This window comes from Amblyomma americanum, chromosome 4 (genome assembly GCF_052857255.1).
Source record: "Amblyomma americanum isolate KBUSLIRL-KWMA chromosome 4, ASM5285725v1, whole genome shotgun sequence".
In the NCBI taxonomy this organism is placed as follows: Eukaryota; Metazoa; Arthropoda; class Arachnida; order Ixodida; family Ixodidae; genus Amblyomma; species Amblyomma americanum.
The window spans coordinates 210,245,720-210,389,898 of record NC_135500.1 but is presented as its reverse complement, the minus strand read 5'-3'; the positions used below and the strand labels follow the sequence as shown (position 1 = coordinate 210,389,898).

The 144,179-nt window shown below is 49.4% G+C and overlaps 2 protein-coding genes across 4 annotated transcripts; one reads left to right on the top strand and one right to left on the bottom strand.

Moving 5' to 3' along the window:
• Positions 1-12,208: 12,208 nt before the first annotated feature.
• LOC144129243 (DNA-binding protein D-ETS-4-like) lies at positions 12,209-29,986 on the bottom strand. Its single transcript, XM_077663252.1, has 5 exons — positions 29,857-29,986; positions 28,019-28,661; positions 25,509-25,706; positions 23,084-23,287; positions 12,209-15,910 (listed from the first exon to the last, which is right to left on the bottom strand). The coding sequence occupies exons 1-5, from the start codon at positions 29,899-29,901 to the stop codon at positions 15,528-15,530; spliced, it is 1,473 nt and encodes a 490-aa protein (XP_077519378.1). The 5' UTR covers positions 29,902-29,986; the 3' UTR covers positions 12,209-15,527.
• A 34,939-nt stretch (positions 29,987-64,925) lies between these two features.
• On the top strand, positions 64,926-116,398 carry LOC144129242 (uncharacterized). 3 transcript variants are annotated; one of them, XM_077663249.1, is made up of 5 exons: positions 64,926-65,109; positions 76,264-76,344; positions 101,149-101,440; positions 104,068-104,251; positions 111,408-116,398. In XM_077663249.1, exons 1-5 carry the CDS (start codon positions 65,021-65,023, stop codon positions 111,902-111,904), a joined length of 1,143 nt encoding a protein of 380 aa, XP_077519375.1. In that variant the 5' UTR covers positions 64,926-65,020; the 3' UTR covers positions 111,905-116,398. The 3 variants fall into 3 exon arrangements, with proteins under 3 accessions (XP_077519375.1, XP_077519376.1, XP_077519377.1); XM_077663250.1 differs by lacking the exons at positions 64,926-65,109; positions 76,264-76,344 and adding an exon at positions 90,660-90,973; XM_077663251.1 differs by lacking the exons at positions 64,926-65,109; positions 76,264-76,344 and adding an exon at positions 96,448-96,646.
• The last annotated feature ends 27,781 nt before the right edge of the window (positions 116,399-144,179 follow it).

The window sequence follows — 144,179 nt, the reverse complement described above, 5'->3', positions numbered from 1 at the left end:
CCAGTGTCCAGTGCCGTCAGCTGTGCTACCATTACCAAGTCGATTAAAGCAGCCTGCTTATAGCAAAATGGCCGCCCACAACACACTCTATAGTACCTCTCGAATGACATCACGAGCCGCGTTAAGGCGCAGAAAATGCGAGAGGCCACGTTGGCAGAGTTTTTCTCGTCAATGAAATTCGTACAGCTGGTACGGAAACCACTGAGCTTCACTAAAGGTTCTGAATTTTGTATTCTTGAAGAAAAATTTCTTATCACCTCACGACATAGGTGTCACGTCAATTGAACACATGTCTTAACTTTTTCGTTAGTGCCGAGTACTGAGCAGGGACACGAAAACCACTATTATTCTGTCTGAAGGAGCTGAATTAAGCTGGAATTACTTTCCTGAAGACAGCCCGGAGCGGTATATTCCTAAAGCAACTGAATGACTCCAACGTGAAATACGTTCCTTAGTTCACCTCGCATACGATCTCGCCAGCAGTTCAGGATGCCTTTTCTGTCGGATAAAGAGCACTGAAGGCTACGTGTGATTTATGGACAAATTAAGGCACCTAGTGAAAGCGTCATGCAGGCCAAGCCATTACAAAAGAACACAGGAGGCGTTCCAGCATCCTTGCAGATGTCTGCACCAGAAAACCCACTCTACGCCAAAAATATGGGATCCAAGAATGTATAACGGGGCTATCAATTCCTATTTCTTACGGCCATCGTGTGAGCGTTTATTCATCCCAAAATAGAAAGAAAAGGCCTCCCCGTGTGTAGACCCAATTCAGAATGGCGTGGTGTCTGGCTAGTTGGTGTTGCACTTGTCTGTCAGGGATCCCTTCTTGGCAAAAAAGTAAGCAGATGTTACTGAGTTTTTGCAAACCACGTTTACCGAGGTTTTTTAGACAAGCTCAGCGTGTTCCGCGGACATTCAAGATTTGTTTTATTCAATCCCACAAGTTGAGTTGTTGGCATCTGTTAGAGATTGTATCGAAGGCTCGGAGGTGATAGCCTTCCAGAACTTGGCTGACATTTCGACAGATAATTGTTTAAAGCTTATTAATCACCACCTGCACGTCGCTTTTATCTTACATGACAACCAGTTCTTGGTTTTTGTTTTTTGCAGCGCGAAGGAACTTGCATTGCTTCCTTTGTAGCTCCTATTTTATGTGATATCTTATATTTTATTGACCGATCATTGGAGCAGACCTTTCGAGAGTGCCTGCTTTGAAAAGATTTTAGATATGTTGATGATCTTTTAATCCTTCTAAGGTCTTCGACCTTTACATCCCTTCACCAAGTTTCTTACAGGTTTTAACTGTTTTAGTCAACAATCACGAGGGTAAGTTTTTAGCCATGAACTCCCTGGCAATCAAGAGTTACCGTTCTTAGATCTGAAGCTGATGTTCTGCAGCAACCATGTTTGCTATATGTACTCCCCCCGTGCCAACAAAGAGTTGTTGAGCTACGACTCGGCACGCTCCAAGGTAGTGAACAGAGCTATTGCATTGCTTTGTTTGGAATCTCCTCTCCAAAAAAATGCCCGCATAGAATGCAGGATAGCCTAAACAATCAGGTTTCCCATATCTTGAACACAGGCCTCTCTGGAGTGGTTATATCAGCAGTCGCTGACACTGTCCTGTAAGAGCAAAAAGGCGTACTAAAAAGAAGGCCTGATCTATTTCTTCCAAGCCGGTGGTGATCCCATATGTGCACCAGGTGTAGCACAATCCGAAGAAAGTGGTCGGCAAACACTGTGTACCTTTGGTGCTTTCAGCCCCCAACTAGCTTTCTAAGCTTTGTTGCCGCATTTCTAGCGGTTACGAACGGGGCTGCTAGAAGAGACGTGGCATCGCCTGTGTCAACTGCGCCACAGGAGTAGTATATTGTATTCCCCTATCACGCGGGAGTCCATATGTAGGCCTAACTGGCCGCTGCATTATGACCGGCTACGGGAGCCTGCAAAAATATAATAACGACAAAAACTTGAACCTTGTGCTGCATTTTTCTTCCTGCGTCAGCACGTGTATACGGCACGATTTGAAAACGCCAAGATTCTGGGCAGGGGCGTCAGTTAAAAGGTTCGGCTTCTTCTAGAGGCTTTCCATGTCAAAAAGCTATCTGATCGCAGCGTGAGTGGCACTTCTATGCAAATTTATGATTTTAAAAGCGTTTTTCTCAATTATTTTTTGCCAGATCAAACCGCGGCTGCATGTGTGTGCCTGTCCTTTCCGCTGTCTTTGCGCATGCTCAAATTTTCCTTTATATTCTCTGTTTTTCACTTCAATAAAACAGTTGGTAGTTGCGCTTGTTAATTGTCATACGTGTCCCCTTCCTTGTTCTTTGTTTCTATTTCTGTACTAATTTTTTTTACAATACAGTCGCCCTAGTCCGGGGCCCAAATGGTGGCGGACACCCTGATCGCCCGCTCAGCCGACCACTGCTGGTCTGTGACGTGACATTTTTTCCATACGTTCCGCAGTGGCTCAGTGGTTAGGGCGCCCGGCTATTGAGCCGGAGTACCCGGGTTCGAACCCGACCACGCCGGCCGAGTTTCGATGGAGGCAAAACGCAAAGGCACCCATGTGCTATGCGATGTCAGTGCACGTTAAAGATCCCCAGGTGGTCGAAACTATTCCGGAGCCCTCCACTACGGCACCTCTTTCTTCCTTTCTGCTTTCAGTCCCTCCTTTATACCTCCCCTTGAGGCGCGGTTCAGGTGTCCACCGAGATATGCGAGACAATTACTGCGCCATTTCCTTCCCTCAAAAACTAGTTTATATTTAAATTTGTTTCGTCCATCCTGAGGCATTACAACCGGCTCGAGTAGCCACTTTTCTTCATTCAAACTCCTCCACTTCGGCACCGTATCCAAGATAAGGCAAAGCTCGCACGCTGGGCGTCGGCGTCAAAGGCCTGGAGTGCCTAGCGAGGCCTCCGAGGCAGCGTGTTGGGGGCAGGAAGCATGATATTCGCAGACCATGGCCAGATTCACCCAGAGCGCGCTCTCACTGGGACACACATCGGCGGAGGGGGAGGGCGAGAGAACGATCGCTTCCCCGGGAGTCACGACGCGCTGCCGGGCTTGAGCATCCTGCTGCCGCGCACGCCGCCAGTGGCCCCGGCCGACCTGGCCCCCCGCCTGGGCGCCCCGCGGAGGGAGGCTCACCTGCACGGCCGGGTCGCCCTCCTCTTTCCGCACACACGCCGAATCCCCGCTCTTCACAATGGGCGCGTAATGCCCGCGGGAGGCGAGCGAGCGACGTGAGCGCTCTCGCCGAGATCTCCAAATCTCTCGAGAATCACTACTACGCCGCCGAGCATTGGAGGCGAGGAATGTACGACCGCGAGTGGCACTTGAACGCGGCGGCAGGCGCCGCCGACACGTGAGGGCTCTCGGACGACAAGGTGCTTGATCATTCAGAAGCAGCTCTTAGCCCTTGAGTCGCTGAGGATCTGCAAAATAGTGATACGACTAGCGCTTACATTTCAACGACAACGTTAATGCTATCGCCTCAAAATACACCCTCGACAGGTTTGTAAAATGTATTCACAAAGAGTTTAGGAAGAGTATTTCCACGTCTGTAAAAATTCGTGCACTCGAGACAGAGTTTAGGAAACCGTAATAACAATAACAGCCCCCTGCAACTTGATCAAAAAATAACAGCGACCTCAGGCATACAATAACCGCGTATTTAACTCCTCGTTGCTTCAACGTTAAACCCACTGCTCGCATCATACTGTGTAATCATGTGCTTCACCGCATATTTTAAAAGGATGAGTGAATAAATATGTGTATAAAACGTTATCGGTGCTCAGTTGGTGTCCTCTGAGCACGTATGTATTCTGAAACACCCGCATGACCCCATTTTCTCTTTTTTTTAAACTTAGAATTGATTAGCTTTTCATGCGCATATTTTGGCTTGCGGCTTCCACGGACATCTGCTGCGTAGGCGTCCGTGAAAATTTTCCGTTCCATTCACATTTTTTTTTCTATCGCAGCTTTTGAATTCGTATTTTGTTCAACAGCCACGTGGACGAAAATGTTGCTTCTCGTTTGTCTGTTGAAGATTAAACAAAGAGGAACATGTACTGCATGAAGAGCCTAATTATAAATAAGACGAAAACAGCGCCGCAGCCTGAGCTGCTTTGAGCAAATGAATTGCTTCGTATGCCTACCACGCACTTGCGTCTGCAGCTTTTACCGAGTAAATGCACGTTTTCACATCGCCGCACTATACTTTTTCATTTTTTCCTCTCCGTGATGACGGTGAGTTTCGGAATACCAGGTTCGTTTTCGTGTTTTTGCAGCGTATACCTTGAGCAACCACAGTGAGACTGCATGCTCACCACCGAGTACTCATTGCGTCTACTCCGAGGATAATTACCTTCCCAACCCCACGTTACAGCACTGCATGGGTATGATTTATCTCGAAGTAAAAACGACCGCGTCTGCAATGAACGAAAAAAAAATGAAAAAAAGAAAAGAAAAGACTAATCGTGCACGAAACACGCAAGAAAGGGAATGTTTTTATTAGTCGGAAACTCTTGCGACACTAAATATGCATATTCTCTTGTGCCCAAGGCCAGAGGGCGTATCACATAGCATTATATATCGTACGCAGAGCAGCAGTGCTGCAAGACGTTATCAGTACACTTACATGGCGTCCGGTATAATCATTTGCAGCGTGTCTAGGGTCAGTGCTGCTTATTTTTTGCTTTATGCAAAAGTACGCTGCCATCGGCACCAGTTGGTATTTAGAAGGAAAACACTCCCAAGAGTTTCTCCCAAGAGAAAGCCGAAAATACCTTATTTCTCCGCTGCTCGGCGCAGACGCTTGTAAGGTGTAACGTGGGTAGTGTTCCCTCTCGCAGCGTAGGCGGAGTCCCTAGATTTTGTGAAGCTCCGGTAGGGGTGTAGATTCTGTTGGTATTACTTGTTTATTATAAAATTCTTGCAGTGTATAGAGGTAACGTTAACTTAAAAGTCCCAAACTTGTAGACAACGAACGCTGCAGAACCCATGTTCTCCTTCCTGGATCGCACTCATTGGCAGGAGGATAATCCCCTGATGTGGCAATCATGTCCAACATTATCGGACAGAAATTTGAATATTAAAAAGCTTTAAGATACTGCTATGGAAACATTGAAGATAATGGTCCATTCTTCTGATGTGTAACAAAATATTTCTTTCAACGTATGTCCCCCTACCGCATCGAGCTGTTAAGACTGCCATATATGCAAAAACCAGTGGGCAACTCTTTTGACGATAGCAAAAACGCTAATAGCAAAACAAATTCAAGACTGCCGTCGGGTGGTTGGTGGTTATAAATCTTACCTTATATTAAAAGATTGCATTCATAAACTGTTCCCCGCTCAAAATTGCTTTTGTCCAGAATTGTTTGGCATGAGCGACGTCATTCGGTTGAGACAAGCTTCTACAAAGAAAATACCGTAAAGCCCGGTAAATATCTTTCATGCGGCTGTCGCTATTTGAACAAAGTAACTTTATATTTCAAGCTGTACCTAATATGGCGGCCCTCCAACCGGAACCATTGGGGGTTTACAAACCTGCTGCTTGATAACAAAACAGGAAACTCATTTTACTTGCGTCAGAACTCGGCTCAGAAACTGAGGCGCATAAGCGTGGTAAATTTAGAAAACTGAAAACACACGGCCTAGCTATTTATAATCGCGCGTAGAGGACTGCTCGTTCTGAACTGCGAGTGCCTGAGTTTTCAGCAACCTGGATGGAAAATACGCAGCTGCGGCGCATGAATATATATATATATATATATATATATATATATATATATATATATATATATATATATATATATATATATATATATATATATATATATATATATATATATATATATATATATATATATATTAGCAGACAAGGCAAATGAAATGAGGGGCTCGTTTGACAAACACATTAAGGAAGCCAACAGTCACCGAAACCAAGGTGCGTAGGGGAAAGTTTGTAATTTTTTTTTAATTTGTAGTGCCAATTAATTGGTTTAAAGAAAATTACTTATAAAGCAGCAGGAAAAACAACCATGCCGCCGGTGGGATCCGAACCCACGACCTCCGAATATCGCGTCCGGTGCTCTACCAACTGAGCTACGGCGACGGCTGTCCGGTCTGCTGCTTTCGTGGGTATTTATGTTTTGCTTGTAAGCGAACCTTGATAGTGTTCACCAGCGGTCGAAGGTCGTGGGTCCGTATATATATATATATATATATATAAAGAGAGCAATACTAAAGCCTTGCCGCGCCAACAGTATAACGTGGTTAAACCATATTGCTGAAATTCTTGTTGAAGGCTGCTTAACACATTTCACGCAAGTATATGCCTTTGACAAGGCTGTCAGCTGAAGGTCCGGGCGCTGCAGTTCCTTAATTATTTTACATAAGCTCCCAACCCCTCCATAAAAAGAATGTTTGGAAGGTTTGCTGTTGCTTAGCGTATACAGCCGGATAGCTCCTACAGCAGTGATGTTCCATTCGGAAAATTTCACCTTCTTCAGGAAATTTGGTGGGCAGAATTTTGAGGGAAGAAAATTTTGATTTTCAGGGAACTTTAAGAACCGCAATTATCTCACTTCTTTGGGATTGACCGAGATTTCAAGCTGTGGCAGGGGAAAAGGTGCTAGAATCCCGAATTTAGGTCTCATTTAGGGAATTTTCTTCTATGACATGAAACATCACTATCGTGAAGCTGTGTCTGCGATGCCAAGGGAGGAGAACGCCGTTGAGGCCGGCATGGTTATGTCGACAGGTTGGGGTCTACGGAAACTTGTTGGGATACGGTGGTCGGGGTTTGTCCAGGCCGGATGCAAGGTGCCGAATGTTACATAGTTCCGCGTAGTGCTACTTAGTTCTAAGCACAGTGCGTAGTTATACAAGTTCCACCGAGTTATAGATGGTGCTACACAAGCGGCACAAAGTTCTTCCCGAAAACAGCGCCGTTAACAGGCTGCACCTTTTCAAGACGTTGACTACAACCTGGCGAGAAAACAACCCGATTCTTATCCTCTACACGACGGGGGTATTAGTCGACATACATCAGAGGGAACAAACAACAGCAACAGTGGTGAGTCCTAATCGTGCTCAATCGAGAAAAAAAAAGGACTTAAGGAAGAAAAGAAATGAGATAAAGATCGTAGGTGAAAGAAGTTGAGAAAAATCTCACGCTTCATTACCTACTTGTGTAATTGCCCCTCCGAGAAAGCCCTGGAATAAATGTGCTAAACGGCGCGAATTTGCAGTTTAATTGCTAAACAACATCTGAAACTTTGACACGCATAAAAAAATGTTACTCGTAGAGGGAAACTGCTGAAAGCAATATCATTTCATTTCCGTGTGTGTAAACGTGATGGAAAGAGGAGTCAGCTTTTCTTGTTAGGCGTGTGCGATACAGCCAGCTTTGTTTGCAGTTCATCCATTATTGTTCTTGTCGCAATGGTGGACCGGCAGTACACGGCTCGAAGTGCGCGTCGCCACCCACATAGCCCCTGCCCCACCACACCGCCGAGCAGGTTCCTCACAGCGTTTGCGTGTGTCCAGGCATCGACATCACTTTCCTCACATACGACTACTTGTAACTCTAGACATTTCATGAGAAATCTTTTCTGCTTCCCCTTTCCTCTTTTCTGAGCAGATGTTCTCGGAGGCATGCACTGAGTCATCTCGATGCGCCATTCGACGACGCTCACAGCCGGGCTGACCCGTCACACAGGAGCCGGACCAGGCTGAGACCCCCCCTTTGCTCGAGGACCAGGCGAGGAGAAGCGAATGGAAACAAGAAGAGGGGCGAGGCTTGGCCTAGCCAGCGGCGCTCAGAGGAGCGTCAGCAGCCTCGGACACGTCGTCCTAGCTGCGCCGTGTAGCAGCAGCCAGGAGAAGCCGAGTCGGGGTCGGACAGGTCCCACAGGGTTCATTAGCATGCGCGCGCGCACAGAAGCGGCTGCGGCGGCGGAGCAGGACCGCCCGGGGGTCGACGCCCTCATCGCGCATGCCAAGCCCGCGGCATTGGCTGCTGCCCCGATACACTTCGCCACTTGCACCGGACGATCGAGGCTCCGGAAGTGCCCGACTGCAGATACGTTGGAGGCTCTTCTGCAAACCCCCCCTCCTTATATCAACGCTCCCTCCCCTCCCACAATTCCGCCCCGCATGTAGCCAAGCAGCTCATTTCGCGATACGTTGAGACATGGTACTAAAACGGCCTGATATACGGACGGCCAGCGCCAGCCAGTCCGACGGGAATCTTTTGCGAGAACCTGCTACATCTGTGAGAACGCGTCCGTTAGAGCAGCATACGTGAGGCTGTCGCTTCGTCGCTTCGGCAGCAACAGGTGCGATACTCTTGGCGCCGCAAGCGTGGTTTAAAGGGAACCTGATGAAAGAGAAGATGACGAGACGGGGTTTTGAAGGGAAAAGGCCTCACTCTCTGTGGGAGCCTCAACCTAGCCAGGAAATTTATTTATTTTTCTGTTTATTGATTTGCTTCAAATGCCGTCAATCTCATTGGGATTTTTACATTAAGTGCATATTAAATGTACGCACAAATTGCATTGGGAATTAGACTCATAGACTCTCATTCATTCATTCATTTGATAGAAAGGGTATAATTATGCATGATAAATATGTAGTTACTTATAGAGGTGCTGTATTACACGGCAACGTGACTGGTTTGTTACATCCGGCTAAACATAATCTAATCATTGATTTGATTGACGGAAACCGCACTCTGCGGAATAGATAATTTTTTTTTAGAGTTAACAATTGTTTATCCTCGAAAGCTCTAAATTCATATAAGGAGATGTGCAACGAAGTATCAGTGTTTACTTTACTGAGTTCTAACTGGAGCATTTATTTCTAAGAACACCTTAACTGGGATGAACTGGAAGGATACAGGCCTTTGAAATAGTGGGATGGCGAATCATTTGTCCTGCAATTGTTTAAAATTAATCTAATTGCCTTTCGCTGGGCTGCTTCTCATATCCAACACTCTTGAACAAAAATTTTGAATTCTGAACAGCTGTACGATACTGTAATAGAAATATTGAATGTAATGGTCTATTCTTCTGATGTGTAAAAAAATCTTTCTTTTTACGTGTTTGCAACAATCGCATCGAGCAATTAAGACTGCCCTAAAAAAACCAACGGCGAACACTTTTGACGATAGCAAAAACGTAAATAGCAAAAAAAAAATCAAGACTGCTGTCGGGTGCTCGGCGGATATAATGATTGTTATACTGAAATATTACATTATATGAAAAAATTGTGTTCATAAACTGTTTCCCGTCTCACAAATGCTTTTGTCATGGATTGCTGAGTATGAGTTTGTAAATGAGCTGTTGTGCAAATGAGAGCCAAACTGTGTCACTAAATTCCAGAGCTGAGCGTATAAATGCGTTACGTGTTAACAGTTTGGTATCCGTAGGCGTTTCTCGAAGTCTTCTGTGCAACAGCCGCCTCAAAGCAGCTGATAAAACGCTGTTAATATGTGATTCCTATATGCGATTCCTAGCCTCAGCATAGTATTGGGCAATCGTAGTTTCACAGGAAAGGAGCTGTCTGCCACGTTTTTTGAAAGCATAAGACGCCCTCGAGCGGCTTGCCCTACAGGGGCAAGTGCTCAAGTATATATAGACGGGCGCAATATTACGTGGGGCCTGCCCGTAGCATTGTAGTCGCTGCACCTCTGCCCGCATAAATCAAACCTGGCCAACACTGCCTACGCAGTAAGCCCAGGTAAAGATAAAAACAAAGCGGTAAGACGTGAGGACTGCCGCGCCTTTGAGAACCGGTCTTTTAAGCTTGTACCCATCGAGGTACCATCGTCAACGTCTGCCGACTTGCCTTAAAAGCTTCTTCTATCGCTGTGCACGGCTTAAATTCAACGTAGACGAGATGTCGAACATAATGATGAGCACTCTATTTCCAATAGCAGGCTGTAAAAGGCTTATAATTGCGCTCGCTTAGTAAAAACTACTCCGGCTTTAGTAGAACCTGCTAGCGCGCTGTTTGGTTCATGTTCTGCAAAATAAAAACTGCGCGATTAGATTAGCTACAAAAAATCACACGAAAATGACACCACGTGTGCAGACTTCTAACTCATGTGAAGGTGTGAAGGAACAGTTGGGATAAATATATAAAAATTGGTAGGGGTTTAACTTAGTTAAACCGAGCAGACGTGCGGACGCAGGTGGCGATTCTTCAATTGCAGGAGGCACCTAAGCTCCGCCTTAAGGGCATGACGCGATGTATTTTGTGGTTTAATGCCCATACATGCAGAATTGCTCCTCCCCTACTTAACATTCATAAATGGCGGCGAGTCCTCATACCACTTACTACCAACGCAGTGGAGATGCGGTTAAGTGATGCGCCACTGCACCGGCAGGTGGCTGCTCCTATCACATCCACTCGTAGGGATTGTGCGACCCAAGTTGTTCAAGGGTGGTACACTGACGGTACCCTCTTGAAAACCTGGCGTGGTGAAGCTTTCGCTTGAAAACAGGTTGTGGAAATTTATTTTTTCAAACTTTTCATGAATAAATAGTTGTAAGACTGCGCCCGGAGTGTCGCTGTCAAGTCTTCCTTTGTTCTCTTTTTTGTGCTGTTTTTTACTTTCCGGGCCCGGATTTTCATAGCGACAACCTTCGCATCGCTACCCTTTTTCGCCAAAGCTTTGTTTATCCACCTCAAGTCTCTGGTCTTCAAAGACTCGCACATTGTCACAAGCAGCCCGAGATATTTGCATGCTCAACTTCGGCAAATTACGCAAGACTTCTCTTCGTGTGAGAACCTGTCCATTAGACCGTTATCCTCACCAGCCGCGCCCTTTTTCCTTGGGTGCCGCTACCGAAGTAAATTCAGCGCCGCGGGAAACGTGTCAAGGACGGCGTGATGCCGGTGAGAGGTACTGCAGACAAAACGAATACGAATGACACTGCCCGCACCTTGACATTCACCACGTTGTTCCATCGAGGTTTCTTTCATTTCGACTTCTTTTGTGACTTTTCCCCGCCCCGAACCCCTTTTAGTAGTGTTTTCATCACCAATAGCGCGAACAGACCTAAGCTAAGCATCACTTGCTAAAATGTTACAGGTCAATTGTGCATTGAAAATTGCTAGTGAAAGGCTTTCTCCTTTTTTTTTTCTTAGGAATTCATCTGCTAGCTAGTTCGCGTCCATGCAACGAAGAAGTCGGCTTTTGACAAAATCTTCAAAACTTCGTCGAGTGTACTGAACAGAGATATGCCAGGCGCTTGCACCGACCAAAAAATAAACTAGAAATAATCTTTTCAGTTTCTTTTGCAGTTTTCAAAAGACATAAATAACAAAACATTCATCATATGAGCCGGACAATACATGTTATAAAAATTCGCAAAAGACGAGGACATAGGCAACGATCGAGGAACACACAAAACACCCCTGCGCCCCATGTTTTGTGTGCTTCTTTCTAGAGCTATGAACCAACTAGACCGCAAGAACGTCCTACCGATACATGATACTACGTTTTAGAAGAGCCTTGCTCTTGAGGCATCTCCTTAGCCCGTATTGCCCGATTCGGGCCTTTTCTTTCACAAAATTCCTAATAACGCAGCACTGAAACCACCTGCGCTCACAATGTTTTTTTTTTTTCCTCTCTCGCAAGGTTTTCTCCCTGGCGCGCTGAATTTCCTGAATAAAAGTCGTGTGTTCGGCTAGTTTAGCCTCCTCCGAGCTACACAGGACATCTGCTGCGGCCGCGCATAGGCTTTCGCCACCTGCAAGCCTGGCTGCGACACGTGTATCCCTCGGCGTTCATACTGTTGTAAAGTCGGAATTGAGTCATGCAACCCAAGGCCTTCTTCCTGTACTTTTTTTTCTGTCACTCTTGTTTTGCACATCCGCTGACAGGAACCACGTTACTGCAGAATCTGTGACGTAATGATTTCTCGTTTCTCTAAACCTCACCTTACATATTGTATAATAAGAAAGTGTGTTGTACTATATGTTGATTTGCGCTGTATACTGCTGCATTTTTGGTTATTTTGGGCATCACTACCATGTCTAAATAACATTTAATAAGGAAATAATTAATATATTTTGAGGCACGTGCTATCTAGCAACAATTAGCTGCCTAGAGCGATGCCTCCCCACAGCCCTTTCAGGCTGAAGAAGGAGGTCATCCGCTCATGAATGAGTCAGCAAAAGCCACGTGTTTATAAGCGGCAAGTTTATTTGAACTCGAAACAAAAACCTCCAGTACAAGCGGTGATGCTTCCATATCAATGTTTAAACCGTTTCTCAAGTGGAAAAAAAAGATGAAAATCGCAGACGCACTGTACAACTGTGCCAAAATGCAACAACTGTTTTCATTTCGCAAAAGACAGAGACAAGGTGATAACAAGATAATGTGGCAACGCTCGCTTCGTATATCGCTATACGAGCGGGCGCAACAACAACACGCGAGTGCCACAAAGCGCTGTCTTCAGGTCCACATTGACAGGTATGTCAAGGCGGCCAGAGACGCGGACATAGAAAGCATACACAAGACGACGGTACACGCGTGAAGGCACCGCAAAGCGAAAGGCACAACTTCAGACAATGTAGTAACAAACTTTGTACAATCCGAAAAACACCTTACAGGCAAGAGTAGGACGTCGTGAATCTTCAAGACACGACCTCAACGCAACTCGGAGAAAGGCTCTGGCATTCTGGTGATTGTTCTACCAAGCTTGAAACTTTTAGTGTACAGCCCTTTAAATCCAGCTTCAGTGAAATTAGCTTCATTTGAAACTGCATGCGCTAATTCCTCTACTACTATGTTAATATGGGTTCATAGATTAATGTATTATGTAATGCATTGCTAATGAGAATTTCACACAAGCACAAAGTATGGCGTGCTCTGCGTACTTCATCACGCCTGAGCGTACGTTAAAAACGCTCAGAACACGATTTTTTTCTTTACGTAATTTTATTTTTCAAGAATATTTTCACACAAATGCCAGCGCTATTCTCACGAACCGTTCAGGCGGCGCATTACAGTGCGAACTGAAGCAGAAACCATGAAAATCAAACAGTACAGTACAAAACAGCTCAGCGTAAGAGAAATCTTCAAAGCAGAGCAGACACCTTCGCGAACCCATTCCTCTTTTCACCGGACGTGAATCGACGACATTAGAATATATTTAAAATATATATTAAAAAAGGGGGGTGGGGGTTGTTCTCAGAACATACTGCCCGTTATATCACGGATATACGGGATCCACTTTCGCGTCAGCGCGGGGGGGCTTCGAGAGTCCTCGAGCGCCGTGTAGCTGGCGATCCGCATCCCCACATAGGGCGGGACCTGAGCCTCCCCCTGTCGGAGGACCGAGGGAACTCGGGGACGACCTCGTGATTCACCGCAGGTGACTCCTGCCACGGGTCGCTCGGCCCGCGTCACCGCCCCCTCGGGTCCAGCCGCCGCCTCGGCGAAAGACTTTGTGTATACATGAAATATGGGATAATGGGGAGGAGCTACACACATAACGAAATACACTGCGTTCATGGTGAGGTCTGCGTGCGTCGGCTGTGAGACAGGCGTGAGACGGATTCCGCAAAGGGCGCGTGGCCCTCGTTTGACACACCGCTAATCTTTTCCTCTCTCCCTATATTTTACTTTCCTCTCCCTTTTCTCACAAGAATAATAAAAAAAAACTAGTGAATGAGATGGTGGTGGTAGCGATGATTGCGCGGCGGCTAACCGTCAATCCCATGGTTTGACTGATGGGTGGGAAATAAATAAATGCTCGAGAACAACGAATGCAGCGAGCGGGATAACTTTTTCCCCTTTTCTTCCGTCGCTCGCTTCTGTCCTTAACGAGCGTGGAACGGACGTATTGACGTCTACAGACAAAAGAAAACCGGAACCAGGCGACTCGAGAAACCAAGAAAAAAAAGGAGTAAAAAAATTGCGTTTCCAAGTCTAACTTGCTCCTTTGCTTTTCTTTCTTTCGTTTAAAAAGATCGCGATCCTCAGGCATCACCACAGTGTGTGTCTGTGCGACGAGAGCAGGAGATCTACATACAAAGTGTCCGCGCCGTCACCAACAGTTCGAGGCACGGACAAATAAATAGTAAAGACAAAAAATGAAATAAAACGGGATAAAAAAAAACGGAGGATACACGACGACATCAGTTAAATAGCAGCGTATGGACAGGGGGAGAAAACAAGCGTCGCGGGCGCGCCATCAGTGCAGCTCGCCGGCGCAGGAAGACCTCAGCATGCACGCTCTGAGAGAAAGACCCCCGCGCGAGCCCGGACCAGCCGGGCGGTTGCGCGGGAGTTGGCTTGGGGAGGGAAAGTGAGAAAACAGCAGCAAAAGCGCAAGAGAACGCGAAAAAAGTGCGTGGAGGACATGACCACATGGGGCGCAAAAAAAAAAAGATAATAAGCTGAATAAATAGCGGAGCTTTTAAAGTGAGAAGGAAGTGAAAGCCTCAGCATCTCTGTCTCTCCGAGTAGCCAGCAAGTTGTGCCCTCGGCGGCGCGGGCTGAGCAATATTTTTTTTTTGTTTTTGTCCACACTGCTTTATGTCTCTCCGAGTGCAGGTTGAAGGCTCCAATCAAATACGACTGTCAAATCATCAGTCGAATGCGACTGTGCTCTCGTGATTTTTTTTTCGTATGCAGATAATCATTTGAAAGCTTCCGCAGTTGTGTAGTTTGCTTTCTGCTGCTGCCGGGAATAATGTAACAGGGAGCGTGGTCCCTGTCAAGCCAACAACTTTCTCGGCTTTTTGATCGCGCTCCCAGTAGCCATCACATTGATTGGTGCAAATAAAATTTGATTGACTGATTGATCGATTGATTGATTGATTGATAGATTGATTGATTGAAGGCTCTGGATTAGGATTCCACCTGAGCCTTTACGTGAAAGTCAACAGATGAAATTTCGTTTTTTAAGGACTCAATCTTTCCTTTAACCTACAAGATTGCTGCTTTTTCTGTGCTGTATTTTGTCCGCGCTGGATTTTTGGCTTTTTTTTTTTGGCGGGTAATTCGTAGTCGCTAGTTCATGGCGAACTACGAGTCCGCTCCGCGGTTTCGATCCCACAAACGCACGCCACGAGGACATCTATATTAAGCATTAGAGGGCAGCGCAAAAAAAAAAAAAAGCGGCAGAGAACACGGCAGAAACACAGCGTTTTATGCGCCGCCCTGTAATGTTTCAAGTATGAACCGACTAGCCCAAACTCAAATTCTAGTCGAGAGACACAGCAGGCTCTCAAAGGCACGGGGAGCGACAGACAGCTCAAAACAAAGCAAGAGCAGTGGGAGGGGACACAGCAGCGCTGGAAGCAACAGGGGAGAGAGCGTGACAGTCAGGGGAAAGGGGCAGGAAATGATAAGCGACTACAAACAACAACAACACACACTGTTTGCGTTTTGTTCAAAAACGGGGGGGAACCCAGGCGGCCGCGGCACCGGCCGAGGCCCAGAGCCAGCTGAGCAAGCCTCGGGTGCCGGGCCGCCCTTACAGGGAACCGGGATCAACAGCTGTAGGGCGCGCAGAACTGGTAGACGAGCCGCTGGGAGCGCTCCGTCTTCTTCATGATGCCCTTCTTGTAGTACTGGCGGATCGAGCGGCTCAGCTTGTCGTAGTTCATGGCGGGCCGGTTCTTGCGCTTGCCCCACAGCCGGGCCACGCGCACCGAGTCCTCGATCTTGAAGACGCCCCGGTTGCGGTCCAGCCAGCGGATGCAGCTGCCGTACATCTGGGGCTGCGACAGGAGCTCCTTGAGGAACTGCCACAGGTGGATGTGCGACGAGGACGGCGCGCGACCGGCGCCAGCGACGCCAGGCGGCGCCACGACGCCGCCGCCCGCGGCTAAGCAGCGCTCGGTGGTGTCGCTGCTTGCGTCGCTCCCTTCGTCTGCGGAGAGAAGAAGAAGAAAAAGAGGAGACCAAGGTCAGAAACGCTGTCGCCACATGAACATGCTCACACGAACATGAAGCCGCATGTCAAGTGCTGGGTTCCTGGCAAGAAAAGCCCACAAGACTCCAGGACGTTGATTTCGCATGATTTTTCTCCCAGAATGCGGAGGTAAAGGGGTGGCTGTTTCGCTCAGTTGAAAAGAAAATTAGGTCCGTCCAGTGTGAGAGAAGGAGAAAAGAACTTCGTGCGGGTTGACATTTCTAATATACCATAATAAGGGAGTAATTACTCATTGCCATCCATCCAAGTGCAAGAGAGTAATTACTCATTGCCATCCACCCAAGCGCAGCCATACGGCTACAAAGCAAAGCTAAAACATTCCCCTAAAACATTATAATATACCCTGTTGGTCCCTCCCGTCCCCTACCTAATGTGGTCCCCATAGGACAAGCCACTGTTGGTCTCAAAGAGGACTGACGCAACTATGAATTAGCGGTTCTTTTCTGCCAATGTGTATTGCCGATTGCATAGGGATGCGGTAAAGAGTGCAGACGAATATAATTTATTTACGAAACGTTTCCTCCTAAAAGCCACAGACAAAGAAGAAAATGATATAACTCTCTTAAAACCTTCGCCTCTGTTCAGTGAAGTTCTATGCCGGCTGCTTATGAGCTTAACGAGCCCTACTTGAACCAGTGCGTTGGCAAGTGCAGCGTCTTCTAAGAGTTCTGATCAGTGCTGGTTTTCTGTACCACCACTTCATAAGACGCGACGGAAGCTCTAACGCGTCAAGCTATGCTTCATCCGGAGGGCAACGTAGATGGAGGAACGGAAACAGGTGCCGTGGAGATAGCGAAAGATAAAGGGAGCCCGTGGAAGAAGGACAGACATGCACGTGCCGAGAAAGGTCTTCGTCGAGATAGCCAGAAGGGTTTTCCTGGGATCAACATGTATTGCTCCTCGAGCCCGGTATATTGCCGCAACAAGTCAGGCCATGAGAATAAAAGCAACGGCAAATAGCCTCTGCGTCGTCTCAGAGACAAGCTTGTCAAAGCTGCGTAACAAGGCTAAGCACGCAGATGACAGAACAAGGCCGAGTGAATTCTTGAGTCGAAGTGCGCACTCAACGTCTCACATCAATGCTATTATGCCTTAATAAAGCGCTTACTCAATAGTTTGGTGCTTTTACGTCGAAAGGGGTGAGAAAATAATCATTAATTACGAAATGAGAGACAACCATAAAGCTTAGAGCGAGAAAAAGGAATTAAACTTGTTCTGCAATAAACTTATCTTTGTCGGATGGGCTTCAAGCTTATAGTAATCAATATCAGATCAAATAAATAGAGACTCATGCAAATAACGGAGAAACAACTCGGCGAACAGTGTTCTCCCGGAGGAAAGAAGGCGATGACGGTATATTAGTAGTCATGTGTAAGCAGCAATATCGCCAAAACAGCTTGGATTTCACTCACTGCATAGCTTACTAGTAATGGTCAAATGTTTAGGGGAATCCCCCCAAGGTGGGGTAAATTTGTAATAAGGGAGTAATTACTCATTGGGATCCACCTGACCTTAACCATACGGCTACAAAGGAAATGTATACAGTTTTCTCAGAAACTTCGCAGTTAAAGAAAAATTCGACTTGGTCTGAGGTTCGAACCCGGGACCAGCGCTTCACCCGAGCAGTCACAGTCGTTTCTTTAACAGCGAAGTTTCTGAGAAAACTGTATAGCTTTCCTTTGTAGCCGTATGGCTGCGTATGGGTGGATGACAATGAGTAATTACTCCTTTATTAGCTTACAAGTAATGCACGAGTTGTGTCTTCCCTCCAACATTTATTGGCAGTAGAGAAACAGCGACGCCAGGAATGAAATAAAAAGCGAGGAAGAAGAAACTTCAAGAGAAAAAGGGACGACAAGGTTGACCCTGGCCTTCGGAAGGCTCCCAGCCCTAAAGATCACGCATAGTTCCATATCAAAACCGCCCCCGAACAGAGCTGTAGGTTCCTACCCCAACGTGAGAATCCGTGCAACATCAACGGTTTTCCTTGGCAACCGCAGCAGCGCTTACAATCGACAGCAACCGCACCGGGGCACGCGAGGCAACGGTTCAAGAACATTTCGGCGGCAGGTGTGCTACCGTTCAAGGTTCGCTGCTCGAAGCGGCGGACCGTGAGCGGCTCCCGCACGCGCTGCGGTTGCTTCCACCAGCTCCAGCCTCGCCGGCCATTCTCCCCTTTTCCGGTCGCCTCTCTACCCCATCCAGCTTGGCTCCTTTCTTGTTTTCTGATTGCGTCTAAATGAAACCGCGCTTATCACTCGATTACGATAAGGGCTTCGAAGGTGAGTTGTCGCAGACCGGTTGAGTTCCCGAATTGGGGAAATGCAAATGAGTGTGTCCTAGACCTGGAAGCGAGAGGATAGCGATATGGGGCGATTGTTACGCAATAGGCCCCTTTTTGTCGCTTTTTTGGCCATGGAAAGTCAATATTTCGATGCCACCAGTATCACGCTAAACGTTAATTAAATATGAGACGCTTTCAGTAAGCCTTCCTGCGTTACTGGACAGCAGTGCAGTTTTACGAGTCCTTGCAGCGTTTGTCGCAGTTCACAGCACTAGGGCCCGGTTCAGCGGCAGCACGCTGCGCGCCACCGAAACAAACGACGCAATCTGCCCCAACAGCGACGGCAGAATTCTCAAAAGCATGCACTAAGCGCGCTAATACGCCCTCTGCGAAGCTCTAGTGCCCCAGTACACGATGCTGTGAGTCTCAAAGCCCTTAGCACTGCTACGCATGTGCCGTGAAAGTGTACAGCTTCGTAAAACTACTGGATATAGCTCCACAGTCCTACAGCGAGGCTATTCTACTTGTTTTCTCTAAAACATCACTGTTCAACAGACGCAGCAGCGGTCGACCAAAAATAAGAAGGTCAAAAAAGGCGACGAAGCTGGAGAAATGAGCGGGTGCAGCAACCACCATCCACCTGAAGCCGTGGCGATCAGAGAGGGAGCCGCTGTGTACGTGCGTGTATGTATGTATATTCATTCGCTTCGAAGCCAAGCGAGGCAGAAGAGATAATGAAAGTCCGCTCCCGCTTGTTTCGGGGCCTGCCGAGAAGAGGCACCCCCATCGGACAGGCAGGTGCGCCGCCAGCCGAGACCTGAAAGCCAACGATCAATTCGGCTCGGCCTGTCCCGGGACAAGCCGTAGGAAAGGGGGAGGAGAGGCGGCGATAAACGAGAGGAGGCCAGAAAAACACAAGGAGCGAAGACGACCACGGGGGAAGCAAGAGAGGAGAGAGAGAGAGAAAGGAGGAAGGAGATGGGACCGGCCGCCGCTCCAGACCGTTGCCCCTGCGACTGAATCAACGAGCAGCATGCAGGCAGGCAAGGAAAGGAAGCAAAAACTCGGCGGCGGCCGGGACTGAGTGTGCGCGCGCGCACGCCGAGCGCACCCCGAAATGAAACTTTTCTTCTTTCTCGCCCTCCGCCGCCTCGCACCGGCAACACCCGAAAAGGTAGGCGGAGGAGAGGGCGAGTAGGCTCGAGTAGCTCCGGAGTAATCCACCACGCCCTGTTCCATCCGCGCTCTGGAGAAGAGACGACGCGGAGAGGTCGAAACAAGAGGGGGGAGATAGCTCGGAGAGAGGGGCTCGGCTCGAAAAGTGGAAGAAGCCAAGCGAGAGGAGCCGACGCCCATCGCCGAGGGGGAGGCGAGCCTGAAGCGGCGGCGGCGGCGGCTATAAAGATTCCAGGCCCAATCGCCGGTAGAACGGCCGCATTCCAGCGTCGGGGCCTCCTCTGCGCGTCCAGCGAACTTCTTGGCTTGGTCCCCAGCAGCAGCAGCAGCAGTGCGAGCATCGTTCGAGCCAGTTTCCAGCTGCCCTCACAACCTCCCCCCTCCTCCTCTCGCCGCGATGGGCGGGAAGTGGAAGAACAGGTTGCCGTTCGGGAAGAAGGTAGTAGCAGCGGCGGCGGCTCTGACCCGAGTCAGGTTAGGCTTCTGGAGAAGCCGATGCCTTTTCCAGGCGCTGTTGCACCGGTTCGTCTACCGGAGGGGGGAGCAAGCCAGTTCTTTCTTTCCCCTTTGTTGCTGTTTTGCCGGCCGCCGCTGCTGGCCCCGAGGCTCGAAAAGCTCGCCGGCTCCAAATTGGGAAATTTTCGTGCCTCTCTGGCCTGCGTGTGTTTGTTTTTGCACGGGCTAGAGGGATACCTTTTGAGGGGCAATAGCTTTCGGCCTCTCTCGTCGTCCCACTGCAACCCGCTGCCAAGTACCAATTCTGCCTGCCCCTCTCCTTCCCCCGATCGAACAGCCCCACGGGGCTCGCGTTATCTCATCCCTGTAGTTTCGAAGCCACCCTCCCCCCACACCTGCCTGCTTTCTCGAGGCATCCATCGCCCACCTATACTAGCCTCTTTCTCTGCCGACTTTAGCGGCCCTTTGTTGAGGGAGCAAAACAAAAAGAAGCTACGAACGCAGAACCGGCGTGACTGGTAGCCCGTGTTGGGCGGCGCTGAATGTGTAATTTGGAAGGCCTCGAGAAAGCGGCCGAAACACTCGAAAAAAGAAAACAGAAAGAAGGAATCGCACGCGTGTGCGCATCCGAGAAAGCAAAGCCCGGCAGCGCCGTCAACCGCCGAGCGCGGTAGTAGTGGCGGCGCGGCTCACTACGTCTACGCGGACGCGACAGCGAGCGGCCGCGCCATCAGCACGCTATACACTACTATCAGCGGAAACGTAGAGGACTGCCGCCGCTGAGCCATGCGCAATTCTTCTCTTTCATTGTTGTTTTGTTCCTGCCTTTCCGTCGTCGTTGCGGTAGCAACAGCTACGCCGCCGTAGGTACGCCGGCGGAAAGGCGTCATCTGGTGGGTTGCGTCCGCGGAGGGGGGTTTTATGGCGCGTGGCGCGACCACAGTCGCCGGCGATGGAAAGGGTCCTTTCGACTCGAGCCTGCCGATGAGTCACGCCAAGACGGTTGTCCGCGCGCGCTAGGAATCCGAGACGCCTCGTAGAGTAGGCAGATAACCCGCTCTACCCTGCTAGTATTTGTAGAGCCATCTGGGCGTACAACTATTCCCTTACCCCACTGTCCCTCCTTAATAGCTTGATGGCACTTGTTATCCTGTATTTCTCACCTGACAGAGTTAGGCCGTCTTACTTCATAACCACACCCTCTCTCTGACCATAAAGGAAGCTGTAATGAAGCTGGAACTTCGTAATCTTTGCAAGTTTGTTATGTGCAAGCTGCAGAACCCGAGAAGAAAGGAAACGGATATGGCCCCCTTTGCAACGGCTTGCGAGGCACATCGGCTTGTAATTCTGGCCGGCATATGCAACGGTTCTATTCCAATGCTGTCTACTGCCCTTCGTGACCTATGCAGCCTCTACCACACCCTTGTTATCACCGGAGCCAGCCACTAGGCACGGAGAATGGTGATAAAGGAACAGACTTTGAAGGAAATGAAGTCTTGTGTTACACAGGCTTTGGAGGCTGTTAGCTTGACGCTCTTCACCGTTAAGCGTATTTCCCGGATAAACCTCAGCAAAAAAAAAAAAAACACTGCGTCAAACACCACAGAAACGCGAGTCGAGACGGTCCTGTGCTACAAGCCCAGCTTACACAGCGCGACGACTGCCGCAGCGCTGGACAGAGCCGTTAAGCTGAGATAAGACCGGCCGCTCCTTGCTCAACAGCTCGTTGCTCGGAAGAGTGCAATGCCGTGCCACCTGCTGTGACGTCAAAACCAACCGCCCAGAAGTAGAGAGTCCGGCGACTTGCGAGCTCGGCGCCGTTTGTCGAGGTCCAAATAGGAGCTTATTTCTATTGCTAACTATGCGAGGGGAATGCGTATGCGCCAGTAAAGTGAACCAGCCAGCGTACCACTCCTTTGCTGCATAGGTGACGAGAACAGTCCTCCTCATTTTGCGCGTTCGACAGCGTGTCCGCATTGAAAACAGTTTTTTGTTTGCCCACTGTGGAAGTTTCAGTCGTCATTTCCATCTTGAATATGTTGTTTATTGCTCTCTCTCTCTCTCTCTCATGTCAAATCGTGCAGTTTGCTTGCTCTCTTGAGTAATAACGTAAAGCAAATTCTACGTAGCTGATTCTTGTAGGCACAGCATTTCGATACTTCAGCCTCGTGAATAACTTCAGAAGATACTGAGCGCTGCTGTAAACTGTACTATCAGTAAGAAATGAAACGCGAACAAGACAGCTGAGGCACGAACAGCAAAATAAATTCTTAGGCAAGGGAAGCTCTGTACAAGCGGAGAGTTATGTCGCTTCGAAAGCACGAACACCCCTGCACAGAAGTGCGCACTTCGCTTGCATATGCTCTCTTGGAGCTAATATGTTAGTGTATTTGCAACGCAACTTCAGTTTTCTTGTTCGCGTTTCATTCGTTCCTGATATTACATGCGGTTTGTTTTAAAAACACCTGGACACATGCGAGCCAGGTCTGCAGCATTCTCCTTGTACGGGCATATCTTGGAGTGGACCATTCGCGCAATCTCTGCTAGCGGAGTTACCCGCCGCGGTGGCTCAGTGGTTAGCGCGCTTGGCTACTGATCCGGAGTTCCCGGGTTCGAAACCGACCGCGGCGGCTGCGTTTTTATGGAGGCAAAACGCAAAAGGCGCCATGTCAATAATAATAATAATAATAATTGGTTTTTGGGGAAAGGAAATGGCGCAGTATCTGTCTCATATATCGTTGGACACCTGAACCGCGCCGTAAGGGAAGGGATAAAGGAGGGAGTAAAAGAAGAAAGGAAGAAGTGGTGCCGTAGTGGAGGGCTCCGGAATAATTTCGACCACCTGGGGATCTTTAACGTGCACTGTGCGATGTCAGTGCCCGTTAAAGATCCCCAGGTGGTCGAAATTATTCCGGAGCCCTCCACTACGGCACAGTGCACGTTAAAGATCCCCAGGTGGTCGAAATTTTTCCGGAGCCCTCCACTACGGCACCTCTTCCTTCCTTTCTTCTTTCACTCCCTCCTTTACCCCTTCGCTCACGGCGCGGTTCAGGTGTCTGACGATATGTGAGACAGATACTGCGTCATTTCCTTTCCCCAAAAACCAATTATTATTATTATTATTATTATTATTATTATTATTATTATTATTATTATTAGCGGAATTCCCAGCCCATTGCGGCGTCGCCACTCACCGTCGCTGTGGGTAGCGTCGCTGTGGCTGTCGCTGTGGTGGCTGAGGGGCGACGTGCGAGGCGGCGAGGCGTCTGGCGGCCCGCAGCCCGAGATGGTCTGACCCAGGAGGCTCCCCAGGTCCAGCACGCTGTCCTCGGGGCAGAACTGCTCGGGTGACCGCTGCTGCTGATGATGGCTTTGCTCTGACGTCCTCAGGTGCGCTGCTGCACGGGGACAGTGGAAAAATGGCACAGCAGCGTCAGCCACACCGCCCCTGCTTTCGCGACCACCTTGGACTGGTCGCGTCCCTTAGAAAAATTTATTTACACAGTCTGCAGACTGTTCATAGACTCTCTATAGACAATCCCCAGATAAACGTCTATAGGCAATACAAATCCAGTAGACAGTCTATAGACAATCTGCAGGTTTATGGCCATACACGTTTAGTAGATTTTTGTCTATAGACTATGAGTAGACAAAGATAAAGATCTACTGGAAGGCAGTAGTGTAGATAAGTCTATAGACTGTCTATAGACCATTTTTGTAAGGGGTGTAAGTTAAGAAGGCTTATACAGAATACAGAATTTAGGAAACAGGCAGCTAATACGATACGTAAAGGCAATTATCAACTGAGTAACGCACGTGACATCACGGGCGCCATTTTGGACGCACAGGTTAGCTTCCCCAATACGCGGGAACCGGTTGGGTATAAGGGAATTAGGAAAACCACCCGGGCTTTTACCGTGCTTTCGGGACCCAAAGATTGTCAGCCGCTATGATGTCGGTGCAAACTATGTACGCTTAGCCGACCGTCGTGCAAATCGTAAGACAGTGTCTGGCTCGTACGCTGCCGTCTCGTAAAAGTAAAGCGGCCATTCGCCTTGTGCCGTCCGCGTCTATACTCTCTATCTATTTATGTACCTTTGGCAGTCTTTTTCTACTTGTCTGCTTTTTCCGGGGTGCCTTTCTTGTCAGAGTGCCACTCACTCTTTTACGACAGACAGCGGCATGAACATCTCGCACGTGACGTCACAAGTGCCACGGAAAGGCGCCACTGTATGCTGTAGGGAGCGACGTTATAGGCCTGTTTAGAGTTCACCCACCGCTTAAGTGGCGGCGCTGACGTCTTTCCAAAACAGCCCCTTACTACCTCGGTTGGTGCTGTGTACACACATTTAAGCTGTTCATAAAAATGAGCGCCGTCTGTGTTATTTTTTTTCAGCAGGCTTACGTGGCACGAGCAGAGCAGAAAAAAAGATCGAAAGCCACTGAACGGTGATGAAGCCGGACACTTTGTCCTCCTCCACGTCTGTTCTCGTAAGTATCGTTCGACTCCTGAAGCTTACGCATTCATAGTTCATGGATACTGCACGCCATGTTTCCCAGTGAACAGCCTAGCCTGTTGGAGTGCAGTGGCTAGCTTCTCTCAGTAACTCGAAGAAGCATACGCCGCTCCGAAGAGAGCAACATTTTTGTGAGGGCAACGTACACAGACGGTCGTGAACAGGAAATTAGGAGCCCGCGACAGAGCGCTACAAGTTCGAAATCAATTTCTGAGCACACGACATCGCAGACCAACTACAAGAACGCGTCCGTGTTCGTTTTTTTTTTTTGCGCTACTATGTCTTTCCAAAATGTGTTCCAACAAGCCCAGCTACATGTACACTATTTAATACAAGAAACCAAAGTTACCAAATGTTAGAAAACCGACAGAGTAAAGGAGGACAGTAAGTGAACCTGCGAATATATTAATGCCGAAGTTTCCTTGAAATGTAAAACGGGAAATTTCTGTCACTTTTCCAGAAATTTCCGCTTGTATATCTGTATTTATGGATAGGACGCCACCCCTTCGCCAACTCAACAGACTTGCTCGTATTTAGACGGTCAGTGTTATCACTGACACATAACGAAGCCGCTAGTATGCTGATACTCGATAAAAAGAACTGTCTCATCTATCTGGCGACAGCAGACGTGTGCAGTCGGAGGGACCACTCCCAATAAAATACGCTTTTTGGAAAAGGCCACTATGAGTTAGCAAGTGTTTTAGTCCTAATTTGAAACAAGTCCACTGCCCCAGAACGAACGTCAAAGAAACACGTTACCCACGATACAAAGGGAACTAGTTTTTCTCCAAAGTAGAAAAGTAGAGAATCCGCCATATGCCACGCCTTATCGGATGGGCGATGTCGACAGATGCAGTAAATACGACTCCAACTGGGTTTGCCCTGCATCGACAGTAGTTCCAACGCATCTAAAGAAGCTATAAAGATAGTTTTTTTTTTCTCGTGGTCAACGGTTAACGTAAGCATGAGGTATGACACGCATGGGCCGAGTTGATTAAGAAGTAACGTTAAGCGTGTTTTTTTTTTTGCATAACATGATTTCCCTTTGTTTCTCACAACTTGAGAAGCGCAAGTGAAAGGCCAGCAATATAAGGTTTCTCACCGGACTTCCATATCTCCAGCTGGGCGCTCAAGATGTCGCCCGACCCTGGGGCGCGAAGTCTGAAGTCTTCCTCGCTGAGCGAGCACAGTGCGGCGCCGTCCATGTTGAAGTAGTCGGTTCTGAACGATGGGCAGCCATACTGCTGCTGTGTCCAGACCAACCACGAGTGGACATTGGCCACGCTCCACTGGTACGGGTCTGCGAGGGCGATACAGAAAAAAAAGACAGGAAGTCCAGGGTTACGGCACCGAAACTGCATATAGTTCAGTGAACATTTGGGCACAACAAACATCTCTAGATGCACTTCCGAAGACACTAAATCGAAAGTCAAACAGCACAGTTTATGCTTCATTCTTCTTCGCGATACTTAAGAGGCGACGGAACGTTGTTGACACAAGGGAGATCTTCCGTACTGTCGCGAGAAGGCGACACAAGTCTTTCGTAACTGCACAAGCGGGCGCAAAAAGATTAACACACTGACTGGAAAGCTGACGTAGTTGCCCTTTCCAGCACGCGACCTCCGAGAATAACGCGGGGATGTAAAACATTCTTGAAGGTGTACCACACCTGCGATACGGGTCAGCGATAATCAATGCAAATAGAGGGAATGTATTGACATTTCGAAAGACGCTGCTGGGGAGGCGCCCCAAGAAGGGCGTTGCCCAGCGAAATGAAACACGACAGAGCAAGCCCACTGAAGAAGGCTGCGGTTGTAAGAAAAGATGCGTGTGTTACAAAAGTGTACGGTTTGTGTCTTGGCAAGTTTTTGTTTGATTTTTGCCTTTTCTTTTACTAGCTTGACTATTTCAAGAAAACGGGAACCAGCCGTTGTTCTGAGTTCACCAGCAAGTTTGTATGCACTGATAATGAAGTTTGGAAACATATCAAAGTGAGGCACCCAGCTTCTTTCGAGCTACTAGCCAAAACACTTAGCTCCATCCCATAGACAGGTGCATGCCATTTCGGTTTCTTTACAGCCTGAGAGGCCCTTTCTTATCACCTATGCTCACAGGGAAAGCTGCTGCGCTGGAAACTCCCACCTTACTCTCTGCCTCAATATGGAGAAGAAAAAGAATCAGCGACAGCTCTCAGAAAATGGTGGAAACTTAGCACTGCCCGCCGTCTTCTCTGGGCGAGCAAGACACGCATGCATATGCGAGCAATGGTCAAAACCAGCGTTGCTAAGCTAGAAGAAGGTTGTACATGATATGGTCAACTAAGCAAATGGTTCGTCTTCAAAACTGTGCATTTTCCTTACAACTTCGGCAACAGAGAGGAGCTTGAGCCTACGGAGGCTTCATGGCATCCGCGCCCAGAACGAAATCAAAATGTCCCGCAAACATTGTGAGCCATCTGTGGATGTTTCCCCCGCCAAATTTAGTTTGCTCTTGTCTTATTCAGTGTCGCCCGACCTTTCATAGGCAGAATTCATGGTTCCTGAGACATCCCAACTGCAATGCGGTTCACAAGCTCTCAACGCATTGTGAAAACGACTAATAATAATGGAAGTTCAGCATGATTTAGTGCTGATTCAGGAAGTTAAGAACGCCAGTGACTTGAGAAAGTAGTAGCCATGTCTTCGGTACACGTTCATCGATTGAATACTGTACAGAAGAGCACTAGCATGCTCTTGCTGAGTTAGTGAAGTAGTTTTCGGTTGTTGTATGGTATGAAGCCATGAACGTTACTGCATTTTTCATGTGTCTAGGAAGGACCATTGTAACCGGTAAAAACTAAATGTGGTATTTGTTTTTATGACGCATCAACGGCTAAGTCTATCACGCGCGAAGAAAACACTAAGCGGTTAGTTGCATAACCGCCTTTAGTAAGAGCGGTGCGTTCTGTATTTTCCTATCGTTAATTCAGGCAAAGTGGATCATTCCGCATAAGCACGTATACGAGAGGAGCCGTTACGACTTTGACGTTTCATTCACAGTAAAGTAACAGGCAGACAAACATCAAGAATTCTGCAGGACTTCCAGAACACGCACAAAAATATCTGGTGAGCGCAATTACATGCGTACCTCCTCCGCACGATATGGTTGATGCGCTCAACGTACAAGTTACTAGTGGACTCTATCGCCGGACAAGAAAGTCACCGCTACAGATGGGCTCTCTGGAAATGCAGCAAAAGTTCAGACGATGACATTTGCCACAGAACACGATGTCCGCCATATGCTACGTGATCTTCAACGCAAAACTGCATTTCCGCGGAAAAGTAGAAAAGGTTATTAGCTCGCTTTCGTGCCCTAGTCGTAGCTTCCCCCGTATTCCTCAGCATGTGTTCAGCTAGCTTCCTTCTCATCATTAATGGTTTGCGAAATGTTACTCCCTAGCTCGAGTGCCGTTTGTTTGAGGCTTGATTTGTTACACAAGCCCATGCTCCAGCCATATTTCTCAGCATGTGATCACCTGACGTCTTGGCTCGCATTCGCGCTGTTCTGAAGACTCCTGCTAAGCTCTACTGGCGCCGCGGGAGAGTATGTACAGTGGTTAAGACGAACACTCACTCGGCGAGACGTTGAGGATCTGGCAGGCGATTTCGATGTCTTTAGCCGCCTGTTGCATGGCGAGCAGACGGATCTGGTCGAGCTTGTCGGCCGACAGAGACGTGCAACAATCCGCGTCACTCTCGGCACAGTCCTCTGTCTTGATGGCGAGCCGCTGGTCATACGAAGGCGGCGGTGGACGGCACGGCTTGACGGAGCCGGCCGCTCCAGCCGCCCCGTACATGGGCGCGCCCTGGCAACGCACTAATCCGGAGCACGGCTCGTCGTACATGCTGGGACTGCCCGGTTGGGCCACCATCGTCGCGTTGGGAGGCGCGGCGGCGGCCGCCGGGGCCGCGGCGGCTGTTGCCGCGGGCGCTGAGCGCGCAGGCGTCATGTAGTTCTTGCTCACAATCACGAGTTCTTCGAGCAACGCGGGATAGTCCAGCATGTGGGCATGGGCGACACCTTGGCTCATCATGCACGACGACTGGGGCGACGAAGGAGCGGACTGCGGCTCCTGCTTGATCCTACACGGCAGTGGCGCGTTGTTCTCGGTCTCGTCGAACCACACGCCCAACTCGTTCATGCCCCACGTGTCGGCCATGGAGGCGGGACTGGCGACGCCCGTGGAGTGGCTCGGACTCGGGACCAGTTGGTGACGCTGCGAAGAAAGAACACACAGTGAAACATCTGCAGGTTACAAGAAATTGGGCACTGCCCACACTTCCGCGGAATCATCCGCGAAAATCTGCTCTCCCCACGCGCTTGATGGCACTGCCTAAGACACCGGAGCTGTCCTGCCGATGCCTGCCTACATGTGGGCTTGTTTCTATGGCGTTAGCGTGGTGGGAAGCTTTACCAGGCTCGTCATTGACAGCACTTGGCGGGTGATCAGAGGGCACGTCTTCTGGGCGCGTTCAGCACAGCATCGGGTGGTCTGGGCTGGCCGGCGCGGAGGGAACGGCGGTTCTCAGGCAGTCTGGCAGCCGCCGGCTAGCGAATGGGTGTGCGCGCGAGACGAATTCGCCATTAGGAGGAGGCCTCGCGGGCAGCCTCTTCACGAGCTGTAACGCCGCCGCGCCACTGTGGGCACATCCTCGCCAAACCGGTTGCCACGGCCCTCGTCGTGTAGTCGTGTGATGCTTGCTAAGCTGTTGCTGCCACTCTCAGCACGCGGCGGGGGAAGGACGGGGAGAAAAACAGACCAAAAACCAAAGGAGGGCGTAAAAATGGGCTCCGCTTATTCCGGACGGGACGATGGCAAACAAACAGGCGCAAATAAACGCGATCGCGACGGCGCATACGAAAGATCTTTCCAGGGGGTCCGCTGCTGTTGGCGTCGCCTCACGCGGGCGGCACTGCCCACACGTCTGTTGCGGAGAACTCATCGCTCACCTGAGTGCAGTTTGTATCCAGTGGTGCCATTTGTTAGCAGAAGTTCGCACGGCAGAAAGAATTAGGGAAGATGTAATGACTCGCTTCATCAATTCGCCAACCAACGAAGTGGACACATCAAAAGAAGTCGCTGGACTGCACGTGACCGTGGTTGCGGTCACACCAGCAATAAAGTCCAGGAACCGAAGCAAAACACGCTACTCTTGCCACACATCGAATGTCAGCAAAACAACATCAAACCGTCAGTATTAGTTAGTTGTGTCTTTATGGAGAAAAATTATTTAAGCGCACCGCATGTATGTGCGGAGAACCCAATCGTTAATTAAAATGCCCCAAAACTACTTCGTCAGTCGCTTAATATGCGAAAGCGCCACCTCAAATGAGCGCGCCACAAACTTGTTCCCATCCAACGGAACAAACGCCACAGCTGTCGCACGCGTGTCTGCAAGCGGTGTACTTACGGGTTCCACGGCTGGGTAGTGCGGCGAAACGAGAGACTTTAACATTGCTACCTCACGCACACATCACGCAAAAGAACTATGACGCCGGAGAGCCGAGCAGGTTTTATACGAGCTGGCTGCGCACGTGACTCCAACACGGCGTGACGTCACGCCTATCGACGTCGCCGCCGACCGCCGCGCGCGCGAAAGACTCGGCGGGAGGGCGCGTTCTCTCTCGGCGCGGGGAACGCACTACTCGGGGGAACGCGCGGCCGAGGCAGCGGATCCCGCTGAGACGAAGCGCCCCATTGTCGGCGCTCCGTAATGCCACTGTAAAAGTCCTCGCGTCGAGCGGGAAAGTTTATGAGGGTGGTCACGCGATCTGGGAGGATCCCCCTGAGAAGGAAGACTTTGAAGAGAAGAACAGTGAGGAAAAGAATAATAGTAAATTCTCCAGAGCGCTTCGAAAGTTCTTCGAGTCGCCTAGAAGCAGCGATTTTCGTGAAATCAGGAGTATGTTTACGGCGCAATAGACAAGCTTTGTGTCTTGTTTCTTCATCTCCTATTTAGTACTCTCAAATTCGGGGCTTGAGTGATTACCATGTTTTGTGTTCTTTTTTTATCACATGAAGAATTTCTCCCCTAACACTCCCTATGAATGAGAAATTGTTACTTCACCTACACGCCCACACGTCTTTTTTATTATTCCTTCTCTGTGTAAAGCAGAGCAAGACCAAGAATCTGATCACAGGCATTCAGTACTTCGGTTACACGTTAACCTTGGCATTGAATTTAAATTTAATTTCCGTCCCATGGCTTGTACAACTGCATATGTGAAACAGACTGGTAGAGCAGACTGAGATAAAGCACATTACAGAACAGCAAAAAGGGCGTGATTTTTTTTTCTCGGAAATTAGAACTCATTCATTTTAATTTGACTCTTCGTTTGTAACTTAGCATGAGCTCCACACGCTTCTTTCTTTATTTTTTTTTTTTCAAAGGACTCGTGACATGGCTTCGTCGCATTCCGAGTTCGAACAGCAACACACGGACTATCGATATCGAACTAACTTTCAAATAAGTAAAGATGCTGAAAACAACGCGTCGGTTATACTTCTTAAAACATCAGACGAGACAAGTCTGCGTTTTCTGATCGCTAGGAAAACATGATCAGTGGGGCCGGCCGCTACGTTTGCAGCGCGCCATTACGCGCGCTTGCGCAGAGCAGTGGCGCCACCTGTACGCTGCGGCGAGAACCAGCGCACTGATAAGATCGGCGCTTCCGCTACTCCGATCCTACACGCTCGCTGCCCGTGTTGCAGGGTTACGCGCATTTAATTACAGTCGCGTGACTTGGACGCCTTGCAAAGCCCAGGATATCGTCTTCAAGACAAAGGTTTCGAGCTACTATGCGGTGCACGGCTGTGCTGCGCTAATGCATCGGTGCGCAGTTCGTCGCCTCCTAAGAGGCGAGGGCAAGGCTGTACAGTACGTCGATACTTTGATCATTGTACAGTCTGAATAATGGGTAGGGCAGTATGTCTAATTCAATGGTTAGGACATACTGGGCAGGTGAGCTAAGCTGAATTTGAAGATTTTGAACTGAGGAACAGGGTCTAGTTGAGGCACGGACTCATAAACATGCCGATGTCTTGAGCAAAAAAAGTGAATAGAGCTCTTCATAATCACAAGGTCGTACTAGCGGTAACAAATAATTTCACCGAGGTCAGCAGTGAAGCTCTCGACAGCTATCAGGAGCACACTTTTTAATTGCCCTTATTCGTTGCCTGCGATATCTTTTGACGAACATGATTTGAGCTTTACCCTAATTACCGATATATTGATCACATCACGAAACATCTGCCTTTACTGGCACTTCGCTTCGTCCGTAGGATATTGGAATGCCGAAGAAGTATCCTGAATTTCAAATCATCAAACTAATAAACAACAAGTGTTTTCATCGTCATTATCACTATTACGAACCAGGTTGGGCACAGTGCGGAAAAATGGATTAGGTGATATCCTATCATTCTTTTCCTGCGCCAGCCGTGGCTATCCATATCCCGACAGGTTTTTTGATCTCTGCCCTCCTGAGGCCCACAGCTACACGTTTCCCTTCACATATTGTCGCTCTAAGCAACAAGGGGGTATCGTCCCTGGATATTGCGTGGGCTTTCTAAATCCATTTCCTGTTCTAAAAGATTACCAACTAGCGTTTGCTCTTCAATCCTTGCTGCCTTCTTTTTGTATAACCACGTCAGCCCCTTGTCATAGGCTCTGTGGACAGGCCATTATTTTTCCTACTTACATTTATTGTCCACCCCAAGGAATATATAGTCACGTCGCGCCAGTCATTTTCTTCTTCGTCGCTGACTGTGCTGTCTGTATCGCATATCTCTATATCTCTTTAGTTACGCCCCAGGTTAAGTTTTCGTGCCCAAGTTGCGCACTACCGTGCAAGATACTTCGACCATGCACCATCGGTTCGGTCGATTCAACAGCTATCGTTTTGGGGAACATCAGAAGGCAGCTGTTCATAACTTGGAACAGTCTGCCGCAATCCTCTAAAATCCATTTTTTTTATTTATCCTGGTAATTTCTTTGTAGGCCGAAGCTGGCGTGAATTCTTGCCCTAGAGTGCCATACTCCGTCGCTACCGCTACTGTACACGTGCATGGTTGTGAAGCGTCACTATACATCCGATACATCCCTGCCAATTATAAATTGTTTCGAACATTTGAGCATTTTCTGTAGTTTTCTTCGCATTTATTTTTAAACGTACGGTTGTCATTTCATCCTCTTGGTTATTTACCACAAAAATCTCAGAAAATCAATGCACGTTGCTGGGATATTCGCCGCTAACTTTTGCACCTAATCATTCTCAGTCAATTCTTGTGAAAAATCCTTGCAGAGATGCAGAGAAAAACAATGAAAGAGTTGCTCTCCTGCTTTACGCCTTTCCTTACTGGTATTTCTTTGTTAAATGAGCATTCCTTCTGTACATTTCGACAGCTAAATATCTGCTGCAATAAATCGCTTGTCACCAGGTCAACGCTATAGAAGCAACAAAAAGCACTTAACGGCTCCATATGAAACATTGTGGAACATTTTTCCCTTTCTATGCAACACAATTTTTTCTAGAGGTATGGTTTTGATGATAATAATAATTGGTTTTCTGGGGAAAGGAAATGGCGCAGTATCTGTCTCATATATCGTTGGACACCTGAACCGCGCCGTAAGGGAAGGGATAAAGGGGGGAGTGAAAAAAGAAAGGAAGAAGGAGGTGCCGTAGTGGAGGGCTCCGGAATAATTTCGACCACCTGGGGATCTTTAACATGCACTGACATCGCACAGCACACGGGCGCCTTAGCGTTTTTCCTCCATAAAAACGCAGCCGCCGCGGTCGGGTTCGAACCCGGGAACTCCGGATCAGTAGTCGAGCGCCCTAACCACTGAGCCACCGCGGCGGGTTGGTTTTGTCACATTAATTTCACTTTTGGGTGCTTTAAGGCGGCTTTATTTCGAAATAAAGGAGTAATTACTCATTACTTTCTTTCAATCCACACAAGTGAAGCCATGCGGCTACAAAGGAAAGCTAAGAGCAATAAATACTCTTTTTAAAATCATTCTTCATTTATGTGTGAAATGGATGTTTACAACATATCATACAGAAGAGGTACCGAATTCAGTGGCTGTATTAGGGCCTCCTAATTAAATATAGCTTGTGAAACATGAGGCACCTTGCGCGACATATCAAATCAATACACGAAAAGTGAGTACATATTGCGTGTATATATTATAATGCAGACACAAAAAGGAAGAGAAAAACCTATTAAGGAGGAAAAAAGAACACATGTACTATTCTACACAACTATTTGAAATAATACCTTAATAAAATTTGGAAAAGGTGCTCCAGAGAGGAAGCTGTACATAATACAAATAGAAAACAAACAGAAGTTAAATAAATTTCACTAAGGGTTCTTCGATATGGATTAATATAGTTCAGTGTTAGCTTTGAAGATGCAGAAGGAGGCAGCATTTTTTAGTCCATTCGATAAATCATTTGACGTAGCATCGGGTAATAAATGAATTAACTGTTTCCTGTAATTAGTTCACACTTTAGGCAGGACTAGATTGTTGTCAAGTGCTAAGCGGGTTATACCGGCATTTACAAGATACAAAAGAACACTGCAGAACACTGTCATGATTCAGCGAAACCTAGTGCTGTGGCTTCTTCACTGCCGTTATTTGAAGAAAAACAAATATTTGTTTCTCCTCCATACGAGAGACTTTCAGCCATTTCTACTTTGAGGCAAAAATGGTCGGTATAATTTCGCTTAGTTTATTTACTTGTGGCGCAGAGACAGTGGGTTTAGCGAAGTGTTAGACGATCTCCGCGTTAGAGAACAAACATATTGACAGGCACTTTAGTTAACTATTTTAAAACGTTTTGGGCTTTGAAAACATCATGGGAAGAATCTTCACGGTTGAACATGGCGCCCGATATGTCAACCTATTTAAAAGCAAGCTGGATCAGACTGCTATGTGAGGGTTGTTCCTATGGATGCGTCAATAGTATTTTATCGAAACCGAATTGAATAAGAATAGTGTAGTTAGAAACAAATTGAATAGGAATCTAACAGTGAAACAATTTAATCGAACACTCATACCAGAGTCCTTCATACTAATACTAAGTAACTATTCGCTACTTGTGCGAATATTTATAGAGAACGAATATTCATACGAAACAGTGAGGCGCTAGAGGCAGTGCTATATGTCATGGAGTTAAAACTGGGGCTGTCGAAATGCATCGCACTGATTTCCACTAAGGGACACGGAACACGGAGTCAGTATATTAACTCTATGACCGTCAAATCAAACGCATCAGAAAACTGCCTTTTGTACTGATGACGACAGCGAACAAATTTCGCGCGGTCTGAGTTCATGACAGCGATGAAAGTTCTAGCCATATATGGCCTCCGATATGGGGCATGGAGGCGGATTTTGATAAACCTGGCTCAACCTTGTCAAGCCAGCCAGTCTTGTAGGTCATATGTAGGTGAAATAGGAACACCTCCTTCCATCCTTCCCGTGCATACCGATCGCAGCAGTATGAGGCTATGCGGCGTCGGAGTGGGCCCTGCTTTTGATACAGTCTTCCAAGAAAACTACTGCGTGCCCTATTCGAACTTCGTACCGATTGCTCGAAAGCTATTCGAAAATTTGGCAACGGATTCGATTCGTTCTGAATAATTTTGAATACGCGCGATTTGATTCGTTTAGGGAGTCGAATAAAGTAATATTGGGTTCGCTATTTGAAAATTTAGAGCATTCGCACCTTTTCTGAAAAAAGAAGAGAAAAAATAGCTGCGGCGGAAAAAAGGTTGCTCTAACGAATTCTTTAGCGTTCTTGGCTTTTAAAAAATCGTTTCACGATTAATGTACTGGGTTTAACAATTGGGGAGTAATTACTCATTAGAATCCACTTGAGCGCAGCCAACGGCTACAAGGGATTGCTATACAGCCTCCTCAGAAGCTTTGCAGTTGAAGCAAAATTCGGACCAGGGCGAATTGTTCTCACACTGTGAAACTTCTGAGAAAGCTGTATTGTATATTGTTTCTGAGAAAGCTGTAGGTGGATACTAATGAATGGTTACTCCTATTTGAAATCTACTCCACACTGGGGTTTGCCCTAACTACACTGCAACAGCAAGCCTAACGAAACCTCTTTGCTAACTAGAATGTCCACTCTATTTGAACAATTCAAGAAGTGCACTTATATGTTGATGCGGAGTACAAATTTAAATTAAGTCATTAGAAACCCTATGAATGCGTATTATCGTGAACTATGACACTTTATGTATGCTTGCTACATGTAAATCATATGCACGCAACCAAGCATTTACATAGTAGTCTGACGCCTTTTGGCGCCGGCCAATCTTGAATTCGCATTTACTTCACCTGACTCGAGATTGCACTCGACGGCAACAAGTGGCGAAACTAGTTCTTAAAAGTCCACTTTGTGCACATGACAAAAAAAAAGGGGGTGGGGTGGGGGAGGGGGGATTCGTTGGTACAGATGCGCAGGCCATGTACAGATGTTGGAGAGAGCCGATGATACTCAAGTGCATGAAAGAGTTTTGCCGATGCGCCCCCTGGCTAGTTATATATGCCTAAACTTCTTTGAAGATCTTGATTTTTTTGCCTGTTCGTCACGCCTTTTTTTCCCGTGGCGCCGACTGTTGCAATGCTGCGCCGACATTGCTCGCCATGGAGACAAAGACCTTGGGTATTCCTTCCTGCACATCCACAGTGACGGCGCACGTGTTAGAACAAGCGATTACTACAGCCCACGTTCCACGGTGAGATATGGTGTTAGAGATGAGCGTGACCGGCGTTGAGAAGACGCCGCCCTCATTCAACAAAAACCTTGCGCGTCTGAAGCGCGCACGTGATTTTCGCTGAAATACTGTGCTTCTAATAGGTTTTCTTTTCTTTCTCGTTTTTGTCTTTGCTTAAGCCTGGAGCTTCTTAACGTGCTCTCAACTCTTATTACACGTTTGTGATCCTGCTTTCCGCGCTGAGCAAATTCATCGACTTCGAATTTCCTCGCCGAAATAATAATAATAATAATAATTGGTTTTTTGGAAAAAGGAAATGGCGCAGTATCTGTCTCATATATCGTTGGACACCTGAACCTCGCCGTAAGGAAAGGGATAAAGGAGGGAGTGAAAGAAGAAAGGAAGAATAGGTGCCGTAGTGGAGGGCTCCGGAATAATTTCGACCACCTGGGGATCTTTAACGTGCACTGACATCGCACAGCACACGGGCGCCTTGGCCGAAATAGATGGAGAAATGGCATTACCTCTCTTTTGTATGCTTGCACTCTAAAGGAGGCTGGGAACTTGGTTATAGCTGCATGAAAGACGAAAGGACGGAGCGTTCTTTTTTTCTTTAGTATATAAGAAGAGTGGCACAGTATTTCACCATGAAACAACCGGGTGAAACCGCACCCTCCACCTGGCACTCCGTGTAAGTCGATCGTTAGCACTCCCCAGCGGTGGCTAGTTGGTGGTTTGTAATACTACCAGACATCATTCCAGCGCACATAAAACACACAGACAGAGGAGAGCAGATACCACGGACGCTGGACTTCAACTAGATTTTATTCCATAGATAGATAGATAGTTGCCAGGAAGAAAGAAAAGGAAAGTGCACAGGCCTGCCCACTGGCTCAAGCCGAGCCACAATCGCCACCACGTGCAGATAGCAGGAGAGTTGAAAGATGGGATAGAAAGACATGATAGTAAAGACGCGCTAAAGACAAGGCCGATCCCGGAGGTAGTGCAATACCGGGCCAACCGGTGACGGGAGTGAACCATCCTTCAAACTCTCCGCCGCATTCCCCCCCCCCCCCCCCCCCAAAAAAAAAATCCAACTGGACCCGTAACAGATACTCTACGGAGTCCGGACATTTGTAGATTTTATTCCAGAAAAAGTAGGAACCCGCCGCGGTGGCTCAGTGGTTAGGGCGCTCGACTACTGATCCGGAGTTCCCGGGTTCGAACCCGACCGCGGCGGCTGCGTTTTTATGGAGGAAAAACGCTAAGGCGCCCGTGTGCTGTGCGATGTCAGTGCACGTTAAAGATCCCCAGGAGGCCGAAATTATTCCGGAGCCCTCCACTACGGCACCTCTTTCTTCATTTCTTCTTTCACTCCCTCCTTTATCCCTTCCCTTACGGCGCGGTTCAGGTGTCCAACGATATATGAGACAGATACCGCGCCATTTCCTTTCCCCAAAAACCAATTAATATTATTATTAAAAAGTAGGCCTTTATATACAATATACGCGGCGCTGGTGACTCCTAGCGTACGAACACGTCGGGAAAAAAATTGTGCAATAGGTATAGAGCGCAAAGCATGGCACAAATGTCATGGTGCGCACAGGCCACAAACCATTAAAAAACTTAATTACCCATTGTCACCCACTTGAGGCCTTTAAAAATATTGGGCTACAAAAGAAGCTATGCAGCTTCCTCGGAAACTGAGAAGGTAAAGAAAAATTTGTTCTGCTCCGGGAATCATACCCGGGACCGCCACCTCTCGGGAGATTTGCCTTGGATACTAATGAGTAATTGTTCTCTTAATTGAAACATATTCTACTTCCGGGGCTTGTCCTAAGTACATTGGACACTCTATAAAGGTGTTTTAAACAACGTCAAATTAAGTTGACCTTGAAGGCGTTCAACATATAAAAGTGAATTTTCAAATAGACGCCCACACTGTCTCCTGGCGGAGCGTGCGTGAGAGCCAGTACACAGCTCTGGCGACATTGCGTGCGGTGTCGGCCACCCGCTAATGGACTCTGCATGCCAGAGTGGCTCTCGGACTTTCCAGTTCAGAGCAAGGAAAAGCAGTTATGAGTCAACGCAAGAAAAGGTGAGCGTTTCTCAATGCTGCGATGGCTGAATGGTTAAGCGCAAATTGTGAAACTTGCGGCGTAACGCCGACAGGCGTAGGTGTAGTTAGGAGGAAAAGGAAAGCAGTATATTGTGAGGATTAGGAGGACAACCACCTAGGTGTCTCAATGACATGAGTTATGCTGCAGGGGCTCTTGCACTCAGTCCCATGACTGCCGCGTCGAAATTTTTGTAAAATATGGTGAGATGAGCAGGAAGGTCAAGCCCGTGCTCAAGCTGGGCCCTTGAGAAGCGCCCACAATCTGCACCGGTTACTGTTGGTCTTTCTTTTGCAATATAATTTTTATGAAATGTTGCCACTGATCCTGCTGGGATTTGGGAAAGGCTTTGCTTATATAGTCACTCAAGCAGAGACCACTTGTTTGCATCTTTTTGCTGCGGTCGCTCTTGTTGGTGTTGATGGTTCGAATTATATAGTGGCGCAAGGGAGCATTCGCTTCTTGTTGTGAATGAGATCTGCAATAAAAGAACAATTCGATCAAGGGTTTGACCGGAAGCTGTTGAGTGGCCGGATTCGGGAGTGCTTGACGGTACATAAGCATACATATTCGAGATATGTTTTGTTTTTGGCATTCAGTGGCAGTGCTTTCCTTTAATGAATCGAACTGCCCACAAAAGTTTTTAGTTCCCTTTCGTGGAATGCATTACCGTGCATTCAGTCGGCACTTGAAAAGCCCTTTCTGGTTTCCCGCGTGGGGAAAAGCTTGGGTAGATGGCAGCTGTCAGTTTTTTGTATTGTTCTTAGTTAGGTTTTGACGATAAAAACCAGGGTGACTGTACTACAGATGATGTAAACTCTGGTTTATACTGTTGCAATGTGGTGGGGAATCTTGCACACCAATACGAAAAAAAATTAACTAGGCAAGGCTGGGGTATAGAAAGATTATAACACGGCAAGTCCAGTGCACCTCTCGCTATTGTTGTATTCCCTTCTAGTCACCTCATTACACACTTCAAAGTTTTCGCTACAGCAAAAGCGTCAATAAATGTAAATCGCATTACATGACCTAATATCACTGGCAGCACACGATCTGCGAAATACAGAAATCTCAGCATACGCATTTTTAAAGCGATATCTTGGTCAGTATACCAGGGATTTTTTTTTTAAGCCGAAAAGCTTACTAGCCCCATTACAAGAAAAGCCGGCGGCCTGTGTTAGCATGTTAGTGTGGGTGTTCACTCGCAGATGCTACAGAAAATTCGAGCGATGGCAAGAAAAATAGGGCGACTTCATCAAGCGGCCGTATAGACGCACACACCAAGCCGAACCCTGCCAATTTGGACATTCATACACCTATTCGTTCGTCGATATATATACCCCACATTAGCTGACCTCAATATGGCGCCAGTTTTCCCGACTACCTTTGTACCAAAATTGTGAGCAACCGCTGGTCGTACAGCGTTCCGGGTGCTGTCGTATAAATTTCTCGTAGCATATAGCTTAGTGCTAGTCAAGCTGCAGGCTAGCTTATGAGAGAGATTCGAACTGACGACATAACCACCTTAAAATGTATCACTTCCCATACTCTCTACCTCTACTATTAAGGCGCGTTTGAGGTGTCCACCGACATGTGACGCAGTTACTGCGGGTTTAATTGGTTTTTTGTGGGAAAGGAAATGGCGCAGTATCTGTCTCACATATCGGCGGACACCTGAACCGCGCCGTAAGGGAAGGGATAAAGGAGGGAGTGAAAGAACAAAGGAAGAAAGAGGTGCCCGTAGTGGAGGGCTCCGGAATAATTTCGACCACCTGGGAATTTTTAACGTGCACTGACATCGCACAGCACACGGGCACCTTAGCGTTTTGCCTCCATAAAAACGCAGCCGCCACGGTCGGGTTCGAACCCGGGAACTCCGGATCAGTAGCCGAGCGCCCTAACCACTGAGCCACCGCGGCGGTATAGGGAGGCGCGTCTTCGTTTCATTTCTTAATGCCCAACCTGCGTGGGGGTCGAACGCTCACGATAACACAATGCTGTTTAAGCATTCACAGCATGTAAGCAGTCTTGAGTGCAGTCTGAATTTTTTTGAAGCGAGAAGCTCCACCATGCTAGGTAAAGCAGATCGTCGCGTAGGCCGGATAATGACCTAGAACGACCTTCAGCCCAACCACGTTAGCCGTGTATGGCCATACGTGGTAAAGTTACGGTGTTGACCCCTTGACCCCTGACCGTGACCTTTAATTGCCCTTTCACCTTTGACATTGGGTGACCTTTGGGTAGAGCTTTGTCCTTAAGAACATCCGATGGGGTATGTGAAGTCACGTGATGACATCAGATGGGAGTATCGTGAGACCATGTGATGATACACGTCATACCACGGCTGTCGCGAGCGTGTAGCGGACCGGGAGCGGGAGGGCTGGGATCTGGGGGCTCTTGCACATGCGGCGGAGGCTCCTTGTCACCGGGGCTATCTGTTGCTAAACCGCCGTCGTCGCTTCAGATGACGCGGTTGTTGCGACACGCGTCCTTTGAATCAATCTCCTACTGTCTGCACGTGGCAGCGATCGTGGCTCAGCCTGGGCCAGTGGGCAGGCCCGTGCACTTCCCATTCATCCTACAGTCGCGACAACAACAGCGTGTAGCGGAGCTGCCATGGACGAGCCTCAGACGCCTAGCATGCGTGCTTGCTTTTCGCTGAATTCCAGGGTTAGCCAAGTTAAGCCACTGCCAATTTTCTTCTTCTTGCAGCTGCCTCGAGCCTCCAGCAACGGCAGTACTGATGTTGTCGAAGCAAAACCATGGGTGGTTCGATGAAACCACAGCTGCGGGAGGGTCAGGTGAAGGCGGAATCCTGCAGAGAGTGGAGGGTGACGCATTTCCCCAACCCGGACATCCATTGTGCGTCTTGGCTGTGATGCTTGAAGACTCGCCCGGTCTGGAAAAGCACTTTCGTGGTTCCTTCGTTGATCTCCGGACTCTGGCGCAGGTGACCAGATGGTTTTTTAGGTCCCTCGTGACTTGCCAGACGTTGGCTCTTCGGGCACCAAGGCAACCCGGATGAAAGCATGCTCCCAACAGCGCGCACTTTCGGGCGGCCTCATGCGGGCCGTGCCTCAGATTCGCAGAATTCTAACACACGCCACCAAAATTCCGAAGTATCAGTCAAATGGCGTTTTATTTCGGGCGCTTGCACGAGTTCAACTTTCACTTTTCTGAAAGAGTTTGCCACAGCGGCAAGATCGCGTACACTGCTTAGCTCCTGTTAGTTTATTATTATTATTGTTATTATTATTATTATTATTATTATTATTATTATTATTATTATTATTATTATTATTATTATTATTATTATTATTATTATTATTATTATTATTATTATTATTATTATTATTATTATTATTATTATTACAATAGTGCCGCTCCCAGCCGAGAGCCTAGCAGACGGGCATGAACAATGATTTCTTGTTCGCGTACAAGTACACGTATGAGTGACACAAATAATGGAAACGACACAATTCATCAAAATAGAAGCGATAAGGTGATACAAAAATACAATTAAAACAACGCTGAATATAATAAACAACAGCGGTGCACGTCGCAGACAAAAGCATAAAGGAAAATTTTAAAGAACAACCAAATGTATTTCAATTCTACTTATTGTCAGTGTTACTTAAGAGAGAATCAGGAACATTATAAGACCTTAATAATCTTTTGTGATAAGCTCTAGCTGTGAAACGAACCTGGACAATGAATTTGTCGTTGTTAATGACGATCTAAGTTCATTCCATACTCTGATTACTCGAGGAAGAAATGAGTACTTGAATTTTGCGTCAGAAAAAGAATGCTCAGTTAGCGTATACGCTTGTGTTGATCCCGTGTTTTTCTAGATTGCGAATATGAAATGTATTTGGTGATATCCATTTTGTACTGACGATGCAGGATTTGGAAAAGGAACGTTAGTCGACCTTGTTTTGCTCTCGCCGATAGTGTGTTAAGGACTGAACAGTTCTTCCCGTTTGCGTTCTCTTGCGCAAGAGACTACGCTGTGTTTACAGCATGCTGCACACAAGGTTTGAAAAATAAGAAACGCCGACCAATGAAGAAAGGTTCGTTCTTGACGTTTCGGCTTCCGCACGAAAGCCTTGTTCACAATGAATTCATCACCAGACATGGGTCGTTTAAACATGGTTGAATAATCGGCGCAAGGATCATGCATATATCGGGTTTAGATTACCGTCGTTCCGGTTTAACGTGTGTGACGTAGTTTGTATGATTAGGGATTTCAAATGAAGTCGTGATGCTGCTACTTTTTCCGTTGCGATGATCCTTGCCTTGTCACAGTCAATTTTGTGGCCATTCACGACGGCGTGCTCCGCTAAGGCGTTGTTGCGAATGTTCTCTTTTTTTTTTCCACGCACACAAAGTGAGTGGAACAGCTTTTTTTCTCGGTACTTACTGCGAAGTAAGCTTTTGCATTTGATCAGAAAAGTGCGCGACAGTGTTCATTTGCAAAAGAGGGCGACTGGCGGAACTATGGCGGCACCGCCGTTCGGTGTCTTCTTCGATTTGTAAAATAATGAGCTTGAACGCGTGAATATTTTCAATGCGTGAATATTTTGTTTATGTCCGCGCAATATATTGTGCATTCGCATATCTAACTCGCATAGGAGGTCCTCCGCAGTTCCACTTTGGGACCTCCTTCTCAGTATTATCCTTATATGAATTTTAGATCAAGCAAATGAATACAAATTGGCAGTGGCTTAGCTTGGCTAACCATGGAATTCAGCAAAAAGCAAGCACGCTTGCTAAGCGTCTGAGGCTCGTCCATGGCAACTCCGCTACACGCTCGCGACAGCCGTTCTATAGATACCCACACGACTACGTGGCGATGACGTGGTATCACGTGGTCATACGACACCCCCATCGGATGTCGTCACGTGGCTTCAGATCACCCCATCGGACGTTCTTAAGGTCAAAGGTCAACTCAATTAAAGGTCACCCAATGTCAAAGGGCAACTAAAGGTCATTTGTCAAGGTCAGGGGTCAAGGCTCCGACACCATAACTGTACCACATATGGTTATACACGACTGTCCTTGGTTGGGTTGAAGGTCGTTAAGGTCGTTGTGCTGCCTACCCGAAGACTGCTTTGCCTGTAGTGAAGCTTTTCGCTTCAAAACAACTGACTGATTGACTGACTGAGCATTAACTGTGGAGGAGCCTCGCCACCTAGGATTACGTCCAGCACACATAAAGCATACCTAAGTGCGCCTCACTCCCTGACCGATAAAAATAATGCAAGATGCGTAATGCCTCTATGTGGGAGGGAATCGCAACGGCTGAGACCAACGGAATGGGCACACTGCAATCGACGAGAAGCTCCGTTTATGCATTGAGGCATCACATCGCCTCGTTCCATGACAATCTAAAAAGGGATGCAATCCTACTGCAACGCATCCAATCCCAGGACTTCTTACTACGTCGTCATTTAGGTAGCAGGTCGCCGCCTACGCTGCCCATGTCGCGTGATGCCCGTGGAAAAGAACCCACAGCCAACCGGCCGGCCGCTCCTGTACGCTGTGCGTACAGGCAAGCTCCCTCCGTATCTCCCCACGCGGTGACGCTAATGCATTATCGGTGGGCAAACACAGCGGGCTGGAAGCAGGAAAAACAAAGTATACGAGGCTCCGCAGTTTTTTATGCGCAGTGATGGGGCGGTAACCTTACGCGTCTCGTCAACGGGAACCGCGCTGGCGCACAAGGATCTCAAGCTACGGTGAATGAAGCGTCAAAAAAGTGTCGCTCGCGTTGTTTATTGACCCGTGCCCTTGTTGGTGCCCGTTTAGGCGTAGAATAATTGCGGGAAGCTCAACAGGCGTTAGCGACCCCCCCCCCCCCCCCCCCCCCCCAAACGAAGTGATGAAAGACCATAATGCAATCATGCAGTAGAAGCACGGGCACCTCGGGTGTTCATATTGGGGATTAGAACTCCTTTGACGGTAACACTTGGTAACGCTCCGGGATGGGACGGAGAGAGAGCTTCTGCGCGTGCCTGTTGTTGCTGCGACGGCAGGAAAAATGAAACGGAATGGAATCGCGGGCCCGATGGATATGGGCGCGTGCACCGTGGACTTTTAAAATATGGGTTTTCTCTACACAGCGGCGCTAGGCATAGGTTCGCTGAGTGCAGAACCATTGCGGCCAAGAAGAGAAATGCTGAAAAAGTAAAAACAAACAAATGAAATTTTTTTTGTCTCATACAACTGGTTACTTTTCTTCACCCCTAAATTCGCATACTGAAATAATTGAAGCAAACGCTTCAAACAAGGAGACATATTTTTTTTTTCTGAACGTAATTGCCACGTGCAGCCCCTTCTCGGGAGAAATACGCAATGGTAACTCTCCCAAATTTAATTATTTTTAGTTTTATTTACGTCCGCATGAATAAAGATTACTGCATAAATAATAAAACAGTGTGTTAGTGGCATTCCAATTCTTTGTGAACCCTTTTTGGACCAAAATCACTGTCCTGTTTGAAGTGGAGATCAGGGGTTTGAACATCCCCCGCTTTCTGACGTCAAACGACGCGTACTAGTTCGCTAAGCCTAGCAGCTCTGTAAACACGGCAGCAATCTGAAAATTTGGCATGTTTTATCGCTGAAATTTTGCGGTGCAGACAAGTTCAGACAAAGCGGAAGCTTCATGTGCCTTTAGTTTGCCGTGAACGTCAGACAGCGTAGCGGCAGCGACAATCAGTGGTGAAGCGAAAGGCACCGCTTCAACAGGCGCCACCATGTTGCCCCGACAGAAGACGGGTCTTGCGTTGTGCGCATGCGCACTCCGACGCCCCAAACTTGCCCAAAGCAAAACGCTTACTTCTCCCCGCTATCCTTTCCCTTTCCATTTCACCTCCGCCGTCTGCTGCAGCTCGGTATTAGATAGCAATTGCCGCGGCCGGCAGCAATATTTTCCTTGAATTTTTTTTTTAATAAACCAACCACTACTACTACTAAAACGCTTACAACTTGTGCTTTTCCTTTTCTCCACCGGTCCCACAATTTCCTTAGTCCCCCCTAGCTTCGCCGCCACGCGCTTTTGGGCTTGCATGCGTTTCCGGAAGGGGCAGTCGCAACTCGACCCATCCCTGCTGGCACAGCCATTCCGCTGCGACGACTCGACGACACCGTAGCGAAGAGAGCCGCGTACATGATGTCTACGCGAGGAAGACCGGTCTCGCTGCGACTTTGTCGAAGCCATGTAAACCCCGCTCACGTTAGCCCCGCTTTTAACGTCAGCTTTGTGCTGCTTCATCCATTCCGTGAAATTCTTTGCTTCCTTAATGTACAGCCATGGGAACTCACAGCAGGGTTTTTTATACACAACGCCTTTAGGATGAGGGTCTTTCGGACAGGGCCAGGCGGCGTCCGATAGTGGGAATCGGCTTGAATATTGTTCGCACCCCTTTCTTTCCGAGAATACGAGCCGAGATGTCGCTGACGCCTTTTACGCATGGAATGCATACGTGCTGGCGGATGCTTAATTGGACTAAACGTAGAATTGTTTTGGCTGCTTCTTTTTTGAAGCGAAAAGCTTCACTACGCTAGGTAAAGCAGTCTTCTAGTAGGCAGCCCAACGACCTTAAACGACCTTCAGCCCAACCAAGGATAGCCGTGTATGACCATATGTGGTACAGTTATGGTGTCGAACTCCTGACCCGCGACCTTGACCATACATCTTTAGTTGACCTTCGACATTGAGTGACCTTTGGGTTAACCTTTGACCGTAAGAACATCCGATAGGGTGTGTGAAGCCACGTGATGACACCCGATGGGGGTTGTCATAAGACCATGTGATACCACGTCATCGCCACGTGGTCGTGTGGGTATATATAGAACGGCTGTCGCGAGCGCGTAGCGGAGCTGCCATGGGCGAGCCTCAGACGCTTAGCAAGCGTGCTTGCTTTTCGCTGAATTCCAGGATTAGCCAAGCTTAGCCACTGCCATTACTTGGTTTCAGATGATACGTGGAGTGAACGAACTGAGGTATCTGTTTCTTTGGAGGTCAGCGAAAAAAAAATTCAAGAGTGATTCGGGAATGCGAAATCAAATGAAGAGCGTTAGCTAAGTTGTTTTCATCTATGTATTCGAAAAGTTGGGATACCAATTGGATTGGATTGTAAAACATTTATTGCGTCGAGAGCAGGTAGCAGGAGACACATACTAGATGGCCGCTAGCCCATGGCTTTCGGCGACCTCATTGGCCCGCTCGATTGCCCATACTTGAATGTTAGGACCCGAGCTGACCAGCACGGCCTCCCACCGCTCGGGAGAAGGGAGCTGCATGATCTCCGCCGGAGGCAGAGCATTTACGCAGTTCCAGAGAATGTGGTCGTATGTGGCCCTTTCACCGCATTTTTGGCAGTTTGGGTCGTACTGGCCAGGGTACATGAGGACAAGCACTGCTGGATTCAGAAGGGAGCGTGTTCGCAGTTGGCGCCAGGTAACTTCCTGCGCTTTTGTTAACGTTTTCTGGGGAGGGGGATATGCGCGCCTCTCCAGCCTAAAGTGATGGGTGATGTCATGAAATGAGATCAACCCGTACCTCGTGAAATTCGGGATGGAGGGCGCGCTCACTCGACGAAACCTCGGGCTTGCGCATGAGCCGCCTCGTTCCCTGGATTAGACGAGTGGGCCGGGACCCAGATCAATTCAACTTCACTAATCGGAAGGGGTGTGTTTTGAAGGATGCGGAGTGTGGTAGGTGTAATACGGCCCCTCGCGAAATTGCGAACGGCTGTTTTGGAGTCGCTGACTATAATATCAGCACGCGTGTTCGCTATAGATAATGCTATTGCCGCTTCCTCCGCTGTCTCGGAGGAGGTGGTTTCTATCGACGCGGCCGCCAATGGGGCGCCGCTCCCGTTTACCGTGACAAATGCAAACGCTTTTCTGTCTGACGATATTCCGCTGCGTCCACGTACGCCGCATTGTCGTTCCGGCCGTATTTGGTGTGTAGGGCGCGAGCCCTCGCTGTGCGTCGGCCTTCGTGGTGCGCGGGGTGCATGTTCTTGGGTAGGGGTTTAATCAAAAGAGCTTTCCTGGTGTGCGTGGGTAACTGCGTTTTCGCGCCCTTCTTATACAAAAGTGTACTTCACGAAACGACGATTCGTTTGGTACCACCCGCGTCCCTTTGCGACATCTGGTTTGCCCGCCACGGCCCTCCGAAGGTCGCCCCTCATTACAGTTTCGAGGACCAAAGGTCGTCGGTATGAATCCCTCACACAAATCAGGCTTCATCTCGACTAACAATTTTGTGCACCGAATTGTGTTGATTAGTTTGCCACCACCCCTAACCGTGCCAAACGGATAGGTCACAATTTTGTCACCAGTGGCGACCACAGGTGGCGCCAGTCTCGGCACCTGCTCAGATGGTACATATATAGCGGAACGTCAGCATAGGGAGCAAACCGGCCGCCGGCCCCACGATTGCCTGCGCGTGGCCACGCAATCGGGGTCACAAATTGCCGACCTGAGATTTCCGGCCGCCATCTTGAAATCTCGGACGGATGATGAGAAACGTTCGAATGCGAGTAGTAAGAGCTGATCGAAGCTCTTAATTGTCGCCACAATCGTTTTTACAACAACTCGGAATGCTCCGATCTGCACTCAACGCAGCGCCGGATCCATATCGGCAGCTTCTCCTGTCCTCAGGTGCGTCGTCACGATCTCTTGACCAATCACAGGCGGCGGCGTGACCCGCGTTGTGTCCCGAGGTGCCGGCTGCATGTTTATACTGAAAAAGACGATTCGCAATTGTTTTTGTCTAATTTGGGTTTGATATTCAAGTACACAGTATGAAAACTGTAGAACGCCGCTGAAAGCCCGATTTTCACAAAAATGGCTTCACTGTCCCTTTAACGCCATCCTGTTAGGATTGGTATAATCAGTATAATGTAGTGTACTTTGTGTGGAGGTGTTCATCATAGTGAGAAAACAGGCGCCCAAGAAAGATGGGCCGGTATATACTTGTATTCATGTGTTTCAATTGAACAGCGGTGCATAACGTGCGGAAAAGTGCTCGAAGTGTGCGTTTTTGGCTCCGTGGAGGTGGCAATGAAAATTATATTTGCCCCAGCAATGCAACCCAAGTCACTGCTTTTCTGCTGCTCGTTATGTCCTAAACTTTTACGGTGCAAATATCACCGCAAAGTGCACAAGCAGTGGTCTCTCTTTCTTGTCGAACATCGAATGCATGCTCTTCGCGATAATATGTATCTTTTACTGCACTGATCCTCATACGCCCAATGGCTGCACAGAGAGTGCATGCGCACTTTTGGCTGTGAAAATCCGAGCTATCATGTTGGAGAGCATCCTTTGGCCTGGCAGCGCGGCGTTTTTATAATAGATTGCGTGACAAGATAGATACATAATTGACAATATAGGCAATCGCTGGGCAACTTGTGCAATAAGTACGTGTGTACTCGTGGGGTCGATCAAACCAGACGGCCATCTGACGGTCGGAAGAATAGTGGGGGAGAAAAAAATAGGTTATCGGCGAAACTAGACGAACACCTGCGTGGTTAACCTACCTTAGTTTATTAAAATTATGGAGGTCGCCTTCACGGCAAACCATACGTGGTTTAAAGAGGGCAATACCTTCGATTGCTCACATAATCCTGTGCAGGCATTAGTGCCTCAGTGGTACGCTCGTTTCGCTATTGTCCGTTTAGTATTGTATTAGTAGATGTACTGTCTTGGATGGTCGAATCTTATTTGACAAGCTATTTATTATCTTGAGTCGCATCGCCTGAGCCTCTTCTTGTTTCAAATGGTACGAACAAATAGAATGAAACGCAAATGTATCCTTCATGCTTCTTTTACGAGCCTCCTCTGTCTTTTTACATACACTGGCAGCTTAATCAACCAATATATAACATCATCACTATCATTATCGACCTCAATGCGTTCACTACAGGACAAAGTCCTCTCTCATATTCCTCCAAATGACCCTGTCCTGTGCCAGCTGCAGCTGTCTTATCACCACAAACTTCATAGTTCCATCCGCCCACCCTAACACATATACAGTCGAGCCCAATCATAACGGCCGCGGTTATGAAGAACGTTCGCTTATTACGAACAAGGGAGGCGCTACCGTGAAAATATATATTAGGGCAATGGGACCGCATCTCAGATAAGACGAACAAGTGTGGCCGTGCAACTCGGTTATAGCGAATGACGAGGCTCTTTAAGCTGGGCCCTGGAATCGAAATTCTCTGTATCTTGCAGGAGAGGGGAACTACGAACCCCCTCCTCCTCTTTTTAAGGAAACAGTGAGACCCCCCCCCCCCCACCGAAAGTAAAAACAAACAAACAAACAAACAAACAAACAAATGGCATGTATGGAATGCCGACGAAACTTTTTGACCGCGACACAGAAGACTGGATGATGCGTGATTTTTGTTTTGAACGGGTGTGGTACTAGGCTTAAATTTATATAACTTGTGAGGATGAGAGGCGACCTGTTCGCCGAATGGCACCAAAAAAAAAAAAAGGAAGGTCCTGTTCTTCGCTCGTTGATGCATCTGCCAGTCTGGCCGACATAAAACTTCCCACAAGTTAAGGGGATAGCGTAGACCACTCCTACGGAACACTTCGTAAACGGGGTATCGTGCTATATCTGGCAATCCCGCTTCCTTGACTTTACCAGCTTGTTAGGGACCGAAAAGGCGACACTCACGCCATACCTGTTGGCCACTTTCCTCAAGTTGTACGAGGTCTTGTGTACGTAAGGCACAACTAGCGGCTTCTGTGCCCTGAAACGATCTTCTCCTGTATTTCTTCGTGTTCCGTGCTTATGTCTTTGAAGGAGGGTCTCGCAAACAGCAACCAACACAGAGCAGGGAAACCCAGCCACCGAAAGTCGGCTCATCTGATTTTGAAAGCTATCTTCCAACTGATGCGGGCACGATTTCTTGACAGTAGACTCCAGGCAATGCGACGCTATTGCTCTTTTTACAGTCTTGGAGTGCGGTTTAAGGTTTATGGGGGTTTAACGTCCCAAAGCGACTCAGGCTATGAGAGACGCCGTAGTGGAGGGCTCCGGAGATTTCGACCACCTGGGGTTCTTTAACGTGCACTGACATCGCACAGCACACGGGCCTCTAGAACTTCGCCTCAATAGAAATTCGACCGCCGCGGCCGGGGTCGAACCCGCGTCTTTCGGGTCAGCAGTCGAGCGTCATAACCACTGAGCCACCGCGGCGGCAGTCTTGGAGTGCACATAATCGTAAGGCAAAATATCTTTTTTTTTGTTTTTGCATGTGGGTAATAGCCCCAGCAAACGTGTCTTCCAAAGGAGGTTAGTTTTAAGTCTAAAAACTGTAAACCGCTAGTGTCAGGTAGTTCCCCTTATCTTGTGGGAAGTTTTATGTCGGCCAGATTGGCCGATGCATCAACGAGCGTTTGGGAAACCATGCCAGAAATTTATCAGACTTGAAAGATAAGTACGCACATTTGGTTGCGCACGTAATGAGCTGGGACGGTTGCGAGGCGCGGTTGAATGAGACGAAGATTCTTGGCAAGAGCACAGATAAGACTGCACGTGTTAGTCTGGAGGCTTTCTGCATAAAGAAATTCGGCTCTAGGTGTGTCAGTACTCCTTCTTTATCTCTTTTTGCCTCCCAGTTTAAGTTTTAGATTCAGTTATCAAGTAACTGGTCTTTTTCTGGTGTGATTTTTGGCTGTCAGCCAGTTTTTTTGCGATCTCATATGTTGCCTTTGTTCACCTTCTCCTCCTTGTCACCCTTCTCTCCCCTTGAAACTTCACCGTATATAAACTGCATCCTGCTTCAATAAAAAGCCAGTTGCGAGTTAGCTCTTGTGTGTCGTCTTCGGTCTTGTCTTGTGGTTTGCATGGTTTGGCGCTAGTTATTCTCTAATTCTTATTGCTTCGCGCTGCCGCTTTCCATGATGATTTACCAACTAGCCCCCACAAAGGTATTACTGCGACATACTTCTACTATAACTACTACACCGACGCGAAACCCAGGAACGTGTACTTAACAGCTGTCGCTGTAAAATTCCTCGCTTGCCACACGCTGCCCAAAGCCTGGCGACGTTCAGCTTCCAAGGCTGATTGGGTAAAGTAAGTGCCACGCTGCACTGTGGCACAGTTTTGTGCTGCATATGCTAGAAATGTATTTGTTGTGAAATGCACCATTTCCCTTTCTGTCAACGCTGCCCATTCACTTCGTGTAGAGACGCATGTAAGGAGGCACGCACGCAGGCTGTTTGCAGATGCCATTTCAGCATCCAGCCGGTTGGCGACAGAGGGAGGTTTTCTCCTTATCGCTTCCGTATGTTTACAAGCTGCGCCCCGCATTCATGCCGAGTGAGTCTCCTGACGTCGCAGTAAAAGACGACGGAGACGCAGGCCGCAGATAGCGCTCAATGCCGTCTGGAATTGCACGCACGCGTCAATTGCTGCCTGCACCTGCCGAATAATATACCCTGATGTTTTTTGTTTGCTAAACGTCGGTTGTTCTGTACATGTTAACGACGCATGACGCATGAAACAAGCGCTAGTATGTGTTTGTCTCACGAATTTTATTTCCGCTCACTTCGTCGTCCGCCCTACATCAATCCGCCGGCACGCATTTCCCTCCGCATTGGTCATCCCCTTCGAGTTGCCCGGCCACGTGCGCATACTACTATATTCGCATCGTCATTCCACGCTCAGCCATGGACTGGAACAGCCTTCCACATCACATCGCCGCAATCACCTGCCCATCAACATTTACGAACTATTTAGCTACAATCTTTAACCGCGAATAATTTATGTATCTTACGTGTTTTCTTTGTTTATTCAATCTGATTTATACATTTAACGCACCCCTTATGTAACACCCGCAATCCAAGGGGCCTTTAAGTTAATGAAGTGAAGTTTCGGTTTGGTTTGGTTTATGGGGGTTTAACGTCCCAAAGCGACTCAGGCTACGAGACACACCGTAGTGAAGGGCTCCAGAAATTTCGACCTCCCGGGGTTCTTTAACGTGCACTGACATCGCACAGTACACGGGCCTCTAGAATTTCTCCTCCATCGAAATTCGACCGCCGCGGCCGGGATTGAACCCGCGTCTTTCGGGCCAGCAGCCGAGCGCCATAACCACTCAGCCACCGCGGCGGCTAATAAAGTGAAGAACCCTATACGGGCGTTGTGTTTTCATGGTGCTAGGTAAGTAGTAACAACTGTATTGATTTATGAAAGAACCAGGTGAGGCTGGGGGACAGGAGGGGAAAAAAAGAAGCAGGACGACGATGGGTCTTCGGGCCGCTCTAGATGGCCGGGCACTGTTGAGCTTCGGCGACCCATCGGGCCCAGGCCACAGTCAGAAGCTTTATTTGCGGCTGCGAGCTGCGCAGAGCAGCCTCCCATCGCTCCTGATGTCCTGACCCTTGTCACGGGGTGTTGTGTATTCTCTCTTTTTTGGGGGGGAAGGGAGAGTGCGTCTTCCACGAACGGCATCGTTTACTAGTGCCTGTGTTTCTCGTCGCTCATGTGCCCTCCTTTGAGTTTGTGTGTGTGTGGGGGGGTGTGTTTCCTTCGCTCGTGTGCGCGACGGGGTGCCATAGGGGACCGGAGCAGTGCGGGGACACTCCCAGTTTTTTGGAGCGCCGGTGTCTGGCCCGGGATCGGGTTTCGAGGACGGCGCCCGAGAGTCGAGTTGGGCAGCGAAACGGCAGGGTGCAGCTGAAAGCGGCTGGGCCCCTCGGACTCTCGGCAAGACAGTGGCCTCTTAGACGGCAAAGAGAGACGTTTGTGTCGGGTGTTCCGTCTGACCACTATTTGTGTATCCGTAAAGTCATTACAGTTTTCCTTGTCTGTTTATTAAAGAATGCGTCAACGAGTCGTCACTGTTTCCTGAATATTCACCGTCGCATAATTCGACTCTCCCACATTTCACAAAACGGGGCACTGGGCTCGTTTTGGTGGCGTGTGTTAGAATACTGCGAATCTGAGGCCCGGCCCGCATGAGGCCGCCCGAAAGCAGCACTTTGCCAGTGAAGTGCGCGGTGTTGGGACCATGCCTACATCCGGGTTGCCTTGGTGCCCGAAAAGCCTACGTCTGGCAAGTCACGAGGGACCTAAGAAACCAGCTGGTCACCAGCGCCAGGGTCCGGAGATCAATGAAGGAACCACGAAAGTGCTTTACCAGACCGGGCGAGTCTTCGAGCAGCGCAGCCAAGACCCGATGACTCATCCGCATTCACGTTCGCTTCCAGGAATCCTCCCTAGGTTCGACTTCTCCGATCTTAACAACGCATAATGGATGTCCGGGTTGGGGAAACACGTTACCCTCCACCATCTGCAGGAACTCGCCGTCACCTGACTCTCCTGCAGTTGTGGTTTCGTCGAATCACCCATGGTATTGCTTCGACAACCTCAGTACTGATCCCCAGGTGATCGAAATTATTCGGGACCCTTTCACTACTGCACCTAGGGAAGGGATAAAGGAGGGACTGAAAGCAGAAAGGAAGAAAGAGGAGCCGTAGTGGAGGGCTCCGGAATAATTTCGACCACCTGGGAATCTTTAACGTGCACTGACATCGCGCAGCACACGGGCGCCTTAGCGTTTTTCCTCCATAAAAACGCAGCCGCCGCGGTCGGGTTCGAAGCCGGGTACTCCGGATCAGTGTTCGCTCCAGCCACTGAGCCACGGCGGGTTTGTAAAAGCGTCATTTGCGAAATATTTAGGTGAACACGCGGCCACGAAATCGATATTGTTGAGTTCCATCCAGTTAATGAAGACTGGTATACTAACGCGATGGCGTTAAGTAGCTCATGTTACAGAAAATCCGAGGTCGTCGTTGTCGGCGTCGTTGACGGTGACCGGAAAATCCAGGAAAAATCCTTACAGAAGCAACATAGGAGGCAGGTGGGCATGTAGTTTACGTAACCTTGTTGAGTCATTACAACCTGCCCATCGAATTGTGAGCAAACTGCGAGCCATGGCAGGTGGCAGTTAAATTAATTATTGGTCGCGAAAAGTTGATCGGGAAGAGCAACCCGGGTCGCACAAGCCCCACCGGTGACAGCACCTGCCATCACAGAGTAGTGGTCCATCGCTTGATCGCCGCACCACTGCGCCAGAAGTGGTATGAGGACTCAAAGTGATCTAGAATGTAAAGTTGAGGATAGCCAGTGACGCATATATGGGCATTAACCCATTAACGCTCTCGCGTCATACCCTTAAGGCGGAGCTTAAGTGTCACTTGCTCTTTTGCCAACGGTTTAAAAGATATCTTCTGATCACCCGATGAAACAATGGCATTATCACATGTATCCGCGCCCATGAATGTATACAGGGAAGGTGTACGACTTATTTGCAACAAGCACTCGTCAAATACTGATCTTCCGCAGCAACCTGAAATGCTCTGCACTTGATCGCAAACACAGAGCATAGATATACTTTTCACATGGAACACTGCCCAAACCTCACCTTATTTTCTCTATCCCCCACTCACAACCTGGAGCGCTTGGCTACACTCAGCGGTGCTGAATAGCAAGACAGCACTAGCCGAACATGCGACCCACCTTCTGAGGTCTTTATCCGACCGCACAAATTAGTTATTTTGAAGGACTGACATAGACGTGCCACCAAAAGGGACAATCACGGAACCACTCGTCGCTCTGCAAAATAGGCCCAGCTCGAAACCAACCGGCTTTACTGCCGTCGTTTGTGCGTGAGCGCGTGTGGCATCTCGCGACAACGCTTGCTGAGGAGACAGGCCGTTCGCCGTCCCTCCAGGATGCGCGAACACGCGTGAGCCCCAACCAAGCACCCCGCACTTTCTCGCCCACGCGGTGTCCACTCAAATACGACAGGGGCAACGTCCTTTACAGCAGCGTCCGCACGTATTCCTCGGCACGCCAGTCCGAGCACAGATTAGAGTTTCGTCCCACATAACGCCTCGCTGCATGACGATGCGGCTCGCGCCATCTTCCATCAAACGCGGGAACATGAAAGACTGCGCGCGGACAGCAAAGAGCGACATCGCCGAGGGCAACTCGAAACAGCGAGCCGAAGCGAGAAGAACAGAGATGAAGAAAGCAGGAGATGAATGCGTGAAAGAAAGAAGCCGTAGTGAGACGTCGTCGAGAAGCTTCGGTAGCTCTCGCCGTCGCTGCGACGCCGCAAGCGTGACACAAAGGACGCTTTCTCCACGAGCGCCCTCTCTCGGTCGAGGCAGAAACAGAGAGGCACAGGCTCTTTGTCACGCGACGCTCAAGAGCTTCTCCGTCGCGAGGGAGAGAGGCACGAGTCGCGCATGGACCGACCGACGCGTGAACATCGAAACCGAGTGATACTGGGCTGGGACGATAAAGACGACCGCGGCAGAAAGAACGTGGCGTGGCACGCGGGCGCGCTCAGTGCGTAGCGGCTGGCGAAAGGCGAATGGCGCGATCTCTCGACTTGCGCGTGCAGCTCTGTATACGTTCTCGCTGCTCCGGGAATGGGAGCATGACGCGACGCGCGCGTCGGAGACCGCCAGCTGGCCGTGAGGGACGTGCTCGCTGTCTTTTCCGCGGTATGTGAGGCGGCGGCGAGAGACTCGGTCGCGTCCATTCAGGCTGCTGTGCTACAGCACCAGGGACGAAGACGCGCTTGGGCCTCCACAAAAGGGCGCCGTGATCCGTGTCCTCCTAGGGTGGTTTCCATACTCCCCCAACACCGCCACGTCGTCGGACACTGCGTGGCAGCTTTGTGGGGCGGGGCCTATGGCGCCTAGCCGCGCGGTTCTTGAACCCGCACTGACGTAGCATTTTCGCTTGGTTCCCAAGGGGCACGAGAGATCCGAACGGGCTGTAGGTCGAGCGATGGGCAACGCCCACTGTCTCTCGACTTCGTGTCTCTGGGACATCAGGCAAGCATGGTTCGTCTGGATGGCTGTCCGACTGGAATGTCCTGCGGACTGAGCACTGTCATCCCGTCTGTGCATTTTGTTTAAGCAGTACCTAACAATGCCCTCCTCTGATTGCATGTGCAGGTAAACTTGCAGTCATGTCGACCAAGGAAAGCGCACGTAACAAAAGGGACCTGAGACTCCGTCCGGCCCCTAAAGGCTCCACACCTGCTCCACACCTGTCAAAGTTGACAGTCTACGTTAGTAAGTGTCGTACGTGTTCCTTTCTCTTTGTCTTAACCCTTTCGCGCAGTTTACGCTTTTCATTGGGTATGAACCAACTAGTCCGACAAATCTTATTGCAAACCCAAGTGCGTCATCTGCAACGAGTCCCACTTCACCGGCAACCGAAGGTGCAAGCATCGTTTTATTCGATCTCCGAAATCGAAAGGTAGCGCCCACGGCGACTCCCAAGAAATAGCCGGCAACAGCAAGAACAGCGCACATCAATCGATATCGGGATCAAGGTCCGGGTCCAACACGAGAAGACAGAGCATGTCTCCCAACAGAAGAGGAGGAATTAAGATTCAGCAGCAAAAGTCCCGGTCCCGTGACCTCCTCCGAAGGAAGACCCGTAGGATCCCAAGGCCCAGCCAGGGGCCTGCCGAACAAGCAGGCGAGCTGGGCATCGGTAACCTCCTACTGTGGAAAGGTTCAGACAGGGACGAAAAGAGTATAATCGGCCTAGAGAGAGAGAATAGGCAGCTCGAAGCTAACTTAGATTTGATACAAATCAAACTTAAAGCTCAAGAAAAAATGTTTTCACCCCCTATCTCTCCGGGTAGCGTGGTCTCCCACCCCAAGAGACAAGTCTCCAACACCACCCAAAATGACAAGTTCTTTTTTATTCACATACCCTAGAGGCCTTTCGGGTATTACATAAGGCCAGGGGAGTACAGCCTCAAATAAACGATATTTCACACCTAATTATACAAATACAAAACAAACCCAAAAGCACAGACAGAATGTATAGAGGAGAAAATTCAGAGTTGAACGTAAACAGGAATGTAGCTTTGCTACTCAGAATTTATTTGTAAAAAACACTTCAGTTTTTGCACAAAGGCGTCATGGTCTAATGTGAAAGCAATATCACCTGGTAGCTTGTTCCAATGGCGTATGGCACGGAACAATGGTAAATGACTGAGGAGGTTGGTACGTGAAAATATTTTTTAAATTTTGAGAGCATCATCTATGCGCGGAAAGATACGGTGGGCGGGTCTGATATAGGACGTCGCGAATGAAGAGTGGTTGTGATACAATCTGTGAAAATGTGATAATAATGCTAGTATTCTTCGATTTTCAAGTGATGGTAGCTTTAGGGATGCTCTGTGCCACAAGGGATGAGTTCGAAGAATGCGGCGCTTAATTAGCAGACCGAATTACAATCCGAATTGTAACTTTCCATTCAAGTCACAGCCGTCGTCAACCAAAATTATGGAACAATTGACCATTTGCGGAAAAGCGAGCGCCGCCTGTCGTGCAAACAGAGAAGCTCCGCCGGTACCTTTGGTTGGAAAGGGGCTCTCGAGCAAGCATGCGCAAGGCAGCGTTCAGCAGCTCACGTGCGCTTGTTTTGTTGTTTTAGTGTTGTTTATTGGCCGGAAACGTGTGTCAGCTAACGAAAGAGTATGATGAAAGAGGAGAACATCCCATTTCCGTTTTTAGAAACAGGGTTTAGCGAATTATTTTCGCGTTGTAGCCTGAAAAACGACCATGTGTGGCAATACCTGCACTCTGCTACCTCAACGGAGCGCCGAATGACCAAGTGAAGATGTGCGTGAATGTGCGCCTATGCGCGGGCGAATGTGACAGTATAATGGGTTGCACTTTCCTAATGCGCACAGACGTTTACGTTTCCTTGATAGGGCCGGAGTTTCTGCTAACTTAACACAACACATTTTGCCTCTGGGCACACTTAGCTGATTATTAAAGGACCCGTTGTACTATCTCAATCCCGGCTCGTGCTGATACGGCAGAGCGTTGCTTTGCGTGCTAACGGGCCGCGGGAGCGTTACAATGCGCGGATATACGCGAGGCTGCGCTCGGCCGTGCTCCCGCTGTTCAGGAAGCACATTGTAGCATTAATGGTGAATGTTCATACAAGTATATATCATTCGGTTTTCCTGCGTCGGTGGCAAAACTTTTCTAGAACGACCGAGCAGTGTGTACTCGGCAGTAAGCGCGAAATAAAGCAGCAACATCCGTTTCGAAACGTGCTGGATGTGCGCATTACTGGCCCCATCAACGGGTTCGTCTTTTGCGCCTTGTATGTCGTCGCGGCCTTTATTACGTACAGGTCTCGCTGTTGCAAAACACGTAGTTAGCTTAGATAAATCGCGTTGCAGTTACATGTCAGTTACGTGGAAGTTACAGCTCACATCAGTCGTCGCACTACAGCGCAGGAATCCAAGGCTGGCTCATGTTTTCCAACCAAAAACCAAACCGCCCAGAGAGGGCGCTGCCTGCGCCTTCACCACGCATGCGCAGAAACTTCTCCGCAAATGGTCAATTCCACCCTCTCTTCGAAGCAATAGAAACTGCAGTAAGCGCCAATAAGGAGAGAAAGATCACATATATACCAGATTATACAAACCGTTTTGAAGCAGATAGAGGTCTAGCTCAATCACCGCCCGCCTTGCCGTCACACGGTAATCTTTTAGCCCCAGCAAGCTTTCAACATGGAGCGCGATTGTAAAGAAATCGGGATCTGGCAACATAAGTGTAGAGGATTTCGCAGAAAAGGAAATCTTCTACAACAGTACATCACCAAGATGAATAAAAGCTCCGCTTCGGATGTGATTGCGGTACAAGAAACCCTGGGCGAAATAAAAATGCGGGCATATAAAACCTCCATATAAACAACTTCGAGAAACCAAGGACAGAAACCCTTGTCAAGAGAAATTTACCAACTATCGCCCACCATTGGGACAGCAGCCTTCTAATTGAATTGCTAGCCAAGAGAGGTAGACCTTCTTTCTTTATAGAATAGAGTAGCCCCAAGAAAGAACCAGCAGCGATAACTGGAGCATTGAAAAACTCTAAAATACAGCGGAAACATTGCAGCTCCTGATAGTTGATTTATATGGTGTTGGGCAGACAGATAAATAGCCGCCAGAGTAACTTAAGAACTGCTCACGTGTGAGCAGACGTAAACCCGCCCTCCGACATTAGACGTTTTTAGCATACCGGAGACGAACTACCGGAGACGTATATCGGTTTACTGGACCCCTCTTGCACACACGCAGTGGTTCCCCCTCACCCCAACAATGCTTATGCGCATGCGCAAGAGGGGTCCGGTAAACCGGTATACGTCTCCGGTAGTACGTCTCCGGTATGCTCGGTATGCTAGAAACGTCTATTGTGAACGCAGTCGCCGCGCGCTGCGGCGTAATGTGAACCGATGTCATGCAGCCGGCAGTTGTACACCTGCATTGCTCTACGTAGCCGCCACCAGCGCCGCTTCCCTTCTGATCTGCGCGCTGACTTCGTGAAGGGCTGTCGCCGCCGTACCGCGGCCCGCGCTCCGCCGCGCATGATGCGTTAGCTAATGGGTTAATTCCCATATATGCACATTTGGTCTTCCTCTACTTGACATTCACAGATCCCTAGGAGAGTACTCACACCACCCCTGGCGTAGTGGTGCAGCGGTTAAGAGGTGCGCCACTGCTCTGGGATGGCAGGTGCTGCCACCGGTAGAACTTGTGCGATCCAGGTTGCCCTGATCAACCTCGCGCGATCAATTACTAATTTAACATCCACCCGCCAGGTTAAACATCCCCAGAATCACTCGGCACAACACAGGGGCAAACTTGGGGAGTGATCATTATATCACGACAAGAACTATAGAGTTTAGTCACCTCAAAAGCAAGAGCAGGAGCTCAATTTTCATTGCGGATTGCGATAAATTTTGCACACTAAAGGAACAAGCAGCTGCACAAGGCATATCAGACTTAGAAGAATGGAGGAAAAACTTAAAGGACGATACCAACGCTACTGCTGAAGAGGTCCTCGCTTTCGAGGAAACGGATTCGGTAGACAGCCGGCTATTACACATGTGAAATGCCTACAGTAGCCTTAACAAGAGATGGAAGAGTCAGAAGCATAACAGAAAGCTGCGTCTGAGAATAGCTAAACTTGCCCAGCAAATGGAAGTGCACAAAATCTAGCCAAACAACAATGGAGTCAGACCTGCGACATAATGAATGGCAAGAATGGCAAGCATGAAGGGTGCACATTCTACGGCACCTCTTAGACCCAGCGAAATCAAAATGGGAAAGCAGAAAAAAATATTGCAAAAATCCTGCAAGAAAACCCGCTCTTCAATGAAACAATCATAAAAGAAAAAGGACATACTTAAACACCGACCCTAAGATACCTATACCAGACTATAAAGTAGGGAGAAACAGCTTTATGGATGAGGAAATTACGGAGTCAGAAGTTCGAGCCGCGTTACAAAAACTCCGCGCAAAGATGTCATTACTAACAAGACGCTACGTAACCTACCTGGTAAATCTATACCCGCCCTAACCAAAGAAGGAACACTAGCGCCCTCATGGAAACACGCGAAGGCAGCCTTGATTCCCAAACCCGGGAAATAGTTAAAATCGGGAAATAGTTAAATCTGAGACCCACATCTCTAACATTATGCTTAGGGAAACTGATGGAACACGTGAGTCTCCACAGGATACAATATCACATGAATAAATGCAGACGTTGCCGACATCATGATAGTTTTCAGACCACACTTATCAACTTAGGACGCCATGTTACTTCTCTCAAAGGAAATTATGCACCCGAAAACAATAAGAACACAAGAGCCAAACTATAGCTCTGGACCTCACTGAAGTATTCGATAATGGTAAACATGAGGCTATACTAAATGCTTTATCGGGCCTGGAAGTAGGAGAAAGAGCCTAATAATACTTCAAGGCCTTGCTTTTAAACAGAACAGCAGAGATCCATGTAGGGTCCTTCTAATTGAAAATTTCCAATTAGGAAACAGATGAAGATACTTTCCAATTAGGAAACAGGGGAACCCCGCAAGGGTCAGTCTTATCCCCTCTTTTTAACATCACGCTTATCCTCATGGCAAGGAGGTTCGAGAAAATCCCGACCGTTTCGCACTCAGTATACGCAGGCGATATAACTGTTTGTGTCGCGGGAGGAAGGAAAGCGGAAATTGAAAGTCGTTTACGAGAGGCGGCAGATGTGGCAGTCGAATATGCGGCAGCAGTAGGACTCTTCTGCTCTCCGCAAAAAAAAAAAAAAACTGTTGATCCTGGAGAAAAGGCCTCACAGGAAAACAGATCCACAACCCCATATAAGAGTGTTAATAGAAGGAGCACTGATTCCGACGGTGAAAACACGTAGAATTCTGGGCTTATACACACCGGAAGACAAACTTAACATTGCCACTGGCAAACTTAAAACATGCGTCTCACAAACCGTAGTGCTAATAAGACGCATGGCAAATAAATACAACGGAATGCATAGAGGCCGATACATGAATGTTGGCACAGGTCTTTGTAGTGAGTCGCATTGTATATTCCATATCCGATCTTCTTTTGAACGAAAAAGAGACACAGGCCAGGTAGACAGCATTACCAGGCTGGCTTACAAGACCGCGTTAAACGGGTGTGCTCATAAACAGAAAAATTAAAACTCTTAGGCGTTCACAACGCTATGAGAGAGCTTAAAGAAGGGCATCTAATCTCAGATAAACGCTTATCAAAAACAAAAACAGGCAGAGCTATCCTTGCCGGGATAGGATAGCGACACAGCAATAAACAGGAAAAGGACACCTATAGGATCTCGTCCTAGATATACAAACATATCGGAGTCAAACCCATAGCCGAAAACACACTCGGAACATCATAAAGAGAGACAGACAAGCCATTAGAACTAAGGCTCTTGTCAAACACTGTGCAGGGAAAGAAGAGGCAGTCTATGTCAATGTTGCAAACCACGCGGATAGAGAAGCCTTCGCAATGGGTATAATACCACCCCGGTAGCCGTCTATGTTCAGCCACCTTTAAGGTTAGGCGGCCGGAGGATGTGGAGACGGCGGCTATATCTCTCGCAAAATCAGTTCCACATGGCATGGTTATCGTTTCTACATTGACGAGTCTTTCCCTTTTTTGCAAAATACTAACATTTTGCATTCTTTCACGTGCATGGGAAGCACGTGTTATCCATGTCAGTGGTTAGGGCGCTCGGCTACTTATCCGGAGTTCCCGGGTTAGAACCCGACCGCGGCGGCTGCGTTTTTATGGAGGCAAAACGCTAAGGCGCCCGTGTGCTGTGCGATGTGAGTGCACGTTAAAGATTCCCAGGTGGTCGAAATTATTCCGGAGCCCTCCACTACGGCACCTTTTTCTTCTTTCACTCCCTCCTTTATCCCTTCCCTTACGGCGCGGTTCAGGTGTCCAACGATTTATGAGACAGATACTGCGCCATTTCCTTTCCCCCAAAACCAATTATTATTAAACAAGTGCCGTCATGCTCCGGCCGCATCCTTTTACGAGTCTGACGCCGTTCCTGTGCACAGATTGGGCTGAAAACAGCCTCGGTCCTGCATCGATCGAAAGGTAATTTCATAAAGGAAAACACACGCTTGCGAAAACCATACATGGTTCACATTCGATGAAGGTATAGTTCTGTGCGAATGTTCTTCACTGAAGTTGAATATATTGAAGAACGAAGCTGCAGATGTCCCTAAAAGGAGGCCCTCCAGCCAATGGCCTGTACCGATCTTCCTGACGTCACGGTGATCCTTGCTTGGACCTGCTAGTGTGCTAGATGAAAGAGGTTTGGCTACGGCTTAATCGGATCAACCACAGCGTCATGAAAATTAGTCGGCGCCAATAGCGGGTGGGCCTCCTTTCACGGGTAGCTGCTCCTTTTTCTTAACTTATATGCGGCTACATTTTCTTAACTAGAAAGACAGATAGCGACAGTTAAAGTTATCATCAATCAACGCCCTTAGTTCAGCGCGCCCGAGATGGGTAGAAACCTAGCAGCCAGCAAAGAGTAAGGGACCTCATGTACAAGGTGAAACGCAGGAAGGGTTCGTTCGACCCTGGTTGCAGCAATCCGCGTCGTGTTTATCTTCAGCACATGGTACGCCACGTTCCCACACTGCACTGACCATAGTCAGCGCTGCAACCTACTCTCCTTTTTTTGTACAACCAATAACTTTAGCTCATGAATCACGTTCGATTAATATTTCTCGTTCCATGTGAACCATATATTGCATCCCTGTTAGCTCATGCATTGATTCATTTGAATGAGGGGGGAAGTGCTGACGTCTTTGAGTGCAGGAGATGACAGAAGATGCACTGATATTCCTAGTTGTCATAATCACAAAAAGAATGCGCTTGTGTAGACATATCGCGGTTTTAGTAACAGTTTATCACGCCCACAGCACGCCACTCCAGGTGCTGGAGGAGGAACGATGGGCACGCGCTCTCAGCGGTGGGAGCTGTGAGCGCTGCTTGTGTTCTTTCGGCGCCGGTTCACGTTGCCAGGCGAGGTGCTTTATTTATTTCCGCGCTCTTTTTATAACGCCAGGCCCACGGCGAGCGCAGAGGAATTCATGCCACGTATCTGGGCCTCCCCCAGTCCCAGGATCCATTAGCGCGCTTCGGCGCCTCGCTGTGAAGCGCTACGTCAGTTGAAACCGCCGGCGATCATGTTAATGCTGTGCAGGAGTATGATCTGAGAGAGAAGTCGTGTCGCTGGCAATGTACTAGCAGGTCTGGAAATCTGGCAACAAAATAGTGCCTTTGAGGAACTCGGCTTCTTCTCTAAAATAAAATTTGGTTTCCCGTTTTGCAATCATAGCAAACCGCTTTATTGTCGGCGGAGAAACAACGTTGCGGACTAATATTTGCGGGGAACGAAGAGTGCCTTCAAGAGCCTACTGAAACACCATGCGCTCGGAACATTGTCAGCTGTAAGCGGTGCTTACGCGTGCTGATTGACATTGAGTGAACAGCTATGAATCGACGTAGCAGTTGGCGCTTCTGTCAAGGAACTAGCCACTTGGACCGTTATAAAGCACTAGCCGTTGGTATAGTACGTTCACGGGAATTAGTACCACTTTCCACGATCGAATGGCGGAGTGTTACTACCACCCCGCAATCCACGCACTCATGAGCGACTAGCTCCGCCATGACGTTTAGCACAGAGCCGGCCCAAAGCGGTAGGGAAGAGAGGTACCCCAGGGCGGAAGCTTCGTTCACCCAATACCTTCCACAGCTCTCTGCAGGACGGCGGCAATGTCCCACCATCTACCGCGCAAAGCACGCCGCACTGGACCGAACGACGTGGCAAAGAATAGAAGCCTCCCCGCCGAGCACAACCCTCGACGTCCGAGTTGCAGCAGCAGGAGCGGCGGCGGGCGCAGCCGGGGCGAGAGCACGCGTGCGCGCGTTGCGGTGAGCTGCCGGCGTGTCTGTTTGCACGAAGCCTTCCCCGACTCGTGGAGAGCGCGAGAAGAGCCGGCGGGGCCAGCCAGCGCTGTCACAAGATGGCGTCGTCCAGCCCCAGCCACCGAGGCCCTCCGTCCGCTTCCCGCGAGTCACAGGTGTTGTCCAGACGGTCCCCCGGGCGTGGCGACGTACAGCTGCCTCCTGCGGGGGAAGGGGACCCGGTGCGTGACATCGCCGCGCAGCGGACGTCCCCGCTGCCGCCGGGCGGGGGGAGAGGGGGAGGCGTCCTCAAGCGAGGGGGCGCACGACCGCCGCCGGGGTCGGCCCTAGCGGGCGCCGCGTGAACTAGACCTCTCCTCCAGAACCCAACATGGCGCACACGTCATCCGCAAGCAAGACGGCGCGACTCAGCCTGCGGAGCAATGGTCACAACGTGGACTCAGACGCCTTGGACGACCGGTAAGCAAGTGACGAACGCTGTGTCCAGCCTTCTTGAGTCGAGTGCACCAGAGCGCGTGCACTTCGCGGCGTTGAGCGCGATAAGCTTCTTTGTGCCCGTACGCGACGCCTCGTGGGAGTCGCCCTCGCGCAACGCGTCTTCGCTGTGTATGTGTCTTCACGTCACGACCCATGCGGGAAGGGCATCGTGCACGGTTCTAGCTTTGTGTCTCAGTCGGAAACAGCCGCAGCTCTGGCGCGAGCGGATGAAGCGAATGCGGCGCGAGTGGGCTGTCTCGGCGCTGCCATGTCTTGGCATCGCCGCCGCGGCAACCTCCGCGGCCGCCGCTGTCCGGTCGATGCCGTCGCTCGTCGGCACGGGTGAACCTTCGGGCCTTGTCGCGCGCTCGGCCGTCGCTGCTGCCTTCCTCCGCTCGCGCTCTCGGGAGAGGGGGAACTCCGGCGGCCTGGCTCGCTGGGCTTGGCGTTCTTTTTCCTTTGCTGCTTGTTGCCGCCGCTGCCGCGTCGTGGGTGGAGTTGTCGCTCGGCGCGGTCTGCCGCGCGCGCGCCGGGGCTTCGCAGCTGCTACAGCAGGATGGAGCCGCGCCTTCGTGGACTTGGGGCCTCGCGTGCGCCTGCGTCCCCGCCTGCTGCTGCGCCGGTTCGCGCGCCAGGTTTGAACGATCGCGATCGCGTTGGGCTCCTTTCGCCTCGCGCACGGTGCGGTCTCCGTGCACGTGGCTGGAACGCGAGAAACAGTGGGCGTCTGTCATGCAGGATCGTCCTATCTTTCCCCGTGTCTGCAGGCTGGTTTTGTTTCTGCTGAAATTTCGGTTACGACTGCGATGACCATTTGTCTTTTCATGCTAAAGCTCAGCAGTAACGGCCCGCAGGTAATGTAGTCGAGCGTCGTTTGTGAAGTTCAGTGTAGGATACCTCGTTTCGGCGCGTGGCCAGTGGATGGTCCGGCTTTGCGGGGAACGTAATGGACCATTTGCAGAAATGCGTAAGTCAACTTCTTCGCAAGGCTTGTTTTCCGACCAACAGGCCGTGTTACCAGGCGACACTCTAGCATTCTTTGTGCAAACGAAAAAAAGTGAAGTTGCCTCTTCTGAGGAAACTCAGGAATGTCGCCAGTTTACTTCCTTCTTTCTCAAAACTTTCTAAAAATTTTCTGCGGAACAACACTGTCACGCTAACTTCCTCCTTTCACCCCCCACCCCCACATTCCCCCGCGCACTCCTAGCCAGAACAAGGAACAACCCACTCCCCACAGCAGTGACAAAGGACGCTATACCTCCTTTTCCTGCCTAGATTCTGCTGCAGGCCGAGTGCGACCATCTGGCGTTTTCATTCGCTCGAAGAATTTGTGTGTGTCGTCTGGGTCCGAGACCTTTGGGTTGGAAAACAAGCTTCGCAGAGAAGACGACTCAGAGGTTTCCGCAAATGGTCAATTATTTTGCACATTGGAAGCGCGCTCTCTGTGAAAGGCTCGCTCGGTGCACGAAAAGAGTGGGCGCAATATGCAAGGTGTCGGTCGTCCTTCAGGGTCTTTCAAACTCGTATAGCAAAAGGCGCTCTTCTCCTTTTCGCGCGATCTTGAAGGCACATGATGCCACGTGCCGGCCAGCTGCGCGCTCGTCTGCCGCGTCGGAGCTAACCAGGGCGTGCGCAATGGCGGTAAGTGGTGCCGGTAGCGGTAAAAGGCCGATTCACACGACGGACCGTTCGCCCGCGGCCCGTGCATCACGTGTTCGTGCGTCACCAAGTTGAGAGGCGTGCTATCGGCCCGCGGACTGGACAACCATGGAGTTTCAAGTGCCTCTCCCCTCGCGGGAATTAGCGGCGGCCCGCGGAGATGCGCGTGCCAGCTCTAGCAACCACCGCTCTTGCCAATATTTCGACTGCAGCATTTCGCTGAGTGAAGTTGAGCTGGCGCGCTGTTTTGACAAGCTGCACTGCGTTAGCTACCATGACAAAGCGGTCGTCTGGGCTCGCAAGACGGCCCCGGGCCATTGAGGAATTGGACAAAGGGCCACACCTGCACCATTCAATCGCAGTCATGGGTCGGGAGGAAAAAAACCAGTTTGACCAGCGTTGCCAAACGCTTGAAAATAATCTGGCAACAGTGGTAGACCCAGCGCGTCGTCTGCTCTTTTGGCCCGTCGCATCCGTTTGACGTCATCGGATCGCAGGCGAGTTTTTAGTGGCGAATGAACACGTGATGCGCGGGCGAACGGACCGTCGTGTGAATCGGCCTTAAGGGCTTTGCTTAAAGTCTGGTATATGGGTGAAAGCTATATAACCCCCTTTTTATTTTGCGGTCTTCAGTACTATCAAAGTATATGGCATTACGTCAAAGCTTAAACTGCGTAAAGCAACTGCATCATGATGGGCGTCCCCGTCCGCAGCTCCCTGGGCGTGCTTCGGGCGCCATCTATCATGCAGAAATGACACCTGCTGGGGAGAGAAACGGTGGATGGGTGGAGATGTCGCTACATTATGAAGTTTGAGGATCTTTACATTGAATAGTTTTAGAATAGGGGGATCTTAGCAGTTTTGGGGACAGAGGAAATGCGCAGAACACTAACCCGAAGGGCGCTATCGTCCTGCGCACTGCCTACCTGCTGTTCCCTTGCCTCCCTAACCGATGTGATCCTGCTGTTCTAAATGTCTCCATTACCTAGTTGCCGTGTTGGCTCATGCATTCGGGAATCAGGCAAGGCAAATTCAGTGTCTACTGGTGGAGTACCATTTTCTTCAGTTGCGGTGGACACGTAATAGTGTGCCACTGTGTACAAGTCAGAAAAGTGATGCCGGCGTATGAAGACCTGGCAGCTTAGACTAAGGTGGACAGATGCATCCATATCGAGCCTTCCTTGTCCATCGACAAGACATAAAATGGCGGTTTATAGTATTTTCATTTTCTTCAGCACCAGTTATCGCTGTTTGCCTCCCGGCTTCGTACATGACTAACGTCGTCAGCAGACACCGGCCGAACATGTCCTGGCATGCCGTCCCATACTGAAGTAATCGCCGCGGGCTGCAGCGCTGAAAACCGGCTGCGGACAGGAACCCATCTCCACACTACAATGTACCCCGGGCGCATGAATAGGCGCATAATCCTATCCTTCACAGTCAGCCCTTAGCGGAGAGGCAATCCACGGTGTGTGTGTGTGTGGGGGGGGCTGAAGGCTGGTCGGGCTCAAAGCCGGCTGTCGGGTTCGTGTACACGTGGGGAGTCGGGCTAAGTGACCGTCGGGTTGGGTTGGGCCATCCCGACCCGTTTGGCCGGTATGCTGGGCAAAGATCCTAGAACTGTTCGTATGGGTCGTCTTGGCGTTCCTTCTCCCCCTCTTCTAGCGTCGGTGCGTGGTTTCCTTACTCGACGATACGTGTAGCGGCGATCTCGGCCAGTCAGAAAAGGGTCCATATGAACGCGGCCGGGTCGCGCTGCATCAGTCCGACATCTATCGCGACCAGACTCGACCCGCTAGCGTCGGGCTTACGTAAACGAGGCTCACGAGAGCTTCCTGGGCACCCGCCGGCAGCTGCTTGCTCCTCCTTGCGAGTTCACCCGAAACGCCGCGACATGCTGCGCATGGGCTCTTGCCGCCGCAGCTTCGGCAAGGGCGAAGTCGTCTTCCTTGAATTGCGCCGTGCCTTGAGGAGGTAAAAAGAAAATAAAAGGCAGCCGCGTGACGTCGTCTGACGGGTCTTCTCAAGCTAGGTCGTCTTGAAGCCGGAACCGCTACAACAGGCCCTTACGTGAGGCCGACTTTCTGTCATGATTTTATGATGATTTACAGTTTGTCAGGTGAAGCCCTAAATTTTCTCTCCTCCTTGGATGCGACGAGTATGTTGCGTTTCGATGGTTAAGACTGTTGCTGCGGCTACAACGACAATAATAACAGTATTCATAAAAATAACTCTGTAGACCTGTTGTATGAGGGCCCGCTGGTCTTCCAGGTTATCGCAAGTCAGCAGCGCCTCCCACCGTTCAAAAGACGTATTTTCCGTCTGTAGTGTCTGGTTTGGCCCCACATATCCAAGAAATGTGGAAGAGTGTAGGGCGGGCCTGGCACCAGGGACAGGCGTCGGAGTATAATGTTGGGTGTATGAGATGTAGTGTATGGAGGTTTGGAAATGTGTTCGTCTGTATCTGCCGCCAAGAGACGGCATCTTGGGTGTCTAATTTCCTATGAGGTGGAGGGAAGTGTCTCCTTTGAAGACGCTGAAACTCGAGGCGTTCGTTATACCTAGAAGGTAGAGAGGTAAAAGCGGGCACGGTTTGTGGCCCCGCTCGGTTGATGGTGCCTCGAGCAAGTAGAGCATGTGCCCCCTCGTTTCCCTCCAGTCCCTCGTGGCCTGGGGTCACGTGATTTGGTGGTGCTTGGTGAGGGTTATAGTGCCCATGAGTCTGGTGACGTGCTTGGGCACTCGGCCTTTCATAAAGTTTCGACACGCGTGTTGCGAGTATGTGATCACATGAACGCTTTGGCCTTGGGACTCGTAATGCCTAATGGCAATGGACACTGCGGTGATCTCCGCAGCCGCTACTGTTTCGGCTCTTACAGAAGCAGTGAAGAGCGGCGAGAAGCGGTGGTCCACTGCCGCCACTGCGTACTTATCATGGTGCGGGTATGCTGCGGCGTGTATATAAACCACATTCGAGGAATTGGCTAGGCGTCGGCGTAGGCAGGATACCCGCGCTCGTCGTCTGCCTTTGTGAACGTCTTTAAGCATATGTTTCGGTATCGGGGCCACGCTGATTATTTCCTGTGTTATTTATCTATGGAGGGTTGAGCATCCAGTGCGCGCATCGATGTCTGCCACTTTGCCTACTCGGCGTAGGATAGCTCGTCCAGCTTGGGTGGTCTGAAGTCTTAAGTAGTTGAGATGCACGGATGGCTTCTGTTCCGTAAAGGTGTTGAAGATTCCTAGGACGGTCAGATGCTCCGTCGAGGTGTTTTTAGGAAGGTTAAGGGCCCTCTTGTATACCCCCTTATGATGGTGTCAACTTGCTGCTCTTCTCCCTTTGTTAGCGTGTGAAAGGGTACTCCGTACGTGATTCGGCTAATTACCAGTGCTTGCACCAGCCGAAGAGTGTATTCTCGCATTCCTTGGCGATTCTTGGTAATGCGGCTGATCATGCAAGCTATCTGTAAATTGCGCAGTAACTATTTCACATGCATCTCGGTGGACGCCTAACCGCGGTCTAACGGAAGGGAGGAAGGCGGGACTGAACGAAGGAAGAGAGGAAGAGGTGCCGTAGAGAAGGACTCGGGAGTAATTTCGACCAAGAACCTTGTTTTTAGCCAGCGGCCTTTTTTGTATACGTGCGCACTCTGCTTTCGCGTTTAGCATCGCGTAACAAAGTGCACTCGAAGGGCTGAAGCGCACTCCCCTAAGTGCACTTTATTTTGTTCGCTTGACCGGGGTATTAGTTCGTGTGGCGGCCACCGGGAGGGTGCGCTGCTGGAAAAATGTCCTATTTTTATTGAGCCCAGTCCCGAAAAGTATAACGATGCGCACTGCACTGCACTGTACTGAAACGACCGAAGCGCGACGGCCGCTTCTTCACTGCCTATACGCTTGCAGGCCATATTGATCGCGAGTGCTTACGTTCGAGCATGGGGCAATATCGATTGGCCAAGCATCTAGATTGGCCGACAGCACCGAGGTTGTCCTTCGGACGCCTCGCGCTTGCAGCATACTTTGGCCCTTCCGGCTTTCACTGGACAACGACGAGAAAGATTGGTCATTTCAAGCTGCTCTCTGCTGAGCGCTCTGAGTGGTAGCCATAGGTGGGCAAGATCACACGCATATTTCTCGAAGGTGGCTCCCTTTAGGGAAGTGGGGAACACGGGCGCAGTTCGGCAGCTGTGATAACGGCTTCAGTATTATATGCTTGTGATCTCCTGAAGGAGTAGTGATTGCATTATTAGTGGACACGGACATACTCAAGGAAAGATCTCCAGGCCGCTATGTATAGACGCCGGAGACCCTTCTGGTCTATTCTGGACATAGTCCAAGAAGAACAGCTCCAGCCCTTAACTTAGCCCCATCGCCCTACTGCCAAAGTGCAAGACAGGAGGACCGATGTCGACATTAGCAGCTTTTGTTCTGAGAAAGTCACTCCGACGACAACCGTATTACACCTGTCTAGCTTTTCTGTCGTCTCCCTGAGCCATCTTGCCTTTCTTCGCGAGTGGTAGATGGAGGAAACTTGGGAGACACTTAACGCACCTTAACAGTGAAGTGCGATAGCATTAAATATACTCAATAGTCGCTGCATACTTTGGTATAGCCGTGGCCAAGAAATGGTTCTAAATGGATTTTCCCGCCATTTTTTCTTGCATCTCTTCTCTTTCTTGCTCTTTCTGCCTTCTTTCTTCCGTGGGCAGGTTGGGATGACGTCACCGGGCACGCGACACCTCTCATTAATTTGTGAGCTTGTGAGACCCGGTTTGCTCTTCCCGAACAATGCAAGCAGGAACAGCTCCTGCAAGCCGCATTTCTGCACATATAGTTCTTCTGGAGGCTTTATATACTTTTCACGTAGGCCTGCTGTGATCCGAGTCATTTTATTCTTGGTCATTTCCATTTTTACTGAGTCATTCTTCGTCCGCCGGCGTCTTCGTCTCTCCCCTAGAAGTGGAGAGGGGCAGGTTGAGAGTGGGACGGTTGACAGGTAGCACGTACGTAGAAAGAGGCTAATCCACTTTAACACCTCATGGAATGGTAAAGGCTTCACACTGACGCTGACTCCGCCGGACAGTTTTCGTCTTCGTGGCCCTCCTAGTGCTATCGCATTAGTAAACGCTTACGAAATGACAGGCGATCGGTGGGCCGATCCGACGGAAATGGGTAGCATTAGCATTTAATTCCCCTTTGCATGACACGACATGATGACACACTTTCTTTTGCATCCAGCCTTACTGCACACATAGTGCTTCACACTTAGTACTTCACACTTGCTTGCTTCAACTTGATTACCCCTCGAGAGCAGGATCTCGCTCGTCTACTAAGCTGGTATACGCGGGTTCGAACGCGACCGCGGCGGAAGCGTTTCGATGGAGTAATAATAATAATAATAATTGGTTTTTGGGGAAAGGAAATGACGCAGTATCTGTCTCATATATCTTTGGACACCTGAACCGCGAAGTAAGGGAAGGGATAAAGGAGGGAGTGAAAGAAGAAAGGAAGAATAGGTGCCGTAGTGGAGGGCTCCGGCATAATTTCGACCACCTGGGGATCTTTAACGTGCACTGACATCGCACAGCACACGGGCGCCTTAACGTTTTTCCTCCATGAAAACGCAGCCGCCGCGGTCGGGTTCGAACCCGGGAACTCCGGATCAGTAGTCGAGCGCCCTAACCACTGAGCCACCGCGGCGGGGCGTTTCGATGGAGGCAAAACCTCCACTACGGGACCTCTTTCTTCCTTTCTTTCTTTCTTTCTTTCTTTCTTTCTTTCTTTCTTTCTTTCTTTCTTTCTTTCTTTCTTTCTTTCTTTCTTTCTTTCTTTCTTTCTTTCTTTCCTTCTTTCTTTCTTTCTTTCTTTCTTTTATCCCTTACCTTACAGCGCGGTTCGGACGTCCACCGACATATGCGAGACAATTACTGCGCCATTTCCTTTCCTCAATTGGTTAGTTTTTTGGGGAAAGGAAATGGCGCAGTATCTGTCTCATATATCGTTGGACACCTGAACCGCGCCGTATGGGAAGGGATAAAGGAGGGACTGAAAGAAGAAAGGAGTAGGTGCCGTAGTGGAGGGCTCCGGAATAATTTCGACCACCTGGGGATCTTTAACGTGCACTGACATCGCACAGCACACGGGCGCCTTAGCGTTTTTCCTCCATAAAAACGCAGCCGCCGCGGTCGGGTTCGAACCCGGGAACTCCGGATCAGTAGTCGAGCGCCCTAACCACTGAGCCACCGCGGCGGGGTTCCTCAAAAACCAATTTTAATTTTTTCGGTCTCCGACGCGCTCTCCGGGGCCGTTGCTATTCGGCTCGATTGGGCTCGCCGCATGGGCTCGCCGCTTGTTGAACATCCCGCTTCCATAAGACCCACTTACAACCATTGCATAGCGCCGTTAAGCCGTCAAGGAAAGCTCGCGCATGACCAAGCACTTCAACGGAAGAGTGGCATTCGGCAAGCTCTGCTCTGATATCTCCGCTGTAATGGTGAGCGATGAACGCAAAAAGTAGACAAGAAGGGAGAAACACAAGGGCAGGCGCTAGTCGTTGTGTTTTCTCTGTTCTTCGTTAATTGTCTATAGTCGGATACAACACAAGAACGCAGCGGCTTTTCCCCGTCAAAGGGCCCATTTCCAGCCAATAGAGATTTTTAGAATAGAAACGGGGCGAATAGGGTGACCCTATCCTCATGCACTTAGCGTTAGGGGAAAGGGTCCACGTTTTTTGTCTATAGAATAGGGTCGCGGAAGGTCGCTTTGCGTTGCTTAAAGGCAGCGCCATGACGGCGGGAAAGAGAAGCTTTCAGAACAAATAAGTTAATATATATGCTGTGTTTTTTTATTGTGTTAATAGAGCGAAACGTAAACTGTTGTAGTCACCAATTACTACTTAGGGAATGTGAAAAATGACGCAAATATTTTTTTTATAATGCGGACATGCTGAATCCGAGCCAAGACTATCCACTTAGGAAGTTTCCGCCGGCAGCGCCGCTAACAGCAATTTCCGGTTCCGGAAGTCCTGTCTCCGTGGCGACCAAGCAACGCTTACTACCAAGCCTAGCAGCAGTCAAATCCGGTAGAAATTTCACGATTCGAGCCGTTTTGTCGCTCGAATTTGGTAGTGTGGGCATCTTCAGACAAATTAAAAGCTTCGTTAACCATTCGTTTGCCGTAAACGCGAGCCGCAGTGTAGCGACAGCGACGAATAGGTGGCGAGGCGAGCGGCCCCCGCTTCACCGAACGCCGCAATCATGCCCGACCCTATCGACGTTTGGGTGCCACGCTATTTCGCCAGTTTTGGGTTAGGGTCGCCTGCTTACCAAAAACCGAAGGGGCGTTAGCGTTCTGCGCATGCGCACTTGGGTCCCGGTATTCCCCTATCCCCCTAACCGATTGGGTGACCCTATTCTAAAACTCTCTAATGGCGACGGCCCATTCTCATGAGTCATCCCTGCTAGCGTTACAATACAGTGAGCGATGCCACAATGGAGAGAAAAGTCTATCCCCGACCATAGAGGGATTATCCCCTTTCATCTACCGCCCCCTATTTTGTCACTCTAGCAGGGTCATGAAATTCGGCCGGCGCCATTGGCTGGAAGGGGGTCCTTTGAGGGGGGAAAAGCCGACACATTCTTGAGTTGTATCCGACTATAGTGCTTGCGCTCATCGTTCACCATAAGAAAATATGCAACTAATAATAATAATAATTGTTTTGGGGGGAAAGGAAATGGCGCAGTATCTGTCTCATATATCGTTGAACACCTGAACCGCGCCGTAAGGGAAGGGATAAAGGAGGGAGTGAAAGCAAGAGATGCCGTAGTGGAGGGCTCCGGAATAACTTCGACCACCTGGGGATCTTTAACGCGCACTGACGTCGCACAGCACACGGGCGCCTTAGCGTTTTTCCTCCATAAAAACGCAGCCGGCGCGGTCGGGTTCGAGCCCGGGAACTCCGGATCAGTAGTCGAGCGCCCTAACCACTGAGCCACCGCGGCGGTAGCCCCAACCGAAGTTTTATGGATATTTCCGCTCCTCCTCTCAGCTCACTTTCCTCCTCACCCTGTACCTTCCACGGCAGCCACCTGCCGGGTTGCTGACGTGGAAACCACCCTCAGGTTGCCCATTCCTCCGCCCGCGTTACAACCTCCTCCGACCACCGTAGCCACCACCCTTGTGATTCCTCCCGTGGAAGCCGCCTTCCGGCATCTCCCTTCTCTTCCCTACAAATAGAGAGGCGTCTTTCCCTCTCGCCACTCTGCCGCCTGCCAACCGTGGCCGGTGGCAGCGCACACCGCCGACGGACACTTTTCTGAACTGGGGTCTCTACGCCAGCGCAATAAGCAGACAAAAATGCAGTACCAGGTTGGTGAGAGTCTAGGATCCATTAGGTGGCTCGAAATCGTTCGTGGCTTACTGAGCAGTAGTACACAAACATCCGTACAATCAGATGCGCGAAAAAAGGAAGTTTCACAGTAGTTCTTTCGCTATCCCAAAAAGCATATTTTTTCTTTCGAACTTGGGCGTGTCTGTAGACGTGCAAGTTGGGTGCAGGGAGACTGACTGCTAAGATAAGTGAGCCCAGATGAGTTAGTTGTGTGTCGAAATAAGTGATTAAGCGAAAATAAATCGTGCGTCGAATTAGGTGAGCGCTTGCACATGAGTGAAGTGAGCAGGAGAGCTAGCTGATATGAGCCTTAAGTTGAGTCGTGATTGGTTGTACCTGGATGATTCGTGAGCTGGGCTGAGCCTATGGTAGTCATGAGCATAAACGTGTTCGAGTTCACAGGATATCGAGTGAGCGTGGGTCTGTGCAATCCTGAAACTGAGTCAGCCCGGGTTAACTATATTTTTGTGGGTGATCCTGTGCGAGCTCTTGTGATTTTTCCGAGGTATGCTCGGACGTAAGGCTAATTACAGTCCATTAGCCAGGCCGCTTTGAACGGGTGATCTTTACGGGATTATCCCGTATCAGGTAAAAAATAAAAGGCGTGTTGCTTGTTAAGACACGGTTGCAAGCCTTATGTCGGTATAGATCTCGAGAAAAATAAGCTATACAAAGACGGGGAACAGGTCTATAGGAAACATTTAGGCGTTCTTGATGTCTGGAAGTAGTAAAGCGCATTTGCTAGACAAACACCGCAACTTGTTAAACATTTGTTTTCAGCCGAGTTTTCTACGCAATCGTCATGTCTGTTGCTGAAGTCCTGCTTCGAAAATCCAAAGGAGGCATGTTTGAGAAGTGATGTGAGCAGAAGAATAAATAATACGCTTAAGCCCAAAGTGGTTTCGTACGTTCACATCACCGTCCATAACGTGAAAGGAGTGGCATGTAAACATGGTCGACCTATCTCTTTCCGTGACTGAACCCCCCCCCCCCCCCCCCCTACCCATCCGGATGGACGTGTGTGAAGTGCGTTACTGGTTTGTTTGCTAGCAGTTCTTTATTAATTTTCGCATCCCTGATTTCCCCAGGTCGTCCTCACCGGACCAGGGCTCGTATTCCAACTCTAAATACGAGAAGCCTACCCGGAACTGCAGGAAGGTGGACACAGAGTAAGTCACGGGTCGCTCACATGATGTCCTCTTTGCCTCTGCATAGTTGCATGCGCCGATACAAAAGCTGTAGTCTTTGCGAGTGCAATGAACTTTTCAACTTCCGCCCTTATGCCTGCAGAAACCTGAACAGACCTATCTGCTTTGTTCTCGATGGGGCGTCGCAGTGGTGGCTTTTGATGTGCAAGTTGAGATGAGCTTGGACTCGAGCAAACTAGTGCCATGTGTCAGCCGCCAATAGCGAACGTTGCGTAACTCAAAAGTTGTGAGTAAAGCACAGCGTAACGCGACAAGCTGCGTAAACACGTTGATAATGATAGCTTCCTCTACGCTGCAAAATCTGACGAGTATGACTGTTCCTACGCTGGCGTCGAGTAGTTCTGACGGCCATAGAAAATTAATCGGTCGTGCAAAGCATCTCAAATTTGCTTGGTAACTTTAGGTGTCCAGCGCCGCAGGGCTCGATGTAGAAGCTGCACAAACTAAAATCATTTGTCCGGATTTTCCGAGCTTGTACAGGAGACTGGCGCATACGATGTTAAGGATTACATCTGGCGTTGAGTTTAATTTGCATGATAATTTCTTTTTTGTTAGTCCTAGAGCTTCTTCGTTTTTTTAAGGAGACAGGAAGAACGCAATACTTTCGTTCTTAGAGGGTGCGTGGCGTGTATAGCATGTAAACTCATCCGCGTTGTCAGAATTAGTGGTTAATAATGAGTAGGGAATATGGGGGCCCTATCGGTTACAGGCATAGGAGAATTTAATTTTTTTTTACAATACTGATAACTCCTATTGAAGGAGTTGTGGCAGTGTGGATTTACATAACAGAACAACAATAGCAAAAAAAAAGAGAAACCAACAGTTACAACAGTGTTAACAAACATTCTGACAACTCTGTGATGGTCTTAACGTGATCATAAAAAAGTTTACTATAACAAATCACGCTACAATATCAGCAACAAATTCCTCAAAATCTTTCAGGGGTACAACAGATTCATCAGGTTCAATCAGATTCATCGAGTTCGTTCAGAATAGCGGGGCACCAGTGCGCATGCGCAGGGCAATAACCCGAAGGGCATTACTGCTCTGCGTATGTGCACTTTCATCCGGCTATTCCCCTATCCCCCTAACCGACAGGATTCCCTATGCTAAGTCTCTCTAATAACGGTTCGGCGTTATTTCGAAGCCTTAGTTCTGTGCAGTGCGCGTCAGAACTGCGATGGCTGACTTCGTCTGCCACCCTGCAGGCAACTGTGCCACGGCACGCTCGCAAAACCACCGAATCTCTGCCCTTAAGTAGCGTTGTCTCCTCAGTGCGCCTAAATCCTGGCTGCGCATTTACAAAATGCTGCCCATGCAACATGGATCCTTCTACTTCCTAGCCTGTTCATAAGGAATGTTGATTATAAACACCGTGAAATTTACTGCACAGCGTACGAAATTTTATTACAGCACAGAGACGGTATTATATAAGGGTTCTATTGTCCATTGTCCATTCATATATAGCTTGATATCATTTGTCACGCAGCTTTCACACCTTTACCTATTTTCTTCATAATCTCGGATAAAAGATACGGTGTAGCGATCCCTGATGGGTTCGCTTTCATATCCATTTTAATCAGTAACAAAGACATTTGGAGCTTTGGGCCAACTGATTGCGAGCGGCACAGGGCATAAAGGCTCGGGCGCCACTGCAACGCACGCATGTCTTTCATGTGTTCTTTTCAGATCAAGGCCCCTTATTCCTTTGCAACTTGGTCGTTTTACACTAAATATGCGATTCATGACCGCAACACAATGCACGATTGCGCGGTATATGCTGGCATAAACGATCGCACACAGATTATGCGCGAAATAGAAATGAATGCCTACAAAAACTTACGCTGTTTTTATCACACACGTTTGGTACTAATTTAAAGCAGTACACGTGACTATGGGACAAGCAGCAAGGCAACCAAACAAGGGGTGTTGACCGTCTGCCACTTGTCACGTTTCACCTTTACAGTCCACAGGAGCCTTCTTTTCGGATCTCTCTGAAATGTAAACATTCTCCAGCCATTTCGGGAGTGATTTGTGCACGCACGCACGCAACACCCCGGAATGTCTTCCCCGTCCTGCGGCCAAAAAAATCACAAACGGCGGGAAACAGGCCGCCGCTCGTGCAACTGACGCAGGCGGGACAGGGAGTGGGCACAAATATGGCGCGCGCCCTCGCCGAGGCAGCACTGACCCTTTCAAAGGATGTCCCCACCCTCCACGGAGCGGCAGAGTGGGGCGTGAGCATCGAGGCACCCTACAGTGACCAAGCAAAGAAAATGAACTTTTCTTCCGACGATGCCCCGCCGCGGTGGCTCAGTGGTTAGGGCGCTCGACTACTGATCCGGAGTTCCCGGGTTCGAACCCGACCGCGGCGGCTGTGTTTTTATGGAGGAAAAACGCTAAGGCGCCCGTGTGCTGTGCGATGTCAGTGCACGTTAAAGATTCCCAGGTGGTCGAAATTATCCCGGAGCCCTCCACTACGGCACCTCTTTCTTCTTTTCTTCTTTCACTTCCTCCTTTATCCCTTCCCTTATGGCGCGGTTCAGCTGTCCAATGATATATGAGACAGATACTGCGCCATTTCCTTTCCCCAAAAAACCAATTATTATTAGTACGTGCGTTGCTTTATGACTCTATTATAATGAGTGGGTGTGTAATTAGAAAGGATGGGAATGCAATAAAAATAAACAGTAAATGAAAAATAACAAATGTTTTCTCATTCAAAGCACGCAAGTAGATTTCAATTGCCCCTCCGTAACTTTTTTTATATATACAAGGTGGTGTCAAAGGCCCATTGCCCAAGCATTTACCCCAGGTGGGTACCCAGCGGCACAAGGGATCGAACCCCGCACCTCCTGCATGCGAGGCAGATGCTGAAACTCCCACTCAAGTGCTGCTTCTCTGTTCACTAGTTTCTACCTACATGCCCATATATGCGGAATTGGTAATTCTGTACTCTACATTCATAGATCGCGGAAAGTGGTGCAGTGGTTATTTAAGCGATGCGCCGTTCCCCGGCAGGTGGCTGTTTCAAACACAGCCACCGGCGCAGTTTGTGTGATCCAGGTTGCTCGGGAAGGGTAACCTGTCGCAACCATGAATTTGTTTAGCTGCCACCTACCACGGGGGGAATGTTGTGATGGCGTACCAAGGTCACGTGACGTAGTTGGCAGGTGGGCCACCATCCACGCTGACGACGCTCGGGCTGCGGGACCCTTAACGCTGTCTATTTAAAATATACAGCACCATTGTCTGCTGCCGGCTGCGATATGCAGCTAATTACGAGGGCCAATCGCCAACCTGCCAATAGTCGCGTCGTTTCCCACAGACGCTCGAAAGCCCCGGCTATGTCACCGAACAACAGTGAGCAATGCCAGGGGACGAAATGGACAGTGAACAAATACACCCTTATAGAATACGGCCCCTTTTCCTTTGCTGGTTGAGCGTCGGTGCTAGTTTTGGAGGTGTTACTAAATCGCGTGACAAGTCCGAGCGCTCCTCACGCGCCCGTAGCCGCTTCTTGTTCTTTGCGGCCCAGATCGAAGGCCGCTCAGGCACTCATAATGCTCTACCCAGGCAAACGTTGCGTGCCTTATACTCTGTATGTGGACGGGGCTGATGGCTTACTTTGCGCACAGTTAGACCGAAGGCCAACCAGATTTGTGTCAGACATACGTAAGCACTCTACCTCCGAAGGGCTCACAGCAAACGGCTCCTCTAACAGCTGTCGCGTCGTGTTCACACTTCGCTAGCAGCCGTAACAGAGGACGAAACAGTTATGCTTCTGCTCCTGGCATGTCAGAGTCACTTGCGCAATTTGAGACTGCTGTAATTCCAGCGGCACGTCGTTGAGAGGTAATCTAGCAGCTGCAAAAGACAGGGTGCGCTGTAACGTCACTGAGCAAAAAAAAAAAACAAAAAAACAGCGACAAGGGGGGGAAAGGCCAGGATGAGTCGAGCTGACGTCCCGTTGCCCTGGCGGCAATGGGATAACCGGCCGACGCGCGAAAGCTTACCTGTTTCCATAGCGACGCCTTCTGTCTTCCCTGACGCGCGCGCGTCAGAGCGGCACCGGGCAGCATCCACACGCAGAGGTTTGCGATTACACAAGCGCTGAAGGAAGCTGCATAGGCCGGACAGCAGCGATACGGCGCGCTTTTGCTCGAGCGTCACTATGCCGAATATAGGCGACGCCAGACAGCTATGTTTCACATTCGGAAGTGTCTCGCTGTCGCCGGCGTTTCTGTCGTTCGCCTTGTCTCCTTCCGGAGCAAGCGTCGATATCTCGAGGAGCTCCGAAGCCGCGTTCTTTCCAGGATGTGCTGCAGGCCGCATTCAGTTTTGTGCCGGCTGATTTGGGCATCTTCGGAAGCGTCTTCGGAAGCTTGCATGCATCGAGCGCGTGGTTCGGATGCCACGATTACATGCTTCGCGGCTTGCCACGCAATTTCCGAGCGCTGACGCGCAAACCGTTATCTAAGCCTTGCGCTCGTGTTGGGAGGACTTCAGAGGAGTTGCAAGCTGGTTGCGCGTTAGGAGTTTTTTTTTTTTTCGCTTGCTGCTTTTTTTTCGGCAATGGCTTCTCTGCAGGCTGTGGCTTTACTCAGTGTCACGATTTCTTGACAAACAACTAGCGCGAGGTGACGGCTTCCTTACCTCAGTGGTGTTCGCAATGAAGTGATAGCTACGAACGCTGAGCGGTGTCTTGCAGTCATCTGTGATCGCCTGGTGAGCGGGAGAAAAAGTGAAGGGTAGCAAGTAATGAAGACGGCATCTTATGTGAGGCCATCGCATAGCTCACACTTGACTGTAATCAAACGGTGAAGCAGAGTACAGACATCTAGCACGACCGCCAGTCTCGTGACCAATGAACAATATTTCTTTAGTGAAATGAACAATATTTCTTTAGTGACATGAAAACGTAAAATTTTTAATTTAATTGGTTTTTTGAGGGAAAGGAAATGGCGCAGTATCTGTCTCATATGTCGTTGGACACCTGAACCGCGCCGTAAGGGAAGGGTAAAGGAGGGAGTGAAAGAAGAAAGGAAGAGAGAGGTGCCGTAGTGGAGGGCTCCGGAATAATTTCGACCACCTGGGGATCTTTAACGTGCACTGACATCGCACAGCACACGGGCGCCTTATCGTTTTTCCTCCATAAAAACGCAGCCGCCGCGGTCGGGTTCGAACCCGGGAACTCCGGATCAGTAGTCGAGCGCCCTAACCACTGAACCACCGCGGCGGGGAAAACGTAAAACTACTGCCTGGGACAAATACAAAAGACATTACAAGATCTTAGCACGAAGGGTACACATGACATACAATTATACACCTTTATACTAGTATACCCACGTGCTGCTGCAGGCCGTTGTACTGCCACGGGTTCTAAGACTTGCCAGGCGAACATGTCTTTTGTATTTGAAAACGTAAAATTACTGCCTGGGACAAATACAAAAGACATGTTCGCCTGGCAAGTCTTAGAACCCGTGGCAGTACAACGGCCTGCAGCAGCACGTGGGTATACTAGTATAAAGGTGTATAATTGTATGTCATGTGTACCCTTCGTGCTAAGATCTTGTAGCAAAGATCGCGACGTCAATAAATGAATAAATAAATGGTCACTTACTCGCCCATTCTATTCAGTAATTTTTCAGTCATTTTATGGACTCCTTCTACTCACAGAATAGTCATCCTCTTCATTCTGTGGCCAAGGACAAACGCGCTACCATGTTGGTTTTCACATGAAGTTACCTTCTTAAATTTATTGGTGCGTTGGTAGTTGGTGTGTATTTAGCTCGTAAAGCAGCTTTCCGTCACTTTTCACTGGTGGAGGTGCACGTGCGAATATTCCAGAATCCGAATTCGAATCGAATTCGAATACGCACACTTCGTTATTCAGCGTGCGCTCAATTCTAGGTTCTGGTATTCGCTGTCATCGAACGTTCTCCCACATCCAACTATTTGCGCGCACGGTTACATAAACCCAGGGGCGTCCTTCCTCCGTGAATCTTAGCTTTGCATTATAAACGAGGCACAAATGTTTTTCCGAAAATAAATCAAAATATGTTTTTGAGCGCTGCTTGCAGTCATTTTCATTGCTTTCGTAAGTGCAGAATCACATTTTCTACGCGAACCCTCGGGTACGCATTTCCTTTGTCTTATTAATATTGTCATAATGCAATAACAAAAAAATTGGTGGTCTTTTTACTCGTTGCTAAAAAACTGCTGCCCACAGATGAACACTTTGAACTGAACGAAATAATTTATTTTAGTGTAATTATAAGTGCCTACAGCTATTATTTCCGACTAATCCAAAACAATAAATTATGAAGGACTGGTGGAAAATAATGTTTATAGAAATGAAGCCCTTAACGCAGTACAGCATTAAAGCTGTCGTCTAAAATTAAAATTGAAACATTTTTTTAGACGAAAATGGCGCAGTAATTCTCTCACATCTCGGTGGACACCCCAACTGCGCAGTAAGGGAAGAGAGGTAGGTGGGAGTGAAAGAAGAAAAAGAGAAACAGGTGCTACCCGCCGCGGTGACTCAGTGGTTAGGGCGCTCGGCTACTGATCCGGAGTTCCCAGGTTCGAACCCGACCGCGGCGGCTGCGTTTCGATACATGCGAAATGCTAAGGCGCCCATGTGCTGTGCGATGTCAGTGCACGTTAAAGATCCCCATGCGGTCGAAATTATCCCGGAGCCCTGCACTACGGCACATCTTTCTTCCCTTCTTCTTTCACTCCCTCCTTTATCCCTTCCCTTACGGCGCGGTTCAGATGTCCAACAATATATGAGACAGATACTGCGCCATTTGTTTTCCCCTTACAACCAATTTAAATTTAGAAACAGGTGCCGTAGTGAAACAAAAAGAAGCGCGTGTTAATGACATCCTAGTCGAAATCAAGAGGAAGAAAGGGGCTTGACTTGGGCAGGTCATGTAATGCAATGGCAAGATAATTAACCGCTGGTCCTTGAGGGTAACGGAGTAGATTCCAAGAGAAGGCACGCGTAGCAGGGGGCGGAAGAAGGTTAGGTGGGCGGATGAGATTAAGAAGGTTGCAGGAAAAGGGTGGATGCAGCTGGCAAAGGACAGGGTTAATTGGAGAGACATGGGAGAGGCCTTTGCCCTGCAGTGCTAGTAGTCAGGCTTATGATGATGATGATGATGTGGAGCGCTCCGGAATAGTTTCGACGCCCTGCGGATCTTTAACGTGCAATGACATCGCACAGCACACGGGCACCATTTTGTGCTTCGTCTCCATCGAAACGGGGCCGCCGCGGCCGGGTTCGAGCCCCGGAACTCCGGCTCAGTAGTCGTGCGCGCTAACCACTGAGCCACCGCGGAGGGTAGGCGAAAGTCTAAACGAACAGTTAAGCTGTCGTTCCCGATGAAAGTCACAGACATCGCATTAATGCATTTTCACTCGTTTCACTTATTGAAGTGCGTAAGATATCTTCGTTATAATTTCGCACATATGCTTGTTATGCAGTCAATTGCAAAATTTCTTTACTCGGTCACCGCTGTATGGAAGGAGTGTGGATGGCAGAAATGGCTCTAGACAATGGAGTTAGGGAGCAGTGCCGCAGTCCGAAATTTCTCTAAAAGAAAGAAAGGTGGAACGGGGTGGAGCAGTGGTATTCGAACTTTTGACGTGGGGATTATAAGGAATTGGGATGAGTGCGTTGTCTGCCGCTGCGGTAGCGTCAACATGCTCGTTGTCATACATACACACATACAAAGCAGGCAACGCGGCGGGGGCTGCGGAAGTAGTCCGTCCGGGAAACCACATTACACCGCCACGTATCATTCGTTCTTTTTGAAGCCCTGGTGGGCGGTATAAGCCCTATTGAAAAAGGTGTACAGGTTTGAACAGGTCGACAAATAGGATTATGGCACATTTCGTTTAACGTTATAGGATGAAGCTTCTAAAGCGATTCAGCCTTTGAGTGACTCATTAGGGGAGGGCTCCGTATAACTTCGATTACCCGTGCTTAATTACCGTGCACTTACATCACGCAGTGCATGCAAATCGTGGGTTCGAACCCGCCCGCTACGGTAGCACTTCGATGGAGGAAAAATGTGAAAGGTCCGTGTACTGTGCATTGTTAGTGCTCGTTAAGAACCCCAGGTAGTCGAAATTATCCGGAGCCCTCCACTACGGCGTCCCTCATAGACTGAGCCGCTTTGGGACGTCCATCCTATAAAGCCAAACCAAATGTGCCATAATCCTATTTGCTGACCCATTCAAACCTATATACATTTTTCAGTAGGGAAACGACGTGGTAGCTTTCGAAACCACGGTTGAAGCTGTGAGGCACTCAGTGCTCGGGCCCTCTGGCTATAATGTTCATTGAGTGTGAACTACTTTTCGGCACGGACTGAGTAGGGGCGATTTGCTTTACCAGCCGTGCATCATACCGCCACCTGTGACTCTTGCTTCGCGAAGTTTCGATATGTCACAGGACGCAAATATGCCAAGATGTAAAAAGATGTCCAGGAGGTGCAAGTCACGGCACTTGAGGTTTGTCGCAACGAAATATGCTTTTGTTTATTGTGGTTGTATGACAAAGTACTTTTTTTGGCCGCGGACTTGGTCTGCGCGAACAGGCGCGCTAGTTTTGGAAGCGTCGCCTGCTATGTATGAAAGGGAGTACAGCTGCTTTACCCAGGCCCGAGTTCGAACCCGACCGCGGCGGTTGCGTTTCGATGGAGGCGAAACGCTAAGACGCCCGTGTGCTGTTCGATGTCGGTGCACGTTAAAGATCCCCAGGTGGTCTAAATTATTCCGCAGGCCTCCACTACGGCCACCTCTTTCTTCCTTTCTTCTTTCACTCCCTCCTTTATCCCTTCTCTTGCGGCGCGGTTCAGGTGTCCAACGATATATGAGACAGATACTGCGCTATTTCCTTTCCCCCAAAACCAGTTATTATTATTATTATTATTATTATTATTTTCTTTACATAGGTTTCCCTAAACTTTCCTACGCGAGTGTTTTATTTCATTTTTTTTATGGCGCTAGGGCACCTGCGGCCAAAGAGCGCCATGGCACAAGGTTGGTTTTCATTGCACAAGGTAGGGTCAAAGACCCATTTCCCAAGATTTTCACCCTGATAAGTCGATTATCAGGCCAGAGGAAGCTTATATTCATTTTATCACCGGTGGGTACCCGGCGGCACTGGGGATCGAACCCCGAACATCCCCCGCATGCGAGGCAGACTGAGCAGGCTGTTCTCTTGTGCTTTTATTTTCTTATGGTATTGTCCATTCTGTATTCTTTTTCATTTTCCGTTTCATTGAAGCGGATTCTTTGAAACTTGAATATTGCGGCTTTGAATTAGGCCACGTTCTCGGCACGTCAGTACATTTTCAATGCAATTATGCACCGAAATGGAACCCTAGCCAATGTGGAATCGAGGCTCCGGACATTCACATTTGCCACGTTCTTATTGGTCGCAAAAATAAAGACAAAACAATCGACTACTACATTCTTAGTGTGCAAACACAATAAACTTCAGGCGATAAAAAAAATTTCTGAACGACAAATACTGCGCCTGCATAGCAATTAGGTTACAAAACGCGCACATAATTAGTCGTTGAAGCCATGCTGGGCTTCAACGACTGCCAATTGTTGTATTTGCGTAATGACAGAGTTGTCAGGAACGAAATCTCAGCGATCTTTTGTACCGTATAGCAATGCACATCAGCAAGCTCGTAGGCGTTACGTAATGCTCTATTAGCCCGAGTGGACGTCAGACCGTTCCTAGCGACAAAGATCCTTTCACCGAACCGTGGTCTCGACGTTTACTGACGCAAGAAGCCGCTCGACTGTTGCTGCAGTCTCTGAAGCCAACACCCGACACAGCTCGTCTATGAGTTTGCGCGCGCAAGTATGCGCGCGTATTGTGCGTGCCCTGTTCTCTGTTTTTGTCGTATCCGTGTAGCCCTTTCTCTTGTGCTGTGTTGCCAATGTACCTTCATTCTGGCCAGCTGAGATGACATAACCTATGCAGACAGATAACGCGTTTGTCGCGTTATATCCTCTACCGTGCACTGGCAGAGGGTATGCAGAGGACAGACAGAAATATTGAGCACATTCGCGTGCAGTGAACTACTTTCAATGGCTTTCGGACAGTCTAATCGCGTTCACAAAACGCGTAGGGCTTGCAAGGCATCATTTTCTCGAACGTGGATCAGTCCATCAGACGTCGATAGCGCTCTCGAGAGCGAGAGTGTCACTTGACCAGGTGTTTTCTCCTTGTTCGGAAATAAAAGCGAATCACCAGGCGCGCGATTGCTTTCACTGTTTCCTCTGCATGCGGAGACAATCACATTTGCCGTAGGTCGCGGGAAAAAAAATGAAAATAGGTTTTTGAGGAAAGGAAATGGGGGCAGTATCTGTCTCGCATATCGGCTGACACCTGAATCGCGCCGTAAGGGAAGGGATAAAGGAGGGAGTGAAAGAACAAAGGAAGAAAGAGGTGCCGTAGTGGTGGGCTCCGGAATAATTTCGACCACCTGGGGATCTTTAACGTGCACTGACATCACACAGCATACGCTGATGCAACAGGCACAGCCGGCAGCGCAGGCGGCGCTGTAGTCGGGATGACGTCAAACGCGTCGGTACGTCAAACACGTCGTGGGAAAACCTTAATGAAAACCTAGGCAGCGACCACTATATTATCAGCACGCAGATTACAGCCAGCAGATTCATGCGGAGAATCGGCACTGCCAAAATTACGGATTGGGATGCGTTCAGACAGGCATGTAAAGAAAGCCCAACCGAGGGAATAGACTCGATTGTGGCATGGGGGAACATGCTCAAAGACAAACAACGCAGCTACACCAGAGAGATAGACAGAACAGATCAGACACCCGAGGTGGACCCCAAACTCCTTAGGCTATGGAAGCACGCAAGGGGCTCACCAAACGGTGGAAAAAGCAAAGATACAATAGGAAGCTAAAACTGAAAATTGTCGAAGTAACAAAGAGGGCAGAGGAGTACGCGGAACAACTAGCGAGAACGAATTGGCAGCAATTCAGCAACTCGCTAAGAGGCACTCTAAGTACAGCCAGAACGTGGCACATACTCAGAGCCCTCCTCGAACCAAATAAAACTAAAAAGGAAAACAATAAGGCGATCCACAGACTGGTCCATCAATGTCAAGGACCAGATTCGGAATTAATAGAAAAAGTTAGGCAGAAATGCTTCGGTAACAGCGACCCAGCAGCGTACACCGAGCACTACCGAGGACAGGAAAACCAAGAATTAGATAAACCCACAACTAGAGAAGAAGTCTGCGCTGCAATTAGAAGCACAACAAGAAATACAGCCGCAGGGGCGGACAAAATTACAAACGCACTCATCCGTAACCTAAGCGACGGAAAGATTGAAGAGCTAGCCGAATACTTTAATAAGCTATGGGAATCATAGACTGTTCCAAAAGAGTGGAAGCACGTAGAAATAGTAATGATTCCCAAACCAGGTAAACCACTGCAGGTAGAAAACCTCAGGCCGATATCTTTAACCTCGTGCCTGGGCAAATTATACGAAAGAATTATAACTAGACGGGTGCAAGATTACATGGAGGAAAACGAGCTATACCCCCATAGCATGTTTGGCTTTAGGGCAAAACTGTCCACGCAAGACATCCTGCTGCAGATCAAGGAAGAAATATTAACCAACGTACCCAGATGCGGCGAACGCATAATCATGGCCCTGGACATAAAGGGAGCTTTTGATAACGTTAGCCACGAAGCCATACTAACAGGCCTGGACGATTTGAACTGCGGAAAAAGAATCTACGGATGCGTAAGAGCTTTCCTCACAAATAGAACGGCTACAATAGGGCTCGGGGAAATCAGGTCCAAGAGCTTTCAAACACCCAATAAGGGAACGCCGCAAGGGCCAGTGATTTCACCCATACTCTTTAACATAGCAATGGTTAAGCTGGCTAGACAGCTAGAAACCATACAAGGCATAAGGCATGCAGTGTACGCGGACGACGTCACTGTGTGGGTCACGGAGGGCAACTCAGCGAAAAGGAAGCGAAACTGCAGGCTGCCGCAACGTGCGTAGAAAAATATTTTAGAGGCAGGGGCTTGGCTTGCTCGACAGAAAAATCAGAACTACTAAGGGTCTGGCGAGGTAAACTCAACCGATCAGTACCGGAAACAGAAGAACTAAAACGAAATTTTTATCTAGAAGGGCAACTCATACCGGAAAGAACAACCATCAGAATATGAGGGGTGTGGATTCAATCCGACCAAAGGTGCACGCAGGAGCTCAGACTACTAATACAGAATTCGACGACACAGGTCGCCCGCATGATAACCAGGGTCTCTAGGAGAACACACGGCATGCGGGAGAGCGACACGCTTAAGCTCGTAAAGAGCCTAGCGGTTAGCCGAATTACATACAGCATACCGTACTACAACTGCAACAAAGCAGAAATAAAGCTGGTGGACACAATACTTAGGAGAGCATACAAAATAGCGCTAAACCTACCGCAATCAACCTCGACGGAGAAGCTAATGGCTCTAGGTCTGCATAACACCTTTCAGGAGCTAAGGGAGGCCAAAATCGTAGTTCAGCTGCAGAGGCTAAAAAAGGCGAAAACAGGGACAGAGCTGCCCAAAAGGTGCGGCTACGAGGGTGCACTGTCAGAGATAAAAAGATCAAAACGAATACCCGATGAACTGAGGGCAACAATTAGGTTAGCACCAATTCCCAAAAATATGGATCCGAACCTGCACAAAGGGCGACGGGAGGCTGGGGCACAGTATGTGCAACAGAACCTAGCCAACAAAGAAAACATTACGCACACGGATGCGGCTGCATACGGAAGAACTAGACAACAGAATAGAAATAGAGCGGTTGCAACGGCAATTAATCATGAGCTCAAAGAAATAGCCAGCGCAACTATCAGGGATGGCACGATTGAGGAGGCCGAAGAGGCTGTCATAGCCCTAGCGGCGGCAGAGGGCTACCGTGCTAAAAGGTCCCTAATAATTCTAACAGACTCGCAAACAGCATGCAGAAACTACATGAATGGCAAAATAGGGCGGAGGGGGCAGCCAAATTACCGAGGAAGGAAAAACAATTGCAACACATAATGTGGGTACCGGGACACACAGGCATCGCGGGGAATGCCGAGGCGGATAGGAGAGCTCGAGCGCTTACAAACCGAGCCTCCAACCAAACCAGCCTCGAGCAGCCTGACGCGGAACCAGTGCCCTTAGGATACCCAGAAATTCTGAATTACTATAAGGGGGTCAGGATTACATATCCCCCACCTCACAAAAATCTCCACCAGCAGGAAGCGGTCTATTGGAGACAGCTACAAACGGGAACTTTCCCGAATCTAAACATGCTAAGTAAGATCCACCCAGGGCTATATAGCAGCAAATGCCCGTGGTGCGAGGACAAAACCACGTTAATTCCTACAACGTGGTGTGAAAAGAGAACAAATGCGGCTGCAATAAACAAAATCCCGAGTGCGGAGCAGTGGGAGAGGATGATTTCCAGCGAGGATCCGGCGGTCCAGGCAGGTCTGGTCCGGAAACCCTACCTGGAGGCAAGACTCAGTGGGGCCTTGGTCTAGGGGCTCCAACCCTGCCACAAGAGCCACAGACCTCGTCAAAAGATATGAAGAGTGGCTCGACATCGAGACCCATCCATAAATTTCTATCAATAACGTTATTACCACCACCACCACAGCACACGGGCGCCTCCATCGAAACGCAGCCGCCGTGGTCGGGTTCGAACCCGGGAACTCCGGATCTGTAGCCGAGTGCTCTAACCACTGAACCACCGCGGTGGCTACGTCGCGGATCTCGAAGCTCGAATCCTGTAGCTGTACATCGACCGCTCATATATTTCTTTAACCTCAGTCGCACGAGGGTGAATACGTCCTTGCTTGGATCGTTGATACGGCGTACAAAGAATGGCAAATCGGGCTACGCAAACGATACCACGCGCATTCTCTTCAAAAGATACACCGCGTCGGGCCGCCACTGGCGATTCGTGCAGAGCCGAAGCCGACTCCTTCATCTCGGACGTTTGTGGTGATTCATTCCGTGCCGTAACGTTCGTTATGTACTGTATTCGAAGCCCGTGTCTTCGAGCATATCGCCTTTCGTCGAAGATAAGAGGCCTCGAGACGCCCACTGCGTAGAAGTCGCCCGAAAAAAAAAGAAAAAACTTAAACTAGCAAAGACTGCCCCTGGGGAGACGTTCGCGGCGACGCACGGCTGGATGAGGGTGGAAGCGGGATGGAGCGCGTTTCGAGATTTGGGATCGCGCGTGTCCGAGATCTTGCGCCGCGTCATCCCGGCGCACGCATCGGGGCTGGCGGCCGCCGCTCGATGCCGACGACGCCGCGTCCTGCTGGCTGCGTTTGGCAAAGTCACGTGACAGTGCCTCGGAGGACTAGCCGCCGCCGGGAGCGAAGCTGCTAGGTCAGGGAAGGACTCGTGGTAGCCGCCTCGGATATGGTGGCCGATAAAGGACCTGACAGCAAGGCCGGCGAAGAGGAGCAGTCCTCGATGAAGCCGGCCGGCAAGAAGTCGGACTCGGGGGGAAACTCGAGGTAAGGCGCCTCAGTATTCTTCATCACGACAACGGTCGCTCTGTTGCACGATTCCCAAGGCGTGCTGTTCGCCGGAAGGCGTCGAAGAGAACGTGAGTCTTCGGAGAGGATGTGCTGCTCTGCGTAGCCACGTCCTTGATTCTCCCGTTTTGCACTGCTGTCCGTATAGGTAACTGAACCTGTGGGCTGCCTGCTAGGTTTTAGGAAGCTTGGTGCTGCGGACGGTGCAGTAAGCGCGGAAAGGTTTGCCAGGTTCGACATGCCTTAATTCCGGCTCACACGTTTTGCCAGTTTCTCTGAGCTGTCCCTTGCAAAGTGGTGAGACCACGCCGGTTGAGCCCTCATAACACGCCTTTCATTCCTACTGGCCAACCGTCGCCGACAGGAGAGCGGTGTCTGCGATTTGCGGATCGATGCGGTGTTCGGCTGCCTCATGCTTGAGCGTGAACGGTTTAGAACCGAATACCTAGTGCCCTGAATTTTTTAAAGACCGCGCGGTTGGGCCGTCTCGCGCGTTCTTTCAGGCGAAGTGAAGCACGTGAAAAGAGCGCTGTTTTATAAAGCACTTTCGAGCTTCTATTTTTCAACTGTTCTCCGATGCCGCTGTGGGCGCTCCGCCATACCATCTTACACGGGATATCTTTTCACGCTCGTCTTCGAGCAAGGCCATCCGCCGTACGTGTATTTCGCGTCTGTTACCATCTCCGATGGTCATTGCGCTTTCTTCTTTAGTGATACGCTCACCTATCTTTGCACCTAGGAACTCTGTCTGTGGTGTAGTGTTGTTTCGTTTACGGCTGTTTTCAGTCGGCGTTCGCAGTCGCTTGCTTCTGTGCTTACTATTAATAAACGCGAGTGAACTGCGGCTCTGCAACAAGCGCCGAGTGCGCGCTTTGCATGGCGGCCCCTCCCACGCGGGAAATTACCTGCGCGACGCCCGTCTTTTTCCTCCTTTGGGACAGGCCTGGTTTCAGCGCGCGACGCAAGGCCGAAGCCATTTAGCTGCGCCTTCTAGTAGCTATACGTATACTCTTATTCCCGCGAGCGCCGACGATGCGCGCGCGTTCTTACTGTCTTCTTGCTGGCGTCCCGACTGTTCGCTGTAAAGGAGAATCATTTGCGCATCCACCGACGACAATACGCCCCCGCCAGCACACCGCTGCCGAAGGTCAGCCGTCGCTTATCCGCCCACACAAGTGACGCTGTGCTGCGACTGCTGGTCAGGAATATCATTAGCGTACGCAAATCAAAACAAGCGTGCGTTTCTCATGGGTGGTGTCATTCATGTGACACTCTGAGCTCACCGTCGAATGAAGCCACTATACGGGATGTGAACTGGAAGTACCGGTACCCGGCTTAACTCGCTCGAGCCGTCACGCACGCTAGCCTCGTTTAGCCAGGTCCAGATTTTAGTCTATGGTTTGTTGAGGCGAAAGCCTTTAATGACTCATACTTGCGGCCATGACCTTGTCCGGTCTCAAGTAATGTCACACCGATGACTAAATTAACTCGGTAAAAACAAAAAATCCTTAGCATAAGTTGTATGATGGAAACAGAGGCGCGACGCAAAACCGCGTCCGCCGATGCGCCGACGCTGGCTTGAGAAAAAGATATCGGAAGTGCACATGAAATCCCGGTGATGTCGTCACTAGTTGACCTCAATGTGGTGGCAGTATTCGGCGTCACCTTCCCGGTACGCCGTATTTCGGGAGTCAGGAAAGCAATTCAAATCGGGAGCAGTAAAGTCCGGATGAGGTCAAGCAACACGCCTTTAGAATATCAGAGGCATCGTGATTATTACAAGCAACCTGCTCGAGCTGTACTCCATTCTTTGCCGTCCTTTATAACATTCGTCATTCCTGAAGCGTTTGCCGTCCGACGCCTTGATCGATAAATACGGAACGGAGCGGCACGATTAACAGTGCCTCTTGATGGGCTAGCTGGTGGAACATTGTCAGCGCCCGTCCTGGCCGTCTTTCTGTGTGGTTTGTGTCAAATCTTGAGTGGCACGAAAAGAATATTTGTGAGATATACGCCGGCGTATGACTTCCCAACGGCGCTCGTATCGCCGCTCTCGCGGGGCGCTGCCGAGGAACCGGCCACGAGTGACCTCACTGGTTCTGGCGACGCGATTGCCGCGAGTAATTGCTGATTACAAGTTGCCACTCGGCGCGCCACATCATTCGCGCTGGCAGGCTGCCAAGCTGTGCACGGTCGCACACGTTCAGACCGCGCGGCGGTGTGGCAATCCGCGCGATGCTGAGAATTGACAGGCGCGCGCTTTGAAAGACGCTTCGATGTACAGAAACGCGCTCGTTGCCGCGCCTGAAAACGCGTCTTTTTTTTTTATTGCACCCGGCCTCGGCGACGCGGAGTCACGGCCTATATAGTATACCTGCGTCCCAGCACGCTCTCACGCTAAAAATAAGAGAAAATAGAGATGTCGCGAAGACGATGCGCGGCTTTCATGCCGCATTGGCCACGCCCACTTCCTGGGCCGAGTGACGTCTTCTGGCCTCCTGCGCGCGTGCCTTGGCGTACAAATATAGCCCCTTTCGCGTTGATTATCAGTTGGGGCACGCGCGCGCCAACCGGAAATTGTGTCCGACGGGAACACGGGGCTGCCGGCGCCGCGGCGCGCGCGCGTGCCTAGCGCGCGGTACCGGGAATTCCCTTTCCTGTGTCGAATCGGCTGTGGTCGCGCTGGAGCGCCCGAGGTTGTGACCCGCGCGCGCTGCTGTGCGGGGAGTGGAGCGAGGCTTCGCGCTCCGAATATACCGCGTGATAGTCAGACGCGATTTGAAGGTGATCGCTTTAGGCTTAACCCGTGCATGAAAAAATTAGAGATCACTGCGCCTACCGCATTGTAAAGGGGGGTCTGGGGGTCCCTCAAGTGATCTGCGATCACTTTTTACCCGGACCACATCTATGATGTAAATAAAATAAACTTGAAACTTGAAAAAGCATGCGTGAGCGTTGACGCCTCCCGTACACTGGTCGCCTTTCAAATTTGGCGCCATAATTGTTTTCTCGCTCACTTGATTGATTGGTTATCGATTAACTCTGATTATATCCTCGTTTCATCCCGGCAGACATTTCGAGTTTTCAAATTTTTCTCCACACTTCGTTGCCACCCACTCACTATATATCCGTCCGGTCTGTTTACCCGTCCATTACCTTTTACTTCTCCTTAATTACCTAATTCCCTCCAATTTATCATTCTTTTCTATACTATAACCTGGTTACGTACCGATCACATCACTGGTTACGTGATTGCCTATTTCGAGTTTTCAAACTTGTCGCCACGCTTTGGCTTCGTCCACACTTCCCGTTTTTCAAATTTGGCGCTATGCTGTAGCTCCGCCTACTTCCGGCGTTTTCAAATTTCGCGGCATTTTTGGCTCTAATTGACTACTTATCCGATTTCAATTTTTTTTGGCAGCATCCTCACACCACCCTTTTTCGATTAAAACCACTCGTTTGACGCTACCTCTTCTGAGTTGCCCACAACTGCTGCCGACACATCTTGCGGACATGATCCCCGCTGACATAGCCTAGTAAAGCTTTCGCTTTAATAAGCTGGCCTAATGCTGGCAATTCTTGCAAGAAGGCTAAACCAAACCCGTGCGATTTGTCAGCCGCTTGGTTCCGCTAACGTGCGGTGTGATTTGTCACTGAAGGGTAAGTAACCATCCAAGGAGGCCGCAGCTGGAACAGGACAGCGTTTATTGAAGGCAGTGGGTGAGGCCTTCGTCGTGGAGTGGACGTGGTTGGGCTGATGATGATGAAGTAACCATCATACCAGGTACATTGTTTTTCTATCCTGTTCGGGCGAAACGACCGCGATAACATTCAGACTGGGTTAGACTGTACCGGATGCCCGTAACACTGCAGGCCGTAGCTATCGTCGTAATTAAAAAAGAAACATAAAAATTCGAGAAGGATCCGGCACCAGCAAGTTAAAGCTGGCGGACTGCTGTTACGATGGATTTATGGATGCACAAGACAGAACCCTTTAAATCGGGCGTTGGCTCAAGCCACCTACCCATGACTCGTGAAATTTCACTCTACCCGCTTAAAATGTATTTTCCTTTGAATAAGTCAACCCCGCTCAAGCACTATAGCGCCCACCGCTCCCTCTAGTATTCTTAAGTGGCACTGTTAAAGTTCCAGGTCGGCAGTTTTGCCGGAGGAAGAAGGGACAGGTCAGTGGTCAGTGGCTAGCGGCTGAAGTCCAGGATTCTTGGGCATCAGTTTTGAATATTGCAATATTGTAAGTGACTATTATGAAAATATTGAAGGTAAGGGCCTGTGTGCTAGCTGTGCGATGTCAGTGCCCGTTAAATATCCGCAGCTGGTCGAAATTGTTCCGGAGCCTTTCACTAGGGCACCTTTTTATTCTTCTTTCGCTCCTTCCTTTATCCCTTGCCTTGCGTCGTGGTTCGGGTGTCCACCGAGATATGTGAGACAATTACTGCGCCATTACCTTTCCTCAAAATCAATTTTCAATTTTCAGTGGTCGCATCGAGTAGGTAGGACTGCCATAGAACACCAATGGAGAACGTTTTGGAAGATAGCAAAAATGTGAATAGCAAAAATATGCAAACATGCCGAAGGAAGATCTGCAAATATATTTATTGTTGTAGTGATATCTTACGATACGTGAAAAAGCTGCGTTCATAAACTTTTTCCCGTTGAATGATGCCCCTGTCCAGGATTTCGGGGTATGCTTGCTGTCGCCGCGAAAAAATGTTTCCAGAAAAACGAATGATTGCGAGAAATGAATTTCCGCTAACAGAGCTGGGATGGAGATGTCCTCTTCCCTTTAAGGTTTTCTTTTTTGCCAAATCCCCCAACGCTTTGCACGGTTTTCGCAAATCGATAACGATATTAATACAGTGGCCAAGAAGGGATTCTGACCTCGCGGCGTGGCAGTCATGGAAGGTGTGACCTGCGGTTATATCCCGGTCCTCCGTGCGTATAGTGTCCGCCGTGAACGCTGCACTTCATCGTTGGTCACTGCACCGCCGCCCTACTTTCCGCGAGCCCTGCTGTCACGTGCTGGACACGAGAAAGAACGATGAAAGAGAGAAAGAGAAACAAGCGGAGCATCATCACTTCGCAGCGCGTGCCAACTATCTTCATCGTCGTCTGCACCGCTCCACATGGCGTGTCCGCAGACCCACGCCCGCTTATGACCTCGGTCGAGTCTGCCCTCAGTCATGGCCGCAGGGGTGGCAGCCTACCCTTTGTACGAAAGCCTTCCGGCTGCCCGAGCAGTCTTCCACCTGTTCGGTGCAAGACTCGATCTCGAGTTCCGCGGCTCCGAGTCCCGCTGTGGGGACGCCGGGCGAGGGCTGGTCCACCGCGCCACAGGCGGAAACGCGGGACGCTCTTGGACGGCTGGCGGCGAAGACGACGACGTCCCATCCCCGCCACGTGAGGGAGCTCTTCGCGTCTGGGCGTGCCTCGCGGTCTCGGGACCGCCACACGCGTGTTCCATCCGCGCCAGCAGACTCTCGAGTACTGAGACCTACGCCGCGGTGTCTGTGCCTTCTTCCAGCAGCCTCCTCTGATAACCCTTCGCCGGCTGAACGACACCCCGCGGCCCAGTATGTCTGTCGCCGAGATAGCCATGGCGCTGGAGACCGTCGTCAAGCACAGCCGTCGGAGGTACGTTATGCGGCCTTCGATTCTTGACCGTGACTTCGGCGTTTGGCGACCCGCCCGGCCAGGCCTATTTAGGTAGTTCCCGCTCCGTGTGCTCCCGATATAAAGCGACGTGTGAACGAGTATGCGGCCACGAGGCGGAAACACTTTGGCCTACTCCTCTTACGCAGGAAGGCAGGACGTCATTAGGCCAAATTGCCTTCTTGTCGTACCGAGCGGATCTCGAGCCCTTGCATCGTCTTCAGGTGACAGTGCTCAAGCCAGTCTGGAGTATACCACTTTCCACTTTTTTTTGTAGGTATATTATTCGCGAAATGGAACTGCTGGACTGCTGTTTTACGGAAGAGTAATCGACTAATGTCGAAGATGAAACATTGCCGCGATTTCACTTTCGTTCGCTGCATCGCCTTCTCAGAGAAAGGTGCGCAAAGCTCCGCTCTAGGATTTTACGAGGCGCAGTAAGAGTCCAGGTTGTTTAACGGCCGTCCTGCCTTGAGCTTCTGCCTCGGTTAGAGATTTTCACCGTTCACTCTCGCGGATGTTTTTTGACGGTCCTCACAATATCTGCTTACAATGGAAAAAGCTGTACTTTGGTCTCGCGCATGAAAGATTACCCCTTCCTTCGGTGTTTTCACCGTAGTCAAGCCATGAATTATGCAATATTTCATCTGTCCTGCAGTGAGAACGTATTGTGAGTAATATGACCTTATCATATCATACTATTAGTATCATGTTACCGTAATTTGAACTTACCAGTGCAACTTACCAGTGTTTGCTTGCTTTCTGAAGGGCCGCAGTATTTTTGTACATTGTGTGATTCTAAATTGTTTGTGCTAAGAGTTTTATATTGTGTTTCAAAGAAAACGAACTCATTTGGCTGCGATTAATATGAAGTCCGGAGCATTTATCACGATCGTCAAACTGCCCTTCAAGAAGTTAACAAAAATTAATGTGGATTAGCTCAGCTAATCCAGAATATACAAAGCGAAAGATGTCGGCGTTCACTATGTTCATTGGCGTTCGCGTTTACAATGTTCTAGACGGCGATGGCTTTGAGGAAAGGAAGGGCGCACAACTGGCTGCCTGGATATGCGGACGCCTCATTCGTGATTTGATACGTGCGGCGGTGTTGAGAGAGAGATGTGGCCTGAATGCATTAGCGCTGACAGTGTTGCGGCTGACATGCGGCACTGCAGCATTAGCTAGGTCGCAGCGTTCATTTGGTGATCAAACTCATGCGATCAACCATTACCTGCATGCATGCTACCTCCCAGGGTGGCAGGGAGGGTGCGCTGCTTATCCATTGTGCGGAACGCAATCAAAGCAGGCTTTTGCAGTTGGACACCAACGCCACGTACATGAAAGCGAGACTGAGGTCTACACTGACCCACGGAGCCGGTTGTGCGCCTTTCCTTAGGTGAAAATGAACGGCCTTTGCAAAGTTGCCAACGCCAATGAACTCTATGAACGTCGTCGGCTCACTTGTTTGAACGCGACAGCTTTAAGGAGCTCGTGTCGCAGAAAAGCTGGTGTCGTCGGCGGCGTTGACCGTGATCACGGGAAGGGATTTTCCTTCCCTTACGGCGCGGTACGGGTGTCCAGCGAGAATTGAGACAGGCGTCATTTCATTTTCCTTCCCTTACGGCCCGGTTCGGGTGTCCACCGAGATATGTGAGACACGCGTCGTTTTCTTAAATTGTCCAACGCCCCACGCGTCGCGCCGAACGGGCGATGGCGTTCCGTGCACCCCTTGGCAACGCTGCGACACGCTGTCGCATCTCACACTCAAAGACGAAGCTTAAGCGTCCTCCAAATTCTTGCTTTGTTTTTGAGGAAAGGAAATGGCATGGTAACCGTCTCACATATCTGGGTGGACATCCGAACCGCGCCGTAAAGGAAGGGATAAAGGCGAGAGGGAAAGAAGAGAAAACTGAATATTGAAAGTTGGATTTTGAGGAAAAGCGCGGTGCTGCGCAGCGGCGGAACACCTGTGGCTCAGTGCTACTATAGTGGCGCATGCGCAGTAGTGACTAGGGAGCGAGAGAGAAATACCAGCGGCGAGGCGCGCGATGTGACGTCATGTGCCTCCTCGAAGCACCGCCACGGCGAAATCGCAAGTTCGCAGCCAGTAAAGCTTTCACTTTAATATCGCTTTCATGGTGGCATGGATATTGACGTTTGATAAACGCCCCCGTCTTTCGAGAATCCATTAAGATTCACTTGCGTAGGTGTACAATTTTGAAATATTTTTCAGCTTGGAATTAAGACGCGTTGATTGTAAAATACGCGATATACAGCCTTTTTGGGCTGGTTTAGGGATTCTTGTGCTTTGTCTTGCATACAGCCTCACTTGTACTCTCCATGCTCTGTACACTTTGTTCCAGCAAGCGCACTTCTTACCGAAAAAAATCCTGGCTACACATTTCGTGAAGAGCGCTGCATGCTGCAAGTTGCGTCCTGCAGTGGCAGTTGACTAATATGGAGGTTATGTTTCAACTCGCTCCAATGTATACATCATAAAGTAGTCTGTGCTGTGCCCCGAGTGTTTTCTGAGCATCCTTATGTTTTGCATCCTCATGTAAGGGCATCGAGTCAAAGGCCGGATTAGCCCAATCCTGCCCTACGACGTCAATGCTGCGTGGTAGTTCCGAATACTTGTCAAGCGAAAGATTAATAGCGACAAGCTGCTTATAGGCCTTTTCACTGTTTACAGATTAATGTGCTTTCTGGACTGCGCTGTGTGTGAGCAGTAAGTTTCACTTGTCCAATTGGCCAATCGGAGCACTGCTGCCACAGCACAGTGGCAATATGGGTGCGCCCAAGAGGCTAAATATGCAAAAGCTATAATCTTCCGGATTGGTAATATCGCACGACCGTCGACGGCACGGCATGTCAGCGCCTTATAACGATGATAAACATAATCTCATTTTTTCGCGCTGGGGCACAAAATTCTCTCGAGGACCAGCGTCATTTTCTTCGCTGTTCCGTTCGGGACACACGCCGTGGCACATCTGTTTGCAGAAAGTGGCGTGATTGTGTGATCATCTCCCGCGATTGTGTTTCCACTCCGCAGCTGACTACGACAAATCAAAGGATTCGTGTTTGAGGCAATATTTCGTGCGAGTTGATAACATATTTTTATGTGTATTGTCATAAAGTGGTGACTGCATTCCGGAGAGCAGAACGGCTGCGAAAATGGTGTCTAAACAAAACTCTTTATTTAGGCTGACTTGCGCCCACAATGGGCTGAATCACTAGGCGGCGGTGAAGCGACAAGAGTGCTCGGCGGTCGTCGAACAGAATGCCCGCCGCTGTCGGCCGTGCTCAATTTAAAGCTGATAGCGAACTTTCCAGACAAAGCGCGCAAAGTTACTAGAACATTCCGGAACAACGTAGTATCAGCTCTGCATGGCTACGATCAATCAAGATAAATCTAGTCTAGTCTTGCGTCGCATACAAATCGATAGTGGCGTGGCGGCAGATTTGAAGAATGAACAAACACTGCAAAGATTCGCGGCAATATTATCATTGCGTTTTGTTGTTGTTGTTTCGCATGCGTGGGCACCAGTAATACGAAAGAAAAGTGGAATGGTCGTCACGTTGACAAATGTTACTTAAAGTGAAGGACGTTTGTCCTCGTGAACGGACAAGCGCTGCAGACAAAACTCGGTCTGGGCAGGACTTAGAGCGCATACGCGAACTGTCGCTGATTTCCCAGCTTATTGCCGTTATAAAGCGCTGACTTGCCGCTCGGTTGACGGTCGCACGATATTAGACACATTTAGCATACCGTGTACCGTGTTCCAGTTAGCGGGGTACCAGGAGAGCCTTTCTACCGCCAATGCGCATGCGCATGCGCAGATCGCCTTGGCGGCGCCAGATGGCGCCACGTAACCGGGAGCTGAAACGGCCGTAACCGCGGCAGGGAACGGCTGAACACTTGATACTTTTCTGTAAAGGGCTTCACCCTACAGTGGAAAGCAGCGAAGGTGATTTATCCAAGTCATTGGCGTTTAAGGACAGTGAAGGGATAGTAGATTTTAAGCGGGTAGAAATAACCAAGCGAAGGTTATCTGATTGGTGGCTAAAATCAAGAGAAGAGCAAAATTTCACAAGTCATGGCTAAGTGACCACCGCCCGATTTCAAGGGCTCAGCCGTGTTCATCCATCCATCCATCCTGCACGCAAGCCGTGTTCATCCATCCATCCATCCTGCACGCACGCCTCCGGCATCGGGACCAATCAGCGCGTGCTTACTGGCAGTAGGCGGGATCCCGGTACTCAGGTAACGGTAACACGGCACACGGTATGCTAAAGGTGTCTATTATTAAAAATCAGGGAATGCTGCACATGGCGACAACCACCAAGAGATACGGAGAGCAGATTGAGGAAAATTAAATGCTCGGGACGTACTGCTGCGGCACGGCGTTTCATAAAATGGTGCCAGTCTTGAGAAGAAGTGCTGTCCGTCGGCTCACCTACGCTCTCTCCGTGTCCCTGCGCAGCGCCAATGGCGAGGAGACGGACAAGCGGAAGCGCCCCATGCGCTTCTCCGGGCAGCACGACATCCGGCTGCTGCAGGAGGTGGTGAGCCTGAACCCGTTCAAGGACACGCCGCCCACCACCACCTGGGCGTCCATCTCCAAGAACCTCGAGCACCTGTTCATGATCAGCTCGCGGCGATGCCGGGAGCGGACCATCCTGCTGCTCGACCAGTTCATCAAGGGCGACTACCCTAGCCTGCAGCGGTACTGCACCAAGGAGGAGTTCGCCATCAAGGAGCAGCTTCTGCAGCAGGTAATCCCTTACAAAGTGGTCTATAGACAGTCTATAAACTTCTTATAAACTCTATTGCCTTCCTATAGATATTTCTTTTTCTTTATTCATAGTCTATCGACTTTCTATAGACAAAAGTCTACTAAAAGTGTATGGCCATAAATCTATAGATTGCCTATAGACTGACTGTAGGATTCGCATTGCCTATAGACTGTTGTCTATGGATTCTCTATTAGCTAGTCTATAGACCTTATAGACAGAAGTCTATGGACAGTCTATAGATTGTGTAAAGGCATTTTTGTAAGGTATGGGAGAATTTACATGGCCATGTCTGTGTAGACGACAAGCTCGCTGTTCGGCCAAGGACCTCGTCTAAGGAATGATGGTCTAGTCTGTGTTGCACCTGTACTGGTGAGGACAAAAGTAAACGGAGCGCGTTCTCCTCTAGGTGTATCTACACCTATCCTTGCAGAAGTCAAGAAAACTTGTATGTCCGTCCAAGACCGTACCAGCGGTGCAATCTATCATACCTTCCTCGGCAGTAGCAGGCCAGTTAAGCGCACACTGGTTGAGCGCCTTGCACAGGAAGAAATGCCCTCACAAATCAGACAAAATTGAGGAAGGCGCACCATGGCACACGCTGCGCCGCGTGAGCGTCAGAAGTGCGCGATGCGGGATGTCGGCATGAATTTACCTCATTTAAGGCTCTTTTCAGGCAGATAAGGGCCACCACATAACTGGAGATAATTAAATCGCTGTGACTCCGCATTCTGACTCTCTTCCTATTTTGCCCTTTTGTTCACGCCACCAAAACGTGGAAAGAGAAGGAGCCTATTGATAACTTTCTACTAAATGAACTAAGGTTACAGAGGGATTAAACGCGAAGTGTATTCGGGGCTATGATGGCACTGTGGAGCGTCTGTTGACTTCGCAGTAGTTGGATATACGTATATGGCATATCTTTGTGCGCAGGAAAACATGATGCCCCTCGGCCTTTATCTCGTCTGTAAATTTTGTGAACATGCGAAAAATCCTGCTTAACGCTGGCAATCAAGTTGGAAGCCCGGAGCTCGAAGCAGCAGCGCGCTTTCCGATTCTTTATCTTCACCACGTGTGTGGTTCGCCTCCATCAATAGTTCATTGCATTTTAGCTTTCATTTCGGGCTGTTGTGCTGGTCCTTGTAGTGGTCGCGAAAGTGTTTTTCTCCCTACGAACCTGGCTCTCTAATTTGGTTATCAAGAAAGCAAAGGTGCAGTACCGTCTCACTGTCAGTGGACACCTGAACCGCGCCATGGGAAAAGGGAGCAAGAAGATGAAGACGGAAAAGAGACAGGTGCCGTAATAGGGAATTCCAGATTAATTTCGACCATTTCGGGTTTTTTAACGTGCGCTGACATCGCAGAGAACACGAAATTCTTTTCTTTTTTCTTTTGTGCGTCTCGCCTCCGTCAAAATGCGGACGCCGCGGTTGGGTTTGAACCCGCGTCCTCGGACTCAGCAGCCGAACACTCTAACCGCTGAGTCACCGCGGCGGATAGCTCCCTAACACCGTGCTTGCGCCTAAAAACGGGGCTGCTTTCTCGGCAGGCACGTGTCTCATCTCTGTAAAACTTTGGTGTGTGCGAACGCCAGCGGAGGGCCGTGACCTTACTTAGTCTTCCTCGTATAACTTGCTGCTCGCTCCGCCGGTTTGTTTCCACCGTTCATGTTTGCGTTGTGGGATCCCCCAAGAGAAAGGTAGAGGTGGAAGGCGTCGTACGGTTTCTGAAAGAGCACGCAGAATGTGAAAGCAGCTGTTCCGCCTTCTCATTGCACGGCACTTCGTTATAGCCAGGTATGTAGAGACATGCAGCCGCATATACGGTAACGCCTACTTATTCGTTGAGATGAAAACGAGCTGATTTTCTAGTTGAAAGGCGCCTTCAGTGGTGCGCCAGGTTGTGGACCTTTCTTGACACCCCGCTCCCCCAGTACTTCTATTTCCCGTCGTTTTGCACAAGGTTACCCTAGCCCTACCATGCTATGTGCCTGTCATGTAGGACAGCGGGCAGGTATGGCCCTGCAGGCCTGGTACTCCTCATTATCAATTATTTAACTTAAATCTGTCCCGTACGCAATCTATCGCACCTTCCCACGTTGTCTCTTGTTTGTCTTCTACTTTTTGGGTAGCTGAGTAGCTTAGGCGGCCACCGTTCAGTGAAGCAGTTATACGGTTCCCGCGAGAGAGAGAGAGAGAGAAACTTTATTAGGTCCATTAAGGGTTTAGCGTTCGGTCTTCGTCTGCATCGCTGCAGACTCTTGGCCTTCAAAGCAGGGTTGGTCCCCTAGTCCAGGGCTCCACTGAGTCGCGGTGCTTCGTTTGCGTGCTGCACCATTGCCCGCGAGCAATTTCAGCAGCGGTACTGCCACGGCCACTTTACTACTTACTACTGCTACTACTACTACTACTACTGCCACTGCTTCTACTGCTACTACTACTGCTCCGACTGATACCACTACCACCATGACTGCTGCTACTACAACTACTACTACCACTACTGCTACTACTAATATTGCTATGAACACTATTACTCGCATTACTGCTACTATTGCTGTTAGTACGGGGCACCGTATTGAGTAAGACCCGGTATATATCCTCTCCGCGCAGGTTCTGCAGCAGTACGAAGACGGCGCGGGCGGCTACAGCTCGCGCATCGGTGGCGGCTTCGTGACGGCTGCCGCAGCGGCGGCGGATGAGGAGGAAGACGATGATGACTTCGACCCCGAGAAGATCCGACCGCGAGTCATTCTTCAGGAGGACTCCACGTCTGATGTGTACACCGCTCGGCAGGGTGAGCAACGGGAACTTTTGCTTCTCCTTCTTCTACTGCGTTTCTTAAAAAAAAAAAAGTTGCTGACAGTAGCCAACAGACTACAGAATCAGGGATGGAATTCCTGAGCCAATTGCGCCAAACTGCGCAAACTGGCAAATCGTGCTGCATGCTGCTACATAACCGAGGTTTTGGTCGCTTTTGCTCCACACCTGCGTCAAAAGGTAATTGAAAAACTTTTACGAGAACGAAACTGAAACTGAAGACGGTACTTTCACACGTTGGGTACATGGTCTTTCCACATTAATAGGCACCTTTAGCATACCGTGTTACTGTTACCGGTACCGGAGTATCGGGAGCCTGCGCGCAGCCAATGCGCATGCGCAAATCGCCTTGACGGCGCCAGGAACCGGGCAACTGCGCGCGCCTGCAGCATCTGGACCAATCAGCGCGTGCTCACTGGTGGTAGGCGGGCTTCCGGTACTTCAGTAACGGTATGCTAAAGGTGTCTAATGTCACACAAAGTAGAAATATCGAACTATTCAATATTTTGAATAGTTCGTGAACAGAATCTGATGTTCTATTTGTGTCGTACCGCGCTTTTTCCGTGCGAAGTGTGCGCCGAATATCTGAAAAATACGGATTTTCCTGCACCCCCTTGCTTGCGGTCAACTATTATTGCATTTCTAAACAGCGCTCACCACCTTGGCACGCACGATCTCGTGCTTGTCGCATAAATGATTCCGCGATTTCATCGTGTGGTCGTCGCCAGAACGTGGCGCTAGCGCACGCGCGATAGTGCCACGCGATAGTGCTAGGCCTTGCGAGAAAAATTCGTTGATGAACATCGGGAGCCGCCGCAGCCGCGCTCGTATCAGAAAGCAAGTGCAGCTCCGCGAGGCCACGCCACATTAGACACCTCTACCATACCGTGTAGCGTGTTACCGGTACCAGAGTACCGGGAGCCCGCTCACCGCCAGTCCACACGCGCTGATTGGTCCCGATGCTGCGGGCGCCGGATACCTGGCGCCATCTGGCGACGTCAAGGCGATTTACGCACGCGGATTGGCTGCGCGCGGGCTCCCAGTGCTCCGGTATCGGTTAGCACAGTACAAGGTATGCTAAAGGCTAGACACCTCTAGCATACTGTGTACCGTGTTGCCGTTAGCAGTACCGGAGTACCGGTAGCCCGCGCGCCGCCAATGAGTATGCGCAAATCGCCTTGATGGCACCAAGTGGTGCCAAGTGCCCGGCAGCTGTAGGAGCCTCCGCCTCCACGGTACATGGAGGCTCCCTAGGCAGCTGCGCCCGCGAGTGCCGCATCGGGACCAATGAGCGCATGCGGACAGGTAGTGGGCGGGCTTCCGGTATTCCGGTAACGGTAACGCTAACATGGTACACGGTATGCTAAAGGTGGCTGGTGTTTACTGTTAGCGTTACCGGAGTACCGGGAGCCCGCCCACCACCAATGCGTATGCGCAGATCGCCTCGAGGGCGCCAGATGGCGCCAGGTACCCGGCAGCTGCACGCACGCCTGCCGCATCGGGACCAATCAGTGCGTGCTCACTGATGGTATGCTGAAGATATGTATTGTCTCGTGCCATGACGCAGCCGACAGTTGGCGGTGAACGCGCTTGCGAAGGATGTGAACAGGCGCCAGTGCTGCTACATTTCTTGATCACTAGGATGCGCGGCGGACACAAAAGCGGGGCTTGTAGAGGACGGCGGTTCGGGCGAAGCTGCGACACTCGGGCACCTTAACGGTGCATTCGCTTTGGCCACTGTCACCCTGCACAGTTTGTCTGGCGTACGCGTCCGCACTGGGGAGCAGCGCAGATACAGCTCCCACTGCATGGTGACGTGGAGTTGAAGGATATATAGTCATAATGTTTGTGATAGGTTGAAAATTGAAGGACGTCTTGAATGTGTTAGTGTGGCGTAACATCAATGAGTGCCGTTATTTTACTTAGTTTTGTCCGAATTACGTTGTCAGTGAAGCACCGACCTTTTAGTTTTGTGATACAGCGCAATGATCGGAAGGACGTTTGGTGCAACATATTGAGCAAACAGGAATGGGTCAAATATGACTATGAGGCCGCGGTTAGAGCGCTCAAGCACTTAGTGCCTTGCGCCCTTGTGTGCTTCTGTCATTCTTGTCCCTGCTCTCTTTTTCAAAGTCAAGGCCAGCCGCCGCGGTGGCTGAGTGGTTATGGCGCTCGGCTGCCGGCCCGAAAGACGCGGGTTCGATCCCGGCCGTGGCGCTCGAATTTCGATGGAGGCGAAATTCTACAGGCCCGTGTACTGTGCGATGTCAGTGCACGTTAAAGAACCCCAGGTGGTCGAAATTTCCGGAGCCCTTCACTACGGCGTCTCTCATAGCCTGTGTTGCTTTGAGACGTTAAACCCCTAAAAACCAAACCAATCAAAGTCAAGGCCAGAGATGTTATCATCTCTGTCTGTTCGTTTTCCTCCCCCCCCCCCTCTTTTTTATCATAATAAACGTGGATGGAATAGCTGAAGTTATACTTTATTACGCTAAGCAGTGATCGCTGTCAAATTATAGGGGCTACCTCATTGAGCATCTATAGAAGAGTCACTGGAAGCTTTGTCAGCGTACCGCATTCCTCCTCTCCACGCCTGGTGTTTCCAGAACGACAATCCTCTTTGTGATGTCGCGCCTATCTGCCTTCGCAGCGTCATTGTTTTAGGTTTGTAATTTAGAACTCTGCACAATCTTTGAACCTTGTTCAAGCAGCACCTTGGGCATAAGGTTTGAAGGGCATCACTTTATGCAATTTACCTGTAAAGCCTCGTTCAACCTGTTCTCGCAAAACCTCTGTGCTGGCAGCCGTGTACTATCGGAAGAAAAAGTTCACGGGACCTGGGTGCGCGGAAAAAAACTTTATTCGGGCACAATCACGCAAGGCAACTGCCTGAAATGTGTGGAAGTTCTGGAGGCCTATATATGCTACTTCCTCTGGCAACAATATCAGGCGACTGGGCAGCGAGATAAAGCTACAATAAATGTTTTCTGAAGAAATCGCATCCCGTAAACTTCTGCTGCCGATAGTACCTTCCATGCCTGGTGGCACGACGAAAATCAATGCGATAACTTTTTTGCCGTCACTCTGAAATCTTGCAAATCTCAACGCCATCTGTCCTCGCTACGCTACGTGTACAGTGATGAGCAGCCCTGTCTATAGCGCGCCGACGGTGCTCAGCGGAGCAAGTCAGCGCCATCTAACGTTAGGCTCTGGGTTCGAGTTATGCGTCCCGTGAGCATGCGCGGCCAAAATAAAGCGGTACCTGCTCGTGGGTTCTCCGCATCCTTTCCGCTCAGTGCTTGCGCTTCACGCCACCAGGGCTGCGCTGAATACATGTAACGGCGGCCGGAAAACCAACGTGTTTCGCGCTAATCACGAGACGGCTAGGCGAGCAAGTGATATCGGGTGATCGCGCGTTTCAAACACGGATGAGACTGCGTGTGCGAGAATTGGGCCTAGTTGGTTGTCTGCTTTCGTCTTGTCCGTATAAGGTTGCGCGTTACCACACGCACCATGATTTGCAGGCGTATTGTTTGATGTCGTCTATTTGCGCTGAGCTATCAGCTAAAAGGGACACCGCATTTGGCATTCGTACAGATCAAGGAACTTGGATACAGAAACGCGCGATCATCCGCTATCACTCGCGCTTGCTTGCCTGGCCGTCTCGTTACAGTCGTGAAACACGGCGGCATGGCGACGCCCTGGCCATCGTCACAGCGTCTCAAATGCAGGCAGTGCGGCCCTGGCGGCACGAAACGAACTCACAAGACGAGGGATCGACAAGGAAACGATGAGCAGGCTTCCCTCTGTTTTTGCCGCGCATGCTCACGGGACGCATAACTCCATTCCAGAGCCGAACGTTAGATGGCGCTGACCTGCTCCGCAGAGCAACGTCGGCGCGCTCTAGACAACGCTGCTCACCACTTAACTTCAACTTGCCATCGAAAGGAACCTGCTAACCCGAAGCGGCACAACGAGTTCGCAGTTCTTTGGCGTTCCCGGATTACTGCGGGGTAGCCTTACGCCTGTGCGCGTCGCTTAGAATCGTGGGGTGAATTGCAGACTTGTCGGCCGGTGCTCACGCACGGCGCGGCTTAGTAAATACCCCCTGGTGTCAAGAGACCTTTGAGATGTATGCAAAAATGTAGGCATAGTCCGTTTATAAGCCTTATACCACCTGCTAGGTTCTCAGCGCTAAACCGGACACGACGCAGGCGCCCAAGCCCCTCTGGAAGATATGCTTTTGATGAAGATAAATGGCACGTTGTCTTCGCGTAAGGCTAATAGCCTGAACTGAATCGTCTCCGTTGGGGAAATCCCTGATGTAACCACCTCCGCACTGCGGAAAAGGGAAGCTGCTTTTGTAAAATATGTGTTCCCTTTCTCTGCTTCATGTGCGCGTGTGAGACAGGTTTGTGACGCACGTGGGTAGGTTAACAGACGAATTTAGGCCGATGTCTTACGGGCCACCTGCCTGCGTGTGTCTATTAGTTGTGAATCTGCTAATATTGCCGTTCCGGTGACATGGGCTCCCTCCTTAGCCCCGGCCACGGAGGAAGACTATAAGGAGTGGAAACTCCGCCGTCTGCGGCGACCAGAAAAGGTCACGAGCCCGCGGCGCCACTATCCTGCTGGCGGCCTGGAAAGAAACTACTGAAATTCAATGTCACGGTGTGCCCGCTGAAGCAAACACCCGTGTCGTCTGCTTTGAGCGAGCGCCGCCGGAGCCGCCAGCCCGGGCGCTGCATTTTTTATTTTTTTTTCCTGCTGCTTGTACGAGGCGCCGCAAGGCGCCGCCACTGCATGCGCCCCCGTCGGCGCATACAACTGTGACTTTATCTGTTCGCGCAGACGGGAGTTTCACCTCCTGTATAATCTTGCTCCGTGGCCCCGGCCTATCGCACACGATGGAGGGTGTGAAAATCTGAATAATTTTCATTTGTACTCGTAAATCTATATATCATTTGCGCACATTATTACATAAACGGCCTTTCCCGACGTATTCATTATAGCAAGGACCGGGTTTCGATTGCCAGAAATGCAAGCAACTTGCTGGAAAAAGGCTCGGTTCAAAAGCTAACCCTAGCGCAACACAGCCCACCGTTTCTGTGGGCGCTGGAACAAATTTCAATCTTGATATTGATTTAATATACGCGCCTTAGTATTTGTGCGAAGTTTTATTGTTCTTGAACGCTCGGAAATTGTTATAATCCGCTGATTTGATATCTATGGTAATCATGCTTTCTTTAAAAAATCGACCTTTTTTATTCTTCAAATGATGGGGCCTCTAGGAAAAAAATAATGGAAGTTCATAATTTCTCTCGCATATTCTCGGTGCTTGGACATTACAGGGTCTAATGGTGCTAGTGATGCTACTGCCATTCACTTTCTTCTGTTTGCCCCAACAAACTTCCTTCGTGGCATCCGGAAACGATCGATATGTATGTGTAAGGGGCACAGTTTTTGGACTCTGCCAAGCACTGTTATCTCTAGTCTAAAATTACGCTGTCCTTTTATTGAGCAAATTTGCCCGTAAGCAAGAATTTTGCTTGCTTGTGGCTTCTGCCCAGGGCCGTGAAGTTGCTAATACTCACAGTGACCTCTTGACTCACAAACGATGGTATTAAACGGTGGCTATCCTGATGAGCACACTTCGTGAATTCAGGGCTGCGATCCAGAAAGCCTGTTTATTGCTCGAACATTTCGCGTGCGTTTTTCACCACGTTCGTCACTCGTGGTTAAGCGTGGCACACCTGACTGACAACTTGGCGCGTGCTCCAAGGTGAAGCGGAGGGACATTAGGAAGTGACTGAAGGACGTCTGGGCCGGAACACTTAGCTAGACGCCTCAGATATTTGAATAAACTTGTTTACGTGCTGCAATCTTCGCCTCGTGCTATGATTTGAGCTTTAGTATCCCCAGCCCTTTTCAGACTGCGTTTTCTTTTCCCACCAACCGCAGTGCTTCGTAGCTCGTGCTTGTCGTGGTACTTAAGTTGGACGCAATAATAGGTCTTGGCATAAATACACCACCCTTCGGAGACTTCACAGACTGTTCATTTCACTTCCTTTCCAAAGGTACGGTCTTGATTAAAAGTCCTAAGGCCACAGCGTTCAGATGCAGCGAAATGAACGTTCTTAGAATGCTCCGTGTAGCGGATCATTCAAAACACAAGTCAAGCAGGAAGCTTCTCTACCGCAAGAAGAAACCTTCTGCTATCGTTTCAAGGTCATTCAGTTTTTAATAGTGCCGTAATGGCTCTGTTATGCGCCTGAAGCGATAAGCCTTTGGCCTTAAGACTATTGACCAAGGCTGTACATCTCTTGAGCAAGGTAGTGGAGAGAATGGCGGAATTTGTCCCGAATAACTGCATAACAGCCGCGAGAGTAAGACTACTAAATTCCGGTGGTCTTTCGTACATCACGCGCTCGCTTTTTTTTTTTTATAGATAAGGTCTCATGTCCGGTTATTACGGACACAGGTAGTTTAAGGTTTATGTGCGTTTAACGTACCAAAGTAACTCAGGCTATGAGGGACGCCGTAGTGAAGGGCTCCGGAAATTTCGACCACCTGGGGTTCTTGACGTGCACTGACGTCGCACAGTACACGGGCCTCTTGAATTTCGACCCCATCGAAATTCAACCGCCGCGGCCCGGGATCGAACCCCCGTCTTTCGCGAACACACAAAGGCGCGGTGCCTTGTTCGTTGAAAGCAACAAATCAGAAGATGTGGGCTGGGTCTGTCTCGCTATTTGCGCGGCGGACACACGAAGTGCCGGCGCTCACCTAGCTAGACAAACTCAGCCCAGATATTCTGATTTATTGCTTTCAACGAGCAAGGCACTGCCGCTGTAGCTTAGAAGGGTTCCGGACCGGAAGGTTGGTCTACATTCATGTAGAAAAGCTGCGCACAACAGGATTTAGCATGCTCAGAACAGCAGAAAGAACAAAGAGGAACAGGTGTGCGCTCGTCTGTGCTTCTGTATATGTATCGTCCGGATGTGCGCAGCATATCTGTAGGCTTTTATTCTGCAGATGAACCTTCATTTTCACATTCATTATTTCATTAAGTAACAGCTTAAACGCACGATTTTGTGCCGTGTCTTGTGTTCACTGTAGTGTTCTGGACGCAGGTGGCAGCGAGCTCGAGCAGCAGACGCAGAACGGCACGCCCTCTGCGAAGGAGCACACGGCCCCATCGGCCAAGCGCGCGCGCATGACTGCCCCATCGGCCTTCTCCATCAGCAGCAACGCCAATGGCAACGGCAATGACGCGGGCATCAACGGCGGCCTCACCGACGACGACGGAGGTCTTGAAGAGCTCGCCATGGCCGCCGCCATGGGCGACGTCAAGGCGGCCGACTTCCCCAGCCAGGTGGTCTCGTTCCTGCTCACGCGCCAGGCCAAGGAGATGCACGTGCGCGAGAAGGAGCTCAAGCTGCGCCGCGAGGAGCTCGACCTGGAGCGAGCCAAGCTCAAGCTCCAGGAGGACCGGCTCGCCCTCGAGAAGGCGCGCTTCGAGATCGAGCGCCAGGAGCGCGAACTGCGGCTCCGCTCTGAGCGCCAGGAGAGGACGCTCTTCATGGAGGTGCTGAAGAGGGTCGTCAGCTCGGGGTTTGCGGACTCCTAGCTTGTTGGCCACTCGTTGCCCGCCATTTTCGGCCGTTGGCAACTGTGGTGTGTGTGTGTCTGTGTATGTGAGTGTGCGTACAACGCGCACCGTGTGCCTGTTTTTTTGTTCGCGGCAGTGTGAGTGTATGTGATGTAAACATAAAGAGACCTTGTCCTGTTGATGCCTAGTGTCTGCCAGTTTGTCGATGGCACACGGTACCTGAGTTGAGGGGGATCCAGAAACGAACGGTGGTAAAGGACGAAGGCGATAAGGAAAGGACCTGAAGTCATGGGTCAAATGAAAATGGCATCACGTTATCGTATACACCGATTCTGTGCCTCAGCCCACCCTGATTTAAATGAAACTTTCATTGTGGCTAAACTTCAAATCCGCTTCCACACAAATCCGCTTCCATTCAATACAGAATGTTAAAAAAAGGGGAGGGGGCAGACAATGCAGTGAAAGCAATATCAAGCGAAAACAAATTTTTTATGACTGCCACTTTACTGAGCTTCTAGTCGTGACGTTAATTTCTTGTATATTACTCTTGAAACGTTTAGGGCTATATGAGTTGAACGAAGGGTTTAGTAATCTGGATCAAGTACAAGGAGCGCCCGAGTCACAGCCCCCCTGCATAAGCTTCGGTGTAGACGCTATCATTGTTCTGCAAGGCTCAAAAGAAAATTATCTTTTCTGCAGGCTAGTTCTGCAACGCCATTAGACGGTAATCTTTTGTCTGCATTCAGAAAGCCTGTTCCCGCGGCGTTACCTTCGTTGTCACCTTCGTCATCGCGTTTTGGGGGCCCTCCTGTTTTGAATGGGATTAAGATATTTACTTTGCTCTTCTTCGTGCCCTTGCAATGAGTAAGCGTGCTTCTCTGCTGTGCTTTTGCCGCCTGTCAAGTGAGTTTTGTATGTTGTGCATTTCATAGAAACTGCATTTGAGATTGGCACCTGAAGCCAGTCGGGTTGTTCAATACAGCGAATGCGACTCCCGCGTAGAAGATGGTACAGCTTCGCCTGAGTGGAAAAAAAGAATCAGCAGCCTGAAAAGTGTGCACTGCAGAACAAGAAAATGCCCCTTCAAACCAGCCCCAGATCTTCTGCTCTCTCATCTTCGCACATTGTACTTTAAAGTGATGAAAAGCAAGCGAAGTGAGCCTCCTTTGCATCTTGCTTAAGAACGTCATAAGATTCACTTCTTCGTTTCAGAAATGTGAGCATCTAATTCACTGCATTGTGCCATCAGAAGCGTTTGTTCGCAATAGAAAGTGGCATCTTTTGTTTTGCACTAAAAGCGCTGAGCAATACCTTTCTACGCTTCTCTACCTGCCTAGAAGCGTCAGTGTTTGTTTTACAGCTGGTTACATTGAAAGCTGCTAGGAGCAATGAAACTGAGGATTCGAAATTTGAGCACTAATTGGAATCTGCAGTGTTCTCTTCACGCTTCTTGTCCTCACGTGCAAAAACATTTAATGCTGGGATTTCTTCCCTCACGAAGAGAAACACGCAAATATGCTTGGTCACTATGAGTGGGTGGAGGTGAAGGGGTGTCCCCAGGGAGGGAAAGTGTGAGCGAGAGAAAACGTACGCCTCACCATTCGTAAGTGTTCGACTCGGGACCACCGCTATAGCATTTTAAGAAGCCTCAGTCACCCTTGTATTTTATTCTATTCTATTCAGCTTTGTGACCGTTCTCTGCGCAGTTGTATCTTTCCAGACCTGCGTGATAGTGTTTCACGACGACCGTGTGCGCGGACCGCACAGACATATCTTGATACTATACTGCACCTAGAACTCAGTCACACATCGCTCCCCCTGCACGCGTCACATCCGTAGAGATAACAAAGGCTGCTGCGCTCGTTGTAGGCAGCTTGGATGCTTCCGGTGTTCTGTTGGCATCCTTGCAATGCAGAGTGGCCTGTACATGCCTTATAGTGAACCGCACGGCTGGGGAATTATTTCGCAGTGGGCACGCTATTTATGTGCTATGTGCAGGTGCAAAACTCGCTCGCTAGCTGCGAATAACTACACCTAGACTGCCCGGACGCGCGCATTGTAAATACTGAAGCAAAAGGAATTAGCAGGCTTCCAGAAATGAGTGGAGCATGCTTCCCAAAGGTGCACTAGAAGCTCACGCGATCCTACTAGTACATTTGGCTTCCACAGTTTAGGAAAAGATTAGTTATCACACTTTTGTTGCCACCTTGACGAAGTTCAGGCGGCATTCGCTCGCAGCAATTTCGACTGTAGTATGGCCTAGGCTGTAAGAAAAGTCTTGTATCTCGCGGCTTTACTCGTCCCTCAACTTTTTCAGCCGGCTGTGGACTCCTAGTTTCGGGTGAAGTTATGTTCTAAGTCAGCATGACGCACGATAGGCGTCTCGAGTGTTCAGTTGCGTTGCGTCCACACAAAAACGCAAGAGAAACATGGTGTGTCATTGTGGTCTAGAGTTGAGTGTTTCATCCTGAAGAAAATTCCTCTACGCTGAAAGAAAAATAACGCGGATGATATGGCATCTTACAAAAACACAAGCTTGTGAATTTTTCCTTTGTTTCCTATAGGTAAGCAGTATCGTGTGTTCCCAAACTCATGCACAGTTTTCCCGTTTGTTTGGCAATTGAAGCCAGGCGCGGTCTTTTCTGGACTGCTCTATCTGCGGAGTGCCATTTTTCTCTTTCGAACATTATTCGCACTTGACGACGAATCACGCAAGCCTCGTACGTAACCTAAGCGGTCTCGGAAGCACGAGCACTTTTGCTTCAAATCTGTGACTTATGATATCGCCACCATGTTTCACTTCCAGCTCTGCAAACATTTGTGGAGTGTGGTGTCGACTGTTCCTGAGAAAGGCGGTCCATATATTGCAGCACGTTGCCGGTGGTGTGGCGCCATCTGTTGCGATTAGTGTTGAATACTAGAAAAGCAATATCGCTGGTACTTTCAGCAAGTGCCATTTCAAGAACAAAACCAAAAAAGCGGGCTGTCTTCTTGAATGGCAACTTCGCCAGTGATAGTAATATGAAACGACAGGTTTCATTCCTGCTCGCGGTCTTCCTCGTCACGCCGCTGATGACTGTGTGCCATTTTAGGCGCTGATCAAAGACGCTGTTCTACGCGGTGTCCCCTGGGTTCCTTTTTGTTTTGTTTTGTTTTGTTTTACACGGTGCGCGCTCTGCCCATTTGTGATCCAGTGCACAGTATGCAGTGTTCCGTGTCGCTTCTTTTTGACGTGTATGCTCTGTTTCTCTTTCTTCAAGCGAGGTTACCTTGTTGCAATGCCTTCGACTGTGCCCTATGCAAAGATTCTTGTTTTTTTCATTGCTATGTGACAGAACTGTTGCTCCAAGGTTGTGCATCTGTATCTTCTCCCCCTCCCCCGCCTTCCATATCTCTTCTTACCGCTGTTATCATTTTTAAAATTTCTTTTCCTTTTTCCAAAGTTACACTGCCCTTGATGCTCAGAGATAGCTGAGTGTCTCCTATTTTCAGGGTTGTTTTTTGCCATGCAGTTTCTGTGGCAGCCGCGGCCAGTGACTCCCTTTGTGTTATCTGTTTCCAGCATTCTCACAAGAACTGTTGAGAGCTTCACTTCGCACTTTACATTCCAAGGCTGGAGCTCCATCTTATTGTAATGCCCAAACTTTCAATCTTTTATTGCTTGTCTTAAGACTTTAAAATCGTTAGCCTTCTGCAACATCACCCTCTAAATTCCTAACGTTTTGATTCCCGAGCATATCAACCAGTTCGGACATCTCAGCGTATGAGCAAATTACTACCTCCCATGCGGAGCCTGCGTGAGCGTAGGACAGGACAAATCAGACACTAAGCACTGAACAGAATTTATGTTAAAAGGACTTAAAGCATCATAAGATATGCCTCCGTCTTAGTCTTGGTTACTGTAGCTTCATCGCGGCATCCGACAATACCATTAATGTATCGTATGCAAACGTGCTATTTTACTGCCTTTCACGCTGAGTTGCGCATTTGTTTTGCACTGCGGTAAAAGACAATGTTTATCGCCTGTTTTGGCCGAATTCGTGCGATATAACCTGCGAAAAGCGCTGATATTTGCGCTTTTTTTTTGCCCAGATGGCCGCTTCGATTATCTGCCAAGCTTGGCGGAAGTACAAAAGATTATAGATGTAAACGACATATCTTATATTTCGAAAGCCGCAACTGCAAGGACAGAATGCGATTTAAGCGTGTTTTTGTGTATGTACTAAGCCTAACCTTCTGCGCAATGGCGACAGAATCTCTCGCCATCGCGTGCAGCGCCCTTTTATTTTTTCTCTTTGCTTCTGCAAGTTGGCACAGAGCTTGTGTAAGCCAGTTCCTAGTATCATTATTAATTTGTGCTGCACACTAGCGCTCTTAGTGTATCTTCAAGGTTGTCCTCAGTACGCGCAGTTGCTGGGGCGTCATCGATGCCAAAGTCGGTGTCGATTTCAACAGAGTTTGTTGCACACTGTCGCGCCTTTGTGATATAAATAAAACCGTATTTATTGATTACATCGTCTCTGTTTCTGCCGCAGCAGCCGCCGTGGTGGCTGAGTGGTTATGGCGCTCGGCTGCCGGTGAACGCACTGAATGTCGCTAACGGAGCTTCTTCGCAAGAGAGTGCTCACTGTGCGAATCGACAGACATTCGTCTTGTTGAAGGTGTAGTTGCGCCTTTCTAACCGCTTGTTCTCGTATTCTGTCGAATATTCAATGAGCAAAAAAAGAAAAAGGACAGCGTGCTGGCAGAATCACATATATACCATGTTCACCTGCTGTCGTTTGCACTAGGTTCAGTTGTCGCGGGCCCGTTTCGCTTTGGGAATTCTGTGTTGCCCCAAAACTCACTAACGGTAAACAACTTTGACTACTCCTCGGCACGTTACACCGGTCGCAGTCATTCGTCACTCGGGTTTTTCTCACTTGGCAATAAAGGTCATCGCATAAACACATCTCCATGTGTGTTCACATTTCACGAAGCCGCACACCCTGAAACTGCAGCCAGGCGAAGCTGCCGAGAACGTTGCGCGGTCTTTGCTGGCGTAGTTACGCTTCATGAATAACATGCTCGCAGAGTTGGTGAGGTGCTCATGGGAGACACCTTATGACGCAAAAGCGCATAGCCACGCATATCGAAAAAGGACTGCATAGCAAAAAATAAAAATAAAGAAACTAAAGCAGACGAAAAGTCGAGTTAGATGTCTCGACGAGGAACACGGACCGCCCATATGTACCAGCGCGTAAACCTTTCGTGCGCATGCGCGCACACAACTCCACACACAAATTACTGGATGACATCAACGCAATGATTAGTGGTCTTTATCTGCGTTACATGCACGAAAACAAAACGTGTGGTACGATAAACGATTTTAACTCGTACGCTGTGATTCTTATAATAAAGACAGAACAAAAACGCAAGCATGAGTACAGAATAAGGGATGAAAGGGGGGCAGGACGTATATTACACAACACTGATAAGTTATGGTCAATTAAGATGACATTTGATAGCAAAGAAGAATAAAAGCAGTTGAGGACAGCGAATCGGCCGAAGTGACGAGGTTGATTCAAGTGATTCAAGTTCCGTTAACCTAACCAGGACTGATATGGGCATAAGGCACATATGCCCGTATGGCCTCATATCACCGACCACTTCGCCGCCGCAGTGGCTGAGTGGTTACGGCGCCCGACTGCTGACCCGAAAGACGCGGGTGCGATCCCGGCCGCGGCGGTCACATCTCGGTGGATGCTGACGAAATCGGCACTGGGAACATACAGGATCTTTAACAGCGCAGGGGACAAATGACGTGACTGTGCACTTGTCAGGTCCTTTGTCCCCTGCGCTGCTGAAAAAACCATGTCACACCAACTTGCCCAAGCTTCTACAGGATCTTTAAGCAGGAAATTGGCAAAGAAAATATCTATGATAATTGTAGGGGAAGCTCTTTCTTGTTCGAGGCCAGGGCGGGAGTTTTGCGGACTGAGACATACAGAGTCAGGTACTACGAGATAGACACGTTGTGCGGTGCGTGTGGAGAGGAGGAGGAGACGGCCCAACTCTTGATACTTTTCTGCAAAGGGCTTCACCCTACAGTGGAAAGCAGCGGGGCTGATTTATTCAAAGCATTGGGGTTTTAAGGACAGTGAAGGAAAAATGGATATTAAGCGGGCAGAAGTAATTAAGCGAAGGTTATCTGGTGGCGAAAATCAAGACAAGAGCAAAATTTTACGAGTCATGGCTAGATGGCTTGAGCGACCGCCCCATTTAAAGGGTTCAGCCTTATCCATCCATCCATCCATCCATCCATCCATCCATCCATCCATCCATCCATCCATCCATCCATCCATCCATCCATCCATCCATCCATCCATCCATCCATCCATCCATCCATGCGTCCGTCCGTCCGTCCGTCCGTCCGTCCGTCCGTCCATCCATCCATCCATCCATCCATCCATCCATCCATCCATCCATCCATCCATCCATCCATCCATCCATCCATCCATCCATCCATCCATCCATCCATCCATCCATATTCCCGATAGCCCTAACAAGACTGGTTCTAATCAAAGCATTATGCGCTTTCCTGTGCTGGAGCGGACAAGTAAAGTGATAACAGCTGCGTCCGTTAGCCACGCTTGCTCTTTCCCTGGTTGAAAGTGAGTGACGCGCCTGACAGTAGCAGTGGCGGCAACGGCTATCGACCAGCAGCTTAAAAGCCTGCCTTCATATTGCCGCGAACCTTTGTAGTGTTTGTTTGTTCATTCTTCAAAACAGTCGTCACGCCGCTTTATCGTTCTGTTTGCGATGTAAAACGCGACCAGATTTATATCGATTGATCGCATCCAGGCGGAGCCGCTTCTACCTCGTTCCAGAATGTTCTAGTAACTTTGCACGCTTCATCTTGAAACTTCGCTATCAGCACGGCCGGGAGCGGCGGCCATTCCGTTCGACGACCGCCGAGTGCGCTTGCTGCTACGCCGCCGCCGAGTGATTTCAGTCCACTGTGGGCGCAAGTCAGCCCGAACAAAGAGATTTTATTTAGGCGCCATTTCGCTATCGTTCTGCTTTCCGGATTGCCGCCACTACGTGACAATATTACAGTGTCAACGGATGGCCAGTCTTTTCGATGGCTGCCAACTTCACTAGACAATCTGTGCAGCCATTTCAGTGGTAGCACCCTGTTCCGCCTACAAAAACCAGATGCAACGCAGCATCCCTTCGCATGTCTGGCATTAGTGGTGGCGGCCACGGCTATCGACCAGCAACCTAAAAACCTGCCTTCATGTTACAGGTTGGTTTCTTGCTTTACTGTGCTGTATCTTTTTGCGCCACCGCCGCTGCTGTTGCTGCCTCTTAGTCGCGGAAGTCTTATGTAGTACCCTTACGCTGTTTCGTCGCCATGTCAACTTTGCCTGATGATGCATGCCTTTCCTGCTATCAGCTTTTTTCAAGCTGGAGAAGAGATGATAGAATGTGCAGTCTGCCGCCAGTATTAATTACCACCTGGGTAAATGTGCTTGATGTCAGTGGGCATGCGTATAAAAAGAGGAACATTGAAGAAAGAAAAACCATGAGATGCCCAACATATCGTTTACTAAGACGCGGGTTCGATTCCGGCCGCGGCGGTCGAATTTCGATGGAGGCGAAATTCTAGAGGCCCGTGTACTGTGCGATGTCAGTGCACGTGAAAGAACCCCAGGTGGTCCAAATTTCCGGAGCCCTTCACTACGGCGTCTCTCATAGCCTGAGTCGCTTTGGGACGTTAAACCCGCATAAACCAACCATGTCGTTTACCAAATCTCCGCGCCGACGAAGGGCCCCATACAAGTCCTTCCTCCCCTGCTTTGACTCAGCAACTTGCTGAGACAAGCAAAACCTTAGCCACTCTCTCAGCAAACTTGGATGACCTATCATTCTTAAAACAAGCTGTAACCAACACCGAAGTGTCTGCTGGACGCATGTCCGACACTTGTGATCAGCTGCTTCCGGCATCAGACAGGCGTGAAAAAGAGATCGGTGTTAAAAGAAACGTGACACAGATGAAATTGGAAAGTTGTAACTTGAACTGAATGGTAGGGAACGATACAATCGCTGCCAGAACATGGAAATTCGCGGATTATGCCTATCAGCAAATGAATATCTGGTGGCAAAATTGAATCACCTTGCGAATCAGCTCAATTTGCCATGCCTCACAGAGAGCGATATTTAAGGTCTGCATCGTCTGCCCGCTCGACCAAACACGGTGCCGGCTGTACTAATCAGGTTTGCGACAAGATCGACAAAAACAACGTGGATGGCAAAGCGTACAAGCCTTAAGGTCTACTTTGTTGACAACTTGGCTACTCTAAACAAAAAGCTGTTGTGGCTTGCGAAATGTGCAGCCAAAGAAAAAAGAATTTGCCTGGACAAAGGAAGGGAAAGTTTACGCTCGAAAAGAAGCAGGTGCAAATGCCATCAGGACTCGATGCGAGGAAGATTTGAATAAGCTACTGTAATCTGGCCTCGTAAGCAGGTTTTATACGATGATCCTCCTTTCGTTTCCATGCCTTGTTTCATTACTGAGTCATATAATGACTCAGTCAGAGCTGCTAGCTACTCTGTAGATAAGTCTCTATTCGTTTATCATTTAAATGCTCAGAGTTTCAAAAATAAAATCGAATGTATTGAAGTCGAAATGAGATCACTAGTGTACAAATTTGACTTCTTGGCATTCACGGCAACTTGGTTCAGCTGTCATGAGGATGTCATACCACTCGCAGGGTATTATGAAGTATTACAGTAAACAAACGCGGAGGGGGAGTATGTCTGTTCGTAAAGAACTGCCTACGCTTTGACATACTGAACAACTTCTCACTTGTGACTGATCATTTTGAAGTTATCATACTGTATCATAATATAGGTATTACTGGTGGTGCACTGTCCCCCTCATAGCGATGCGGCCGTGTTTTTTTTTTCAGCTTGTTGAGACTTTCTTCGAATTCACCAGTCAACACAAAATGCATGTTATATTACTAGGCGACCTGAATATCGATATTACGAATGGTAATCCGACGCAAATCTTATAAATGGAAATGATGTTATCTTATGCCTGCGAGAACATCATTGACATGTCCACTAGAATAATCTGTCGGACGGAATCCATACTCGATGCATGTTTCACAAATCTTTTTACCCAGTAATGCCAGACCCGGTGTTTTCTCTTCGGGAATAAGCGATCATCTTCCCTTTCTCGGCACTTTTTTTTTTCGCATATGAAGGAACGGGACACTTCTGTCTACATACGTATAACCTATGACCAAAAGAGCACTGCCAAATTTTGTTGGCTTATGTCTGAAACTATCTGGGTTGATGTATTTAAAACAGAGAACGCATCTTCTGCGTATAATATATTCATAGAGAAAACGCTGTACGTGTTTAACAGAGCCTGTCCTTTTGTTTTGAAATGAATTTGTTCACCTTTCTGTCACTGATGTGTTACCCGGGGTGAGGCCTCGTCAGGAAGTATGCTATTAGCTTCTTGCTTATGCCTCATCCCGTGGGCATGTTCTTTCTGAACATGTTCATGTCTGAGTAAACTGGTTTTATTTGATTTGAAGGCATTGTGCACAAGCAACTATCACTAAAGGTTTAGCATGAAAGATGTTTCGTGACTTTTTCTACACGGCGGTGGGTAACCCCTTTGAACCGAACAGCAAGTTCCACGTAGTTCTGCTCGAACCTGTGCAGTGCTCACTGCACATTAACCCCTGCAGTTTTTATCCCTTCAGGAGAGAGAGAAAACTCAATTTTGCGTACGAGTCGGACCCGCCGCGGTGGCTCAGTGGTTAGGGCGCTCGACTACTGATCCGGAGTTCCCGGGTTCGAACCCGACCGCGGCGGCTGCGTTTTTATGGAGGGAAAACGCTAAGGCGCCCGTGTGCTGTGCGATGTCAGTGCACGTTAAAGATCCCCAGGTGGTCGAAATTATTCCGGAGCCCTCCACTACGGCACCTCATTCTTCCTTTCTTCTTTCACTCCCTCCTTTATCCCTTCCCTTACGGCGCGGTTCAGGTGTCCAACGATATATGAGACAGATACTGCGCCATTTCCTTTCCCCTCAAAAAAACAATTATTATTATTACGAGTCGGTAATTTCCTCAGTACACAGACACTCTGTACACACACGCTCTAGCGGTTGAGAGTGGTGGTGGTAGTGGTAGTGGTTTTATTAAAAAATAATAGTAAAAAGGAAGGAAAAGATTTTTGCTAGCCCCGGCATCTGCCATCGATACTGAAGCACCTGAGCTGGGGCAGCGGAAATAAAGGACAGCAGGCAGAATGGAGAAATGAAATGAAAGAGGTGAGGGGACAGGAATAGAGGACAGGGGGAGAAGTAATATGTACAAACTATTTACACAATAAGTAATGTGTCCAGGTTGTGCGCGTGATTAGTTCATTTAAGAGGAATTAAATCTCTTTCTGGCTTTTATCCAGATTCTAAATAAAACTCAACTGCAGAAAATTTACGCAAAAAATATTTATTCTGATTTTTTTATTCTACCGTATTTGCTCTTGGCGTTTTTAGCAAATCTGTCTTGCTTCCAGCATCGCTCTTCCCCTGCGAATCAAGAGCTGTTCCCATAGCTGTTCAAAGTCTTCCTCAACAAACCCTCTAGTATTGAGAGCAACGATGGTTGTGCTACATGCCTCATTGAGTGGCGCAGTACACTGCAAGGGATTCGGACCGCAGCTGGTAGAGTCCCAAGCACATAACAGCCATACTGGTCAGTGGCACTGTGAAAACGTTACCCCATTAAAGACTAAAAACTAAAAAAAATGGTGAGAGATAGAGAAAAGGCAGTCACACGTCCGTAGCTTTGATGGGATGAAAGTGAAATTACGAGGCAAGACTGAGCGGATAAGGCTGCCTGATGGGCTAAAAAAGCGACACAGTAATGAGAAAATAACCTCCTAAACTTTTCGCGCATCTCAAAGGGGAAGAAGCGAAATCATTTACGGTCATAAAACTGCGCCCCCTTTGCCACCATCTCATGAGAGCGCCACTACAATAGACTCCCGAATCTCATATGTACGGCAACTGCCACTCACCGTGGTACATTAATAGCATTCTCACTGACCTCAATTGCCTACTTGAGAGCGACTGGATTGAGTGACAAATTGTGACAGCGTTGTGCGTGTGTGTGTTATGCCTTTTTTCCCTTCTCTCTTCCTCCTTTTAGTCACCTAATTCCTCTTCCCCAGTGCAGGGTAGCCAACCGGAACCCCTTTCTGGTTAACATCCCTGCTTTTCCCTCCTCCTCTTTATCTATCTATCTATCTATCTATCTATCTATCTATCTATCTATCTATCTATCTATCTATCTATCTATCTATCTATCTATCTATCTATCTATCTATCTATCTATCTATCTATCTATCTATCTATCTATCTATCTATCTATCTTATCCATCTATCTTATCTATCTTATCTATCTTATCCATCTATCTTATCTATCTATCTTATCTATCTAGCTATCTTATCTATCGATATTATACATCGATCTTATCTATCTATCTATCTTATCTATCTTATCTATCTAGCTTATCTATCTTATCTCACTGACCTCAAGAGGAGATACGTCACTGACTGCGATGCATTTAACGCCGATGACGCTACCCTGCGCAGCTATCGTTGTAAGAAGATAAAAGAGAAGGCGCTGCCAGCATCCTCCAAAAGTCCGGCTGCCTCTCGCATGCACCGGCAATGCGGTAGCCACCCAGACAATCGTCGTCTGCCCCCCGCGCAGTTTCTCCCCTCGAGCCTGGCGTGCCCGGTACGATCGCCAAGCGCGCAGGAGCATCTCCTTGACCCCACCAAGTTGGACGCAAGTGTGAAGCTCTCCCGCCCTCTTGAGACACAGTCAGGCGTGCTGAAGCCGGCTCTATAGCTGCGCGCTCGCCAGCCAGCAGCAGCAGAAGCACCGGCCGCCGGACTGCCCCCTCCCACTCAACTCCGCTCTCTACCACACGCATGCATACGCGCACACGACTCGAGAGATCAAAGGCAAGAGCCGCCTCCTCAATTAGGCACCGTTTGCGCTCTTCATTAGAGCGTGAGGCCACGAAACGCAAGGGAGGCGAGGGGTGCGAGGTAGGAAGGGAATGTCCGCGTTCGGTGGCCTTAATGGCCGCCGCCGTCTTATGGTGGGGAATGCAAAAGTGGGTGGACACATGATCAGCGCATGAGGCGACACAATGCGGTGGGGAATGGGCGGCGAAGAAAGATGCCGGTGCGAGGAGGAGCAAAGCAGGAGGGGCGCGGAAGCACCGGCCGTGGGAAAAGTTCCTCTTTGCGTAAAAAGAAGTAATCGTGAGCCGCGAGAAAAAAGCCGTTGGGTGTGCGCGTTGACATAAAAATTCTAGGTTCTGGTTTCGCCTGTCCAGAGTGTATTCGAAAGTGCGTAAATGGTAGCGTAGTACCCAAAAGCTGCCAAAGTCGCTCGGAGCCAGCGGGACGAAAACCAGATCTGAGAGGGTTTTCGATCCTTGAAAAACGATGATGATTGCGATTATCACGACGTGCCTTTTATTACGAGAGAGAGAGAAAAAAACTTTGTTGTGCGGAGGAATTCGGCTCCTAGGTTCCAAATAACTGCCCGACTTGACACCCGATTTCGGTAAACATTTGTCCTGTCGCTTCGCATGCATACGGCGAGTCGGACAGGAAGCGACACTGCGTGTTTGTTTCTTTTTATTTTGCATATTTTAGGTCTTTCAGTGTTTCAGCTCTTCATCAGTCAAAAGATATGGGCTGCAAGACCAGAAGACAGTGAAAATCATTTACTCATTTACTTGCAAACGCCTCAAGGATGAATCCTCTTCATAAAATTCTTTCACCGGCCCTCAATCCCCGACAGTTGCTCTCGAATCAACGTATTTCAAAGCGCAGCACTGGGGACACAAAATGGAAGACGAGTGAGCCAACTAAGCCCAAATCAAACGCAGCTATGTACGTACCTAATTTCTTTCAAGGCATCACAGACAGTTAATAGAGCAACAACGGACTCCGTTGTTAGCGTAAAGTGTGCACGGCATGTTACCATTTGCGAAGCCTTTCTTGTATAAATGTCCATTCCTTGTTCTATCTCATGCCTCGTTTTTTTTTCCCTTAGTCTGCATGAGCTATCCAGTGGAATTAAGGCGAACGGAATTGAGGAATTAATGGAGGGAAATTGTACAGAATCTCTGCTTTCAAGCTACTGCATGTCTCGAAAGGGGCGTACGGTAGATTATTCCGTCGCTTCACTCAGTTGCGATTCGCGCACATACACTGCCCCTTTAAAGATCGTGTTCAGATCTTCGCGGTGGCTCAACGGCTGTGGCGTTCAGGTGCTCATCCCCAGGCCGCGGGTTCGAATTCCGGCCCTGGGGGCCTTATTTCGCTCTCGACCAAAATGCAGAAACAACCGCATGTTGCGCGACGTCTGTTAACGTTAAACCGTAGGTGGTCGAAATTAATCCTGAGGCCCTCCAGAGTACGGCGTTCCTCACTTAGCCCATGTGCAGCTATGAGACGCTAAACCACATATGTCGTCACCGTGTTGTGTTCGTTGCCAAACATAAGGTTCAATTTAAAGAACTTCTTGCTGCTGTCCAAAAAAGATCGCATCTCGCCATTCTGTTTCTTCGCCGGTACGCGCCCCACTTATCCACGCTGTCAGTAATTGCCAGAACACAACAAAGAAAAAAAGCTGTGCTTGTGATTTGAAAATAACAAAAAGCAAGTGGGCATCCGCTGCAGCACCCGGTAGCAACGCGTCTGTCGATGGACAGCGTCGAATCTTAATAAGTTGTGCGGACAGACGAGCGACGTAATTAGAGCATGCAACGAGAGAATCTGGAAACATCGCGGCGGCTGCGTTATTATGGAGGCAAAACGCTAAGGCGCCCGTGTGCTGTGCGATGTCAGTGCACGTTAAAGATCCCCAGGTGGTCGAAATTATGCCGGAGCCCTCCACTACGGCACCTATTTCTCTTTATCTTTCACACCCTCTTTCATCCCTTCCCTTACGGCGCGGTTCAGGTGTCCAACGACATTGTGATGACCCCCATAATGCGCAGGTCCACACGGGACGGAGAGGCAAAGAGACACCGTATGGCTCAGTTTAAACAAACAGATATATTCAATAATTACACATGATTAAGATTATACATCAGAGGCTGGGGCGTCCGAGCTTACGTGCCGACGACTTCATGGGGGCGATGGAGTGGCTCCGGAGTTGGGCTCGAGCGGTTGCTGGCAGAAGCTGCACGCCGTCGGGCTTCGGCGCTGAAGGCCCTCTTGGCGAACGATGTCGTCCTGAGCGTCTATTCTTCCGTACTGCTTCTCGATTTTTATATCCTCTTCTCCACACTCCCTAGGGTGAGGACGCCCACGCCGGAGGGGAAGGAGGGGGGGCTAGGGCTTTCACTTGGGCGCACAAACATACCACCGCACTTATTGTCTCGCCCCCCTCACGTGTTGAGTCCGAGGGAAAGAATGTTGTCTTCGAGGTAGCGCATAGCGTCGGCTGTGGTAAGGCGCGCTCTGGCCCGCTGACAGTTCCCTTGTCCTGGAATGTGCTCGGGAGAGCCGCCCCTGGAACCGCCACGCAAATTGGGGAGGATAAAGCCTGTTTCCCCGCGGCGGCGGCGGCGGGTCCGGTTGGGTCCGGTTGGGCTTAAACCCCTTCGTTCTGGTTGTCACTCTCAACGAGCATGGCTGGGTAATTGATGATGCCTGTCATCTGGGTCTCCGTCTACGCCGCGCCGTCGAACGTGGAACCTCGTAGCACACACAAGGAATGTACCTCGTAGCGCACACAAGGAATGTACCTCGTAGCACACACAAGGAATGTACCTCGTAGCACACAAGGAATGTCACACTCGCTCACCCTCCAGAAGAATGTTCTCCGAACATTTGAGTCCCTGCAGCACCCCTTGTCTTTCTGAATCGCCTCGCACAGTGCATCCGACAAAACACTTTTCGCTGCACTCAACACCACTGCACAACACCATATGCCTCCGCTGTCATAACTGGCGTCTCCAGGGGCAGCACTGATCTTCTTTTACAGATAAACATGAAACTCAGCCCCCAAGCCTCTCCTTTCTAGTCCAAACTGGACGAAATAAATTTACCACAGTTACAAAGGAGCTCCCACTTCTAGCACGATCACGGCACAGACAAAAATATAGATAACGAAAGGAAGTAGGGCAGGTTCTGCATGCGCTCCGCATGCTCTCCTGTGAAGGTGTTACTTAATGACAGAAAGGTTTAACTACTAACTCCGATAACTTAACACATACGCATATAGCAATGTTATGAGCTGCGGCATTACACAATTCTGACCAGTTCACAACTCCGCTCTGTTTACACCATTAGTCCGACTTAGCTTTCCGATTTCGCAGCGGATATCGGCCTTCATGAGTCATACTAAGTAAGTCTGTGACCCTTTGTCTGCTTTGGGACTCGCGAGGGCTCGTGGCAGGAGCCTCTCCTGGCGTTATCTGCGCGGCAACCTCGCGCGCTTCTTCTTCTAGCAATGCATGAAGTAAATCCGGTGGCATTCTGGCCGTCACCTCTGGCGCCTGCCGAACAAATGCAGGAGAGGGCGTTTCTTGCGAACTATCTGCGCGCTCCGCTTCACTTCTGTCCCCATCAAAATCCGCGCTTTCCCTTTCCTCATTTCGTGAATACTGAACCGGTGCCGACTTGAGGCGATTTGCGTGTATCCTTATCAAGCGCCGGTTCACGTCTCGGACTCTGAAGTTTACCGGAGAAAGCTTCTCGACAACCTCGCACGGTCCTCTCCACTTCGTCTGGAACTTACGAGCTAGCCCAATCTGCCTTTGGCAGTTTTCAATGTACACGCTGTCCCCCACATTAAACGGCGCGTCTCTAGCACTGCGATCGTGCACCTCCTTCCTGCGCTTCGCCGCTTTCTTTAAGGCCTCCCTTGCGATGTCCCTCGCCACTTGCAAGCGCGATTCTAGCTCCACCTTATAGTCGTCCAGTGAAGCGTATGGGACACGACGGGGGCCCTCTGGCACTTCACTAGGCTGGTCCGGGTCTCGGCCGTAGAGAAGAAAGAATGGCGATTCGCCCGTGCTCTCGTGTGCTGCGGAATTGTAGGCAAACATTGCATACGGGAGCCACAAGTCCCAGTCCCGCTGGTCGCGCGAAACAAAATGCGACAGGAACCCGGCCACGGTTTGGTTCAGTCGCTCCACCGCGCCGTTGCAAGCCGGATGGTACGGTGTTGTCTGCTTCTTAGCGATCTTAAGCAGCTCGCAAACTCTCCTCATTAGCTGCGACACGAAGTTCGTTCCCCGATCTGTCAAGAGTTGCCTCGGGGGTCCATGTCGGAGCACGATCTGTTCGACAAATGCTCTTGCAACCGTGTCTGCCTTCTGATCTGGGAGTGCTACCGCTTCCGCGTATTTTGAAAGGTGATCGACAAATACTAAAATGTACTTGTTTCCGGAAGTGGTCGTGGGCAATGGGCCCATTATGTCCATACCTGTCCGCTCGAAGGGAGCCGAAACCTCAGGGAACGGCTGAATTGGAGCTGGTCTTCGTCCCTTGGGTGTTTTTCTTTCGAGACAGGAATGACACTTCGCACAGTGGTCTCTAACATCCTGTCGCATGCCACTCCAAAAGTACAAACGCTCCACACGCCTGCGTGTCTTCGCTACGCCAAAATGACCGGCGCATGGCGCATCGTGAAACGCGCGAAGAACCCTTTCTGTCCACGACCGAGGTATGACGACTCTCTCCCAAGCGGTTTTCTCTGGTCTCCCTTTCCTGGTTGGCCTCGTGCGCCGACACAGGGTGCCGTCTTTGCCAATGAAATAACCTAGCTGTTCGGGGTGAGACGGTGCGCCCTCTAAGCTTTCGATTATTCGCTTCAGGTCAGGATCTTTGCACTGCTCTGTGCGTAATTCGGCGGGGTCGACTACGGGGACAAACTCATCTATAGCTGCCACGGCAGCTGTGCGGCTGAGTGCATCAGCATTCAGATGCGTCTTTCCTGACTTGTGCTCAACTTCAAAGCAGTATTCCTGCAGGTGTAGATTCCATCTAGCGAGTCGCGAGCTAGGGTCCCTGACACTCATCACCCATTTCAGAGGATGGCAGTCTGTGACTAGCTTGAATTTGCGGCCGTAAAGGTAGCATCTGAAGTGCTTTACTGCCCAGACAACGGCGAGGCACTCCCTTTCCGTAGCTCCGTACTTTTGCTCTGTGGGGCTCAGCTGTCGGCTAGCAAAAGCAACGGGATGTTCTTTGCCCTCGATAACCTGAGATAGCACGGCACCAACTGCGAACTTTGACGCATCTGTGGCCATAACGAAGGGCAAATTAAAATCCGGGTGGCGCAACAGCGGTGCACTCATTAGCTTCCTTTTCAGGGCCCCAAAAGCATTCTCCGCGTTTTCGTCCCAGCGAAAGGCGACATTTTTGGCTGTTAAGGCGGTGAGCGGCTTAGCGAGCTTGGCGAACTCCTCTATGTGCCTTCGGTAGTAACCGATCAGGCCGAGAAACTGCCGGACCTGGCGGACGCTAGTCGGGGATGGAAAATCTGAGACACACCTTAGTTTCTCAGGGTCCGGTCGCACGCCGTCAGCTGAAACAACGTGCCCGAGGTATTTCACCTCGTTTTTGAGGAATTGGCACTTAGAGGGCTTCAGCTTGAGACCCGCTCCTCTTAGTCGCACCAAAACCTGCTCAATATCGCGCAAATGGTTCTCAAAACTGTCACTGTATATGATAATGTCATCCATATACACGAAGCACAGCCTCCCCAGAAGACCTGCCAGGATAACATCAGCGGTTCTCTGCCAGACAGCAGGGCTGTTGGCCAGACCCATCGGCATTCTTTTCCATTCATAGTGCCCTGAGGGCGTGTTGAATGCCGTTTTCTCGGCATCTGCCGGATCCATTGCTATCTGCCAGAATCCCGCCGCCATGTCCACTACCGTGAAGTACCTGGCAGAGCCCAGCTGAGAAAGCGTCTCCTGTATATTGGGGATGGGGTATGGATCGATGCGAGTTACGGCATTTAGTTTGCGGTAGTCCACTACCAATCGATACGAGCCATCTGGCTTTTCCACCAATAGTGCTGGTGCTCCCCAGGGTGACTTTGAGTGTTCGACAATGCCGCGATCAATCAGGTCCTGCACCTGCCGCTCCATCTCCTCACGTTGGGAGTAAGGAATCCTGTACGCACGCTGGTAAACGGGCGATGAAGTGCCGGTTTCTATCCTGTGCTTTATAACGCCACAGCAGCCCAAATCCAGGTTGGACGCGGCGAATACCTCCGAGTAGTCGTTCAGCAAACCAGCCAGAGCCTCCCTCTCCCTGGATTTTACGTGAGAAAGATCGAACGACACCTTTGGAGCAGCCGAAGGACTAGCATGCTCTACAGTTGCGAGTACCGTATCGGTGGGCTCACGTTTCTCTATCGCAGAGGTGAAGAAAGCCAATGTTTTGTTCTTGGGAAGGCTCAGTGGCTGCTGGCTACAGTTAACCACCCGCACTCTGTGGGCGTCATTAACTGTCACGAGGCACGCGGCTGCCTTCAGGCCATTGCTGAGAGAGTCGACCGGCTCAAGCACTCCCACGGCGCCGCTCTCTACATCTGAAGGCACAAACGCGTACAAAATGTGCTCCGACCAAGGAAGGACGACCGCCTCATCGATCAGCCTGACGGCAACCCGCGAATATACCTTCTCCAATGATCCCACTGTTTGACGGGTGTCAATATCGGTAACGCGAATCTCAGCCCCTCTCCTGTTCAAAAACGGAACTTTTGATCCGCCCGCATTAACCTCTTCCTCAGAGAATGAGACTACTACCTTCCCTTTTCTAAAAAAATCCTGCCCTAATATACCTGACACTCCGTTTGGCAGAGACACCGTGTCCGAGCATACGTAGCAGGGGTGCTCCAATGCAATTCCGCCGAGAGAGAAGTGTAACCGGTAGAGTCCACTTATGCCAAGAGGATCCCCCGTTATGCCTACAAATTTGGTTGCCATACCACCAGACGCTTCCAACACCTCGCGGTCCCCCTTCCTTCGAAGCGTGTTAAAACTGCTCTCCTTAAGCAATGTCACCTTTGACCCCGTATCTATCAACAATTCCATGCAACAACCATTTAACTTGCAACGCACAACAGGGCATGCCTCGTCGGCCACACAAACTACCACCACCTCATCATCCACTGCTCCCTCCCCACGCTCCTCAGGCTGGGGAGGACAATCTAGTTTTTTGTCTCGGTATCTGGAGCCCCGCTGTAGGCTTGCTTAGGGCGTGTCTCGCCTGCTTCTCTTTGTGGCTCCCCACGGCGCACGTTTTGGCAGAACCTGGCGATGTGTCCGCGACCCTGGCAAGCGAAGCATACGATTTCTTCAAAATCTCGCATACCGCGCCTGTAGCTTTGTGGCGGTCTCCGGTTTCCAGCGAATGGGCGCTGTTGAGCGCGCGCTTCAACCTGGCGTTCTACCTGCTGAGATAGCAGCTGTTCTAAGCGATCTAACCGCTCTGTCAAGAGAGCAACCTCAGGGTTGAGCACCGCTCTCTCTATGACGCGTACTCTCGCTGCGGCTGTCGTTAACGCCTCATTTCGTTCCTCATCCAATGCGGCCTCCACGGCTTGGTCGAAATTGCTCGGCTTGCGCGAGAGCACGAACCGGCGCACGGGGTCTTGCAGACCAGCCACGAACAAAGCGGTCATTTCCTCTTTAAGTATATCCTCCGCGTATTTCTTCTTAAGCTGGTCTCCTTCCTCCTCCCTGCTTAACGTATCGCGCGCTAAGCGCTGAAGCCGCGACGCAAACGTTCGCACGTCCTCCCCTACCATCTGTCCGGCGTCACGGAACCTCTGTACTCGCACGTGACGTGGTTCAGTGTCAAAATGCTCAAACGCGAGCTTCTTAAATTCCGCAAATGATTTTGTGGATTTTACTTTTTCGTCTCGCCATGCAAAATCATGAGCAGCTCCTGCCATCTTACACCTCGCCATTCCCAGCATTTGAGCATCGGACCATCCCCCCATTTTCCCAATCTCTTCTAGCATGGAAAAGAAATCGCAGATTGGAACCCCTGTCTTATCTCCCGTAAACGTCGGAATGACGCTTCCTAATGCCAGCATGCTTGCTCCGAGCGACGGCTGTGGAGTGGGAGCTCCCTCAGATAAAGACATTTTTTTTTCAAGCCCTCCGGTGCCTCAAGCCTCTCAAATGGGGGTAAAAGTCCCACAATCAGTCCCGTGATTCCCTTTTGATTACAATTTTGAAGTCATGAATGTCGCAGCATTCAGAGGATGCTTGCTCCGAGCGACGGCTGTGGAGTGGGAGCTCCCTCAGATAAAGACATTTTTTTTTTCAAGCCCTCCGGTGCCTCAAGCCTCTCAAATGGGGGTAAAAGTCCCACAATCAGTCCCGTGATTCCCTTTTGATTACAATTTTGAAGTCATGAATGTCGCAGCATTCAGAGGACATTTGCTTTTGAGACCCCACTTCTGACACCAGTGTGATGACCCCCATAATGCGCAGGTCCACACGGGACGGAGAGGCAAAGAGACACCGTATGGCTCAGTTTAAACAAACAGATATATTCAATAATTACACATGATTAAGATTATACATCAGAGGCTGGGGCGTCCGAGCTTACGTGCCGACGACTTCATGGGGGCGATGGAGTGGCTCCGGAGTTGGGCTCGAGCGGTTGCTGGCAGAAGCTGCACGCCGTCGGGCTTCGGCGCTGAAGGCCCTCTTGGCGAATGATGTCGTCCTGAGCGTCTATTCTTCCGTACTGCTTCTCGATTTTTATATCCTCTTCTCCACACTCCCTAGGGTGAGGACGCCCACGCCGGAGGGGAAGGAGGGGGGGGGGGCTAGGGCTTTCACTTGGGCGCACAAACATACCACCGCACTTATTGTCTCGCCCCCCTCACGTGTTGAGTCCGAGGGAAAGAATGTTGTCTTCGAGGTAGCGCATAGCGTCGGCTGTGGTAAGGCGCGCTCTGGCCCGCTGACAGTTCCCTTGTCCTGGAATGTGCTCGGGAGAGCCGCCCCTGGAACCGCCACGCCAATTGGGGAGGATAAAGCCTGTTTCCCCGCGGCGGCGGCGGCGGGTCCGGTTGGGTCCGGTTGGGCTTAAACCCCTTCGTTCTGGTTGTCACTCTCAACGAGCATGGCTGGGTAATTGATGATGCCTGTCATCTGGGTCTCCGTCTACGCCGCGCCGTCGAACGTGGAACCTCGTAGCACACACAAGGAATGTACCTCGTAGCGCACACAAGGAATGTACCTCGTAGCACACACAAGGAATGTACCTCGTAGCACACAAGGAATGTCACAATATATGAGACAGATACTGCGCCATTTCCTTTCCCCCCAAAAAAACCAATAATTATTATTTTCCGTATTAGCCGCCGCAGTGACTCAGTGGTTATGTCGCTCTGCTGCTGACCCGAAAGACCCGGGTTCGATCCCGGCCGCGGCGGTCGATTTCGATGGAGGCGAAATTCTAGAGGCCCATGTACTGTGCGATGTCCGTGCACGTTAACGAACCCCAGGTGGTGGAAATTTCCGGAACCCTTCACTACGGCGTCCCTCGTAGCCTGAGTCGCTTTCGGACGTTAAACCCCTCCAAACCATGTACCATAAAACCTTTCCGTAGTACTGGTAATGCACGTAACGCTAAAAGGAAAAATACGTTTCCTCAACCTTTAAAAAAAAAGCAGTATACTACAAGCACACTGCTAAATATGATTTGGGCCTCATAGCTGCCGATATTTTTTCTGGGGATGTTTGGCAAGTCAAAACTGCTTTATTTTTTTTTTAAGAAACGATTTTGACTGTTCGAGTGAATACGTCACGCAGCACTGTTTCCATGCATCGAACCACAATTTTACGTGCAAATTTCGGCATTGGTGTCGGCGCCTCGAGCAAATGCTGCCGTCACCCCAACTAAGGCTCTGGCAAATTGCACCCTTTCTGCGTTCCACGTACCAAATTCTCGTTAACGGCCCATGTGATTGGGCTAACACTGGGCTATGGCAGCTTGAAGTACTCACCGTTGTATACAAGAGCTACGTTGCTCCACAACTACATTGCTCGCTGTGGGACAACCACTTCCCTTCAACACACGCTGGGTGTAAAACAACACCGGGGTGATGTGTCATTTCGCTCGACATTAACTCTAAAGAACAGCATAGGCGAAACGAAAGCCAGGAAGAGGACAGAATTTTGAGCAACAGCTGAACAGTTCGTGATTGCGGAGTTATCGATCATCATCTCGTCGAGTTCCCGGTAAAGAACTACTGTAGGCGCATTGGCATTGTTCTTCTATTTTGAATTTTTCAATTCCCTCCACTGTCAGAGGGAGAATGCTCCGCCTTTGACCCAGCGTCGGCCACCACCGTTCGTTATTTCGTTTTCAGATTTGATATCGCAGCTGATTTCATCATTGCGCAATTTCCACAAGTTTTACTATAACCTATGACTCCTCCTACCTATACCGTTGGGTCTAGTTACGAACCGATTCGTTATCAGCCGGAAAAAAAATTGGTAAATTGGTTTTTGGGGAAAGGAAATGGCGCAGTATCTCTCTCGCATATCGGCGGACACCTGTACCGTGCCGTAAGGGAAAGGATAAAGGAGGGAGTGAAAGAAGAAAGGAAGAAAGAGGTGCCGTAGTGGAGGGCTCCGGAATAATGTCGGCCACCTGGGGAAATTTAACATGCACTGACATCGCACAGCACACGGGCGCCTTTGCGTTTCGCCTCCATCGAAACACTGCCGCCGCGGTCGTGCTGGAACCCGGGTACTCCGGCTCAGTAGACGAGCGCCCTAACCACTGAGCCACCGCGGCGGGTTTATCAGCCGGCGCTCGCTCCCAATTCGGTGCATGTACTGTAGTACATTAGGGAAAGCGCCGTCGGCCAGGCCGCGTCTTGCAATCGCAGGCGCTGTCCGCCGCCGCCATGCGTCACGGTCGTGCGATCGTGCACGTTGCACCCCGTGTCGAAAGGGGCTCGCCCCGACGCATCCTTCCGTCGAGGAAAAGCGAACGCGCGTCACGAGCGGAATCGGGCCGCCGATATACATGGTGCCCTTGCCTCAAAACAGCTCGCGCCGATGCCTCGACCCCTGTTCTTTCTTTTATTATTTGCTTTCTCTCTTCCTCGCTCTATATCGACGCGGCGCCTTCGATTTCCTTTTTTGAGTACTGCTCAGCATGATCAGGAAACACAACAGGTCATATCCTTCGAGACCGTCGCCGACAAGCTTGTCCCTGTTCGACCATGACCCAGCGGCGCGCTCCTTCCGACGGAGGAGTGATTCAGTTACGTGAAAGCATCTGCAATCCGCTCTTGTCGTTATACTTATACAGGCCTGTTTTTCCTTTTCTCGTTTTTGATGAAGAATGTCTGCGCGTATAAACAGCCTGGTGATTTGTTAAGGGGATCATTCGAGCGGCGACCGAGCTTGTTAAGCCACCGATCGACCTTGAGAACTTAATTACTTCGTCTTGGTGTTAGGTGTTTCAATTACCGATCGTACCCAGGTCTAGTGGAAATAGAAGTCGGCGTTGCTTGCCGTTGAATCGCAAACGCACTTTATGAAACGGCTGTTTTGTTTAGTCTACAATAGACGAAATTATAGACGAAACCAGAGCTATAACTTACAGCCAATCTGTTTCTGCTACGCAGACTTAGCAAAAGCTACTTGCAAAACGGAACTGCTATGCTAAGAGGCACTCTTTAGAGTGAAAAATTCGCGTCGGGCAAACCGAGACGTCTCAGTGTCACTATGTGACCTTTTTCTGCCCGCCACCTGAAAGCGTTGCAGCTGCAACCGACGCCTTTCGCAACAATACATACTGCATATGCATACGCTCAGACCAATGGCGAGGCCAGAATCAAGCTTCTTTGCTTGTTGTGCCCGATCAGGTTTCTGAGGAGGGAGGGAGGGAGGGAGGCGGGAAGGGAACCGTGCCGTATGAGGTCGAGCACATTTACCGTGTAGGTATGGGGCTGGCTTTATCCTGGTTAACCCCACCTCGCCGCGACCCTGATCATACGTAATGTCAACCCTATGCCCCACTAAATCAGTGCAGCCCAGCGTATGGCTTAGTGCTTGAATAAGCAGAGCCGCTCGAACGCACATTAAAGCCTCCCCGCATCAAGAGAGGCACGAGCTCGCGTTCTATACGAAGTGTAATTTCTAGGCGGAAAGCTTTGTTGATACGAGCACCTATTCGATACTATATATGCAAAATTAAGAGGTAAGAAGATTAAATGAAGGATCGCAATGCTATCACGTAATTGTGAACAGAATTTCACACAGATTCCCGCTGCCGTGACTTCACTTGAGACGAGAATCGATGAAATAAAGCTCACAAGCAGTTTGTTTGTTTGTTTGTCCTTGATTTAAAAAAGGCTTGTTTCATATCAGCAGAGGCCAGCAAATGCATGTCATCGCTTTGATTATTCGTGATACAGGGTGTTTCACGCAACCTGAGTCAAGGAGGAGGAGGAGGAAAGGCAGGGAGGTTAACCAGACAAATAGCCGGTTTGCTACCCTGAACGGGGAGAAACTGAGTCAAGAATTAACAATAAAAGCTGTACTGTGTTCTCCGCAGCTCGATGAAGCCGCGACAAATTGTGTGTCGTCGTGTGGCGCTCATCAGAGTATCTTTTAATTGAGCTTACTTAGTCAGTTAGCTATAACTAATTATGCAAATGTTGTAATAATACTTTTAGACCCCAGAGCATTTCTTTAAGTTCCAGAAGAGGTTGAGAAATAGCCAATTCAGTTTTTATAACAACGTACCTCCAACGTGGTCATTTTTTTTATCACTTAAAAATATCCCGCGAAATGTAAAAAAAAAAGTGATTGCTCTTATTCACTGCCGTATTTTAACGCTGTCAAATTTGTTATGAACGAACTAGCATATGCTCTCACCGTCTCGAAGTCAGTGTCTAACGCTGCTTTCGGCATAGTCTTGAGGTGCGTCAACACATTCGTCCGGGACACAGAAAACGCACGCCGAGGTCTACGAGAAATGATAGGCAGTCCACGGAAAGCAAATTCAGACGGAGCTTTATTGTGTCATCGCACAGACAAAAAAAAAGGAAGGAAAAGCAGTGAAGGTGCGTAGTTAAACGCAGCCTCCGTTTTTGTTAATTGCGTAATTGCGCAGTCCGTCGAAGCGAGCGGCGGCCGCTTAATTGGGCACAGTCCGCGCGAACGTTTCGTTGCAGTAAAAAAAAAAAAACAAGTTATAAACGCTGCGCTATGGTAGCACATGAGCGCAACCACGTCGTTTTTTTTATATATTTCGCGGGCTTTCTTCAAATGCCGGAAAAATGGATCACGTATGAGGCGCGTCGCCGCAAAAGCAGGGTCGGTTGTGTCCAAACCTCTTCTACAAATTAACGAAAAGCACTTCGACCTCAAGTGAATATTAAAAAGTTTGCATAATTCATCTTAGTTAATCGACTAATTGAACGCGATATAAAATTTCTGGAGCCCTTCACTACGACGTCCCTCATAGCCGGAGTCGCTTTAGGGCGTTAAGACCCCCATAAACCAAGCCAAAAATACTCTGCGGAGCATCACGTGACGGCAAACAATATTTCGTTGGTTTCATCCAGCTGCGGTGTACCGCTTTCTTTAAATCCGTCGCTCAATTTACATGAAATACTTTTGATATTGTCACGTGGCGGAGATATGATTACAGATGGCTATGAGATCATTTCACGGCTGCCCGGCTTGCACGGGCGCTCCGCCCACGCCACTGCCCGCTTTTTCGCCTTCTTAGTCCGCAACACGGCCCGAAGCCACCGAGCGATCGTCCCGAACGCGAGCTAGGAAGAATCTCACAGTCGATGAGATGCAGGAGTTGACGATGGGCATGACTGGATGGCTGTAGAGAGCAGAGAAAGTAAAGTGCTTGCCGCTCTGATGTGCAAAATTTCCTTCAATAAACGAAGCGACTCTCAGAGTGGGTTTTTTCTTTTATTTTCTTATTTTTCCTCTCTTCCTGCTCTCAGTCAGTGCGAAATTAAATCAGTTCAGGCGTTGTATACGATTATGCACATTAAGCTATTGTCCCGTCTTCGATCTCCAAGTTAACAGGACCCCTGTCTTTGAGTCATCCAATCTGTCAGCCTATATACTATTACTACTCCTTTTGCACTTCAAAACGCTCCTGTTTCCAGCAATTAACCGCCTGTGTCTTGGCCACTCCTCCGAAGTGGGTATGTGCCATCTTTATTTGAGGCCAACCAACCAACCAACGATGAAAGAGATTAGCGCATGAAGCCCGGTTCACGAAATCTGCGGGAGCCACCGGTCGCCAGAAGCCATGGCACGCCGTGACCCATGAACGCACCCACTCAACGGCTGCGGCTGGGGTGAGGCCTTAGTTCGTGTGGTCGTCGGGTCAGTACTTGGTAGTATCGGGTCAATCATCATCTTCTGGCCGTCGTGTGGTATGGTCGAGGCTGGGGAAGGGTCGGGGAAGAGCGGCTGGTCGAATCTGGTGAAGTCGAGTTGGGCGATGCTGGTATAGGCGCTAAACACCAGCACTCCACAGAAGACCTCGGCGGATAAAAGGCTCCGAATCTCCTGGACCAGGCAGGTGAGGACACCCAGCGCCTCCACCAAATGTAAAGTGGCGGCAAGCAGAACGAGGCATGATGGCAGATGGCTGAGATGATTTTATGGCTGCTGGCCTAGCACGAGCCCTCTGCCCGCGCAACAAAAATAGTGAAGGCGAGTAGATGTAGATGGTGTTCTGTGTCCTGTACAGCTTGTGGCATTTGAGTGCATAACTTTCAATGACTGCGTAAGAGACATACATATTGATGTTGCGTATCCAGTCACGGTGGCATTGCTCATTCAAGCGACGCCGCGGGCATGACTGCTTAGACTAGCGTGGTCTCTCACCTCCATCTGTCGCTTTACTCGTCATCGTAATGTACACCGTATCCCGCGCGTTCAAACTAACATTATGCTATCGTGCACATCACTATGAACGAACGACTCGAGCGACTCATCGAAACATAATTTCTAATCGTCTCTGTCGTTCAATAGCCGTATATAGACTATGGAGGTGTCATTTCAGCAACCATAACACTTTAACACACAGGCCTTCAGCTATAAACGCTTATACCTATATACCAGCATAAGCCCAGAAGCTCACAATTACGAAAAGCAAAGCCAAAGAGCACACGAAGCAATTAAATGCGCCCCTTTGTCTTAGCTGGCCATCATCCATGGCTGTGTAGCTCCGAGACATTAACGCTCCGAGACATTAATGGTGCGAATCATAGTTCGCTTCCCTTTTTCTTTTTCCTTGCAGACTGCGAGAGAGTGCGGTTTATTGCACGGCGATTCACACGCAAACACGCGATAAAAGTGGCCCGCAGTGTTTGCCGCATGATCCGGCAGTCCAATAGCATGGCTACAGGAAGCCAGTTGTTCCCAAGTCGGTGCCATATATATATATAAGGCCGTGTGTGCTGTCTCCTGAGTGCGTGTGGTATAGCACGGCCGTAAATGCCAGCCGGCAAGAGCTGCACTATGAAGGCTGGGGGCGCTTCTACAGGAAGCGTGGTCGTAACTCACGCTGTAGATGATTTAACGCAAGCAGGTGCGTTTCCAGTCAACGCAGATCATGCGAAGAGTTCCATGCAACTGAGAAGAAAATCGCACAAGAAACCGATGCGTAGTAAGTCAATAGAACCGAACTTCGTCATGCTAATGGCGGCTGCAAGGAAAGAAATGCGCTCTATGTGTCATCGATAATAATAAAATCTTGTCCAATGGGAGCACGTGGAAATAATAGTTTCGTGAGCACTGCGGCTAGCCAAATCTGTGAATGAGGTAAAATGGGAGAGATGCTAGTGGGTCACAAAATCGTACTCATGTCATGTTCACAATGTGCATGGTCTAACAGTGAGAGAAGCCTGAGGTCTGCCTCGAAGAAATAGCGTCACGCAGGCACTTCACTGCACTACACTGTTGCCGAGCTGAACGGAGAGATTGGAAAAAGATAATCTATAAGGGTTCCGGTGAGACGGGTCCGACTTTTGATGTTAGTCGTAATTCCCTACCTGAATCATAACGTGTTTACCGATTAGACTTAGGCCACGCACCAGCGACGCGTCTGCGCCAGAGCACGGCGATAACTCGGGAAGCCATTATCTTGCATCATGCGTTGGTTGTCAGGTTGAAGCTGAAATCTACTCATTTAGAGTCTCATATATGGCCCTGAAACGAAAGTGACTGCTCCAGAGCAACGCCCCGAATACACCCATTGAAAGTGGTGGCGGTTTTCACTTCCAACGACAGACAGGCTGCATATTCAGCGCCTAACTGGTCTCTGTTGAATGGTTTACACTGCAAGTGTAGTCTCCAGCCCGAGTTTTCATCCTGATGAGTCAGCTTTACCATGGATCTGGTAAAAAACCGAGGAAGGGTCGAGGTATAGGGAGTTTTGCTGCGCTGCCTCTCAAGACCACTCAGATATACTGCCGGCTAAGGCACCGCCAAAGGGATTTGAAAACTGCTCCGCATCGCCGAATGATAGGCATAGTCATTAAATATTTTTGGGAGGTTTTCCCTGTTGCTTTTATGAATCCGGCCGTTGCAAATACTGCGGTGACATTCTTCTATTCGACTTCTTTTACCTTGCATATCAGCTGATCCGCGTTAAAGGCAACTGCTTCTTTCTTTTAACAAACTTGAGTAATGTGCTCTTATTCTGAACTTATAGTGATCTCTCTCAATGCGGACTGCATCCGATCATAAGGCATGATCCCTGACAGATGCACAGCTTTGCAAAACACCGTCACGTTGTCAGACAGCGCTGATCCTGTGTTTTTCTCACTTCCATGCGCATCCTTCGCGCTGTTCCCTAACAGTGTATCACCAAGTCGCCTGTCTAGGTATAGTTTATCTTCACATCGACTGACATGACCAACTAGCGCCATCTTTAGGACGCCAGTAGCGAACACCGCTTAAATCGGTTGAAAGAAAAATAACGAGTGCGGTGACACGGCGCGCCAATAAGTTGATGCTGATGACCTACTCTTCCTATCGCTGCAGAATCTGACTTATGAAATGCTTTCATTGTTCGCTATTACTAGTTTTGACGACCAGATGAAGTCAATGGTGTATACCAACCATTCAAAGTTCCCGCGTTATTTTCTTATGCTCAGCGCCGTGCGGCCTGTGGTAGCAGCCGCGTGAACTAGAAGCGTTTGTCCAGATTTTCTGTGCTTGGGATGAAAGCGCGGTGAAATTATAATTTACCTTTTGACAACCCAGCCGAAAATTTCGGCATAATTCATTGGAGCAATCGTAAATGCCTCTTAGCAACGTTCGAAAGTGTTCGATAAATCTATGTTCGTGACCGACGTTGGTCGTGACGACGACACCGAAAGGCCATAATGATATTACATACTGAAAAAAGTGAAAGCTTTGAAAACGCTGAAGGCTCTGTCTTAGCATGTAGTGACAAGGACAGCTGCTTGCGTACATTCGTGCACCCGCTTGAGCAATTTCTCAAAGCAAGCAGGCAACCAGTTTTTGTTCTGTTTCGCTAGATGGCGCTACTTTTCCACTCTCCCCGCGCACATTTTAACGAGCGCGCGAATATTTGAATTTGTGATGTTGTGCTCCACCGCCAAGGCTGCCCCTTCATTGGGGACAAATTCATTTACTCCGTGACCTTTATTTCTAACGGTAAGAGTCTCATTTAAATGAAGACATTATAAAAGTGTGCTAAGAATTCGAAACAGTACTATTACTTTTTTTCAAGATCAAACACGTGCGGAACAGGGGTGGCCCAAGCAGATTCGTGGCGGGGTTGCGCGGAGAAGCAGGAGTGGGGGAGGAGCAAGAGGTTGGGTAGGCGCACTGTCCCTGAGGCATTGCTTTTCATGAAAATAAAATAACGAAACAAAAACACAGTGGGCCCGCAGCGAGGGGGCCAATGCGGGCTGCATTATCTTGAAACGTATCCCTTGTCAAGGTTTGATGAAAGCGCTCCGCATAATTTTTCTGTGCTTCGCAAAGTTTCGGGTGTCGACCGCCACACGTCGCCTCCACTTGGCGCCGTCATTGGGGAGCTAAGACGCAAAATTTCTCACGACTTTGCTGTTGCAATTATATGTGCGAGGATTTCCTCCTCCTTCTCTAAGCGCGGCGCCCTCCGCCGGACGAATTGAAAATATAGATGTCCATGGAGATATCGCTGGTTCGGCACCGCAATGGTCTTGGTACGGAGGCAATGATGGTTTGATCTCTAGGACGTTACCGCAAAATATCGTACAACTTTCCTTTTCGACTCCTGGCTAAATCCGGTCTGTACAGCTTACTTTGCTTTATTATCTCTGATAGGTGACAGACAGAGGATACCCGGCTAATTCATTGTGTTGAACTTCCTGCTTAAAAGATGATCTTCCTCGCTACCTTCTACCGCTGCTGCACGAAATACCGTGACAACCCGGACCCCACGTCTGTTTTCGAAACCAGTCAGTCGTTGAACATTCCGCCAGTAATGACGGGCAGGGCAATGACAGAAGCCAATGACAGTCCGAGTTAGTGACCTCAACGGAGAAACTCCTAGCCCTGGGTTTGCATAACACCTTTGAAGAGCTGAAAGAGGCCCAACTTGCGGCGCAGCTACAAAGGCTAAAACAAACCAAAGCTGGGATAGCGCTCCTAAATAGGTGTGGCTACGACGGTGCGCTGCAAGAAACAAGAAGAACAGAGCGGATACCTGACGATTATCGCAACACACTCAGGAAAGCCCCGAAACCCAAAAACATGGATCCAAACTTGCATAAAGGACGCAGGGAAGCTAGGGCAAAATACGTTCAACAAATCCTAGCCGAAAAAGAAAACACACTGTACACAGACGCGGATGCGTACCCGAGAGATTCTCGAGAAATCAGAAACAGAATGGTAGCAACGGCAATAAACTCTGCACACAGGGAAATAGCCAGCGCATCATTCAAGGACTGTGCGGCCGAGGAAGCCGAAGAGGCTGCCATCGCCCTGGCGGCGGCGGAGGGCTACCGTATCCGAAGGTCTCTAACAATATTAACAGACTCGCAAGCAGCATGCCGAAATTACATGAATGGCAAAATAGGACGGAAAGCTCTACATATCCTTAAATCGGCCAAAATGCCGCAAACCGAGGAACAACAACTGCAACACGTAATCATGTGGGTACCAGGACACACCGGGATCGCCGGGAACGTCGAGGCAGATAGGATTGCTCGAGAGCACACAAACCGAGCCTCCACTCAAACTGACCTCGACAACCCAGCAGCAGACCCCGTACCCCTGAGCTACTCAGACATTCTAAACTATCACAGGGGAACGCGACTCAAATATCCGCCACCCCATAACAGCCTACACCAACAAGATGCAGTAGGCTGGAGGCTGCTGCAAACGGGGACTTTCCCCAATCTAAATACCTTAAGTAAAATCTACCCCACGCAATACAGCAGCAAATGTCCGTGGTGTGGAGAAAAACCCACGTTAATGCACATAACGTGGGTGTGTCAGAAAAACAAGGATCTAGCTGCAATAAACAAAAACCCGAGTGCGGAACAGTTGGAGGGGATGCTCTCCAGCGAGGACCCGGCCGTCCAGCGCGGATTGGTGCGGAGAGCCTGCCTGGCGGCATACCTCAGTGGAGCCCTGGACCAGGGGCCCCAACCCTGTTAAGACGGGCTGCAATAACTCATCGGAAGATGAAGAAGACAGCCCGCGACCGCTAATAACACATTTTAATATCAAATATAAATAAAGTTTTTCCTCCTCCTCCTCCGAGTTTGTTCTTGACAATAGTGTGACATGTGGAATCAACGAGAACATACTACCCCGAAAGCGTCCTTATGTTGCCAAGAGAGAACATGGTTACGCTGCTATGGCCAGATCTATTCCCGTTGCTACAAATGCAATCGGCATGTCCGTGTAAACAACTGTTTGTTCGACATTCGTTAAGAATAGAGCCATTCGCCGGATGGTTTTCCGCACAACTCGAACCAGTTTAACAAAATCGACCAGATACCCATTTTAGCGAATTCTCGACCTAACAATTTCTTAAATTCCAGCGGCGCTAAGCAGTTTTTGACATATCCTTTGTATGTGACCATATTAGCTGGCATAATGTAGACGTTATGGTTTGTTTTTTTTTCGGGGGAATTTGGGCATTAAATGGTTAAATTCGAGTTCGTGGGATGTC

Coding starts and splice junctions, on each gene's coding strand:
- LOC144129243 (XM_077663252.1), bottom strand. CDS start 29,901: ATGTTAAAGTCTCTCGTTTCGCCGCACTACCCAGCCGTGGAACCC. Junction 28,662..29,856: donor ACTACCCAGCCGTGGAACCC/GTAAGTACACCG, acceptor CTTTCTTCGCAG/CGTCACCAACTGGTCCCGAG. Junction 15,911..23,083: donor CGACGCTACCCACAGCGACG/GTGAGTGGCGAC, acceptor TTCTCTCCGCAG/ACGAAGGGAGCGACGCAAGC.
- LOC144129242 (XM_077663249.1), top strand. CDS start 65,021: ATGGCGCACACGTCATCCGCAAGCAAGACGGCGCGACTCAGCCTGCGG. Junction 65,110..76,263: donor TCAGACGCCTTGGACGACCG/GTAAGCAAGTGA, acceptor TGATTTCCCCAG/GTCGTCCTCACCGGACCAGG. Junction 101,441..104,067: donor AGGAGCAGCTTCTGCAGCAG/GTAATCCCTTAC, acceptor CTCTCCGCGCAG/GTTCTGCAGCAGTACGAAGA.